We start from the raw sequence: 144,179 nt of genomic DNA, 5'->3' as shown, positions 1-144,179 counted from the left end.
GGGGAGGTACTACATCCAACTCGGTTTTACAGTGAAAACTGCAGGAACTTCAAACCGGCACTAGGAAACAGACTGAGAAACCAGAGTAAATTTTCCCCTGCAACCCATTCCCTTTGTGCTAGATGAACGAAAGACTCTCCACATGCTCAGTTCTGAGAGATAAGTTTGTGTGAAATCCGTACTTCACCCAGCTTGTTGGGAACACAAAGTTTCTTTTCAGTTGCAAACTACACTCCATAAATATATATGTGTGGGTACAAGCTCCAACTCGGTTTTACAGTGAAAACTGCAGGAACTTCAATCCGGCACTCGGAAATAGACTGAGAAAACAGAGTAAAAGTTTCTCTTGCAACCCGTTCCCTTTGTGCTAGATGAACGAAAGTCTCTCCACATGCTCAGTTCTGAGAGATAATAGTGTGTGAAAGCCGTCCTTCACCTATCTTGTTGGGAACCCAAAGTTTCTTATCAGTTGCAAACTCCACTCCATACTTATATATGGGGAGGGACTAGATCCAACTCGGTTTTACAGTGAAAACTGCAGGAAATTCAAACCGGCACTAGGAAACAGACTTAGAAACCAGAGTAAATGTTTCTCCTGCAACCTGTTCCTTTGTGCTAGATGAACGAACGTCTCTCCACATGCTCAGTTCTCAGAGATAAGTGTGTGTGAAAGCCGTCCTTCACCTAACTTGTTGGGAACACAAAGTTTCTTTTCAGTTGCAAACTCCACTCCATACATATATATGGGGAGGTACTAGCTCCAACTCGGTTTTACAGTGAAAACTGCAGGAACTTCAAACCGGCACTACTAAACAGTCTGAGAAAACAGAGAAAAAGTTTCTCCTGCAACCCATTTCCTTTGTGCTAGATGAACGAAAGTCTCTCCACATGCTCAATTCTGAGAGATAAATGTGTGTGAAAGCCGTCCTTCACCTAGCTTGTTGGGAACACAAAGTTTCTTTTCAGTTGCAAACTCCACTCCATATATATATACGGGTAGGTACTAGCTCCAACGCGATTTTACAGTGAAAATTGCAGGAACTTCAAACAGGCTCTAGGAAACAGACTGAGAAACCAGGGTAAAAGTTTCTCCTGCAACCCGTTCCCTTTTTGCTAGATGAAAGAACGTATCTCCACATGATCAGTTCTGAGAAATAAGTGTGTGGGAAAGACTTCCTTCACCTAGCATGTTCGGAACACAAAGTTTCTTTTCAGTTGCAAACTCCACTGCATACATATATATGGGGAGTTACTAGCTCCAAATCGGTTTTACAGTGAAAACTGCAGGAACGTCAAACCGGCACTAGGAATCAGACTGAGAATACAGAGTAAAAGTTTCACCTGCAACCCGTTCCATTTGTGCTAGATGAACGAAAGTCTCCCCACATGATCAGTTCTGAGAGATATGTGTGTGTGCAAGCCGTCCTTCAGCTATCTTGTTGGGAAAACATAGTTTCTTTTCAGATGCAAACTCCAGTCCATACATATATATTGGGAGGTACTAGCTGCAACTCGGTTTTACAGTGAAAACTGCAGGAAATTCAAACCGGCACTAGGAAACATACTGAGAAAACAGAGTAAAAGTTTCTCCTGCATCCCGTTCCTTTTGTGCTATATGAATGAACGATTCTCCGTATGTTCAGGTCTGAGTGATAAGTGTGTGTGAAAGCCGTCCTTCACATAGCTTGTTGGGAACTCAAAGTTTCTTTTCAGTTTCAAACCCCACTCCATACATATATATGGGGAGGTACTAGCTCCAACTCGGTTTTACAGTGAAAACTGCAGGAACTTCAAACCGGCACTAGGAAACAGACTTAGAAACCAGAGTAAAAGTTTCCCCTGCAACCCGCTCCCTTTGTGCAAGATGAACGAACGTCTCTCCACAGGCTCAGTTCTGAGAGATAATTGTGTGTGAAAGCCGTCCTTCACCTATCTTGTTGGGAACACAAAGTTTCTTTTCAGTTGCTAACTCCAATCCATACATATATATGGGGAGGTACAAGCACCAACTCGGTTTTACAGTGAAATCTGCAGGAACTTCAAAGCGACACTAGGAAAAAGACTGAGAAACCAGTGTAAAAGTTTCACCTGCAATCCGTTCCCTTTTTGCTAGATGAAAGAACGTCTCTCCACATGCTCAGTTCTGAGAGATAAGTGTGTGTGAAAGCCGTTGTTCACCTAGCTTGTTGGGAACACAAAGTTTCTTTTCAGTTGCGAACTCCACTCCATACATATATATGGGGAGGTACTAGCTTCAACTCGGTTTTACAGTGAAAACTGCAGGAACTTCAAACCGGCACTCGGAAATAGACTGAGAAAACAGAGTAAAAGTTTCTCCTGCAACCCGTTCCCTTTGTGCTAGATGAACGAAAGTCTCTCCACATGCTCAGGTCTGAGAGACAATTGTGTGTGAAAGCCGTCCTTCACCTAGCTTGTTGGGAACCCAAAGTTTCTTATAAGTTGCAAACTACACTCCATACATGTATATGGGGAGGTATTAGATCCAACTCGGTTTTACAGTGAAAACTGCAGGAACATCAAACCGGCACTAGGAAACAGACTTAGAAACCAGAGTAAATGTTTCTCCTGCAACCCGTTCCTTTCTGCTAGATGAACGAACTTCTCTCCACATGCTCAGTTCTGAGAGATAATTGTGTGTGAAAGCCGTCCTTCACCTAACTTGTTGGGAACAAAAAGGTTCTTTTCAGTTGCAAACTCCATTTCATACATATATATGGGGAGGTAATAGCTCCAAATCGGTTTTACAGTGAAAACTGCAGGAACTTCAAACCGGCACTAGGAAACAGTCTGAGAAATCAGAGTAAAAGTTTCTCCTGCAACCCGTTCCCTTTGTGCTAGATTAACGAACGTCTCTCCACATGCTCAGTTCTGAGAGATAAGTGTGTTTGAAAGCCGCCCTTCACAAAGCTTGCTGGGAACACAAAGTTTCTTTTCACTTGCAAACACCACTCCATACATATATATGGGGAGGTACCAGCTCCAACTCGGTTTTACAGTGCAAACTGCAGGAAACTTCAAACCGGCACTAGGAAACAGACAGAGAAACCAGAGTAAAAGTTTCTCCTGCAACCCGTTCCTTTTGTGCTAGATGAACGAACGTCTCTCCACAGGCTCAGTTCTGATAGATAATTGTGTGTGAAAGCCGCACTTCTCCTAGCTTGTAGGGAACACAAATATTCTTTTGACTTGCAACTCCACTCCATACATATATATGGGGAGTTACAAGTTCCAAGTCGGTTTTACAGTGAAAACTGCAGGAACGTCAAACCGGCACTAGGAATCAGACTGAGAATACAGAGTAAAAGTTTCACCTGCAACCCGTTCCATTTGTGCTAGATGTACGAAAGTATCCCCACATGCTCAGTTCTGAGAGATATGTGTGTGTGCAAGCCGTCCTTCAGCTATCTTGTTGGGAAAACATAGTTTCTTTTCAGATGCAAACTCCAGTCCATACATATATATTGGGAGGTACTAGCTCCAACTCGGTTTTACAGTGAAAACTGCAGGAAATTCAAACCGGCACTAGGAAACATACTGAGAAAACAGAGTAAAAGTTTCTCCTGCATCCCGTTCTTTTTGTGCTATATGAATGAACGATTCTCCGTATGTTCAGGACTGAGTGATAAGTGTGTGTGAAAGCCGTCCTTCACCTAGCTTGTTGGGAACACAAAGTTTCTTTTCAGTTGCAAACTCCACTCCATACATATATATGGGGAGGTACTAGCTCCAACTCGGTTTTACAGTGAAAACTGCAGGAACTTCAAACCGGCACTAGGAAACAGACTTAGAAACCAGTGTAAAGTTTCCCCTGCAACCCGCTCCCTTTGTGCTAGATGAACGAAAGTCTCTCCACAGGCTCAGTTCTCAGAGATAATTGTGTGTGAAAGCCGTCCTTCACCTATCTTGTTGGGAACACAAAGTTTCTTTTCAGGTGCTTACTCCACTCCATACATATATATGGGGAGGTACTAGCACCAACTCGGTTTTACAGTGAAAACTGCAGGAACTTCAAAGCGACACTAGGAAAAAGACTGAGAAACCAGTGTAAAAGTTTCACCTGCAATCAGTTCCCTTTGTGCTAGATGAAAGTACGACTCTCCACATGCTCAGTTCTGAGAGATAAGTGTGTGTGAAAGCCTCACTTCACCAAGCTTGCTGGGAACACAAAGTTTCTTTTCAGTTGCAAACTCCACTTCATACATATATATGGGGAGGTACTAGCTCCAACTCTGTTTTACAGTGAAAACTGCAGGAACTTCAAACCGGCACTAGGAAACAAACTGAGAAACCAGAGTAAAAGTTTCTCCTGCAAACCGTTCCCTTTGTGCTAGATGAACGAAAGTCTCTCCACATGCTCAGTTCTGAGAGATAAGTGTGTGTGAAAGCCGTCCTTCACCTAGCTTGTTGGGAACACAAAGTTTCTTTTCACTTGCAAATTCCACTCCATACATATATATGGAGAGGTACTAGCTCCAACTCGGTTTTACAATGAGAAATGCAGGAACTTCAAACCGGCACTAGGCAACAGACTGAGAATCCAGTGTAAAAGTTTCTCCTGCAAACGGTTCCCTTTGTGCTAGATGAACGAACATCTCTCCACTAGCCCAGTTCTGAGAGATAAGTGTGTGTGAAAGCCGTCCTTCACCTAACTTGTTGGGAACAAAAAGTTTCTTTTCAGTTGCCAACTCCACTCCATACATATATATGGGGAGGTACTAGCTCCAACTCGGTTTTACAGTGAAAACTGCAGGAACTTCAAACCGGCACTAGGAAACAGTCTGAGAAACCAGAGTAAAAGTTTCTCCTGCAACCCGTTCCCTTTGTGCTAGATTAACGAACATCTCTCCACATGCTCAGTTCTGAGAGATAAGTGTGTTTGAAAGCCGCCCTTCACAAAGCTTGCTGGGAACACAAAGTTTCTTATCACTTGCAAACACCACTCCATACATATATGGGGAGGTACCAGCTCCAACTCGGTTTTACAGTGCAAACTGCAGGAAACTTCAAACCGGCACTAGGAAACAGACAGAGAAACCAGAGTAAAAGTTTCTCCTGCAACCCGTTCCCTTTGGCTAGATGAACGAACGTCTCTCCACAGGCTCAGTTCTGATAGATAAGTGTGTGTGAAAGCCGTCCTTCAACTAACTTGTTGGGAACACAAAGTTTCTTTTCAGTTTCAAACTCCACTCCATACATATATATGGTGAGGTACTAGCTCCACCTCGGTTTTACAGTGAAAACTGCAGGAACTTCAACCCGGCACTACTAAACAGTCTGAGAAAACAGAAAAAAAGTTTCTCCTGCAACCCATTTCCTTTGTGCTAGATGAACGAAAGTCTCTCCACATGCTCAATTCTGAGAGATATATGTGTGTGAAAGCCGTCCTTCACCTAGCTTGTTGGGAACACAAAGTTTCTTTTCAGTTGCAAACTCCACTCCATATATATATACGGGTAGGTACTAGCTCCAACGCGATTTTACAGTGAAAATTGCAGGAACTTCAAACAGGCTCTAGGAAACAGACTGAGAAACCAGGGTAAAAGTTTCTCCTGCAACCCGTTCCCTTTTTGCTAGATGAACGAACGTATCTCCACATGCTCAGTTCTGAGAGATAAGTGTGTGGGAAAGCCTTCTTTCACTTAGCATGTTCGGAACACAAAGTTTCTTTTCAGTTGCAAACTCCACTGCATACATATATATGGGGAGTTACTAGCTCCAAATCGGTTTTACAGTGAAAACTGCAGGAACGTCAAACCGGCACTAGGAATCAGACTGAGAATACAGAGTAAAAGTTTCACCTGCAACCCGTTCCATTTGTGCTAGATGAACGAAAGTCTCCCCACATGCTCAGTTCTGAGAGATATGTGTGTGTGCAAGCCGTCCTTCATCTATCTTGTTGGGAAAACATAGTTTCTTTTCAGATGCAAACTCCAGTCCATACATATATATTGGGAGGTACTAGCTCCAACTCGGTTTTACAGTGAAAACTGCAGGAAATTCAAACCGGCACTAGGAAACATACTGAGAAAACAGAGTAAAAGTTTCTCCTGCATCCCGTTCCTTTTGTGCTATATGAATGAACGATTCTCCGTATGTTCAGGTCTGAATGATAAGTGTGTGTGAAAGCCGTCCTTCACATAGCTTGTTGGGAACACAAAGTTTCTTTTCAGTTGCAAACTCCACTCCATACATATATATGGGGAGGTACTAGCTCCAACTCGGTTTTAAAGTGAAAACTGCAGGAACTTCAAACCGGCAATAGGAAACAGACTTAGAAACCAGTGTAAAAGTTTCCCCTGCAACCCGCTCCCTTTGTGCAAGATGAACGAACGTCTCTCCACAGGCTCAGTTCTGAGAGATAATTGTGTGTGAAAGCCGTCCTTCACCTATCTTGTTGGGAACACAAAGTTTCTTTTCAGTTGCTAACTCCAATCCATACATATATATGGGGAGGTACAAGCACCAACTCGGTTTTACAGTGAAAACTGCAGGAACTTCAAAGCGACACTAGGAAAAAGACTGAGAAACCAGTGTAAAAGTTTCACCTGCAATCCGTTCCCTTTTTGCTAGATGAAAGAACGTCTCTCCACATGCTCAGTTCTGAGAGATAAGTGTGTGTGAAAGCCGTTGTTCACCTAGCTTGTTGGGAACACAAAGTTTCTTTTCAGTTGCGAACTCCACTCCATACATATATATGGGGAGGTACTAGCTTCAACTCGGTTTTACAGTGAAAACTGCAGGAACTTCAAACCGGCACTCGGAAATAGACTGAGAAACCAGAGTAAATGTTTCTCCTGCAACCCGTTCCTTTCTGCTAGATGAACGAACTTCTCTCCACATGCTCAGTTCTGAGAGATAATTGTGTGTGAAAGCCGTCCTTCACATAACTTGTTGGGAACAAAAAGGTTCTTTTCAGTTACAAACTCCACTCCATACATATATATGGGGAGGTAATAGCTCCAAATCGGTTTTACAGTGAAAACTGCAGGAAATTCAAACCGGCACTAGGAAACAGTCTGAGAAACCAGAGTAAAAATTTCTCCTGCAACCCGTTCCCTTTGTGCTAGATGAACGAACGTCTCTCCACAGGCTCAGTTCTGATAGATAATTGTGTGTGAAAGCCGCACTTCTCCTAGCTTGTTGGGAACACAAATATTCTTTTGACTTGCAACTCCACTCCATACATATATATGGGGAGGTACAAGTTCCAAGTCGGTTTTACAGTGAAAACTGCAGGAACGTCAAAACGGCACTAGGAATCAGACTGAGAATACAGAGTAAAGTTTCACCTGACACCCGTTCCCTTTGTGCTAGATGTACGAAAGTCTCCCCACATGCTCAGTTCTGAGAGATATGTGTGTGTGCAAGCCGTCCTTCAGCTATCTTGTTGGGAAAACATAGTTTCTTTTCAGATGCAAACTCCAGTCCATACATATATATTGGGAGGTACTAGCTCCAACTCGGTTTTACAGTGAAAATTGCAGGAAATTCAAACCGGCACTAGGAAACATACTGAGAAAACAGAGTAAAAGTTTCTCCTGCATCCCGTTCTTTTTGTGCTATATGAATGAACGATTCTCCGTATGTTCAGAACTGAGTGATAAGTGTGTGTGAAAGCCGTCCTTCACCTAGCTTGTTGGGAACACAAAGTTTCTTTTCAGTTGCAAACTCCACTCCATACATATATATGGGGAGGTACTATCTCCAACTCGGTTTTACAGTGAAAACTGCAGGAACTTCAAACCGGCACTAGGAAACAGACTGAGAAACCAGAGTAAAAGTTTCTCCTGCAACCCGTTCCCTTTGTGCTAGATGAACGAAAGTCTCTCCACATGCTCAGTTCTGAGAGATAAGTGTGTGTGAAAGCCGTCCTTCACCTAGCTTGTTGGGAACACAAAGTTTCTTTTCACTTGCAAATTCCACTCCATACATATATATGGAGAGGTACTAGCTCCAACTCGGTTTTACAGTGAGAAATGCAGGAACTTCAAACCGGCACTAGGCAACAGACTGAGAATCCAGTGTAAAAGTTTCTCCTGCAAACGGTTCCCTTTGTGCTAGATGAACGAACATCTCTCCACATGCCCAGTTCTGAGAGATAATTGTGTGTGAAAGCCGTCCTTCACCTATCTTGTTGGGAACACAAAGTTTCTTTTCAGTTGCAAAATACACTCCATACATATATATGTGGAGGTACAAGCTCCAACTTGGTTTTACAGTGAAAACTGCAGGAACTTCAAACCGGCACTCGGAAATAGACTTAGAAAACAGAGTAAAAGTTTCTCCTGCAACCCGTTCCCTTTGTGCTAGATGAACGATAGTCTCTCCACATGCTCAGTTCTGAGAGATAATTGTGTTTGAAAGCCGCCCTTCACCTAGCTTGTTGGGAACCCAAAGTTTCTTATCAGTTGCAAACCCTACTCCATACATATATATGGGGTGGTACTAGATCCAACTCGGTTTTACAGTGAAAACTGCAGGAACTTAAAACCGGCACTAGGAAACAGACTTAGAAACCAGAGTAAATGTTTCTCCTGCAACCCGTTCTTTGTGCTAGATGAACGAACTTCTCTCCACATGCTCAGTTCTGAGAGATAAGTGTGTGTGAAAGCCGTCCTTCACCTAACTTGTTGGGAACAAAAAGTTTCTTTTCAGTTGCAAACTCCACTCCATACATATATATGGGGATGAACTAGCTCCAACTCGGTTTTACAGTGAAAACTGCAGGAACTTCAAACCGGCACTAGGAAACAGTCTGAGAAACCAGAGTAAAAGTTTCTCCTGCAACCCGTTCCCTTTGTGCTAGATTAACGAACGTCTCTCCACATGCTCAGTTCTGAGAGATAAGTGTGTTTGAAAGCCGCCCTTCACAAAGCTTGCTGGGAACACAAAGTTTCTTTTCACTTGCAAACACCACTCCATACATATATATGGGGAGGTACCAGCTCCAACTCGGTTTTTTAGTGCAAACTGCAGGAAACTTCAAACAGGCACTAGGAAACAGACAGAGAAACCAGAGTAAAAGTTTCTCCTGCAACCCGTTCCCTTTGTGCTAGATGAACGAACGTCTCTCCACAGGCTCAGTTCTGATAGATAATTGTGTGTGAAAGCCGCACTTCTCCTAGCTTGTTGGGAACACAAATATTCTTTTGACTTGCAACTCCACTCCATACATATATATGGGGAGGTACAAGATCCAAGTCGGTTTTACAGTGAAAACTGCAGGAACGTCAAACCGGCACTAGGAATCAGACTGAGAATACAGAGTAAAAGTTTCACTTGCAACCCATTCCATTTGTGCTAGATGAACGAAAGTCTCCCCACATGCTCAGTTCTGAGAGATATGTGTGTGTGCAAGCCGTCCTTCAGCTATCTTGTTGGGAAAACATAGTTTCTTTTCAGATGCAAACTCCAGTCCATACATATATATTGGGAGGTACTAGCTCCAACTCGGTTTTACAGTGAAAACTGCAGGAAATTCAAACCGGCACTAGGAAACATACTGAGAAAACAGAGTAAAAGTTTCTCCTGCATCCCGTTCCTTTTGTGCCATATGAATGAACGATTTTCCGTATGTTCAGGTCTGAGTGATAAGTGTGTGTGAAAGCCGTCCTTCACCTAGCTTGTTGGGAACACAAAGTTTCTTTTCAGTTGCAAACTCCACTCCATATATATATATGGGGAGGTACTAGCTCCAACTCGGTTTTACAGTGAAAACTGCAGGAACTTCAAACCGGCACTAGGAAACAGACTGAGAAACCAGAGTAAAAGTTTCTCCTGCAAAGCTTTCCCTTTGTGCTAGATGAACGAACGTCTCTCCACAATCTCATTTCTGAGAGATAAGTGTGTGTGAAAGCCGTCCTACACCTAGCTTGTTGGGAACACAAAGTTCTTTTCAGTTCCAAACTCCACTCCATACATATATAAGGGTAGGTACTAGCTCCAACTCTGTTTTACAGTGAAAACTGCAGGAACTTCAAACCGGCACTAGGAAACAGACTGAGAAACCAGAGTAAAAGTTTCCCCTGCATCCCGTTCCTTTGGGCTAGATGAACGAAAGTCTCTCCACATGTTCATTTCTGAGAGAAAATTGTGTGTGAATGCCGTCCTTAACCTAGCTTGTTGGGAACCCAAAGTTTCTTATCAGTTGCAAACCCTACTCCATACATATATATGGGGTGGTACTAGATCCAACTCGGTTTTACAGTGAAAACTGCAGGAACTTAAAACCGGCACTAGGAAACAGACTTAGAAACCAGAGTAAATGTTTCTCCTGCAACCCGTTCTTTGTGCTAGATGAACGAACTTCTCTCCACATGCTCAGTTCTGAGAGATAAGTGTGTGTGAAAGCCGTCCTTCACCTAACTTGTTCGGAACAAAAAGTTTCTTTTCAGTTGCAAACTCCACTCCATACATATATATGGGGAGGTACTAGCTCCAACTCGGTTTTACAGTGAAAACTGCAGGAACTTCAAACCGGCACTAGGAAACAGTCTGAGAAACCAGAGTAAAAGTTTCTCCTGCAACCCGTTCCCTTTGTGCTAGATTAACGAACGTCTCTCCACATGCTCAGTTCTGAGAGATAAGTGTGTTTGAAAGCAGCCCTTCACAAAGCTTGCTGGGAACACAAAGTTTCTTTTCACTTGCAAACACCACTCCATACATATATATGGGGAGGTACCAGCTCCAACTCGGTTTTACAGTGCAAACTGCACGAAACTTCAAACCGGCACTAGGAAACAGACAGAGAAACCAGAGTAAAAGTTTCTCCTGCAACCCGTTCCCTTTGTGCTAGATGAACGAACGTCTCTCCACAGGCTCAGTTCTGATAGATAATTGTGTGTGAAAGCCGCACTTCTCCTAGCTTGTTGGGAACACAAATATTCTTTTGACTTGCGACTCCAATCCATACATATATATGGGGAGGTACAAGTTCCAAGTCGGTTTTACAGTGAAAACTGCAGGAACGTCAAACCGGCACTAGGAATCAGACTGAGAATACAGAGTAAAAGTTTCACTTGCAACCCGTTCCCTTTGTGCTAGATGAACGAAAGTCTCCCCACATGCTCAGTTCTGAGAGATATGTGTGTGTGCAAGCCGTCCTTCAGCTATCTTGTTGGGAAAACATAGTTTCTTTTCAGATGCAAACTCCAGTCCATACATATATATAGGGAGGTACTAGCTCCAACTCGGTTTTACAGTGAAAACTGCAGGAAATTCAAACCGGCACTAGGAAACATACTGAGAAAACAGAGTAAAAGTTTCTCCTGCATCCCGTTCCTTTTGTGCCATATGAATGAACGATTCTCCGTATGTTCAGGTCTGAGTGATAAGTGTGTGTGAAAGCCGTCCTTCACCTAGCTTGTTGGGAACACAAAGTTTCTTTTCATTTCCAAACTCCACTCCATACATATATAAGGGGAGGTACTAGCTCCAACTCTGTTTTACAGTGAAAACTGCAGGAACTTCAAACCGGCACTACGAAACAGACTGAGAAACCAGAGTAAAAGTTTCCCCTGCATCCCGTTCCCTTTGGGCTAGATGAACGAAAGTCTCTCCACAGGTTCATTTCTGAGAGAAAATTGTGTGTGAATGCCGTCCTTAACCTAGCTTGTTGGGAAAACAAAGTTTCTTTTCAGTTGCAAACTCCACACCATACATATATATGGGGAGGTACTAGTTCCAACTCGGTTTTACAGTGAAAACTGCAGGAACTTCAAACCGGCACTAGGAAACAGACTGAGAAACCAGAGTAAAAGTTGCTCCTGCAAACCGTTCCCTTTGTGCTAGATGAACGAACGTCTCTCCACATGCTCAGTTCTGAGAGACAATTGTGTGTGAAAGCCGTCCTTCACCTAGCTTGTTGGGAACCCAAAGTTTCTTATCAGTTGCAAACTCCACTCCATACATGTATATGGGGAGGTAAGAGATCCAACTCGGTTTTACAGTGAAAACTGCAGGAACTTCAAACCGGCACTAGGAAACAGACTTAGAAACCAGAGTAAATGTTTCTCCTGCAACCAGTTCCTTTGTGCTAGATGAACGAACTTCTCTCCACATGCTCAGTTCTGAGAGATAATTGTGTGTGAAAGCCGTCCTTCACCTAACTTGTTGGGAACAATAAGGTTCTTTTCAGTTGCAAACTCCACTCCATACATATATATGGGGAGGTACTAGCTCTAACTCGGTTTTACAGTGAAAACTGCAGGAACTTCAAACCGGCACTAGGAAACAGTCTGAGAAACCAGAGTAAAAGTTTCTCCTGCAACCCGTTCCCTTTGTGCTAGATTAACGAACGTCTCTCCACATGCTCAGTTCTGAGAGATAAGTGTGTTTGAAAGCCGCCCTTCACAAAGCATGCTGGGAACACAAAGTTTCTTTTAACTTGCAAACACCACTCCATACATATATATGGGGAGGTACCAGCTCCAACTCGGTTTTACAGTGCAAACTGCAGGAAACTTCAAACCGGCACTAGGAAACAGACAGAGAAACCAGAGTAAAAGTTTCTCCTGCAACCCGTTCCCTTTGTGCTAGATGAACGAACGTCTCTCCACAGGCTCAGTTCTGATAGATAATTGTGTGTGAAAGCCGCACTTCTCCTAGCTTGTTGGGAACACAAATATTCTTTTGACTTGCAACTCCACTCCATACATATATATGGTGAGGTACAAGTTCCAAGTCGGTTTTACAGTGAAAACTGCAGGAACGTCAAACCGGCACTAGGAATCAGACTGAGAATACAGAGTAAAAGTTTCACCTGCAACCGGTTCCATTTGTGCTAGATGAACGAAAGCCTCCCCACATGCTCAGTTCTGAGAAATATGTGTGTGTGCAAGCCGTCCTTCAGCTATCTTGTTGGGAAAACATAGTTTCTTTTCAGATGCAAACTCCAGTCCATATATATATATTGGGAGGTACTAGCTCCAACTCGGTTTTACAGTGGAAACTGCAGGAAATTCAAACCGGCACTAGGAAACATACTGAGAAAACAGAGTAAAAGATTCTCCTGCATCCCGTTCCTTTTGTGCTATATGAATGAACGATTCTCCGTATGTTCAGGTCTGAGTGATAAGTGTGTGTGAAAGCCGTCCTTCACCTAGCTTGTTGGGAACACAAAGTTTCTTTTCAGTTGCAAACTCCACTCCATACATATATATGGGGAGGTACTAGCTCCAACTCGGTTTTACAGTGAAAACTGCAGGAACTTGAAAACGGCACTAGGAAACAGACTTAGAAACCAGTGTAAAAGTTTCCCCTGCAACCCGCTCCCTTTGTGCTAGATGAACGAACGTCTCTCCACAGGCTCAGTTCTGAGAGATAATTGTGTGTGAAAGCCGTCCTTCACCTATCTTGTTGGGAACACAAAGTTTCTTTTCAGTTGCTAACTCCACTCCATACATATATATGGGGAGGTACTAGCACCAACTCGGTTTTACAGTGAAAACTGCAGGAACTTCAAAGCGACACTTGGAAAAAGACTGAGAAACCAGTGTAAAAGTTTCACCTGAAATCCGTTCCCTTTGTGCTAGATTAAAGAACGTCTCTCCACATGCTCAGTTCTGAGAGATAAGTGTGTGTGAAAGCCGTTGTTCACCTAGCTTGTTGGGAACACAAAGTTTCTTTTCAGTTGCAAACTCCACTCCATACATATATATGGGGAGGTACTAGCTTCAACTCGGTTTTACAGTGAAAACTGCAGGAACTTCAAACCAGCACTCGGAAATAGACTGAGAAAACAGAGTAAAAGTTTCTCCTGCAACCCGTTCCCATTGTGCTAGATGAACGAAAGTCTCTCCACATGCTCAGGTCTGAGAGACAATTGTGTGTGAAAGCCGTCCTTCACCTAGCTTGTTGGGAACCCAAAGTTTCTTATCAGTTGCAAACTCCACTCCATACATGTATATGGGGAGGTACTAGATCCAACTCTGTTTTACAGTGAAAACGGCAGGAACTTCAAACCGTCACTAGGAAACAGACTTAGAAACCAGAGTAAATGTTTCTCCTGCAACCCGTTCTTTTCTGCTAGATGAACGAACGTCTCTCCACATGCTCAGTTCTGAGAGATAAGTGTGTGGGAAAGCCGTCCTTCACCTAACTTGTTGGGAACACAAAGTTTCTTTTCAGTTGCTAACTCCACTCCATACATATATATGGGGAGGTACTAGCTCCAACTCGGTTTTACAGTGAAAACTGCAGGAAATTCAAACCGGCACTCGGAAATAGACTGAGAAAACAGAGTAAAAGTTTCTCCTGCAACCCGTTCCCTTTGTGCTAGATGAACGATAGTCTCTCCACATGCTCAGTTCTGAGAGATAATTGTGTGTGAAACCCGCCCTTCAACTAGCTTGTTGGGAACCCAAAGTTTCTTATCAGTTGCAAACTCTACTCCATACATATATATGGGGAGGTACCAGCTCCAACTCGGTTTTACAGTGCAAACTGCAGGAAACTTCAAACCGGCACTAGGAAACAGACAGAGAAACCAGAGTAAAAGTTTCTCCTGCAACCCGTTCCCTTTGTGCTAGATGAACGAACGTCTCTCCACAGGCTCAGTTCTGATAGATAATTGTGTGTGAAAGCCGCACTTCTCCTACCTTGTTGGGAACACAAATATTCTTTTGACTTGCAACTCCACTCCATACATATATATGGGGAGGTACAAGTTCCAAGTCGGTTTTACAGTGAAAACTGCAGGAACATCAAACCGGCACTAGGAATCAGACTGAGAATACAGAGTAAAAGTTTCACCTGCAACCCGTTCCATTTGTGCTAGATGAACGAAAGCCTCCCCACATGCTCAGTTCTGAGAGATATGTGTGTGTGCAAGCCGTCCTTCAGCTATCTTGTTGGGAAAACATAGTTTCTTTTCAGATGCAAACTCCAGTCCATACATATATATTGGGAGGTACTAGCTCCAACTCGGTTTTACAGTGAAAACTGCAGGAAATTCAAACCGGCACTAGGAAACATACTGAGAAAACAGAGTAAATATTTCTCCTGCATCCCGTTCCTTTTGTGCTATATGAATGAACGATTCTCCGTATGTTCAGGTCTGAGTGATAAGTGTGTGTGAAAGCCGTACTTCACCTAGCTTGTTGGTAACACAAAGTTTCTTTTCAGTTGCAAACTCCACACCATACATATATATGGGGAGGTACTAGTTCCAACACGGTTTTACAGTGAATACTGCAGGAACTTCAAACCGGCACTAGGAAACAGACTGAGAAACCAGAGTAAAAGTTGCTCCTGCAAACCGTTCCCTTTGTGCTAGATGAACGAACGTCTATCCACATCCTCAGTTCTGAGAAATAAGTGTGTGTGAAAGCCGTCCTTCACCTAGCTGGTTGGGATCACAAAGTTTCTTTTCAGTTGCCAACTCCACTCCATATATATATATGGGGTGGTTCTAGCTCCAAAGCGATTTTACAGTGAAAACTGCAGGAACTTCAAACCGGCTCTAGGAAACAGACTGAGAATCCAGAGTAAAAATTTCTCCTGCAACCCGTTCCCTTTGTGCTAGATGAACGAACGTCTCTCCACATGCTCATTTCTGAATGATAAGTGTGTGTGAAATCCGTCCTTCACCTAGCTTGTTGGGAACACAAAGTTTCTTTTCACTTACAAACACCACTCCATATATATATATGGGGAGGTTCTAGATCCAACGCGATTTTACAGTGAAAACTGCTGGAACTTCAAATCGGCTCTAGGAAACAGACTGAGAATCCAGAGTAAAAATTTCTCCTGCAACCCGTTCCCTTTGTGCTAGATGAACGAACGTCTCTCCACATGCTCAGTTCTGAGAGATAAGTGTGTATGAAATCGGTCCTTCACCTAGCATGTTGGAACACAATGTTTCTTTTCAGTTGCAAACACCACTCCATACATATATATTGGGAAGTACTAGCTCCAACTCTGTTTTACAGTGAAAACTGCAGGAATTTCAAAACGCACTAGGAAACAGACTGAGAAACCAGAGTAAAAGTTTCTCCTGTAACCCGTTCCATTTTTGCTTTATTAACGAACGTCTCTCCACATGCTCAGTTCTGAGAGATAACTGTGTGTGAAAGCCGTTCTTCAGCTAGCTTGTTGGGAACACAAAGTTTGTTTTCAGTTGCAAACTCCACTCAATACATATATATGGGGAGGTACTAGCTCCAACTCGGTTTTACAGTGAAAACTGCAGGAACTTTAAACCGGCACAAGGAAACAGACTGAGAAACCAGAGTAAAATTTCTCCTGCAACCCGTTTCCTTTGTGCTAGATGAACTAAAGTCTCTCCACATTCTCAGTTCTGAGAGTTAAGTGTGTGTGAAAGCCGTCCTTCACCTAGCTTGTTGGGAACACAAAGTTTCTTTTCAGTTGCAAACTCCACTCCATACATATATATGGGGAGGTACGAGCTCCAACTTGGTTTTACAGTGAAAACTGCAGGAACTTCAAACCGGCACTAGGAAACAGACTGAGAAACCAGAGTAAAAGTTTCTCCTGCAACCCGTTCACTTTGTGCTAGATGAACGATAGTCTCTCCACATGCTCAGTTCTGAGAGATAATTGTGTGTGAAACCAGCCCTTCACCTAGCTTGTTGGGAACCCAAAGTTTCTTATCAGTTGCAAACTCTACTCCATACATATATATGGGGAGGTACCAGCTCCAACTCGGTTTTACAGTGCAAACTGCAGGAAACTTCAAACCGGCACTAGGAAACAGACAAAGAAACCAGAGTAAAAGTTTCTCCTGCAACCCGTTCCCTTTGTGCTAGATGAACGAACGTCTCTCCACTTGCTCATTTCTGAATGATAAGTGTGTGTGAAATCCGTCCTTCACCTAGCTTGTTGGGAACACAAAGTTTCTTTTCACTTACAAACACCACTCCATATATATATATGGGGAGGTTCTAGATCCAACGCGATTTTACAGTGAAAACTGCTGGAACGTCATATCGGCTCTAGGAAACAGACTGAGAATCCAGAGTAAAAATTTCTCCTGCAACCCGTTCCCTTTGTGCTAGATGAACGAACGTCTCTCCACATGCTCAGTTCTGAGAGATAAGTGTGTATGAAATCGGTCCTTCACCTAGCATGTTGGGAACACAATGTTTCTTTTCAGTTGCAAACACCACTTCATACATATATATTGGGAAGTACTAGCTCCAACTCTGTTTTACAGTGAAAACTGCAGGAACTTCAAAACGCACTAGGAAACAGACTGAGAAACCAGAGTAAAAGTTTCTCCTGTAATCCGTTCCATTTTTGCTTTATTAACGAACGTCTCTCCACATGCTCAGTTCTGAGAGATAACTGTGTGTGAAAGCCGTACTTCAGCTAGCTTGTTGGGAACACAAAGTTTGTTTTCAGTTGCAAACTCCACTCCATACATATATATGGGGAGGTACTAGCTCCAACTCGGTTTTACAGTGAAAACTGCAGGAACTTTAAACCGGCACAAGGAAACAGACTGAGATACCAGAGTAAAAGTTTCTCATGCAACCCGTTCCCTTTTTGCTAGATGAACGAACGTTTCTTCACAGGCTCTTTTCTGAGAGATAAGTGTGTGTGAAAGCAGCCTTTCACCTAGCTTGTAGGGAACACAAAGTTTCTTTTCAGTTGCAAACTCCACTCCATACATACATATGGTGAGGTACTAGCTCCAAATCGGTTTTACAATGAAAACTGCAGGGACTTTAAACCGGCACAAGGAAACAGACTGAGAAACCAGAGTAAAATTTCTCCTGCAACCCGTTTCCTTTGTGCTAGATGCACTAAAGTCTCTCCACAATCTCAGTTCTGAGAGTTAAGTGTGTGTGAAAGCCGTCCTTCACCTAGCTTGTTGGGAACACAAAGTTTCTTTTCAGTTGCAAACTCCACTCCATACATATATATGGGGAGGTACGAGCTCCAACTCGGTTTTACAGTGAAAACTGCAGGAACTTCAAACCGGCACTATGAAACAGACTGAGAAACCAAAGTAAAAGTTTCTCCTGCAACCCGTTCCCATTGTGCTAGATGAACGAACGTCTCTCCACTGCTTCAGTTCTGAGAGATAAGTGTGTGTGAAAGCCGTTCTTCAACTAAATTGTTGGGAACACAAAGTTTCTTTTCACTTGCAATCACCACTTCATACATATATATGGGGAGGTACCAGCTCCAACTCGGTTTTACAGTGCAAACTGCAGGAAATTCAAACCGGCACTAGGAAACAGACAGAGAAACCAGAGTAAAAGTTTCTCCTGCAACCCGTTCCCTTTGTGCTAGATGAACGAACGTCTCTCCACAGGCTCAGTTCTGATAGATAATTGTGTGTGAAAGCCGCACTTCTCCTAGCTTGTTGGGAGCACAAATATTCTTTTGACTTGCAACTCCACTCCATACATATATATGGGGAGGTACAAGTTCCAAGTCGGTTTTACAGTGAAAACTGCAGGAACGTCAAACCGGCACTAGGAATCAGACTGAGAATACAGAGTAAAAGTTTCACCTGCAACCCGTTCCATTTGTGCTAGATGAACGAAAGTCTCCCCACATGCTCAGTTCTGAGAGATATGTGTGTGTGCAAGCCGTCCTTCAGCTATCTTGTTGGGAAAACATAGTTTCTTTTCAGATGCAAACTCCAGTCCATACATATATATTGGGAGGTACTAGCTCCAACTCGGTTTTACAGTGAAAACTGCAGGAAATTCAAACCGGCACTAGGAAACATACTGAGAAAACAGAGTAAATATTTCTCCTGCATCCCGTTCTTTTTGTGCTATATGAATGAACGATTCTCCGTATGTTCAGGTCTGAGTGATAAGTGTGTGTGAAAGCCGTACTTCACCTAGCTTGTTGGTAACACAAAGTTTCTTTTCAGTTGCAAACTCCACACCATACATATATATGGGGAGGTACTTGTTCCAACACGGTTTTACAGTGAATACTGCAGGAACTTCAAACCGGCACTAGGAAACAGAATGAGAAACCAGAGTAAAAGTTGCTCCTGCAAACCGTTCCCTTTGTGCTAGATGAACGAACGTCTCTCCACATCCTCAGTTCTGAGAAATAAGTGTGTGTGAAAGCCGTCCTTCACCTAGCTGGTTGGGATCACAAAGTTTCTTTTCAGTTGCCAACTCCACTCCATATATATATATGGGGTGGTTCTAGCTCCAAAGCGATTTTACAGTGAAAACTGCAGGAACTTCAAACCGGCTCTAGGAAACAGACTGAGAATCCAGAGTAAAAATTTCTCCTGCAACCCGTTCCCTTTGTGCTAGATGAACGAACGTCTCTCCACATGCTCATTTCTGAATGATAAGTGTGTGTGAAATCCGTCCTTCACCTAGCTTGTTGGGAACACAAAGTTTCTTTTCACTTACAAACACCACTCCATATATATATATGGGGAGGTTCTAGCTCCAACTCGGTTTTACAGTGAAAACTGCAGGAACTTCAAACCGGCACTAGGAAACAGTCTGAGAAACCAGAGTAAAAGTTTCTCCTGCAACCCGTTCCCTTTGTGCTAGATTAACGAACGTCTCTCCACATGCTCAGTTCTGAGAGATAAGTGTGTTTGAAAGCAGCCCTTCACAAAGCTTGCTGGGAACACAAAGTTTCTTTTCACTTGCAAACACCACTCCATACATATATATGGGGAGGTACCAGCTCCAACTCGGTTTTACAGTGCAAACTGCAGGAAACTTCAAACCGGCACTAGGAAACAGACAGAGAAACCAGAGTAAAAGTTTCTCCTGCAACCCGTTCCCTTTGTGCTAGATGAACGAACGTCTCTCCACAGGCTCAGTTCTGATAGATAATTGTGTGTAAAAGCCGCACTTCTCCTAGCTTGTTGGGAACACAAATATTCTTTTGACTTGCGACTCCAATCCATACATATATATGGGGAGGTACAAGTTCCAAGTCGGTTTTACAGTGAAAACTGCAGGAACGTCAAACCGGCACTAGGAATCAGACTGAGAATACAGAGTAAAATTTCACTTGCAACCCGTTCCCTTTGTGCTAGATGAACGAAAGTCTCCCCACATGCTCAGTTCTGAGAGATATGTGTGTGTGCAAGCCGTCCTTCAGCTATCTTGTTGGGAAAACATAGTTTCTTTTCAGATGCAAACTCCAGTCCATACATATATATAGGGAGGTACTAGCTCCAACTCGGTTTTACAGTGAAAACTGCAGGAAATTCAAACCGGCACTAGGAAACATACTGAGAAAACAGAGTAAAAGTTTCTCCTGCATCCCGTTCCTTTTGTGCCATATGAATGAACGATTCTCCGTATGTTCAGGTCTGAGTGATAAGTGTGTGTGAAAGCCGTCCTTCACCTAGCTTGTTGGGAACACAAAGTTTCTTTTCATTTCCAAACTCCACTCCATACATATATAAGGGGAGGTACTAGCTCCAACTCTGTTTTACAGTGAAAACTGCAGGAACTTCAAACCGGCACTACGAAACAGACTGAGAAACCAGAGTAAAAGTTTCCCCTGCATCCCGTTCCCTTTGGGCTAGATGAACGAAAGTCTCTCCACAGGTTCATTTCTGAGAGAAAATTGTGTGTGAATGCCGTCCTTAACCTAGCTTGTTGGGAAAACAAAGTTTCTTTTCAGTTGCAAACTCCACACCATACATATATATGGGGAGGTACTAGTTCCAACTCGGTTTTACAGTGAAAACTGCAGGAACTTCAAACCGGCACTAGGAAACAGACTGAGAAACCAGAGTAAAAGTTGCTCCTGCAAACCGTTCCCTTTGTGCTAGATGAACGAACGTCTCTCCACATGCTCAGTTCTGAGAGACAATTGTGTGTGAAAGCCGTCCTTCACCTAGCTTGTTGGGAACCCAAAGTTTCTTATCAGTTGCAAACTCCACTCCATACATGTATATGGGGAGGTAAGAGATCCAACTCGGTTTTACAGTGAAAACTGCAGGAACTTCAAACCGGCACTAGGAAACAGACTTAGAAACCAGAGTAAATGTTTCTCCTGCAACCAGTTCCTTTGTGCTAGATGAACGAACTTCTCTCCACATGCTCAGTTCTGAGAGATAATTGTGTGTGAAAGCCGTCCTTCACCTAACTTGTTGGGAACAAAAAGGTTCTTTTCAGTTGCAAACTCCACTCCATACATATATATGGGGAGGTACTAGCTCTAACTCGGTTTTACAGTGAAAACTGCAGGAACTTCAAACCGGCACTAGGAAACAGTCTGAGAAACCAGAGTAAAAGTTTCTCCTGCAACCCGTTCCCTTTGTGCTAGATTAACGAACGTCTCTCCACATGCTCAGTTCTGAGAGATAAGTGTGTTTGAAAGCCGCCCTTCACAAAGCATGCTGGGAACACAAAGTTTCTTTTAACTTGCAAACACCACTCCATACATATATATGGGGAGGTACCAGCTCCAACTCGGTTTTACAGTGCAAACTGCAGGAAACTTCAAACCGGCACTAGGAAACAGACAGAGAAACCAGAGTAAAAGTTTCTCCTGCAACCCGTTCCCTTTGTGCTAGATGAACGAACGTCTCTCCACAGGCTCAGTTCTGATAGATAATTGTGTGTGAAAGCCGCACTTCTCCTAGCTTGTTGGGAACACAAATATTCTTTTGACTTGCAACTCCACTCCATACATATATATGGTGAGGTACAAGTTCCAAGTCGGTTTTACAGTGAAAACTGCAGGAACGTCAAACCGGCACTAGGAATCAGACTGAGAATACAGAGTAAAAGTTTCACCTGCAACCCGTTCCATTTGTGCTAGATGAACGAAAGCCTCCCCACATGCTCAGTTCTGAGAAATATGTGTGTGTGCAAGCCGTCCTTCAGCTATCTTGTTGGGAAAACATAGTTTCTTTTCAGATGCAAACTCCAGTCCATATATATATATTGGGAGGTACTAGCTCCAACTCGGTTTTACAGTGGAAACTGCAGGAAATTCAAACCGGCACTAGGAAACATACTGAGAAAACAGAGTAAAAGATTCTCCTGCATCCCGTTCCTTTTGTGCTATATGAATGAACGATTCTCCGTATGTTCAGGTCTGAGTGATAAGTGTGTGTGAAAGCCGTCCTTCACCTAGCTTGTTGGGAACACAAAGTTTCTTTTCAGTTGCAAACTCCACTCCATACATATATATGGGGAGGTACTAGCTCCAACTCGGTTTTACAGTGAAAACTGCAGGAACTTGAAAACGGCACTAGGAAACAGACTTAGAAACCAGTGTAAAAGTTTCCCCTGCAACCCGCTCCCTTTGTGCTAGATGAACGAACGTCTCTCCACAGGCTCAGTTCTGAGAGATAATTGTGTGTGAAAGCCGTCCTTCACCTATCTTGTTGGGAACACAAAGTTTCTTTTCAGTTGCTAACTCCACTCCATACATATATATGGGGAGGTACTAGCACCAACTCGGTTTTACAGTGAAAACTGCAGGAACTTCAAAGCGACACTAGGAAAAAGACTGAGAAACCAGTGTAAAAGTTTCACCTGAAATCCGTTCCCTTTGTGCTAGATTAAAGAACGTCTCTCCACATGCTCAGTTCTGAGAGATAAGTGTGTGTGAAAGCCGTTGTTCACCTAGCTTGTTGGGAACACAAAGTTTCTTTTCAGTTGCAAACTCCACTCCATACATATATATGGGGAGGTACTAGCTTCAACTCGGTTTTACAGTGAAAACTGCAGGAACTTCAAACCAGCACTCGGAAATAGACTGAGAAAACAGAGTAAAAGTTTCTCCTGCAACCCGTTCCCATTGTGCTAGATGAACGAAAGTCTCTCCACATGCTCAGGTCTGAGAGACAATTGTGTGTGAAAGCCGTCCTTCACCTAGCTTGTTGGGAACCCAAAGTTTCTTATCAGTTGCAAACTCCACTCCATACATGTATATGGGGAGGTACTAGATCCAACTCTGTTTTACAGTGAAAACGGCAGGAACTTCAAACCGTCACTAGGAAACAGACTTAGAAACCAGAGTAAATGTTTCTCCTGCAACCCGTTCTTTTCTGCTAGATGAACGAACGTCTCTCCACATGCTCAGTTCTGAGAGATAAGTGTGTGGGAAAGCCGTCCTTCACCTAACTTGTTGGGAACACAAAGTTTCTTTTCAGTTGCTAACTCCACTCCATACATATATATGGGGATGAACTAGCTCCAACTCGGTTTTACAGTGAAAACTGCAGGAAATTCAAACCGGCACTCGGAAATAGACTGAGAAAACAGAGTAAAAGTTTCTCCTGCAACCCGTTCCCTTTGTGCTAGATGAACGATAGTCTCTCCACATGCTCAGTTCTGAGAGATAATTGTGTGTGAAACCCGCCCTTCACCTAGCTTGTTGGGAACCCAAAGTTTCTTATCAGTTGCAAACTCTACTCCATACATATATATGGGGAGGTACCAGCTCCAACTCGGTTTTACAGTGCAAACTGCAGGAAACTTCAAACCGGCACTAGGAAACAGACAGAGAAACCAGAGTAAAAGTTTCTCCTGCAACCCGTTCCCTTTGTGCTAGATGAACGAACGTCTCTCCACAGGCTCAGTTCTGATAGATAATTGTGTGTGAAAGCCGCACTTCTCCTAGCTTGTTGGGAACACAAATATTCTTTTGACTTGCAACTCCACTCCATACATATATATGGGGAGGTACAAGTTCCAAGTCGGTTTTACAGTGAAAACTGCAGGAACATCAAACCGGCACTAGGAATCAGACTGAGAATACAGAGTAAAAGTTTCACCTGCAACCCGTTCCATTTGTGCTAGATGAACGAAAGCCTCCCCACATGCTCAGTTCTGAGAGATATGTGTGTGTGCAAGCCGTCCTTCAGCTATCTTGTTGGGAAAACATAGTTTCTTTTCAGATGCAAACTCCAGTCCATACATATATATTGGGAGGTACTAGCTCCAACTCGGTTTTACAGTGAAAACTGCAGGAAATTCAAACCGGCACTAGGAAACATACTGAGAAAACAGAGTAAATATTTCTCCTGCATCCCGTTCCTTTTGTGCTATATGAATGAACGATTCTCCGTATGTTCAGGTCTGAGTGATAAGTGTGTGTGAAAGCCGTACTTCACCTAGCTTGTTGGTAACACAAAGTTTCTTTTCAGTTGCAAACTCCACACCATACATATATATGGGGAGGTACTAGTTCCAACACGGTTTTACAGTGAATACTGCAGGAACTTCAAACCGGCACTAGGAAACAGACTGAGAAACCAGAGTAAAAGTTGCTCCTGCAAACCGTTCCCTTTGTGCTAGATGAACGAACGTCTATCCACATCCTCAGTTCTGAGAAATAAGTGTGTGTGAAAGCCGTCCTTCACCTAGCTGGTTGGGATCACAAAGTTTCTTTTCAGTTGCCAACTCCACTCCATATATATATATGGGGTGGTTCTAGCTCCAAAGCGATTTTACAGTGAAAACTGCAGGAACTTCAAACCGGCTCTAGGAAACAGACTGAGAATCCAGAGTAAAAATTTCTCCTGCAACCCGTTCCCTTTGTGCTAGATGAACGAACGTCTCTCCACATGCTCATTTCTGAATGATAAGTGTGTGTGAAATCCGTCCTTCACCTAGCTTGTTGGGAACACAAAGTTTCTTTTCACTTACAAACACCACTCCATATATATATATGGGGAGGTTCTAGATCCAACGCGATTTTACAGTGAAAACTGCTGGAACTTCAAATCGGCTCTAGGAAACAGACTGAGAATCCAGAGTAAAAATTTCTCCTGCAACCCGTTCCCTTTGTGCTAGATGAACGAACGTCTCTCCACATGCTCAGTTTTGAGAGATAAGTGTGTATGAAATCGGTCCTTCACCTAGCATGTTGGAACACAATGTTTCTTTTCAGTTGCAAACACCACTCCATACATATATATTGGGAAGTACTAGCTCCAACTCTGTTTTACAGTGAAAACTGCAGGAATTTCAAAACGCACTAGGAAACAGACTGAGAAACCAGAGTAAAAGTTTCTCCTGTAACCCGTTCCATTTTTGCTTTATTAACGAACGTCTCTCCACATGCTCAGTTCTGAGAGATAACTGTGTGTGAAAGCCGTTCTTCAGCTAGCTTGTTGGGAACACAAAGTTTGTTTTCAGTTGCAAACTCCACTCAATACATATATATGGGGAGGTACTAGCTCCAACTCGGTTTTACAGTGAAAACTGCAGGAACTTTAAACCGGCACAAGGAAACAGACTGAGAAACCAGAGTAAAATTTCTCCTGCAACCCGTTTCCTTTGTGCTAGATGAACTAAAGTCTCTCCACATTCTCAGTTCTGAGAGTTAAGTGTGTGTGAAAGCCGTCCTTCACCTAGCTTGTTGGGAACACAAAGTTTCTTTTCAGTTGCAAACTCCACTCCATACATATATATGGGGAGGTACGAGCTCCAACTTGGTTTTACAGTGAAAACTGCAGGAACTTCAAACCGGCACTAGGAAACAGACTGAGAAACCAGAGTAAAAGTTTCTCCTGCAACCCGTTCACTTTGTGCTAGATGAACGATAGTCTCTCCACATGCTCAGTTCTGAGAGATAATTGTGTGTGAAACCAGCCCTTCACCTAGCTTGTTGGGAACCCAAAGTTTCTTATCAGTTGCAAACTCTACTCCATACATATATATGGGGAGGTACCAGCTCCAACTCGGTTTTACAGTGCAAACTGCAGGAAACTTCAAACCGGCACTAGGAAACAGACAAAGAAACCAGAGTAAAAGTTTCTCCTGCAACCCGTTCCCTTTGTGCTAGATGAACGAACGTCTCTCCACATGCTCATTTCTGAATGATAAGTGTGTATGAAATCGGTCCTTCACCTAGCATGTTGGGAACACAATGTTTCTTTTCAGTTGCAAACACCACTTCATACATATATATTGGGAAGTACTAGCTCCAACTCTGTTTTACAGTGAAAACTGCAGGAACTTCAAAACGCACTAGGAAACAGACTGAGAAACCAGAGTAAAAGTTTCTCCTGTAATCCGTTCCATTTTTGCTTTATTAACGAACGTCTCTCCACATGCTCAGTTCTGAGAGATAACTGTGTGTGAAAGCCGTACTTCAGCTAGCTTGTTGGGAACACAAAGTTTGTTTTCAGTTGCAAACTCCACTCCATACATATATATGGGGAGGTACTAGCTCCAACTCGGTTTTACAGTGAAAACTGCAGGAACTTTAAACCGGCACAAGGAAACAGACTGAGATACCAGAGTAAAAGTTTCTCATGCAACCCGTTCCCTTTTTGCTAGATGAACGAACGTTTCTTCACAGGCTCTTTTCTGAGAGATAAGTGTGTGTGAAAGCAGCCTTTCACCTAGCTTGTAGGGAACACAAAGTTTCTTTTCAGTTGCAAACTCCACTCCATACATACATATGGTGAGGTACTAGCTCCAAATCGGTTTTACAATGAAAACTGCAGGGACTTTAAACCGGCACAAGGAAACAGACTGAGAAACCAGAGTAAAATTTCTCCTGCAACCCGTTTCCTTTGTGCTAGATGCACTAAAGTCTCTCCACAATCTCAGTTCTGAGAGTTAAGTGTGTGTGAAAGCCGTCCTTCACCTAGCTTGTTGGGAACACAAAGTTTCTTTTCAGTTGCAAACTCCACTCCATACATATATATGGGGAGGTACGAGCTCCAACTCGGTTTTACAGTGAAAACTGCAGGAACTTCAAACCGGCACTATGAAACAGACTGAGAAACCAAAGTAAAAGTTTCTCCTGCAACCCGTTCCCATTGTGCTAGATGAACGAACGTCTCTCCACTGGTTCAGTTCTGAGAGATAAGTGTGTGTGAAAGCCGTTCTTCAACTAAATTGTTGGGAACACAAAGTTTCTTTTCACTTGCAATCACCACTTCATACATATATATGGGGAGGTACCAGCTCCAACTCGGTTTTACAGTGCAAACTGCAGGAAATTCAAACCGGCACTAGGAAACAGACAGAGAAACCAGAGTAAAAGTTTCTCCTGCAACCCGTTCCCTTTGTGCTAGATGAACGAACGTCTCTCCACAGGCTCAGTTCTGATAGATAATTGTGTGTGAAAGCCGCACTTCTCCTAGCTTGTTGGGAGCACAAATATTCTTTTGACTTGCAACTCCACTCCATACATATATATGGGGAGGTACAAGTTCCAAGTCGGTTTTACAGTGAAAACTGCAGGAACGTCAAACCGGCACTAGGAATCAGACTGAGAATACAGAGTAAAAGTTTCACCTGCAACCCGTTCCATTTGTGCTAGATGAACGAAAGTCTCCCCACATGCTCAGTTCTGAGAGATATGTGTGTGTGCAAGCCGTCCTTCAGCTATCTTGTTGGGAAAACATAGTTTCTTTTCAGATGCAAACTCCAGTCCATACATATATATTGGGAGGTACTAGCTCCAACTCGGTTTTACAGTGAAAACTGCAGGAAATTCAAACCGGCACTAGGAAACATACTGAGAAAACAGAGTAAATATTTCTCCTGCATCCCGTTCTTTTTGTGCTATATGAATGAACGATTCTCCGTATGTTCAGGTCTGAGTGATAAGTGTGTGTGAAAGCCGTACTTCACCTAGCTTGTTGGTAACACAAAGTTTCTTTTCAGTTGCAAACTCCACACCATACATATATATGGGGAGGTACTTGTTCCAACACGGTTTTACAGTGAATACTGCAGGAACTTCAAACCGGCACTAGGAAACAGAATGAGAAACCAGAGTAAAAGTTGCTCCTGCAAACCGTTCCCTTTGTGCTAGATGAACGAACGTCTCTCCACATCCTCAGTTCTGAGAAATAAGTGTGTGTGAAAGCCGTCCTTCACCTAGCTGGTTGGGATCACAAAGTTTCTTTTCAGTTGCCAACTCCACTCTATATATATATATGTGGTGGTTCTAGCTCCAAAGCGATTTTACAGTGAAAACTGCAGGAACTTCAAACCGGCTCTAGGAAACAGACTGAGAATCCAGAGTAAAAATTTCTCCTGCAACCCGTTCCCTTTGTGCTAGATGAACGAACGTCTCTCCACATGCTCATTTCTGAATGATAAGTGTGTGTGAAATCCGTCCTTCACCTAGCTTGTTGGGAACACAAAGTTTCTTTTCACTTACAAACACCACTCCATATATATATATGGGGAGGTTCTAGATCCAACGCGATTTTACAGTGAAAACTGCTGGAACTTCAAATCGGCTCTAGGAAACAGACTGAGAATCCAGAGTAAAAATTTCTCCTGCAACCCGTTCCCTTTGTGCTAGATGAACGAACGTCTCTCCACATGCTCAGTTCTGAGAGATAAGTGTGTATGAAATCGGTCCTTCACCTAGCATGTTGGGAACACAATGTTTCTTTTCAGTTGCAAACACCACTCCATACATATATATTGGGAAGTACTAGCTCCAACTCTGTTTTACAGTGAAAACTGCAGGAACTTCAAAACGCACTAGGAAACAGACTGAGAAACCAGAGTAAAAGTTTCTCCTGTAACCCGTTCCATTTTTGCTTTATTAACGAACGTCTCTCCACATGCTCAGTTCTGAGAGATAACTGTGTGTGAAAGCCGTTCTTCACCTAGCTTGTTGGGAACACAAAGTTTGTTTTCAGTTGCAAACTCCACTCCATATATATATATGGGGTGGTTCTAGCTCCAAAGCGATTTTACAGTGAAAACTGCAGGAACTTCAAACCGGCTCTAGGAAACAGACTGAGAATCCAGAGTAAAAATTTCTCCTGCAACCCGTTCCCTTTGTGCTAGATGAACGAACGTCTCTCCACATGCTCATTTCTGAATGATAAGTGTGTGTGAAATCCGTCCTTCACCTAGCTTGTTGGGAACACAAAGTTTCTTTTCACTTACAAACACCACTCCATATATATATATGGGGAGGTTCTAGATCCAACGCGATTTTACAGTGAAAACTGCTGGAACTTCAAATCGGCTCTAGGAAACAGACTGAGAATCCAGAGTAAAAATTTCTCCTGCAACCCGTTCCCTTTGTGCTAGATGAACGAACGTCTCTCCACATGCTCAGTTCTGAGAGATAAGTGTGTATGAAATCGGTCCTTCACCTAGCATGTTGGGAACACAATGTTTCTTTTCAGTTGCAAACACCACTCCATACATATATATTGGGAAGTACTAGCTCCAACTCTGTTTTACAGTGAAAACTGCAGGAACTTCAAAACGCACTAGGAAACAGACTGAGAAACCAGAGTAAAAGTTTCTCCTGTAATCCGTTCCATTTTTGCTTTATTAACGAACGTCTCTCCACATGCTCAGTTCTGAGAGATAACTGTGTGTGAAAGCCGTACTTCAGCTAGCTTGTTGGGAACACAAAGTTTGTTTTCAGTTGCAAACTCCACTCCATACATATATATGGGGAGGTACTAGCTCCAACTCGGTTTTACAGTGAAAACTGCAGGAACTTTAAACCGGCACAAGGAAACAGACTGAGATACCAGAGTAAAAGTTTCTCATGCAACCCGTTCCCTTTTTGCTAGATGAACGAACGTTTCTTCACAGGCTCTTTTCTGAGAGATAAGTGTGTGTGAAAGCAGCCTTTCACCTAGCTTGTAGGGAACACAAAGTTTCTTTTCAGTTGCAAACTCCACTCCATACATACATATGGTGAGGTACTAGCTCCAAATCGGTTTTACAATGAAAACTGCAGGGACTTTAAACCGGCACAAGGAAACAGACTGAGAAACCAGAGTAAAATTTCTCCTGCAACCCGTTTCCTTTGTGCTAGATGCACTAAAGTCTCTCCACAATCTCAGTTCTGAGAGTTAAGTGTGTGTGAAAGCCGTCCTTCACCTAGCTTGTTGGGAACACAAAGTTTCTTTTCAGTTGCAAACTCCACTCCATACATATATATGGGGAGGTACGAGCTCCAACTCGGTTTTACAGTGAAAACTGCAGGAACTTCAAACCGGCACTATGAAACAGACTGAGAAACCAAAGTAAAAGTTTCTCCTGCAACCCGTTCCCATTGTGCTAGATGAACGAACGTCTCTCCACTGGTTCAGTTCTGAGAGATAAGTGTGTGTGAAAGCCGTTCTTCAACTAAATTGTTGGGAACACAAAGTTTCTTTTCACTTGCAATCACCACTTCATACATATATATGGGGAGGTACCAGCTCCAACTCGGTTTTACAGTGCAAACTGCAGGAAATTCAAACCGGCACTAGGAAACAGACAGAGAAACCAGAGTAAAAGTTTCTCCTGCAACCCGTTCCCTTTGTGCTAGATGAACGAACGTCTCTCCACAGGCTCAGTTCTGATAGATAATTGTGTGTGAAAGCCGCACTTCTCCTAGCTTGTTGGGAGCACAAATATTCTTTTGACTTGCAACTCCACTCCATACATATATATGGGGAGGTACAAGTTCCAAGTCGGTTTTACAGTGAAAACTGCAGGAACGTCAAACCGGCACTAGGAATCAGACTGAGAATACAGAGTAAAAGTTTCACCTGCAACCCGTTCCATTTGTGCTAGATGAACGAAAGTCTCCCCACATGCTCAGTTCTGAGAGATATGTGTGTGTGCAAGCCGTCCTTCAGCTATCTTGTTGGGAAAACATAGTTTCTTTTCAGATGCAAACTCCAGTCCATACATATATATTGGGAGGTACTAGCTCCAACTCGGTTTTACAGTGAAAACTGCAGGAAATTCAAACCGGCACTAGGAAACATACTGAGAAAACAGAGTAAATATTTCTCCTGCATCCCGTTCTTTTTGTGCTATATGAATGAACGATTCTCCGTATGTTCAGGTCTGAGTGATAAGTGTGTGTGAAAGCCGTACTTCACCTAGCTTGTTGGTAACACAAAGTTTCTTTTCAGTTGCAAACTCCACACCATACATATATATGGGGAGGTACTTGTTCCAACACGGTTTTACAGTGAATACTGCAGGAACTTCAAACCGGCACTAGGAAACAGAATGAGAAACCAGAGTAAAAGTTGCTCCTGCAAACCATTCCCTTTGTGCTAGATGAACGAACGTCTCTCCACATCCTCAGTTCTGAGAAATAAGTGTGTGTGAAAGCCGTCCTTCACCTAGCTGGTTGGGATCACAAAGTTTCTTTTCAGTTGCCAACTCCACTCCATATATATATATGGGGTGGTTCTAGCTCCAAAGCGATTTTACAGTGAAAACTGCAGGAACTTCAAACCGGCTCTAGGAAACAGACTGAGAATCCAGAGTAAAAATTTCTCCTGCAACCCGTTCCCTTTGTGCTAGATGAACGAACGTCTCTCCACATGCTCATTTCTGAATGATAAGTGTGTGTGAAATCCGTCCTTCACCTAGCTTGTTGGGAACACAAAGTTTCTTTTCACTTACAAACACCACTCCATATATATATATGGGGAGGTTCTAGATCCAACGCGATTTTACAGTGAAAACTGCTGGAACTTCAAATCGGCTCTAGGAAACAGACTGAGAATCCAGAGTAAAAATTTCTCCTGCAACCCGTTCCCTTTGTGCTAGATGAACGAACGTCTCTCCACATGCTCAGTTCTGAGAGATAAGTGTGTATGAAATCGGTCCTTCACCTAGCATGTTGGGAACACAATGTTTCTTTTCAGTTGCAAACACCACTCCATACATATATATTGGGAAGTACTAGCTCCAACTCTGTTTTACAGTGAAAACTGCAGGAACTTCAAAACGCACTAGGAAACAGACTGAGAAACCAGAGTAAAAGTTTCTCCTGTAACCCGTTCCATTTTTGCTTTATTAACGAACGTCTCTCCACATGCTCAGTTCTGAGAGATAACTGTGTGTGAAAGCCGTTCTTCAGCTATCTTGTTGGGAAAACATAGTTTCTTTTCAGATGCAAACTCCAGTCCATACATATATATTGGGAGGTACTAGCTCCAACTCGGTTTTACAGTGAAAACTGCAGGAACTTTAAACCGGCACAAGGAAACAGACTGAGAAACCAGAGTAAAATTTCTCCTGCAACCCGTTTCCTTTGTGCTAGATGAACTAAAGTCTCTCCACATTCTCAGTTCTGAGAGTTAAGTGTGTGTGAAAGCCGTCCTTCACCTAGCTTGTTGGGAACACAAAGTTTCTTTTCAGTTGCAAACTCCACTCCATACATATATATGGGGAGGTACGAGCTCCAACTTGGTTTTACAGTGAAAACTGCAGGAACTTCAAACCGGCACTAGGAAACAGACTGAGAAACCAGAGTAAAAGTTTCTCCTGCAACCCGTTCACTTTGTGCTAGATGAACGATAGTCTCTCCACATGCTCAGTTCTGAGAGATAATTGTGTGTGAAACCAGCCCTTCACCTAGCTTGTTGGGAACCCAAAGTTTCTTATCAGTTGCAAACTCTACTCCATACATATATATGGGGAGGTACCAGCTCCAACTCGGTTTTACAGTGCAAACTGCAGGAAACTTCAAACCGGCACTAGGAAACAGACAAAGAAACCAGAGTAAAAGTTTCTCCTGCAACCCGTTCCCTTTGTGCTAGATGAACGAACGTCTCTCCACTTGCTCATTTCTGAATGATAAGTGTGTGTGAAATCCGTCCTTCACCTAGCTTGTTGGGAACACAAAGTTTCTTTTCACTTACAAACACCACTCCATATATATATATGGGGAGGTTCTAGATCCAACGCGATTTTACAGTGAAAACTGCTGGAACGTCATATCGGCTCTAGGAAACAGACTGAGAATCCAGAGTAAAAATTTCTCCTGCAACCCGTTCCCTTTGTGCTAGATGAACGAACGTCTCTCCACATGCTCAGTTCTGAGAGATAAGTGTGTATGAAATCGGTCCTTCACCTAGCATGTTGGGAACACAATGTTTCTTTTCAGTTGCAAACACCACTTCATACATATATATTGGGAAGTACTAGCTCCAACTCTGTTTTACAGTGAAAACTGCAGGAACTTCAAAACGCACTAGGAAACAGACTGAGAAACCAGAGTAAAAGTTTCTCCTGTAATCCGTTCCATTTTTGCTTTATTAACGAACGTCTCTCCACATGCTCAGTTCTGAGAGATAACTGTGTGTGAAAGCCGTACTTCAGCTAGCTTGTTGGGAACACAAAGTTTGTTTTCAGTTGCAAACCCCACTCCATACATATATATGGGGAGGTACTAGCTCCAACTCGGTTTTACAGTGAAAACTGCAGGAACTTTAAACCGGCACAAGGAAACAGACTGAGATACCAGAGTAAAAGTTTCTCATGCAACCCGTTCCCTTTTTGCTAGATGAACGAACGTTTCTTCACAGGCTCTTTTCTGAGAGATAAGTGTGTGTGAAAGCAGCCTTTCACCTAGCTTGTAGGGAACACAAAGTTTCTTTTCAGTTGCAAACTCCACTCCATACATACATATGGTGAGGTACTAGCTCCAAATCGGTTTTACAATGAAAACTGCAGGGACTTTAAACCGGCACAAGGAAACAGACTGAGAAACCAGAGTAAAATTTCTCCTGCAACCCGTTTCCTTTGTGCTAGATGCACTAAAGTCTCTCCACAATCTCAGTTCTGAGAGTTAAGTGTGTGTGAAAGCCGTCCTTCACCTAGCTTGTTGGGAACACAAAGTTTCTTTTCAGTTGCAAACTCCACTCCATACATATATATGGGGAGGTACGAGCTCCAACTCGGTTTTACAGTGAAAACTGCAGGAACTTCAAACCGGCACTATGAAACAGACTGAGAAACCAAAGTAAAAGTTTCTCCTGCAACCCGTTCCCATTGTGCTAGATGAACGAACGTCTCTCCACTGGTTCAGTTCTGAGAGATAAGTGTGTGTGAAAGCCGTTCTTCAACTAAATTGTTGGGAACACAAAGTTTCTTTTCACTTGCAATCACCACTTCATACATATATATGGGGAGGTACCAGCTCCAACTCGGTTTTACAGTGCAAACTGCAGGAAATTCAAACCGGCACTAGGAAACAGACAGAGAAACCAGAGTAAAAGTTTCTCCTGCAACCCGTTCCCTTTGTGCTAGATGAACGAACGTCTCTCCACAGGCTCAGTTCTGATAGATAATTGTGTGTGAAAGCCGCACTTCTCCTAGCTTGTTGGGAGCACAAATATTCTTTTGACTTGCAACTCCACTCCATACATATATATGGGGAGGTACAAGTTCCAAGTCGGTTTTACAGTGAAAACTGCAGGAACGTCAAACCGGCACTAGGAATCAGACTGAGAATACAGAGTAAAAGTTTCACCTGCAACCCGTTCCATTTGTGCTAGATGAACGAAAGTCTCCCCACATGCTCAGTTCTGAGAGATATGTGTGTGTGCAAGCCGTCCTTCAGCTATCTTGTTGGGAAAACATAGTTTCTTTTCAGATGCAAACTCCAGTCCATACATATATATTGGGAGGTACTAGCTCCAACTCGGTTTTACAGTGAAAACTGCAGGAAATTCAAACCGGCACTAGGAAACATACTGAGAAAACAGAGTAAATATTTCTCCTGCATCCCGTTCTTTTTGTGCTATATGAATGAACGATTCTCCGTATGTTCAGGTCTGAGTGATAAGTGTGTGTGAAAGCCGTACTTCACCTAGCTTGTTGGTAACACAAAGTTTCTTTTCAGTTGCAAACTCCACACCATTCATATATATGGGGAGGTACTTGTTCCAACACGGTTTTACAGTGAATACTGCAGGAACTTCAAACCGGCACTAGGAAACAGAATGAGAAACCAGAGTAAAAGTTGCTCCTGCAAACCATTCCCTTTGTGCTAGATGAACGAACGTCTCTCCACATCCTCAGTTCTGAGAAATAAGTGTGTGTGAAAGCCGTCCTTCACCTAGCTGGTTGGGATCACAAAGTTTCTTTTCAGTTGCCAACTCCACTCCATATATATATATGGGGTGGTTCTAGCTCCAAAGCGATTTTACAGTGAAAACTGCAGGAACTTCAAACCGGCTCTAGGAAACAGACTGAGAATCCAGAGTAAAAATTTCTCCTGCAACCCGTTCCCTTTGTGCTAGATGAACGAACGTCTCTCCACATGCTCATTTCTGAATGATAAGTGTGTGTGAAATCCGTCCTTCACCTAGCTTGTTGGGAACACAAAGTTTCTTTTCACTTACAAACACCACTCCATATATATATATGGGGAGGTTCTAGATCCAACGCGATTTTACAGTGAAAACTGCTGGAACTTCAAATCGGCTCTAGGAAACAGACTGAGAATCCAGAGTAAAAATTTCTCCTGCAACCCGTTCCCTTTGTGCTAGATGAACGAACGTCTCTCCACATGCTCAGTTCTGAGAGATAAGTGTGTATGAAATCGGTCCTTCACCTAGCATGTTGGGAACACAATGTTTCTTTTCAGTTGCAAACACCACTCCATACATATATATTGGGAAGTACTAGCTCCAACTCTGTTTTACAGTGAAAACTGCAGGAACTTCAAAACGCACTAGGAAACAGACTGAGAAACCAGAGTAAAAGTTTCTCCTGTAACCCGTTCCATTTTTGCTTTATTAACGAACGTCTCTCCACATGCTCAGTTCTGAGAGATAACTGTGTGTGAAAGCCGTTCTTCAGCTAGCTTGTTGGGAACACAAAGTTTGTTTTCAGTTGCAAACTCCACTCCATACATATATATGGGGAGGTACTAGCTCCAACTCGGTTTTACAGTGAAAACTGCAGGAACTTTAAACCGGCACAAGGAAACAGACTGAGATACCAGAGTAAAAGTTTCTCATGCAACCCGTTCCCTTTTTGCTAGATGAACGAACGTTTCTTCACAGGCTCATTTCTGAGAGATAAGTGTGTGTGAAAGCAGCCTTTCACCTAGCTTGTAGGGAACACAAAGTTTCTTTTCACTTGCAAACTCCACTCCATACATACATATGGTGAGGTACTAGCTCCAAATCGGTTTTACAATGAAAACTGCAGGGACTTTAAACCGGCACAAGGAAACAGACTGAGAAACCAGAGTAAAATTTCTCCTGCAACCCGTTTCCTTTGTGCTAGATGCACTAAAGTCTCTCCACAATCTCAGTTCTGAGAGATAAGTGTGTGTGAAAGCCGTCCTTTACCTAGCTTGTTGGGAACACAAAGTTTCTTTTCAGTTCCAAACTCCTCTCCATACATATATAAGGGGAGGTACTAGCTCCAACTCTGTTTTACAGTGAAAACTGCAGGAACTTCAAACCGGCACCAGGAAACAGACTGAGAAACCAGCATAAAAGTTTCCCCTGCATCCCGTTCCCTTTGGGCTTGATGAACGAAAGTCTCTCCACATGTTCATTTCTGAGAGAAAATTGTGTGTGAATGCCGTCCTTAACCTTGCTTGTTGGGAAAACAAAGTTTCTTTTCATTTGCAAACTCCACACCATACATATATATGGGGAGGTACTAGTTCCAACTCGGTTTTACAGTGAAAACTGCAGGAACTTCAAACCGGCACTAGGAAACAGACTGAGAAACCAGAGTAAAAGTTTCACCTGCAATCCGTTCCCTTTGTGCTAGATGAACGAACGTCTCTCCACATCCTCAGTTCTGAGAAATAAGTGTGTGTGAAAGCCGTCCTTCACCTAGCTGGTTGGGATCACAAAGTTTCTTTTCAGTTGCCAACTCCACTCCATATATATATATGGGGTGGTTCTAGCTCCAAAGCGATTTTACAGTGAAAACTGCAGGAACTTCAAACCGGCTCTAGGAAACAGACTGAGAATCCAGAGTAAAAATTTCTCCTGCAACCCGTTCCCTTTGTGCTAGATGAACGAACGTCTCTCCACATGCTCATTTCTGAATGATAAGTGTGTATGAAATCGGTCCTTCACCTAGCATGTTGGGAACACAATGTTTCTTTTCAGTTGCAAACACCACTCCATACATATATATTGGGAAGTACTAGCTCCAACTCTGTTTTACAGTGAAAACTGCAGGAACTTCAAAACGCACTAGGAAACAGACTGAGAAAACAGAGTAAAAGTTTCTCCTGTAACCCGTTCCATTTTTGCTTTATTAACGAACGTCTCTCCACATGCTCAGTTCTGAGAGATAACTGTGTGTGAAAGCCGTTCTTCAGCTAGCTTGTTGGGAACACAAAGTTTGTTTTCAGTTGCAAACTCCACTCCATACATATATATGGGGAGGTACTAGCTCCAACTCGGTTTTACAGTGAAAACTGCAGGAACATTAAACCGGCACAAGGAAACAGACTGAGAAACCAGAGTAAAATTTCTCCTGCAACCCGTTTCCTTTGTGCTAGATGAACTAAAGTCTCTCCACATTCTCAGTTCTGAGAGTTAAGTGTATGTGAAAGCCGTCCTTAACCTAGCTTGTTGGGAACACAAAGTTTCTTTTCAGTTGCAAACTCCACTCCATACATATATATGGGGAGGTACGAGCTCCAACTCGGTTTTACAGTGAAAACTGCAGGAACTTCAAACCGGCACTATGAAACAGACTGAGAAACCAAAGTAAAAGTTTCTCCTGCAACCCGTTCCCATTGTGCTAGATGAACGAACGTCTCTCCACTGGTTCAGTTCTGAGAGATAAGTGTGTGTGAAAGCCGTCCTTCAACTAACTTGTTGGGAACACAAAGTTTCTTTTCACTTGCAATCACCACTTCATACATATATATGGGGAGGTACCAGCTCCAACTCGGTTTTACAGTGCAAACTGCAGGAAATTCAAACCGGCACTTTGAAACAGACTGAGAAAACAGAGTAAAAGTTTCTCCTGCAACCCGTTCCCTTTGTGCTAGATGAATAAACGTCTCTCCACGGGCTCATTTCTGATAGATAATTGTGTGTGAAAGCCGCACTTCTCCTAGCTTGTTGGGAACACAAATATTCTTTTGACTTGCAACTCCACTCCATACATATATATGGGGAGGTACAAGTTCCAACTCGGTTTTACAGTGAAAACTGCAGGAACTTCAAACCGGCACTAGGAATCAGACTGAGAAAACAGAGAAAATTTTCACCTGCAACCCGTTCCATTTGTGCTAGATGAACGAACGTCTCTCCACATGCACAGTTCTTAGAGATATGTGTGTGTGAAAGCCGTACTTCATCTAGCTTGTTGGGAAAACAAAGTTTCTTTTCAGTTGCAAACACCTGTCCATACATATATATTGGGAGGTACTAGCTCCAAAAAGGTTTTACAGTGAAAACTGAAGGAAATTCAAACCGGCACTAGGAAACATACTGAGAAAACAGACTAAAAGTTTCTCCTGCATCCCGTTCCTTTTGTCATATCTGAATGAACGATTCTCCGTATGTTCAGTTCTGAGAGATAAGTGTGAGTGTAAGCCGTCCTTCACCTAGCATGTTGGGAACACAAAGTTTCTTTTCATTTGCAAACTCCACTCTATACATATATATCGGGAGGTACTAGCTCCAACTCGGTTTTTCGGTGAAAACTGCAGGAACTTCAAACCGGCACCTTGAATCAGACTGAGAAACCAGAGTAAAAGTTTCTCCTGCAACCCGTTCCCTTTGTTCTACATGAACGAACGTCTCTCCACATGCTCAGTTCTGAGAGATAAGTGTGTGTGAAAGCCTTCCTTCATCGAGCTTGTTCGGAACACAAAGTTTCTTTTCAGTTGCAAACTCCACTCCATACATATATATGGGGAGGTACTAGCTCCAACGCAGTTTTACAGTGGAAACTGCAGGAACTTCAAACCGGAACTAGGAAACAGACTGAGAAACCAGAGTAAAATTTCCATGCCACCCGTTCAATTTGTGCTAGATAAACGAACGTCTCTCCACATGCTCAGTTCTGAGAGATAAGTGTGTTTGAAAGCCGCCCTTCACAAAGCTTGCTGGGAACACAAAGTTTCTTTTCAGTTGCAAACTCCACTCCATACATATATATGGGGAGGTACTAGCTCCAACTCGGTTTTACAGTGAAAACTGCAGGAACTTCAAAGCAACACTAGGAAACAGACTGAGAAACCAGAGTAAAATTTTCACCTGCAATCCGTTCCCTTTGTGCTAGATGAAAGAACGTCTCTCCACATGCTCAGTTCTGAGAGACAAGTGTGTGTGAAAGCCGTCCTTCACCTAGCTTGTTGGGAACACAAAGTTTCTTTTCACTTACAAACACCATTCCATACATATATATGGGGAGGTACCAGCTCCAACACGGTTTTACACTGCAAACTGCAGGAAACTTTAAACCGGCACTAGGAAACAGACAGAGAAACCAGAGTAAAAGTTTCTCCTGCAACCCGTTCCCTTTGTGCTAGATGAACAAACGTCTCTCCACAGGCTCAGTTCTGATAGATAATTGTGTGTGAATTCCGCACTTCTACTAGCTTGTTTGGAACACAAATATTCTTTTGACTTGCAACCCCACTCCATACATATATATGGGGAGGTACAAGTTCCAACTCGGTTTTACAGTGAAAACTGCAGGAACGTCAAACCGGCACTAGGAATCAGACTGAGAAAACAGAGTAATAGTTTCTCCTGCAACCCGTACCCTTTGTGCTAGATGAACGAACGTCTCTCCACATGCTCATTTCTGAGAGATAAGTGTGTGTGAAAGCGGTCTTTCAACTAGCTTGTTGGGAACACAAAGATTCTTTTCAGTTGCAAACTCCACTCCATATATATATATGGGGAGGTACTAGCTCCAACTCGGTTTTACAGTGAAAACTGCAGAAATTTCCAACCGGCACTAGGAAACAGTCTGAGAAACTAGAGTAAAAGTTTTTCCTGCAAGCCGATCCCTTTGTGCTAGATGAACGAACGTCTCTCCACATGCTAGGTTCTGAGAGATAAGTGTGTTTGAAAGGCGCACTTCACAAAGCTTGCTGGGAACACAAAGTTTCTTTTCAGTTGCAAACTCCACTCCATACATATATATGGGGAGGTACTAGCTCCAACTCGGTTTTACAGTGAAAACTGCAGGAACTTAAAAGCGACACTAGGAAACACACTGAGAAACCAGAGTAAAAGTTGCTCCTGAAAACCGTTCCCTTTGTGCTAGATGAACGAACGTTTCTCCACATGCTCAGTTCTGAGAGACAATTGTGTGTGAAAGCCGTCCTTCACCTAGCTTGTTGGGAACCCAAAGTATCTTATCAGTTGCAAACTCCACTCCGTACATGTATATGGGGAGGTAAGAGATCCAACTCGGTTTTACAGTGAAAACTGCAGGAACTTCAAACCGGCACTAGGAAACAGACTTAGAAACCAGAGTAAATGTTTCTCCTGCAACCCGTTCCTTTGTGCTAGATGAACGAACTTCTCTCCACATGCTCAGTTCTGAGAGATAATTGTGTGTGAAAGCCGTCCTTCACCTAACTTGTTGGGAACAAAAAGGTTCTTTTCAGTTGCAAACTCCACTCCATACATATATATGGGGAGGTTCTAGCTCTAACTCGGTTTTACAGTGAAAACTGCAGGAACTTCAAACCGGCACTAGGAAACAGTCTGAGAAACCAGAGTAAAAGTTTCTCCTGCAACCCGTTCCCTTTGTGCTAGATTAACGAACGTCTCTCCACATGCTCAGTTCTGAGAGATAAGTGTGTTTGAAAGCCGCCCTTCACAAAGCTTGCTGGGAACACAAAGTTTCTTTTAACTTGCAAACACCACTCCATACATATATATGGGGAGGTACCAGCTCCAACTCGGTTTTACAGTGCAAACTGCAGGAAACTTCAAACCGGCACTAGGAAACAGACAGAGAAACCAGAGTAAAAGTTTCTCCTGCAACCCGTTCCCTTTGTGCTATATGAACGAACGTCTCTCCACAGGCTCAGTTCTGATAGATAATTGTGTGTGAAAGCCGCACTACTCCTAGCTTGTTGGGAACACAAATATTCTTTTGACTTGCAACTCCACTCCATACATATATATGGGGAGGTACAAGTTCCAAGTCGGTTTTACAGTGAAAACTGCAGGAACGTCAAACCGGCACTAGGAATCAGACTGAGAATACAGAGTAAAAGTTTCACCTGCAATCCGTTCCCTTTGTGCTAGATGAAAGAACGTCTCTCCACATGCTCAGTTATGAGAGATAAGTGTGTGTGAAAGCCGTTGTTCACCTAGCTTGTTGGGAACACAAAGTTTCTTTTCAGTTGCAAACTCCACTCCATACATATATATGTGGAGGTACTAGCTTCAACTCGGTTTTACAGTGAAAACTGCAGGAACTTCAAACCAGCACTCGGAAATAGACTGAGAAAACAGAGTAAAAGTTTCTCCTGCAACCCGTTCCCATTGTGCTAGATGAACGAAAGTCTCTCCACATGCTCAGTTCTGAGTGACAATTGTGTGTGAAAGCCGTCCTTCACCTAGCTTGTTGGGAACTCAAAGTTTCTTATCAGTTGCAAACTCCACTCCATACATGTATATGGGGAGGTACTAGATCCAACTCGGTTTTACAGTGAAAACTGCAGGAACTTCAAACCGTCACTAGGAAACAGACTTAGAAACCAGAGTAAATGTTTCTCCTGCAACCCGTTCTTTTCTGCTAGATGAACGAACGTCTCTCCACATGCTCAGTTCTGAGAGATAAGTGTGTGGGAAAGCCGTCCTTCACCTAACTTGTTGGGAACACAAAGTTTCTTTTCAGTTGCTAACTCCACTCCATATATATATACGGGGAGGTACAAGCTCCAACGCGGTTTTACAGTGAAAATTGCAGGAACTTCAAACCGGTTCTAGGAAACAGACTGAGAAACCAGAGTAAAAGTTTTTCCTGCAAACCTTTCCATTTGTGCTAGATGAACGAACGTTTCTCCACATGCTCAGTTCTGAGAGATAAGTGTGTTTGAAAGCCGCACTTCACCAAGCTTGCTGGGAACACAAAGTTACTTTTCACTTGCAAATTCCACTCCATACATATATATGGAGAGGTACTAGCTCGAACTCGGTTTTACAGTGAGAAATGCAGGAACTTCAAACCGGCACTAGGCAACAGACTGAGAATCCAGTGTAAAAGTTTCTCCTGCAAACCGTTCCTTTTGTGCTAGATGAACAAACATCTCTCCACATGCCCAGTTCTGAGAGATAATTGTGTGTGAAAGCCGTCCTTCACCTATCTTGTTGGGAACACAAAGTTTCTTTTCAGTTGCAAAATACACTCCATACATATATATGGGGAGGTACTAGCTTCAACTCGGTTTTACAGTGAAAACTGCAGGAACTTCAAACCGGCACTAGGAAACAGTCTGAGAAAGCAGAGTAAAAGTTTCTCCTGCAACCCGTTCCCTTTGTGCTAGATTAACGAACGTCTCTCCACATGCTCAGTTCTGAGAGATAAGTGTGTTTGAAAGCCGCCCTTCACAAAGCTTGCTGGGAACACAAAGTTTCTTTTCACTTGCAAACACCACTCCATACATATATATGGGGAGGTACCAGCTCCAACACGGTTTTACAGTGCAAACTGCAGGAAACTTCAAACCGGCACTAGGAAACAGACAGAGAATCCAGAGTAAAAGTTTCTCCTGCAACCCGTTCCTTTGTGCTAGATTAACGAACGTCTCTCCACATGCTCAGTTCTGAGAGATAAGTGTGTTTGAAAGCCACCCTTCACAAAGCTTGCTGGGAACACAAAGTTTCTTTTCACTTGCAAACACCACTCCATACATATATATGGGGAGGTACCAGCTCCAACTCGGTTTTACAGTGCAAACTGCAGGAAACTTCAAACCGGCACTAGGAAACAGAGAGAGAAACCAGAGTAAAAGTTTCTCCTGCAACCCGTTCCCTTTGTGCTATATGAACGAACGTCTCTCCACAGGCTCAGTTCTGATAGATAATTGTGTGTGAAAGCCGCCCTTCTCCTAGCTCATTGGGAACACAAATATTCTTTTGACTTGCAACTCCACTCCATACATATATATGGGGAGGTACAAGTTCCAAGTCGGTTTTACAGTGAAAACTGCAGGAACGTCAAACCGGCACTAGGAATCAGACTGAGAATACAGAGTAAAAGTTTCACCTGCAACCCGTTCCATTTGTGCTAGATGAACGAAAGTCTCCCCACATGCTCAGTTCTGAGAGATATGTGTGTGTGCAAGCCGTCCTTCAGCTATCTTGTTGGGAAAACATAGTTTCATTTCAGATGCAAACTCCAGTCCATACATATTTATTGGGAGGTACTAGCTCCAACTCGGTTTTACAGTGAAAACTGCAGGAAATTCAAACCGGCACTAGGAAACATACTGAGAAAACAGAGTAAATATTTCTCCTGCATCCCGTTCCTTTTGTGCTATATGAATGAACGATTCTCCGTATGTTCAGGTCTGAGTGATAAGTGTGTGTGAAAGCCGTCCTTCACCTAGCTTGTTAGTAACACAAAGTTTCTTTTCAGTTGCAAACTCCACACCATACATATATATGGGGAGGTACAAGTTCCAACACGGTTTTATAGTGAAAACTGCAGGAACTTCAAACCGGCACTAGGAAACAGACTGGGAAACCAGAGTAAAAGTTGCTCCTGCAAACCGTTCCCTTTGTGCTAGATGAACGAACGTCTCTCCACATCCTCAGTTCTGAGAAATAAGTGTGTGTGAAAGCCGTCCTTCACCTAGCTGGTTGGGATCACAAAGTTTCTTTTCAGTTGCCAACTCCACTCCATATATATATATGGGGTGGTTCTAGCTCCAAAGCGATTTTACAGTGAAAACTGCAGGAACTTCAAACCGGCTCTAGGAAACAGACTGAGAATCCAGAGTAAAAATTTCTCCTGCAACCCGATCCCTTTGTGCTAGATGAACGAACGTCTCTCCACATGCTCATTTCTGAATGATAAGTGTGTGTGAAATCCGTCCTTCACCTAGCTTGTTGGGAACACAAAGTTTCTTTTCACTTACAAACACCACTCCATATATATATATGGGGAGGTTCTAGATCCAACGCGATTTTACAGTGAAAACTGCTGGAACTTCAAATCGGCTCTAGGAAACAGACTGAGAATCCAGAGTAAAAATTTCTCCTGCAACCCGTTCCCTTTGTGCTAGATGAACGAACGTCTCTCCACATGCTCAGTTCTGAGAGATAAGTGTGTATGAATTCGGTCCTTCACCTAGCATGTTGGGAACACAAAGTTTCTTTTCAGTTGCAAACACCACTCCATACATATATATTGGGAAGTACTAGCTCCAACTCTGTTTTACAGTGAAAACTGCAGGAACTTCAAAACGCACTAGGAAACAGACTGAGAAACCAGAGTAAAAGTTTCTCCTGTAACCCGTTCCATTTTTGCTTTATTAACGAACGTCTCTCCACATGCTCAGTTCTGAGAGATAACTGTGTGTGAAAGCCGTTCTTCAGCTAGCTTGTTGGGAACACAAAGTTTGTTTTCAGATGCAAACTCCACTCCATACATATATATGGGGAGGTACCAGCTCCAACACGGTTTTACAGTGAAAACTGCAGGAAACTTTAAACCGGCACTAGGAAACAGACAGAGAAACCAGAGTAAAAGTTTCTCCTGCAACCCGTTCCCTTTGTGCTAGATGAACGAACGTCTCTCCACAGGCTCAGTTCTGATAGATAATTGTGTGTGAAAGCCGCACTTCTCCTAGCTTGTTTGGAACACAAATATTCTTTTGACTTGCAACCCCACTCCATACATATATATGGGGAGATACAAGTTCCAACTCGGTTTTACAGTGAAAACTGCAGGAACATCAAACCGGCACTAGGAATCAGACTGAGAAAACAGAGTAATAGTTTCTCCTGCAACCCGTTCCCTTTGTGCTAGATGAACGAACGTCTCTCCACATGCTCATTTCTGAGAGATAAGTGTGTGTGAAAGCGGTCTTTCAACTAGCTTGTTGGGAACACAAAGTTTCTTTTCAGTTGCAAACTCCACTCCATATATATATATGGGGAGGTACTAGCTCCAACTCGGTTTTACAGTGAAAACTGCAGAAATTTCAAACCGGCACTAGGAAACAGTCTGAGAAACTAGAGTAAAAGTTTTTCCTGCAAGCCGTTCCCTTTGTGCTAGATGAACGAACGTCTCTCCACATGCTCATTTCTGAGAGATAAGTGTGTTTGAAAGCCGCACTTCACAAAGCATGCTGGGAACACAAAGTTTCTTTTCAGTTGCAAACTCCACTCCATACATATATATGGGGAGGTACTAGCTCCAACTCGGTTTCACAGTGAAAACTGCAGGAACTTCAAAGCGAAACTAGGAAACAGACTGAGAAACCAGAGTAAAATTTTCACCTGCAATCCGTTCCCTTTGTGCTAGATGAAAGAACGTCTCTCCACATGCTCAGTTCTGAGAGACAATTGTGTGTGAATGCCGTCCTTCACATAGCTTGTGGGGAACACAAAGTTTCTTTCACTTACAAACACCACTCCATACATATATATGGGGAGGTACCAGCTCCAACTCGGTTTTACACTGCAAACTGCAGGAAACTTTAAACCGGCACTAGGAAACAGACAGAGAAACCAGAGTAAAAGTTTCTCCTGCAACCCGATCCCTTTGTGCTAGATGAACGAACGTCTCCCCACATGCTCAGTTCTGAGAGATATGTGTGTGTGCAAGCCGTCCTTCACCTATCTTGTTGGGAAATCATAGATTCTTTTCAGATGCAAAATCCAGTCCATGCATTTATATTGGGAGGTATTAGCTCCAACTCGGTTTTACAGTGAAAACTGCAGGAAATTCAAACCGGCACTAGGAAACATACTGAGAAAACAGAGTAAAAGTTTCTCCTGCATCCCGTTCTTTTGTGCTATATGAATGAACGATTCTCCGTATGTTCAGTTCTCAGTGATAAGTGTGTGTGAAAGCCGTCCTTCACCTAGCTTGTTGGGAAAACAAAGTTTCTTTTCAGATGCAAACTCCACTCCATACATATATATGGGGAGGTACTAGCTCCAACTCGGTTTTACAGTGAAAACTGCAGGAAATTCAAACCGGCACTAGGAAACATACTGAGAAAACAGAGTAAAAATTTCTCCTGCAACCCGTTCCCTTTGTGCTAGATGAACGAACGTCTGTACACATGCTCAGTTCTGAGAGACAAGTGTGTGTGAAAGCCGTCCTTCACCTAGCTTGTTGGGAACACAAAGTTTCTTTTCACTTACAAACACCACTCCATACATATATATGGGGAGGTACCAGCTCCAACTCGGTTTTACAGTGAAAACTGCAGGAACTTAAAACCGACACTAGGAAACATACTCAGAAACCAAGGTAAAAGTACTCCTGCAACCCGTTCCATTTGTGCTAGTTGAACGAACGTCTCTCCACATGCTCAGTTCTAAGAGATAAGTGTGTGTGAAAGCCATCATTCACCTAGCTAGTTGGGAATTCAAAGGTTCTTTTCAGTTGTAAACTCCACTCCATACATATATATGGGGAGGTACTAGCTCCAACTCGGTTTTACAGTGAAAACTGCAGGAACTTCAAACCGGAACTAGGAAACAGACTGAGAAACCAGAGTAAAATTTCTCATGCAACCCGTTCAAATTGTGCTAAATGAACGAACGTCTCTCCACAGGCTCAGTTCTGAGAGATAACTGTGTGTGAAAGCCGTCCTTCATCTAGCTTGTTGGGAACACAAAGTTTTTTTCATTTGCAAACTCCACTCCTTACATATATAAGGGGAGGTACTAGCTCCAACTCGGTTTTACAGTGAAACCAGCAGGAACTTCAACCCGGCACTAGGAAACAGACTGAGAAACCGGAGCAAAAGTTATTCCTGCAACCCGTTCCCTTTGTGCTAGATGAACGAACGTCTCTCCACAGCCTTAGTCTGAGAGATAAGTTTGTGTGAAAGCCGTCCTTCACCTAGCTTGTTGGGAACACAAAGTTTCTTTTCAGTTGCAAACTCCACTCCATATATATATATGGGGAGGTACTAGCTCCAACACGGTTTTACAGTGTAAACTGCAGGAACTTCAAACCGGCACTAGGAAACAGACTGAGAATCCAGAGTAATAGATTTTCCTGCAACCCGTTCATTTTGTGCTAGATGAACGAACGTCTCTACACATGCTCATTTCTGAGAGATATTTTTGTGTGATAGCCGTCCTTCACCTAGCTTGTTGGGAACACAAAGTTTCTTTTCAGTTGCAAACTCCACTCCATACATATATATGGGGAGGTACTAGCTCCAACTCGGTTTTACAGTGAAAACTGCAGGAACTTCAAACCGGCACTAGGAAACAGACTGAGAATCCAGAGTAAAAATTTCTCCTGCAACCCGTTCCCTTTGTGCTAGATGAACGAACGTCTCTCCACATGCTCAGTTCTGAGAGATAAGTGTGTATGAATTCGGTCCTTCACCTAGCATGTTGGGAACACAAAGTTTCTTTTCAGTTGCAAACACCACTCCATACATATATATTGGGAAGTACTAGCTCCAACTCTGTTTTACAGTGAAAACTGCAGGAACTTCAAAACGCACTAGGAAACAGACTGAGAAACCAGAGTAAAAGTTTCTCCTGTAACCCGTTCCATTTTTGCTTTATTAACGAACGTCTCTCCACATGCTCAGTTCTGAGAGATAACTGTGTGTGAAAGCCGTTCTTCAGCTAGCTTGTTGGGAACACAAAGTTTGTTTTCAGTTGCAAACCCCACTCCATACATATATATGGGGAGGTACCAGCTCCAACACGGTTTTACAGTGAAAACTGCAGGAAACTTTAAACCGGCACTAGGAAACAGACAGAGAAACCAGAGTAAAAGTTTCTCCTGCAACCCGTTCCCTTTGTGCTAGATGAACGAACGTCTCTCCACAGGCTCAGTACTGATAGATAATTGTGTGTGAAAGCCGCACTTCTCCTAGCTTGTTTGGAACACAAATATTCTTTTGACTTGCAACCCCACTCCATACATATATATGGGGAGATACAAGTTCCAACTCGGTTTTACAGTGAAAACTGCAGGAACATCAAACCGGCACTAGGAATCAGACTGAGAAAACAGAGTAATAGTTTCTCCTGCAACCCGTTCCCTTTGTGCTAGATGAACGAACGTCTATCCACATGCTCATTTCTGAGAGATAAGTGTGTGTGAAAGCGGTCTTTCAACTAGCTTGTTGGGAACACAAAGTTTCTTTTCAGTTGCAAACTCCACTCCATATATATATATGGGGAGGTACTAGCTCCAACTCGGTTTTACAGTGAAAACTGCAGAAATTTCAAACCGGCACTAGGAAACAGTCTGAGAAACTAGAGTAAAAGTTTTTCCTGCAAGCCGTTCCCTTTGTGCTAGATGAACGAACGTCTCTCCACATGCTCATTTCTGAGAGATAAGTGTGTTTGAAAGCCGCACTTCACAAAGCATGCTGGGAACACAAAGTTTCTTTTCAGTTGCAAACTCCACTCCATACATATATATGGGGAGGTACTAGCTCCAACTCGGTTTCACAGTGAAAACTGCAGGAACTTCAAAGCGAAACTAGGAAACAGACTGAGAAACCAGAGTAAAATTTTCACCTGCAATCCGTTCCCTTTGTGCTAGATGAAAGAACGTCTCTCCACATGCTCAGTTCTGAGAGACAAGTGTGTGTGAAAGCCGTCCTTCACCTAGCTTGTTGGGAACACAAAGTTTCTTTTCACTTACAAACACCACTCCATATATATATATGGGGAGGTACCAGCTCCAACTCGGTTTTACAGTGAAAACTGCAGGAACTTAAAACCGACACTAGGAAACATACTCAGAAACCAAGGTAAAAGTACTCCTGCAACCCGTTCCATTTGTGCTAGTTGAACGAACGTCTCTCCACATGCTCAGTTCTAAGAGATAAGTGTGTGTGAAAGCCATCATTCACCTAGCTAGTTGGGAATTCAAAGGTTCTTTTCAGTTGTAAACTCCACTCCATACATATATATGGGGAGGTACTAGCTCCAACTCGGTTTTACAGTGAAAACTGCAGGAACTTCAAACCGGAACTAGGAAACAGACTGAGAAACCAGAGTAAAATTTCTCATGCAACCCGTTCAAATTGTGCTAAATGAACGAACGTCTCTCCACAGGCTCAGTTCTGAGAGATAACTGTGTGTGAAAGCCGTCCTTCATCTAGCTTGTTGGGAACACAAAGTTTTTTTCATTTGCAAACTCCACTCCTTACATATATAAGGGGAGGTACTAGCTCCAACTCGGTTTTACAGTGAAACCAGCAGGAACTTCAACCCGGCACTAGGAAACAGACTGAGAAACCGGAGCAAAAGTTATTCCTGCAACCCGTTCCCTTTGTGCTAGATGAACGAACGTCTCTCCACAGCCTTAGTCTGAGAGATAAGTTTGTGTGAAAGCCGTCCTTCACCTAGCTTGTTGGGAACACAAAGTTTCTTTTCAGTTGCAAACTCCACTCCATATATATATATGGGGAGGTACTAGCTCCAACACGGTTTTACAGTGTAAACTGCAGGAACTTCAAACCGGCACTAGGAAACAGACTGAGAATCCAGAGTAATAGATTTTCCTGCAACCCGTTCATTTTGTGCTAGATGAACGAACGTCTCTACACATGCTCAGTTCTGAGAGATATTTTTGTGTGATAGCCGTCCTTCACCTAGCTTGTTGGGAACACAAAGTTTCTTTTCAGTTGCAAACTCCACTCCATACATATATATGGGGAGGTACTAGCTCCAACTCGGTTTTACAGTGAAAACTGCAGGAACATCAAACCGGCACTAGGAAACAGACTGAGAATCCAGAGTAAAAGTTTCTCCTGCAACCCGTTCCCTTTGTGCTAGATGAACGAAAGTCTCTCCACATGCTCAGTTCTGAGAGATAAGTGTGTGTGAAAGCCGTACTTCACCTAGCTTGTTGGGAACACAAAGGTTCTTTTCAGTAGCAAACCCCACTCCATACATATATATGGGGAGGTACAAGCTCCAACTCTGTTTTACACTGAAAACTGCAAGAACTTCAAACCGGCACTAGGAAACAGACTGAGAAACCAGAGTAAAAGTTTCTGCTGCAACCCGTTCCCTTTGTGCTTGATGAACGAAAGTCTCTCCACATGCTGAGTTCTGAGAGATAAGTGTGTGTGAAAGCCGTCCTTAACATAGCTTGTTGGGAACACAAAGGTTCTTTTCAGTTGCAAACTCCACTCCATACATATATATGGGGAGGTACTAGCTCCAAATCGGTTTTACAGTGAAAACTGCAGGAACTTCAAACCGGCACTAGGAAACAGACTGAATAACCAGAGTAAAAGTTTCTCCAGCAAACCGTTCCTTTTGTGCTAGATGAACGAACGTCTCTCCACATGCTCAGTTCTGAGAGATAAGTGGGTGTGAAAGCCGTCCTTCACCTAGCTTGTTGGGAACACAAAGTTTCTTTTCAGTGGCACTCTCCACTCCATATATATATATGGGGTGGTACTAGCTCCAACGCGGTTTTACAGTGAAAACTGCAGGAAATTCAAACCGGCTCTAGGAAACAGACTGACAATCCAGAGTAAATGTTTCTCCTGCAACCCGTTCCCTTTGTGCTAGATGAACGAACGTCTCTCCTCAGGCTCAGTTCTGAGAGATAAGTGGGTGTGAAAGCCGTCCTTCACCAAGCTTGTTGGGAACACAAAAATTCTTTTCAGTTGCAAACCCCACTCCATACATATATATGGGGAGGTACTAGCCCCAACTCGGTTTTACAGTGAAAACTGCAGGAACTTCAACCCGGCACTAGGGTACAGACTGAGAAACCAGAATAAAACTTTCTCCTGCAACCTGTTCCCTTTTTGCTAGATGAACGAACGTCTCTACACATGCTAATTTCTGAGAGATAAATGTGTGTGAAAGCCGTCCTTCACCAAGCTTGTTGGGAACACAAATTTTCTTTTCAGTTGCAAACTACACTCCATACATATATATGGGGAGGTACTAGCTCCAACTCTGTTTTACAGTGAAAACTGCAGGAACTTCAAACTGGCACTAGGAAATAGACTGAGAAGCCAGAGAAAAGTTTCTCCTGCAAACTGTTCCCTTTGTGCTAAATGAACGAAAGTCTCTCCACAGGCTTAGTCTGAGAGATAAGTGTGTGTGAAAGCCGTCCTTCACCTAACTTGTTGGGAACACCAAGTTTCTTTTCAGTTGCAAACTCCACTCCATACATATATATGGGGAGGTACTAGCTCCAACTCGGTTTTACAGTGAAAACTGCAGGAACTTCAAACCGGAACTAGGAAACAGACTTAGAAAACAGAGTAAAATTTCTCATGCAACCCGTTCAATTTGTGCTAGATAAACGAACGTCTCTCCATAGGCTCAGTTCTGAGAGATAACTGTGTGTGAAAGCCGTCCTTCAACTTCCTTGTTGGGAACACAAATATTCTTTTCAGTTGCAAACTCCACTCCATACATATATATGGGGAGTAACGAGCTCCAACTCGGTTTTACAGTGAAAACTGCAGGAACATCAAACCGGCACCGGTAAACACACTGAGAATCCAGAGTAAAAGTTTCCCCTGCAAACCGTTCCCTTTGAGCTAGATGAACGAACGTCTCTCCACATGCTCAGTTCTGAGAGATAAGTGTGTGTGAAAGCCGTCCTTCACCTAGCTTTTTCGGAACACAAAGATTCTTTTTAGTTGCAAACTCCAATCCATATATATATATGGGGAAGTACTAGCTCCAACGCAGTTTTAAAGTGATAACTGCAGGAACTTCAAACCGGCTCTAGGAAACAGACTGAGAATCCAGAGTAAAAGTTTCTCCTGCAACCCGTTCACTTTGTGCTAGATGAACGAACGTCTCTCCACAGGCTCATTTCTGAGATATAAGTGGGTGTGCAAACCGTCCTTCACCTAGCTTGTTGGGAACACAAAGATTCTTTTCAGTTGCAAACCCCACTCCATACATATTTATGGGGAAGTACTAGCTCCAACTCGGTTTTACAGTGAAAACTGCAGAAACATCAAACCAGCACTAGGATACAGACTGAGATACCAGAGTAAAAGTTTCTCCTGCAACCAGTTCCCTTTGTGCTAGATGAACGAACGTCTCCCCACATGCTCAGTTCTTAGAGATATGTGTGTGTGCAAGCCGTCCTTCACCTATCTTGTTGGGAAAACATAGTTTCTTTTCAGATGCAAAACCAGTCCATACATATATATTGGGAGGTACTAGCTCCAACTCGGTTTTACAGTGAAAACTGCAGGAAATTCAAACCGGCACTAGGAAACATACTGAGAAAACAGAGTAAAAATTTCTCCTGCAACCCGTTCCCTTTGTGCTAGATGAACGAACGTCTCTACACATGCTCAGTTCTGAGAGACAAGTGTGTGTGAAAGCCGTCCTTCACCTAGCTTGTTGGGAACACAAAGTTTCTTTTCACTTACAAACACCACTCCATACATATATATGGGGAGGTACCAGCTCCAACTCGGTTCTACAGTGAAAACTGCAGGAACTTAAAACCGACACTAGGAAACATACTCAGAAACCAAGGTAAAAGTACTCCTGCAACCCGTTCCATTTGTGCTAGTTGAACGAACGTCTCTCCACATGCTCAGTTCTAAGAGATAAGTGTGTGTGAAAGCCATCATTCACCTAGCTAGTTGGGAACACAAAGGTTCTTTTCAGTTGTAAACTCCACTCCATACATATATATGGGGAGGTACTAGCTCCAACTCGGTTTTACAGTGAAAACTGCAGGAACTTCAAACCGGAACTAGGAAACAGACTGAGAAACCAGAGTAAAATTTCTCATGCAACCCGTTCAATTTGTGCTAAATGAACGAACGTCTCTCCACAGGCTCAGTTCTGAGAGATAACTGTGTGTGAAAGCCGTCCTTCATCTAGCTTGTTGGGAACACAAAGTTCTTTTCATTTGCAAACTCCACTCCTTACATATATAAGGGGAGGTACTAGCTCCAACTCGGTTTTACAGTGAAACCAGCAGGAACTTCAACCCGGCACTAGGAAACAGACTGAGAAACCGGAGCAAAAGTTATTCCTGCAACCCGTTCCCTTTGTGCTAGATGAACGAACGTCTCTCCACAGCCTTAGTCTGAGAGATAAGGGTGTGTGGAAGCCGTCCTTCACCTAGCTTGTTGGGAACACAAAGTTTCTTTTCAGTTGCAAACTCCACTCCATATATATATATGGGGAGGTACTAGCTCCAACACGGTTTTACAGTGTAAACTGCAGGAACTTCAAACCGGCACTAGGAAACAGACTGAGAATCCAGAGTAATAGTTTTTCCTGCAACCCGTTCATTTTGTGCTAGATGAACGAACGTCTCTACACATGCTCAGTTCTGAGAGATATTTTTGTGTGATAGCCGTCCTTCAACTAGCTTGTTGGGAACACAAAGTTTCTTTTCAGTTGCAAACTCCACTCCATACATATATATGGGGAGGTACTAGCTCCAACTCGGTTTTACAGTGAAAACTGCAGGAACATCAAACCGGCACTAGGAAACAGACTGAGAATCCAGAGTAAAAGTTTCTCCTGCAACCCGTTCCCTTTGTGCTAGATGAACGAACGTCTCTCCACATGCTCAGTTCTGAGAGATAAGTGTGTGTGAAAGCCGTACTTCACCTAGCTTTTTGGGAACACAAAGGTTCTTTTCAGTAGCAAACCCCACTCCATACATATATATGGGGAGGTACAAGCTCGAACTCTGTTTTACACTGAAAACTGCAAGAACTTCAAACCGGCACTAGGAAACAGACTGAGAAACCAGAGTAAAAGTTTCTGCTGCAACCCGTTCCCTTTGTGCTTGATGAACGAAAGTCTCTCCACATGCTGAGTTCTGAGAGATAAGTGTGTGTGAAAGCCGTCCTTAACATAGCTTGTTGGGAACACAAAGTTTCTTTTCAGTTGCAAACTCCACTCCATACATATATATGGGGAGGTACTAGCTCCAAATCGGTTTTACAGTGAAAACTGCAGGAAATTCAAACCGGCACTAGGAAACAGACTGAATAACCAGAGTAAAAGTTTCTCCAGCAAACCGTTCCTTTTGTGCTAGATGAACGAACGTCTCTCCACATGCTCAGTTCTGAGAGATAAGTGGGTGTGAAAGCCGTCCTTCACCTAGCTTGTTGGGAACACAAAGTTTCTTTTCAGTGGCAATCTCCACTCCATATATATATATGGGGTGGTACTAGCTCCAACGCGGTTTTACAGTGAAAACTGCAGGAAATTCAAACCGGCTCTAGGAAACAGACTGACAATCCAGAGTAAATGTTTCTCCTGCAACCCGTTCCCTTTGTGCTAGATGAACGAACGTCTCTCCTCAGGCTCAGTTCTGAGAGATAAGTGGGTGTGAAAGCCGTCCTTCACCAAGCTTGTTGGGAACACAAAAATTCTTTTCAGTTGCAAACCCCACTCCATACATATATATGGGGAGGTACTAGCCCCAACTCGGTTTTACAGTGAAAACTGCAGGAACTTCAACCCGGCACTAGGATACAGACTGAGAAACCAGAATAAAACTTTCTCCTGCAACCTGTTCCCTTTTTGCTAGATGAACGAACGTCTCTACACATGCTAATTTCTGAGAGATAAATGTGTGTGAAACCGTCCTTCACCTAGCTTGTTGGGAACACAAATTTTCTTTTCAGTTGCAAACTACACTCCATACATATATATGGGGAGGTACTAGCTCCAACTCTGTTTTACAGTGAAAACTGCAGGAACTTCAAACTGGCACTAGGAAATAGACTGAGAAACCAGAGAAAAGTTTCTCCTGCAAACTGTTCCCTTTGTGCTAAATGAACGAAAGTCTCTCCACAGGCTTAGTCTGAGAAATAAGTGTGTGTGAAAGCCGTCCTTCACCTAACTTGTTGGGAACACCAAGTTTCTTTTCAGTTGCAAACTCCACTCCATACATATATATGGGGAGGTACTAGCTCCAACTCGGTTTTACAGTGAAAACTGCAGGAACTTCAAACCGGAACTAGGAAACAGACTTAGAAAACAGAGTAAAATTTCTCATGCAACCCGTTCAATTTGTGCTAGATAACCGAACGTCTCTCCATAGGCTGAGTTCTGAGAGATAACTGTGTGTGAAAGCCGTCCTTCAACTAGCTTGTTGGGAACACAAATATTCTTTTCAGTTGCAAACTCCACTCCATACATATATATGGGGAGTAACGAGCTCCAACTCGGTTTTACAGTGAAAACTGCAGGAACATCAAACCGGCACCGGTAAACACACTGAGAATCCAGAGTAAAAGTTTCCCCTGCAAACCGTTCCCTTTGTGCTAGATGAACGAACGTCTCTCCACATGCTCAGTTCTGAGAGATAAGTGTGTGTGAAAGCCGTCCTTCACCTAGCTTGTTGGGAACACAAAGATTCTTTTCAGTTGCAAAATCCACTCCATACATATATGAGGGGAGGTAGGATCTCCAACTCAGTTTTACAGTGAAAACTGCAGGAATTTCAACCCGGCACTAGGAAACAGTCTGAGAAACCAGAGTAAAAGTTTCTCCTGCAACCCGTTCCCATTGTGCTAGATGAACGAATGTTTCTCCACATGCTCAGTTCTGAGCGGTAATTGTGTATGAAAGCCGTCCTTCACCTAGCTTGTTGGGAACAAAAAATTTCTTTTCAGTTTCAAACTCCACTCCATACATATATATGGGGAGGTACTATCTCCAAATCGGATTTACAGTGAAAACAGCAACGAACTTCAAACCGGCACTAGGAAACAGACTGAGAAACCAGAGTAAAAGTTTCTCCTGCAACCCGTTCCTTTTGTGCTAGATGAACGAACCTCTCTCCACATGCTCAGTTCTGAGAGATAACTGTGTGTGAAAGCCGTCCTTCACCTAACTTGTTGGGAACACAAAGTTTCTTTTCAGTTGCAAACTCCAATCCATACATATATATGGGGAGGTACTAGCTCCAACTCGGTTGTACAGTGAAAACTGCAGGAACTTCAAACAGGCACTAGTAAACACACTGAGAAACCATAGTAAAACTTTCCCCTGCAACCCGTTCCCTTTGTGCTAGATGAACGAATGTCTCTCCACATGCACAGTTCTGAGAGATAAGTGTGTGTGAAAGCCGTCCTTCACATAGCTTGTTGGGAACACAAAGATTCTTTTCAGTTGCAAACTCCTCTCCATATATATATATGGGGAGGTACTAGCTCCAACGCGGTTTTACAGTGAAAACTGCAGGAACTTCAAACCGGCACTTGGAAAGAGACTGAGAAACCAGAGAAAAAGTTTCTCCTGCAAACCGTTCCCTTTGTGCTAGATGAACGAAAGTCTTTCCACAGGCTTAGTCTGAGAGATAAGTGTGTGTGAAACCGTCCTTCACCTAACTTGTTGGGAACACAAAGTTTCTTTTCAGTTGCAAACTCCACTCCATACATATATATGGGGAGGTACTAGCTCCAACTCTGTTTTACAGTGAAAACTGCAGGAACTTCAAACCAGAACTAGGAAACAGACTGAGAAACCAGAGTAAAATTTCTCATGCAACCCGTTCAATTTGTGCTAGATATACGAACGTCTCTCCATAGGCTCAGTTCTGAGAGATAACTGTGTGTGAAAGCCGTCCTTCAACTAGCTTGTTGGGAACACAAAGTTTCTTTTCAGTTGCAAACTCCACTCCATACATATATATGGGGAGGCACGAGCTCCATCTCGGTTTTACAGTGAAAACTGCAGGAAATTCAAACCGGCACTAGTAAACACACTGAGAAACCAGAGTAAAAGTTTCCCCTGCAACACGTTCCCTTTGTGCTAGATGAACGAACGTATCTCCACATGCTCAGTTCTGAGAGAAAAGTGTGTGTGAAAGCCGTCCTTCACCTAGCTGGTTGGGAACACAAAGATTCTTTTCAGTTGCAAACTCCACTCCATATATATATATGGGGAGGTACTAGCTCCAACGCGGTTTTAAAGTGAAAACTGCAGGAACTTCAAACCGGCTCTAGGAAACAGACTGAGAATCCAGAGTAAAAGTTTCTCCTGCAACCCGTTCACTTTGTGCTAGATGAACGAACGTCTCTCCACAGGCTCAGTTCTGAGATATATTTGGTTGTGAAAGCCGTCCTTCACTTAGCTTGTTGGGAACACAAAGTTTCTTTTCAGTTGCAAACCCCACTCCATACATATATATGGGGAGGTACTAGCTCCAACTCGGTTTTACAGTGAAAACTGCAGGAACTTCAAACCGGCACTAGGATACAGACTGAGAAACCAGAGTAAAATTTCTCCTGCAACTCTTTCCCTTTGTGCTAGATGATCGAACGTATCTCCACATGCTCAGTTCTGAGAGGTAAGTGTGTGTGAAAGCCGTCCTTCAACTTGCTTGTTGGGAACACAAAGATTCTTTTCAGTTGCAAACCCCACTCCATAAATATATATGGGGAGGTACTAGCTCCAACTCGATTTTACAGTGAAAACTGCAGTAATTTCAAACCGGAACTAGGAAACAGTCTGAGAAACCAGAGAAAAAGTTTCTCCTGCAACCCGTTCCCTTTGTGCTAGATGAACGAACGTCTCTCCACATGCTCAGTTCTGAGCGGTAATTGTGTATGAAAGCCGTCCTTCACCTAGCTTGTTGGGAACACAAAATTTCTTTTCTTTTTCAATCTCCACTCCATACATATATATGGGGAGGTACTAGCTCCAAATCGGTTTTACAGTGAAAACAGCAAGGAACTTAAAACCGGCACTAGGAAACAGACTGAGAAACCAGAGTAAAAGTTTCTCCGGCAACCCGTTCCCTTTGTGCTAGATGAACGAACGTCTCTCCACATGCTCAGTTCTGAGAGATAAAATTGTGTGAAAGCCTTTCTACACCTAGCTTGTTGGGAACACAAAGTTTCTTTTCAGTTGCAAACTCCACTCCATATATACATATGGGGAGGTACTACCTCCAAAGCGGTTTTACAGTGAAAACTGCAGGAACATCAAACCGGCACTAGGAAACAGACTGAGAAACCAGAGTAAAAGTTTCTCATGCAACCCGTTCCTTTGTGCTAGATGAACGAACTTCTCTCCACATGCTCAGTTCTGAGAGATAAGTGTGTGTGAAAGCCGTCCTTCATCTAGCTTGTTGGGAACACTAAGTTTCTTTTCAGTTGCAAACTCCACTCCATACATATATGAGGGGAGGTAGTAGCTCCAACTCAGTTTTACAGTGAAAACTGCAGGAATTTCAAACCGGCACTAGGAAACAGACTGAGAAACCAGAGTAAAAGTTTCTCCTTCAACCCGTCCCCTTTGTGCTAGATGAACGAACGTCTCTCCACATGCTAATTTCTGAGAGATAAGTGTGTGTGAAAGCCGTCCTTCACCTAGCTTGTTGGGAACACAAAGTTTCTTTTCAGTTGCAATCTCCACTCCATTCATATATATGGGGAGGTACTGGCTCCAACGCGGTTTTACAGTGAAAACTGCAGGAACTTCAAACCGGCACTAGGAAAGAGACTGAGAAACCAGAGTATAAGTTTCTCCTGCAAACATTTCCCTTTGTGCTAGATGAACGAAAGACTCTCCACAGGCTTAGTCTGAGAGATAAATGTGTGTGAAACCTTCCTTCACCTAACTTGTTGGGAACACAAATTTCTTTTCAGTTGCAATCTCCACTCCATTCATATATATGGGGAGGTACTAGCTCCAACTGGGTTTTACAGTGAAAACTGCAGGAACTTCAAACCAGAACTAGGAAACAGACTGAGAAACCAGAGTAAAATTTCTCATGCAACCCGTTCAATTTGTGCTAGATAAACGAACGTCTCTCCATAGGCTCAGTTCTGAGACATAACTGTGTGTGAAAGCCGTCCTTCAACTAGCTTGTTGGGAACACAAAGATTCTTTTCAGTTGCAAACCCCACTCCATACATATATATGGAGAGGTACTAGCTCCAACTCGATTTTACAGTGAAATCTGCAGTAATTTCAAACCGGAACTAGAAAACAGTCTGAGAAACCAGAGTTAAAGTTTCTCCTGCAACCCGTTCCCTTTGTGCTAGATGAACGAACGTCTCTCCACATGCTCAGTTGTGAGCGGTAAGTGTGTATGAAAGCCGTCCTTCACCTAGCTTGTTGGGAACACAAAATTTCTTTCCTTTTTCAAACTCCACTCCATACATATATATGGGGAGGTACTAGCTCCATCTCGGTTTTACAGTGAAAACAGCAAGGAACTTCAAACCGGCATTAGGAAACAGACTGAGAAACCAGAGTAAAAGTTTCTCCTGCAACCCGTTCCATTTGTGCTAGATGAACGAACGTCTCTCCACATGCTCAGTTCTGAGAGATAAGTTTGTGTGAAAGCCTTACTTTACCTAGCTTGTTGGGAACACAAAGTTTCTTTTCAGTTGCAAACTCCACTCCATATATACATATGGGGAGGTACTAGCTCCAAAGCGGTTTTACAGTGAAAACTGCAGGAACATCAAACCGGCACTAGGAAACAGACTGAGAAACCAGAGTAAAAGTTTCTCATGCAACACGTTCCTTTGTGCTAGTTGAACGAACTTCTCTCCACATGCTCAGTTCTGAGAGATAAGTGTGTGTGAAAGCCGTCCTTCATCTAGCTTGTTGGGAACACTAAGTTTCTTTTCAGTTGCAAGCTCCACACCATACATATATGAGGGGAGGTACTAGCTCCAACTCAGTTTTACAGTGAAAACTGCAGGAACTTAAAACCGACACTAGGAAACATACTCAGAAACCAGAGTAAAAGTACTCCTGCAACCCGTTCCATTTGTGCTAGTTGAACGAACGTCTCTCCACATGCTCAGTTCTAAGAGATAAGTGTGTGTGAAAGCCATCATTCACCTAGCTAGTTGGGAACACAAAGGTTCTTTTCAGTTGTAAACTCCACTCCATACATATATATGGGGAGGTACTAGCTCCAACTCGATTTTACAGTGAAAACTGCAGGAACTTCAAACCGGAACTAGGAAACAGACTGAGAAACCAGAGTAAAATTTCTCATGCAACCCGTTCAATTTGTGCTACATGAACGAACGTCTCTCTACAGGCTCAGTTCTGAGAGATAACTGTGTGTGAAAGCCGACCTTCATCTAGCTTGCTGGGAACACAAAGTTCTTTTCATTTGCAAACTCCACTCCTTACATATATAAGGGGAGGTACTAGCTCCAACTCGGTTTTACAGTGAAACCAGCAGGAATTTCAACCCGGCACTAGGAAACAGACTGAGAAACCGGAGCAAAAGTTACTCCTGCAACCCGTTCCATTTGTGCTAGATGAACGAACGTCTCTCCACAGCCTTAGTCTGAGAGATAAGTGTGTGTGAAAGCCGTCCTTCACCTAGCTTGTTGGGAACACAAAGTTTCTTTTCAGTGGCAATCTCCACTCCATATATATATATGGGGTGGTACTAGCTCCAACGCGGTTTTACTGTGAAAACTGCAGGAAATTCAAACCGGCTCTAGGAAACAGACTGAGAATCCAGAGTAAATGTTTCTCCTGCAACCTGTTCCCTTTGTGCTAGATGAACGAACGTCTCTCCTCAGGCTCAGTTGTGAGAGATAAGTGGGTGTGAAAGCCGTCCTTCACCAAGCTTGTTGGGAACACAAAAATTCTTTTCAGTTGCAAACCACACTCCATACATATATATGGGGAGGTACTAGCCCCAACTCGGTTTTACAGTGAAAACTGCAGGAACTTCAACCCGGCACTAGGATACAGACTGAGAAACCAGAATAAAACTTTCTCCTGCAACCTGTTCCCTTTTTGCTAGATGAACGAACGTCTCTACACATGCTAATTTCTGAGAGATAAGTGTGTGTGAAAGCCGTCCTTCACCTAGCTTGTTGGGAACACAAAGATTCTTTTCAGTTGCAAAATCCACTCCATACATATATGAGGGGAGGTAGGATCTCCAACTCAGTTTTACAGTGAAAACTGCAGGAATTTCAACCCGGAACTAGGAAACAGACTGAGAAACCAGAGTAAAAGTTTCTCCTGCAACCCGTTCCATTTGTGCTAGATGAACGAACGTCTCTCCACATGCTCAGTTCTGAGAGATAAGTTTGTGTGAAAGCCTTACTTTACCTAGCTTGTTGGGAACACAAAGTTTCTTTTCAGTTGCAAACTCCACTCCATATATACATATGGGGTGGTACTAGCTCCAAAGCGGTTTTACAGTGAAAACTGCAGGAACATCAAACCGGCACTAGGAAACAGACTGAGAAACCAGAGTAAAAGTTTCTCATGCAACACGTTCCTTTGTGCTAGTTGAACGAACTTCTCTCCACATGCTCAGTTCTGAGAGATAAGTGTGTGTGAAAGCCGTCCTTCATCTAGCTTGTTGGGAACACTAAGTTTCTTTTCAGTTGCAAGCTCCACACCATACATATATGAGGGGAGGTACTAGCTCCAACTCAGTTTTACAGTGAAAACTGCAGGAACTTAAAACCGACACTAGGAATCATACTCATAAACCAGAGTAAAAGTACTCCTGCAACCCGTTCCATTTGTGCTAGTTGAACGAACGTCTCTCCACATGCTCAGTTCTAAGAGATAAGTGTGTGTGAAAGCCATCATTCACCTAGCTAGTTGGGAACACAAAGGTTCTTTTCAGTTGTAAACTCCACTCCATACATATATATGGGAGGTACTAGCTCCAACTCGATTTTACAGTGAAAACTGCAGGAACTTCAAACCGGAACTAGGAAACAGACTGAGAAACCAGAGTAAAATTTCTCATGCAACCCGTTCAATTTGTGCTACATGAACGAACCTCTCTCCACATGCTCAGTTCTGAGAGATAACTGTGTGTGAAAGCCGTCCTTCACCTAACTTGTTGGGAACACAAAGTTTCTTTTCAGTTGCAAACTCCACTCCATACATATATATGGGGAGGTACTAGCTCCAACTCGGTTGTACAGTGAAAACTGCAGGAACTTCAAACAGGCACTAGTAAACACACTGAGAAACCTTAGTAAAACTTTCCCCTGCAACCCGTTCCCTTTGTGCTAGATGAACGAATGTCTCTCCACATGCTCAGTTCTGAGAGATAAGTGTGTGTGAAAGCCGTCCTTCACATAGCTTGTTGGGAACACAAAAATTCTTTTCAGTTGCAAACCCAACTCCATACATATATATGGGGAGGTACTAGCTCCAACTCGGTTTTAAAGTGAAAACTGCAGGAACTTCAACCCAGCACTAGGATACAGACTGAGAAACCAGAGTAAAACTTTCCCTGCAAACCGTTCCCTTTGTGCTAGATGAACGAACATCTCTCCACATGCTAATTTCTGAGAGATAAGTGTGTGTGAAAGCCGTCCTTCACTTATCTTGTTGGGAACACAAAGTTTCTTTTCAGTTGCAAACTCCAATCCATACATATATATGGGGAGGTACTAGCTCCAACGCGGTTTTACAGTGAAAACTGCAGGAACTTCAAACCGGCACTAGGAAAGAGACTGAGAAACCAGAGTAAAAGTTTCTCCTGCAAAACGTTCCCTTTGTGCTAGATGAACGAAAGTCTCTCCACAGGCTTAGTCTGAGAGATAAGTGTGTGTGAAACCGTCCTTCACCTAACTTGTTGGGAACACAAAGTTTCTTTTCAGTTGCAAACTCCACTCCATACATATATATGGGGAGGTACTAGCTCCAACTCGGTTTTACAGTGAAAACTGCAGGAACTTCAAACCAGAACTAGGAAACAGACTGAGAAACCAGAGTAAAATTTCTCATGTAACCCGTTCAATTTGTGCTAGATAAACGAACGTCTCTCCATAGGCTCAGTTCTGAGAGATAACTGTGTGTGAAAGCCGTCCTTCAACTATCTTGTTGGGAACACAAAGTTTCTTTTCAGTTGCAAACTCCACTCCATACATATATATGGGGAGGAACGAGCTCCATCTCGGTTTTACAGTGAAACCTGCAGGAAATTCAAACCGGCACTAGTAAACACACTGAGAAACCAGAGTAAAAGTTTCCCCTGCAACCCGTTCCCTTTGTGCTAGATGAACGAATGTCTCTCCACATGCTCAGTTCTCAGAGAAAAGTGTGTGTGAAAGCCGTCCTTCACCTAGCTTGTTGGGAACACAAAGATTCTTTTCAGTTGCAAACTCCACTCCATATATATATATGGGGAGGTACTAGCTCCAACGCGGTTTTAAAGTGAAAACTGCAGGAACTTCAAACCGGCTCTAGGAAACAGACTGAGAATCCTGAGTAAAAGTTTCTCCTGCAACCCGTTCACTTTGTGCTAGATGAACGAACGTCTCTCCACATGCTCATTTCTGAGCGGTAAGTGTGTATGAAAGCCGTCCTTCACCTAGCTTGTTGGGAACACAAAATTTCTTTTCTTTTTCAAACTCCACTCCATAAATATATATGGGGAGGTACTAGCTCCAAATCGGTTTTATAGTGAAAACAGCAAGGAACTTCAAACCGGCACTAGGAAACAGACTGAGAAACCAGAGTAAAAGTTTCTCCTGCAACCCGTTCCCTTTGTGCTAGATGAACGAACGTCTCTCCACATGCTCAGTTCTGAGAGATAAAATTGTGTGAAAGCCTTTCTTCACCTAGCTTGTTGGGAAGACAAAGTTTCTTTTCAGTTGCAAACTCCACTCCATATATACATATGGGGAGGTACTAGCTCCAAAGCGGTTTTACAGTGAAAACTGCAGGAACATCAAACCGGCACTAGGAAACAGACTGAGAATCCAGAGTAAAGTTTATCATGCAACCCGTTCCTTTGTGCTAGATGAACGAACTTCTCTCCACATGCTCAGTTCTGAGAGATAAGTGTGTGTGAAAGCCGTCCTTCATCTAGCTTGTTGGGAACACTAAGTTTCTTTTCAGTTGCAAACTCCACTCCATACATATATGAGGGGACGTAGTAGCTCCAACTCAGTTTTACAGTGAAAACTGCAGGAATTTCAAACCGGCACTAGGAAACAGACTGAGAAACCAGAGTAAAAGTTTCTCCTTCAACCCGTCCCCTTTGTGCTAGATGAACGAACGTCTCTCCACATGCTAATTTCTGAGAGATAAGTGTGTGTGAAAGCCGTCCTTCACCTAGCTTGTTGGGAACACAAAGTTTCTTTTCAGTAGCAAACTCCACTCCATACATATATATGGGGAGGTACTGGCTCCAACGCGGTTTTACACTGAAAACTGCAGGAACTTCAAACCGGCACTAGGAAAGAGACTGAGAAACCAGAGTAAAAGTTTCTCCTGCAAACAGTTCCCTTTGTGCTAGATGAACGAAAGACTCTCCACAGGCTTAGTCTGAGAGATAAATGTGTGTGAAACATTCCTTCACCTAACTTGTTGGGAACACAAAGTTTCTTTTCAGTTGCAATCTCCACTCCATTCATATATATGGGGAGGTACTAGCTCCAACTCGGTTTTACAGTGAAAACTGCAGGAACTTCAAACCAGAACTAGGAAACAGACTGAGAAACCAGAGTAAAATTTCTCATGCAACCCGTTCAATTTGTGCTAGATAAACGAACGTCTCTCCATAGGCTCAGTTCTGAGACATAACGGTGTGTGAAAGCCGTCCTTCAACTAGCTTGTTGGGAACACAAAGTTTCTTTTCAGTTGCAAACTCCACTCCATACATATATATGGGGAGGAACGAGCTCCATCTCGGTTTTACAGTGAAAACTGCAGGAAATTCAAACCGGCACTACTAAACACACTGAGAAACCAGAGTAAAAGTTTCCCCTGCAACCCGTTCCCTTTGTGCTAGATGAACGAACGTCTCTCCACATGCTCAGTTCTGAGAGAAAAGTGTGTGTGAAAGCCGTCCTTCACCTAGCTTGTTGGGAACACAAAGATTCTTTTCAGTTGCAAACTCCACTACATATATATATATGGGGAGGTACTAGCTCCAACGTGGTTTTAAAGGGAAAACTGCAGGAACTTCAATCCGGCTCTAGGAAACAGACTGAGAATCTAGAGTAAAAGTTTCTCCTGCAACCCGTTCACTTTGTGATAGATGAACGAACGTCTTTCCACAGGCTCAGTTCTGAGATATAATTGGGTGTGAAAGCCGCCCTTCACCTAGCTTGTTGGGAACACAAAGATTCTTTTCAGTTGCAAACCCCACTCCATATATATATATGGGGAGGTACTAGCTCCAACTCGGTTTTACAGTGAAAACAGCAACGAACTTCAAACCGGCACTAGGAAACAGACTGAGAAACCAGAGTAAAAGTTTCTCCTGCAACCCGTTCCTTTTGTGCTAGATGAACGAACCTCTCTCCACATGCTCAGTTCTGAGAGATAACTGTGAGTGAAAGCCGTCCTTCACCTAACTTGTTGGGAACACAAAGTTTCTTTTCAGTTGCAAACTCCACTCCATACATATATATGGGGAGGTACTAGCTCCAACTCGGTTGTACAGTGAAAACTGCAGGAACTTCAAACAGGCACTAGTAAACACACTGAGAAACCATAGTAAAACTTTCCCCTGCAACCCGTTCCCTTTGTGCTAGATGAACGAATGTCTCTCCACATGCTCAGTTCTGAGAGATAAGTGTGTGTGAAAGCCGTCCTTCACATAGCTTGTTGGTAACACAAAGATTCTTTTCAGTTGCAAACTCCTCTCCATATATATATATGGGGAGGTACTAGCTCCAACGTGGTTTTACAGTGAAAACTGCAGGAACTTCAAACCGGCTTTAGGAAACAGACTGAGAATCCAGAGTAAAAGTTTTTCCTGCAAACCGTTCCCAATGTGCTAGATGAACGAAAGTCTCTCCACAGGCTCAGTTCTAAGAGATAAGTGGGTGTGAAAGCCGTCCTTCACCAAGTTTGTTGGGAACACAAAAATTCTTTTCAGTTGCAAACCCAACTCCATACATATATATGGGGAGGTACTAGCTCCAACTCGGTTTTAAAGTGAAAACTGCAGGAACTTCAACCCAGCACTAGGATACAGACTGAGAAACCAGAGTAAAACTTTCCCTGCAAACCGTTCCCTTTGTGCTAGATGAACGAACATCTCTCCACATGCTAATTTCTGAGAGATAAGTGTGTGTGAAAGCCGTCCTTCACTTATCTTGTTGGGAACACAAAGTTTCTTTTCAGTTGCAAACTCCACTCCATACATATATATGGGGAGGTACTAGCTCCAACGCGGTTTTACAGTGAAAACTGCAGGAACTTCAAACCGGCACTAGGAAAGAGACTGAGAAACCAGAGTAAAAGTTTCTCCTGCAAAACGTTCCCTTTGTGCTAGATGAACGAAAGTCTCTCCACAGGCTTAGTCTGAGAGATAAGTGTGTGTGAAACCGTCCTTCACCTAACTTGTTGGGAACACAAAGTTTCTTTTCAGTTGCAAACTCCACTCCATACATATATATGGGGAGGTACTAGCTCCAACTCGGTTTTACAGTGAAAACTGCAGGAACTTCAAACCAGAACTAGGAAACAGACTGAGAAACCAGAGTAAAATTTCTCATGCAACCCGTTCAATTTGTGCTAGATAAACGAACGTCTCTCCATAGGCTCAGTTCTGAGAGATAACTGTGTGTGAAAGCCGTCCTTCAACTATCTTGTTGGGAACACAAAGTTTCTTTTCAGTTGCAAACTCCACTCCATACATATATATGGGGAGGAACGAGCTCCATCTCGGTTTTACAGTGAAACCTGCAGGAAATTCAAACCGGCACTAGTAAACACACTGAGAAACCAGAGTAAAAGTTTCCCCTGCAACCCGTTCCCTTTGTGCTAGATGAACGAATGTCTCTCCACATGCTCAGTTCTGAGAGAAAAGTGTGTGTGAAAGCCGTCCTTCACCTAGCTTGTTGGGAACACAAAGATTCTTTTCAGTTGCAAACTCCACTCCATATATATATATGGGGAGGTACTAGCTCCAACGCGGTTTTAAAGTGAAAACTGCAGGAACTTCAAACCGGCTCTAGGAAACAGACTGAGAATCCTGAGTAAAAGTTTCTCCTGCAACCCGTTCACTTTGTGCTAGATGAACGAACGTCTCTCCACAGGCTCAGTTCTGAGAGATAAGTGTGTGTGAAAGCCGTCCTTCACCTAGCTTCTTGGGAACACAAAGATTCTTTTCAGTTGCAAACCCCACTCCTTACATATATATGGGGAGGTACTAGCTCCCACTCGATTTTACAGTGAAAACTGCAGTAATTTCAAACCGGAACTAGGAAACAGTCTGAGAAACCAGAGTAAAAGTTTCTCCTGCAACCCGTTCCCTTTGTGCTAGATGAACGAACGTCTCTCCACATGCTCATTTCTGAGCGGTAAGTGTGTATGAAAGCCGTCCTTCACCTAGCTTGTTGGGAACACAAAATTTCTTTTCTTTTTCAAACTCCACTCCATAAATATATATGGGGAGGTACTAGCTCCAAATCGGTTTTATAGTGAAAACAGCAAGGAACTTCAAACCGGCACTAGGAAACAGACTGAGAAACCAGAGTAAAAGTTTCTCCTGCAACCCGTTCCCTTTGTGCTAGATGAACGAACGTCTCTCCACATGCTCAGTTCTGAGAGATAAAATTGTGTGAAAGCCTTTCTTCACCTAGCTTGTTGGGAACACAAAGTTTCTTTTCAGTTGCAAACTCCACTCCATATATACATATGGGGAGGTACTAGCTCCAAAGCGGTTTTACAGTGAAAACTGCAGGAACATCAAACCGGCACTAGGAAACAGACTGAGAATCCAGAGTAAAGTTTATCATGCAACCCGTTCCTTTGTGCTAGATGAACGAACTTCTCTCCACATGCTCAGTTCTGAGAGATAAGTGTGTGTGAAAGCCGTCCTTCATCTAGCTTGTTGGGAACACTAAGTTTCTTTTCAGTTGCAAACTCCACTCCATACATATATGAGGGGACGTAGTAGCTCCAACTCAGTTTTACAGTGAAAACTGCAGGAATTTCAAACCGGCACTAGGAAACAGACTGAGAAACCAGAGTAAAAGTTTCTCCTTCAACCCGTCCCCTTTGTGCTAGATGAACGAACGTCTCTCCACATGCTAATTTCTGAGAGATAAGTGTGTGTGAAAGCCGTCCTTCACCTAGCTTGTTGGGAACACAAAGTTTCTTTTCAGTAGCAAACTCCACTCCATACATATATATGGGGAGGTACTGGCTCCAACGCGGTTTTACACTGAAAACTGCAGGAACTTCAAACCGGCACTAGGAAAGAGACTGAGAAACCAGAGTAAAAGTTTCTCCTGCAAACAGTTCCCTTTGTGCTAGATGAACGAAAGACTCTCCACAGGCTTAGTCTGAGAGATAAATGTGTGTGAAACATTCCTTCACCTAACTTGTTGGGAACACAAAGTTTCTTTTCAGTTGCAATCTCCACTCCATTCATATATATGGGGAGGTACTAGCTCCAACTCGGTTTTACAGTGAAAACTGCAGGAACTTCAAACCAGAACTAGGAAACAGACTGAGAAACCAGAGTAAAATTTCTCATGCAACCCGTTCAATTTGTGCTAGATAAACGAACGTCTCTCCATAGGCTCAGTTCTGAGACATAACTGTGTGTGAAAGCCGTCCTTCAACTAGCTTGTTGGGAACACAAAGTTTCTTTTCAGTTGCAAACTCCACTCCATACATATATATGGGGAGGAACGAGCTCCATCTCGGTTTTACAGTGAAAACTGCAGGAAATTCAAACCGGCACTACTAAACACACTGAGAAACCAGAGTAAAAGTTTCCCCTGCAACCCGTTCCCTTTGTGCTAGATGAACGAACGTCTCTCCACATGCTCAGTTCTGAGAGAAAAGTGTGTGTGAAAGCCGTCCTTCACCTAGCTTGTTGGGAACACAAAGATTCTTTTCATTTGCAAACTCCACTACATATATATATATGGGGAGGTACTAGCTCCAACGTGGTTTTAAAGGGAAAACTGCAGGAACTTCAATCCGGCTCTAGGAAACAGACTGAGAATCTAGAGTAAAAGTTTCTCCTGCAACCCGTTCACTTTGTGATAGATGAACGAACGTCTTTCCACAGGCTCAGTTCTGAGATATAATTGGGTGTGAAAGCCGCCCTTCACCTAGCTTGTTGGGAACACAAAGATTCTTTTCAGTTGCAAACCCCACTCCATATATATATATGGGGAGGTACTAGCTCCAACTCGGTTTTACAGTGAAAACAGCAACGAACTTCAAACCGGCACTAGGAAACAGACTGAGAAACCAGAGTAAAAGTTTCTCCTGCAACCCGTTCCTTTTGTGCTAGATGAACGAACCTCTCTCCACATGCTCAGTTCTGAGAGATAACTGTGAGTGAAAGCCGTCCTTCACCTAACTTGTTGGGAACACAAAGTTTCTTTTCAGTTGCAAACTCCACTCCATACATATATATGGGGAGGTACTAGCTCCAACTCGGTTGTACAGTGAAAACTGCAGGAACTTCAAACAGGCACTAGTAAACACACTGAGAAACCATAGTAAAACTTTCCCCTGCAACCCGTTCCCTTTGTGCTAGATGAACGAATGTCTCTCCACATGCTCAGTTCTGAGAGATAAGTGTGTGTGAAAGCCGTCCTTCACATAGCTTGTTGGTAACACAAAGATTCTTTTCAGTTGCAAACTCCTCTCCATATATATATATGGGGAGGTACTAGCTCCAACGTGGTTTTACAGTGAAAACTGCAGGAACTTCAAACCGGCTTTAGGAAACAGACTGAGAATCCAGAGTAAAAGTTTTTCCTGCAAACCGTTCCCAATGTGCTAGATGAACGAAAGTCTCTCCACAGGCTCAGTTCTAAGAGATAAGTGGGTGTGAAAGCCGTCCTTCACCAAGTTTGTTGGGAACACAAAAATTCTTTTCAGTTGCAAACCCAACTCCATACATATATATGGGGAGGTACTAGCTCCAACTCGGTTTTAAAGTGAAAACTGCAGGAACTTCAACCCAGCACTAGGATACAGACTGAGAAACCAGAGTAAAACTTTCCCTGCAAACCGTTCCCTTTGTGCTAGATGAACGAACATCTCTCCACATGCTAATTTCTGAGAGATAAGTGTGTGTGAAAGCCGTCCTTCACTTATCTTGTTGGGAACACAAAGTTTCTTTTCAGTTGCAAACTCCACTCCATACATATATATGGGGAGGTACTAGCTCCAACGCGGTTTTACAGTGAAAACTGCAGGAACTTCAAACCGGCACTAGGAAAGAGACTGAGAAACCAGAGTAAAAGTTTCTCCTGCAAAACGTTCCCTTTGTGCTAGATGAACGAAAGTCTCTCCACAGGCTTAGTCTGAGAGATAAGTGTGTGTGAAACCGTCCTTCACCTAACTTGTTGGGAACACAAAGTTTCTTTTCAGTTGCAAACTCCACTCCATACATATATATGGGGAGGTACTAGCTCCAACTCGGTTTTACAGTGAAAACTGCAGGAACTTCAAACCAGAACTAGGAAACAGACTGAGAAACCAGAGTAAAATTTCTCATGCAACCCGTTCAATTTGTGCTAGATAAACGAACGTCTCTCCATAGGCTCAGTTCTGAGAGATAACTGTGTGTGAAAGCCGTCCTTCAACTATCTTGTTGGGAACACAAAGTTTCTTTTCAGTTGCAAACTCCACTCCATACATATATATGGGGAGGAACGAGCTCCATCTCGGTTTTACAGTGAAACCTGCAGGAAATTCAAACCGGCACTAGTAAACACACTGAGAAACCAGAGTAAAAGTTTCCCCTGCAACCCGTTCCCTTTGTGCTAGATGAACGAATGTCTCTCCACATGCTCAGTTCTGAGAGAAAAGTGTGTGTGAAAGCCGTCCTTCACCTAGCTTGTTGGGAACACAAAGATTCTTTTCAGTTGCAAACTCCACTCCATATATATATATGGGGAGGTACTAGCTCCAACGCGGTTTTAAAGTGAAAACTGCAGGAACTTCAAACCGGCTCTAGGAAACAGACTGAGAATCCTGAGTAAAAGTTTCTCCTGCAACCCGTTCACTTTGTGCTAGATGAACGAACGTCTCTCCACAGGCTCAGTTCTGAGAGATAAGTGTGTGTGAAAGCCGTCCTTCACCTAGCTTCTTGGGAACACAAAGATTCTTTTCAGTTGCAAACCCCACTCCTTACATATATATGGGGAGGTACTAGCTCCCACTCGATTTTACAGTGAAAACTGCAGTAATTTCAAACCGGAACTAGGAAACAGTCTGAGAAACCAGAGTAAAAGTTTCTCCTGCAACCCGTTCCCTTTGTGCTAGATGAACGAACGTCTCTCCACATGCTCATTTCTGAGCGGTAAGTGTGTATGAAAGCCGTCCTTCACCTAGCTTGTTGGGAACACAAAATTTCTTTTCTTTTTCAAACTCCACTCCATAAATATATATGGGGAGGTACTAGCTCCAAATCGGTTTTATAGTGAAAACAGCAAGGAACTTCAAACCGGCACTAGGAAACAGACTGAGAAACCAGAGTAAAAGTTTCTCCTGCAACCCGTTCCCTTTGTGCTAGATGAACGAACGTCTCTCCACATGCTCAGTTCTGAGAGATAAAATTGTGTGAAAGCCTTTCTTCACCTAGCTTGTTGGGAACACAAAGTTTCTTTTCAGTTGCAAACTCCACTCCATATATACATATGGGGAGGTACTAGCTCCAAAGCGGTTTTACAGTGAAAACTGCAGGAACATCAAACCGGCACTAGGAAACAGACTGAGAATCCAGAGTAAAGTTTATCATGCAACCCGTTCCTTTGTGCTAGATGAACGAACTTCTCTCCACATGCTCAGTTCTGAGAGATAAGTGTGTGTGAAAGCCGTCCTTCATCTAGCTTGTTGGGAACACTAAGTTTCTTTTCAGTTGCAAACTCCACTCCATACATATATGAGGGGACGTAGTAGCTCCAACTCAGTTTTACAGTGAAAACTGCAGGAATTTCAAACCGGCACTAGGAAACAGACTGAGAAACCAGAGTAAAAGTTTCTCCTTCAACCCGTCCCCTTTGTGCTAGATGAACGAACGTCTCTCCACATGCTAATTTCTGAGAGATAAGTGTGTGTGAAAGCCGTCCTTCACCTAGCTTGTTGGGAACACAAAGTTTCTTTTCAGTAGCAAACTCCACTCCATACATATATATGGGGAGGTACTGGCTCCAACGCGGTTTTACACTGAAAACTGCAGGAACTTCAAACCGGCACTAGGAAAGAGACTGAGAAACCAGAGTAAAAGTTTCTCCTGCAAACAGTTCCCTTTGTGCTAGATGAACGAAAGACTCTCCACAGGCTTAGTCTGAGAGATAAATGTGTGTGAAACATTCCTTCACCTAACTTGTTGGGAACACAAAGTTTCTTTTCAGTTGCAATCTCCACTCCATTCATATATATGGGGAGGTACTAGCTCCAACTCGGTTTTACAGTGAAAACTGCAGGAACTTCAAACCAGAACTAGGAAACAGACTGAGAAACCAGAGTAAAATTTCTCATGCAACCCGTTCAATTTGTGCTAGATAAACGAACGTCTCTCCATAGGCTCAGTTCTGAGACATAACTGTGTGTGAAAGCCGTCCTTCAACTAGCTTGTTGGGAACACAAAGTTTCTTTTCAGTTGCAAACTCCACTCCATACATATATATGGGGAGGAACGAGCTCCATCTCGGTTTTACAGTGAAAACTGCAGGAAATTCAAACCGGCACTACTAAACACACTGAGAAACCAGAGTAAAAGTTTCCCCTGCAACCCGTTCCCTTTGTGCTAGATGAACGAACGTCTCTCCACATGCTCAGTTCTGAGAGAAAAGTGTGTGTGAAAGCCGTCCTTCACCTAGCTTGTTGGGAACACAAAGATTCTTTTCATTTGCAAACTCCACTACATATATATATATGGGGAGGTACTAGCTCCAACGTGGTTTTAAAGGGAAAACTGCAGGAACTTCAATCCGGCTCTAGGAAACAGACTGAGAATATAGAGTAAAAGTTTCTCCTGCAACCCGTTCACTTTGTGATAGATGAACGAACGTCTTTCCACAGGCTCAGTTCTGAGATATAATTGGGTGTGAAAGCCGCCCTTCACCTAGCTTGTTGGGAACACAAAGATTCTTTTCAGTTGCAAACCCCACTCCATATATATATATGGGGAGGTACTAGCTCCAACTCGGTTTTACAGTGAAAACAGCAACGAACTTCAAACCGGCACTAGGAAACAGACTGAGAAACCAGAGTAAAAGTTTCTCCTGCAACCCGTTCCTTTTGTGCTAGATGAACGAACCTCTCTCCACATGCTCAGTTCTGAGAGATAACTGTGAGTGAAAGCCGTCCTTCACCTAACTTGTTGGGAACACAAAGTTTCTTTTCAGTTGCAAACTCCACTCCATACATATATATGGGGAGGTACTAGCTCCAACTCGGTTGTACAGTGAAAACTGCAGGAACTTCAAACAGGCACTAGTAAACACACTGAGAAACCATAGTAAAACTTTCCCCTGCAACCCGTTCCCTTTGTGCTAGATGAACGAATGTCTCTCCACATGCTCAGTTCTGAGAGATAAGTGTGTGTGAAAGCCGTCCTTCACATAGCTTGTTGGTAACACAAAGATTCTTTTCAGTTGCAAACTCCTCTCCATATATATATATGGGGAGGTACTAGCTCCAACGTGGTTTTACAGTGAAAACTGCAGGAACTTCAAACCGGCTTTAGGAAACAGACTGAGAATCCAGAGTAAAAGTTTTTCCTGCAAACCGTTCCCAATGTGCTAGATGAACGAAAGTCTCTCCACAGGCTCAGTTCTAAGAGATAAGTGGGTGTGAAAGCCGTCCTTCACCAAGTTTGTTGGGAACACAAAAATTCTTTTCAGTTGCAAACCCAACTCCATACATATATATGGGGAGGTACTAGATCCAACTCGGTTTTAAAGTGAAAACTGCAGGAACTTCAACCCAGCACTAGGATACAGACTGAGAAACCAGAGTAAAACTTTCTCCTGCAACCCGTTCCTTTGTGCTAGATGAACGAACATCTCTCCACATGCTAATTTCTGAGAGATAATTGTGTGTGAAAGCCGTCCTTCACCTATCTTGTTGGGAACACAAAGTTTCTTTTCAGTTGCAAACTCCACTCCATACATATATATGGGGAGGTACTAGCTCCAACGCGGTTTTACAGTGAAAACTGCAGGAACTTCAAACCGGCACTAGGAAAGAGACTGAGAAACCAGAGTAAAAGTTTCTCCTGCAAACCGTTCCCTTTGTGCTAGATGAACGAAAGTCTCTCCACAGGCTTAGTCTGAGAGATAAGTGTGTGTGAAAGCCGTCCTTCACCTAGCTTGTTGGGAACACAAAGATTCTTTTCAGTTGCAAACTCCACTCCATATATATATATGGGGAGGTACTAGCTCCAACGTGGTTTTAAAGTGAAAACTGCAGGAACTTCAATCCGGCTCTAGGAAACAGACTGAGAATCCAGAGTAAAAGTTTCTCCTGCAAACCGTTCACTTTGTGATAGATGAACGAACGTCTCTCCACAGGCTCAGTTCTGAGATATAATTGGGTGTGAAAGCCGCACTTCACCTAGCTTGTTGGGAACACAAAGATTCTTTTCAGTTGCAAACCCCACTCCATACATATATATGGGGAGGTACTAGCTCCAACTCGGTTTTACAGTGAAAACTGCAGGAACTTCAAACCGGCACTAGGATACAGACTGAGAAACCAGAGTAAAACTTTCTCCTGCAACCCTTTCCCTTTGTGATAGATGATCGAACGTCTCTCCACATGCTCAGTTCTGAGAGATAAGTGTGTGTGAATGCCGTCCTTCACATAGCTTGTTGGGAACACAAAGATTCTTTTCAGTTGCACACCCTAATCCATACATATATATGGGGAGGTACTAGCTCCAACTCGATTTTACAGTGAAAACTGCAGTAATTTCAAACCAGAACTAGGAAACAGTCTGAGAAACCAGAGTTAAAGTTTCTCCTGCAACCCGTTCCCTTTGTGCTAGATGAACGAACGTCTCTCCACATGCTCAGTTCTGAGCGGTAAGTGTGTATGAAAGCCGTCCTTCACCTAGCTTGTTGGGAACACAAAATTTCTTTTCTTTTTCAAACTCCACTCCATACATATATATGGGGAGGTACTAGCTCCAAATCGGTTTTACAGTGAAAACAGCAAGGAACTTCAAACCGGCACTAGGAAACAGACTGAGAAACCAGAGTAAAAGTTTCTCCTGCAACCCGTTCCATTTGTGCTAGATGAACGAACGTCTCTCCACATGCTCAGTTCTGAGAGATAAGTTTGTGTGAAAGCCTTACTTCACCTAGCTTGTTGGGAACACAAAGTTTCTTTTCAGTTGCAAACTCCACTCCATATATACATATGGGGAGGTACTAGCTCCAAAGCGGTTTTACAGTGAAAACTGCAGGAACATCAAACCGGCACTAAGAAACAGACTGAGAAACCAGAGTAAAAGTTTCTCATGCAACACGTTCCTTTGTGCTAGATGAACGAACTTCTCTCCACATGCTCAGTTCTGAGAGATAAGTGTGTGTGAAAGCCGTCCTTCATCTAGCTTGTTGGGAACACTAAGTTTCTTTTCAGTTGCAAGCTCCACTCCATACATATATGAGGGGATGTACTAGCTCCAACTCAGTTTTACAGTGAAAACTGCAGGAACTTCAAAACGGCACTAGGAAACAGACTGAGAAACCAGAGTAAAATTTCTCATGCAACCCGTTTAATTTGTGCTAGATAAACGAACGTCTCTCCATAGGCTCAGTTCTGAGAGATAACTGTGTGTGAAAGCCGTACTTCAACTAACTTGTTGGGAACACAATGTTTCTTTTCAGTTGCAAACTCCACTCCATACATATATATGGGGTGGAAAGAGCTCCATCTCGGTTTTACAGTGAAAACTGCAGGAAATTCAAACCGGCACTAGTAAACACCCTGAGAAACCAGAGTAAATGTTTCCCCTGCAACCCGTTCCTTTTGTGCTAGATGAACGAACGTCTCTCCACATGCTCAGTTCTGAGAGATAAGTGTGTGTGAAAGCCGTCCTTCACCTAGCTTGTTGGGAACCCAAAGATTCTTTTCAGTTGCAAACCCCACTCCATACATATATATGGGGAAGTACTAGCTCCAACTCGGTTTTACAGTGAAAATTGCAGGAACTTCAAACCGGCACTATGATACAGACTGAGAAACCAGAGTAAAACTTACTCCTGCAACCCGTTCCCTTTGTGCTAGATGATCGAACGTCTCTCCACATGCTCAGTTCTGAGAGATAAGTGTGTGTGAAAGCCGTATTTCACCTAGCTTTTTGGTAACACAAAGATTATTTTCAGTTGCAAACCCCACTCCATACATATATATGGGGAAGTACTAGCTCAAACTCGATTTTACAGTGAAAACTGCAGTAATTTCAAACTGGAACTAGGAAACAGTCTGAGAAACCAGAGTAAAAGTTTCTCCTACAACACGTTCCCTTTGTGCTAGATGAACGAACGTCTCTCCACATGCTCAGTTCTGAGCGGTAATTGTGTATGAAAGCCGTACTTCACCTAGCTTGTTGGGAACACAAAATTTCTTTTCTTTTTCAAACTCCACTCCATACATATATATGGGGAGTTACTAGCTCCAACTCGGTTTTAGAGTGAAAACAGCAAGGAACTTCAAACCGGCACTAGGAAACACACTGAGAAACCAGAGTAAAAGTTTCTACTGCAACCCTTTCCCTTTGTGCTAGATGAACGAACTTCTCTCCACATGCTCAGTTGTGAGAGATAAGTGTGTGTGAAAGCCTTCATTCACCAAGCTTGTTGGGAACACAAAGTTTCTTTTCAGTTGCAATCTCCACTCCATACATATATATGGGGAGGTACTAGCTCCAACTCGGTTTTACATTGCAAACTGCAGGAACATCAAACCGGCACTAGGAAACAGACTGAGAAACCACAGTAAAGTTTCTCCTCCAACCCATTCCCTTTGTGCTAGATGAACGAACGTCTCTCCACATGGTCAGTTCTGAGAGATAAGTGTGTGTGAAAGCCTTACTTCACCTAGCTTGTTGGGAACACAAAGTTTCTTTTCAGTTGCAAACTCCACTCCATATATACATATGGGGAGGTACTAGCTCCAAAGCGGTTTTACCGTGAAAACTGCAGGAACATCAAACCGGCACTAGGAAACAGACTGACAAACCAGAGTAAAAGTTTCTCATGCAACCCGTTCCTTTGTGCTAGATGAACGAACTTCTATCCACATGCTCAGTTCTGAGAGATAAGTGTGTGTGAAAGCCGTCCTTCATCTAGCTTGTTGGGAACACTAAGATTCTTTTAATTTGCAAACTCCACTCCATACATATATGAGGGGAGGTACTAGCTCCAACTCAGTTTTACAGTGAAAACTGCAGGAAGTTCAAACCGGCACTAGGAAACAGACTGACAAACAAGAGTAAATGTTTCTCCTGCAAACCTTTCCCTTTGTGCTAGATGAACGAACGTCTCTCCAGATGCTCAGTTCTGAGAGATAAGTGTGTATGACAGCCGTACTTCACCTAGCTTGTTGGGAACACAAAATTCCTTTTCAGTTGCAAACTGCACTCCATAAATATATATGGGTAGGTACTAGCACCAAATCGGTTTTATATTGAAAATTTCAGGAACTTCAAACTGGCACTAGGAAACAATCTGAGAAACAAGAGTAAAAGTTACACCTGCAACCCGTTCCCTTTGTGCTAGATGAAAGAACGTCTATCCACATGCTCAGTTCTGAGAGATAAGTGTGTGTGAAAGCCGTCCTTCACCTAGCTTGTTGGGAACACAAAGTTTCCTTTCAGTTGCAAACTCCACTCCATATATATATAAGGGTAGGGACTAGCTAAAATTCGGTTTTACAGTGAAAACTGCAGGAATTTCAAACCGGCACTAGGAAACAGACTGTGAATCAAGAGTAAAAGTTTCTCCTGCAACCCGTTCCCTTTGTGCTAGATGAACGTAAGTCTATCCACAGACTCAGTTCTGAGGGATATGTGTGTGTGAAAGCCGTCCTTCATCTAGCTTGTTGGGAACACTAAGTTTCTTTTCAGTTGCAAACTCCACTCCATACATATATGAGGGGAGGTACTAGCTCCAACTCAGTTTTACAGTGAAAACTGCAGGAACTTCAAACCGGCACTAGGAAACAGACTGACAAACAAGAGTAAAAGTTTCTCCTGCAAACCTTTCCTTTTGTGCTAGATGAACGAACGTCTCTCCACATGCTCAGTTCTGAGAGATAAGTGTGTATGACAGCCGTCCTTCACCTAGCTTGTTGGGAACACAAAATTCCTTTTCAGTTGCAAACTGCACTCCATAAATATATATGGGGAGGTACTAGCACCAAATCGGTTTTATAGTGAAAATTGCAGGAACTTCAAACTGGCACTAGGAAACAGTCTGAGAAACAAGAGTAAAAGTTACACCTGCAACCCGTTCCCTTTGTGCTAGATGAAAGAACGTCTCTCCACATGCTCAGTTCTGAGAGATAAGTGTGTGTGAAAGCCGTCCTTCACTTAGCTTGTTGGGAACACAAAGTTTCTTTTCAGTTGCAAACTCCACTCCATACATATATAAGGGGAGGTACAAGCTCCAACTCGGTTTTACATTGCAAACTGCACTAGCTTCAAACCAGGGCTAGGGAACAGACTGAGATACCAGAGTAAAAGTTTCTCCTGCAACCCGTTCCCTTTGTGCTAGATGAACGAACGTCTCTCCACATGCTCAGTTCTGAGCGGTAAGTGTGTATGAAAGCCGTCCTTCACCTAGCTTGTTGGGAACACAAAATTTCTTTTCTTTTTCAAACTCCACTCCATACATATATATGGGGAGGTACTAGCTCCAACTCGGTTTTAAAGTAAAAACTGCAGGAACTTCAACCCAGCACTAGGATACAGACTGAGAAACCAGAGTAAAACTTTCTCCTGCAACCCGTTCCCTTTGTGCTAGATGAACGAACATCTCTCCACATGCTAATTTCTGAGAGATAAGTGTGTGTGAAAGCCGTCCTTCACCTATCTTGTTGGGAACACAAAGTTTCTTTTCAGTTGCAATCTCCACTCCATACATATATATGGGGAGGTACTAGCTCCAACGCGGTTTTACAGTGAAAACTGCAGGAACTTCAAACCGGCACTAGGAAAGAGACTGAGAAACCAGAGTAAAAGTTTCTCCTGCAACCCGTTCTCTTTGTGCTAGATGAACGAACGTCTCTCCACAGGCTCAGTTCTGAGATATAATTGGCTGTGAAAGCCGTCCTTCACCTAGCTTGTTGGGAACACAAAGATTCTTTTCAGTTGCAAACCCCACTCAATACATATATATGGGGAGGTACTAGCTCCAACTCGGTTTTACAGTGAAAACTGCAGGAACTTCAAACCGGCACTAGGATACAGACTGAGAAACCAGAGTAAAACTTTCTCCTGCAACCCTTTCCCTTTGTGATAGATGATCGAACGTCTCTCCACATGCTCAGTTCTGAGAGATAAGTGTGTGTGAATGCCGTCCTTCACATAGCTTGTTGGGAACACAAAGATTCTTTTCAGTTGCAAACCCCACTCCATACATATATATGGGGAGGTACTAGCTCCAACTCGATTTTACAGTGAAAACTGCAGTAATTTCTAACCGGAACTAGGAAACAGTCTGAGAAACCAGAGTTAAAGTTTCTTCTGCAACCCGTTCCCTTTGTGCTAGATGAACGAACGTCTCTCCACATGCTCAGTTCTGAGCGGTAATTGTGTATGAAAGCCGTCCTTCACCTAGCTTGTTGGGAACACAAAATTTCTTTTCTTTTTCAAACTCCACTCCATATATACATATGGGGAGGTACTAGCTCCAAAGCGGTTTTACAGTGAAAACTGCAGGAACATCAAACCGGCACTAGGAAACAGACTGAGAAACCAGAGTAAAAGTTTCTCATGCAACACGTTCCTTTGTGCTAGATGAAAGAACTTCTCTCCACATGCTCAGTTCTGAGAGATAAGTGTGTGTGAAAGCCGTCCTTCATCTAGCTTGTTGGGAACACTAAGTTTCTTTTCAGTTGCAAGCTCCACTCCATACATATATGAGGGGAGGTACTAGCTCCAACTCAGTTTTACAGTGAAAACTGCAGGAACTTAAAAGCGACACTAGGAAACATACTCAGAAACCAGAGTAAAAGTACTCCTGCAACCCGTTCCATTTGTGCTATTTGAACGAACGTCTCTCCACATGCTCAGTTCTAAGAGATAAGTGTGTGTGAAAGCCAACATTCACCTAGCTAGTTGGGAACACAAAGGTTCTTTTCAGTTGTAAACTCCACTCCATACATATATATGGGGAGGTACTAGCTCCAACTCGATTTTACAGTGAAAACTGCAGGAACTTCAAACCGGAACTAGGAAACAGACTGAGAAACCAGAGTAAAATTTCTCATGCAACCCGTTCCCTTTGTGCTAGATGAACGAACGTCTCTCCACAGCCTTAGTCTGAGAGATAAGTGTGTGTGAAAGCCGTCCTTCACCTAGCTTGTTGGGAACACAAAGTTTCTTTTTAGTTGCAAACTCCACTCCATACATATATATGGGGAGGTACTAGCTCCAACACGGTTTTACAGTGTAAACTGCAGGAACTTCAAACCGGCACTAGGAAACAGACTGAGAATCCAGAGTAATAGTTTTTCCTGCAACCCGTTCATTTTGTGCTAGATGAACGAAAGTCTCTACACATGCTCAGTTCTGAGAGATATTTTTGTGTGATAGCCGTCCTTCACCTAGCTTGTTGGGAACACAAAGTTTCTTTTCAGTTGCAAACCCCACTCCATACATATATATGGGGTGGTACTAGCTCAAACTCGGTTTTACAGTGAAAACTGCAGGAACATCAAACCGGCACTAGGAAACAGACTGAGAATCCAGAGTAAAAGTTTCTCCTGCAACCCGTTCCCTTTGTGCTAGATGAACGAACGTCTCTCCACATGCTCAGTTCTGAGAGATAAGTGTGTGTGAAAGCCGTCCTTCACCTAGCTTGTTGGGAACACAAAGGTTCTTTTCAGTAGCAAACCCCACTTCATACATATATATGGGGAGGTACAAGCTCCAACTCTGTTTTACACTGAAAACTGCAAGAACTTCAAACCGGCACTAGGAAACAGACTGAGAAACCAGAGTAAAAGTTTCTGCTGCAACCCGTTCCCTTTGTGCTTGATGAACGAAAGTCTCTCCACATGCTGAGTTCTGAGAGATAAGTGTGTGTGAAAGCCGTCCTTAACATAGCTTGTTGGGAACACAAAGTTTCTTTTCAGTTGCAAACTCCACTCCATACATATATATGGGGAGGTACTAGCTCCAACTCGGTTTTACAGTGAAAACTGCAGGAACTTCAACCCGGAACTAGGAAACAGACTTAGAAAACAGAGTAAAATTTCTCATGCAACCCGTTCAATTTGTGCTAGATAAACGAACGTCTCTCCATAGGCTCAGTTCTGAGAGATAACTGTGTGTGAAAGCCGTACTTCAACTAGCTTGTTGGGAACACAAATATTCTTTTCAGTTGCAAACTCCACTCCATACATATATATGGGGAGGAACGAGCTCGAACTCGGTTTTACAGTGAAAACTGCAGGAACATCAAACCGGCACCGGTAAACACACTGAGAATCCAGAGTAAAAGTTTCCCCTGCAAACCGTTCCCTTTGTGCTAGATGAACGAACGTCTCTCCACATGCTCAGTTCTGAGAGATAACTGTGTGTGAAAGCCGTCATTCACCTAGCTTTTTCGGAACACAAAGTTTCTTTTCAGTTGCAAACTCCAATCCATATATATATATGGGGAGGTACTAGCTCCAACGCGGTTTTAAAGTGATAACTGCAGGAACTTCAAACCGGCTCTAGGAAACAGACTGAGAATCCAGAGTAAAAGTTTCTCCTGCAACCCGTTCACTTTGTGCTAGATGAACGAACGTCTCTCCACAGGCTCAGTTCTGAGATATAAGTGGGTGTGCAAACCGTCCTTCACCTAGCTTGTTGGGAACACAAAGATTCTTTTCAGTTGCAAACCCCACTCCATACATACTTATGTGGAAGTACTAGCTCCAACTCGGTTTTACAGTGAAAACTGCAGAAACATCAAACCAGCACTAGGATACAGACTGAGATACCAGAGTAAAACTTTCTCCTGCAAACTGTTCCCTTTGTGCTAGATGAACGAACGTCTCTCCACATGCTCAGTTCTGAGAGATAAGTGTGTGTGAAAGCCGTCCTTCACCTAGCTTGTTGGGAACACAAAGATTCTTTTCAGTTGCAAAATCCACTCCATACATATATGAGGGGAGGTAGGATCTCCAACTCAGTTTTACAGTGAAAACTGCAGGAATTTCCACCCTGCACTAAGAAACAGTCTGAGAAAACAGAGTAAAAGTTTCTCCTGCAACCCGTTCCCATTGTGCTAGATGAACGAATGTCTCTCCACATGCTCAGTTCTGAGCGGTAATTGTGTATGAAAGCCATCCTTCACCTAGCTTGTTGGGAACAAAAAATTTCTTTTCAGTTTCAAACTATACTCCATACATATATATGGAGAGGTACTAGCTCCAACTCGGTTTTACAGTGAAAACAGCAACGAACTTCAAACCGGCACTAGGAAACAGACTGAGAAACCAGAGTAAAAGTTTCTCCTGCAACCCGTTCCTTTTGTGCTAGATGAACGAACCTCTCTCCACATGCTCAGTTCTGAGAGATAACTGTGTGTGAAAGCCGTCCTTCACCTAACTTGTTGGGAACACAAAGTTTCTTTTCAGTTGCAAACTCCACTCCATACATATATATGGGGAGGTACTAGCTCCAACTCTGTTGTACAGTGAAAACTGCAGGAACTTCAAACAGGCACTAGTAAACACACTGAGAAACCATAGTAAAACTTTCCCCTGCAACCCGTTCCCTTTGTGCTAGATGAACGAATGTCTCTCCACATGCTCAGTTCTGAGAGATAAGTGTGTGTGAAAGCCGTCCTTCACATAGCTTGTTGGGAACACAAAGATTCTTTTCAGTTGCAAACTCCTCTCCATATATATATATGGGGAGGTACTAGCTCCAACGTTGTTTTACAGTGAAAACTGCAGGAAATTCAAACCGGCTTTAGGAAACAGACTGAGAATCCAGAGTAAAAGTTTCTCCTGCAACCCGTTCCCTTTGTGCTAGATGAACGAACGTCTCTCCACAGGCTCAGTTCTAAGAGATAAGTGGGTGTGAAAGCCGTCCTTCACCAAGTTTGTTGGGAACACAAAAATTCTTTTCAGTTGCAAACCCAACTCCATACATATATATGGGGAGGTACTAGCTCCAACTCGGTTTTAAAGTGAAAACTGCAGGAACTTCAACCCAGCACTAGGATACAGACTGAGAAACCAGAGTAAAACTTTCTCCTGCAACCCGTTCCCTTTGTGCTAGATGAACGAACATCTCTCCACATGCTAATTTCTGAGAGATAAGTGTGTGTGAAAGCCGTCCTTCACCTATCTTGTTGGGAACACAAAGTTTCTTTTCAGTTGCAAACTCCACTCCATACATATATATGGGGAGGTACTAGCTCCAACGCGGTTTTACAGTGAAAACTGCAGGAACTTCAAACCGGCACTAGGAAAGAGACTGAGAAACCAGAGTAAAAGTTTCTCCTGCAAACCGTTCCCTTTGTGCTAGATGAACGAAAGTCTCCCCACAGGCTTAGTCTGAGAGATAAGTGTGTGTGAAACCGTCCTTCACCTAACTTGTTGGGAACACAAAGTTTCTTTTCAGTTGCAAACTCCACTCCATACATATATATGGGGAGGTACTAGCTCCAACTCGGTTTTACAGTGAAAACTGCAGGAACTTCAAACCAGAATTAGGAAACAGACTGAGAAACCAGAGTAAAATTTCTCATGCAACCCGTTCAATTTGTGCTAGATAAACGAACGTCTCTCCATAGGCTCAGTTCTGAGAGATAACTGTGTGTGAAAGCCGTCCTTCAAATAGCTTGTTGGGAACACAAAGTTTCTTTTCAGTTGCAAACTCCACTCCATACATATATATGGGTAGGAACGAGCTCCATCTCGGTTTTACAGTGAAAACTGCAGGAAATTCAAACCGGCACTAGTAAACACACTGAGAAACCAGAGTAAAAGTTTCCCCTGCAACCCGTTCCCTTTGTGCTAGATGAACGAACGTATCTCCACATGCTCAATTCTGAGAGAAAAGTGTGTGTGAAAGCCGTACTTCACCTAGCTTGTTGGGAACACAAAGATTCTTTTCAGTTGCAAACTCCACTCCATATATATATATGGGGAGGTACTAGCTCCAACGCGGTTTTAAAGTGAAAACTGCAGGAACTTCAAACCGGCTCTAGGAAACAGACTGAGAATCCTGAGTAAAAGTTTCTCCTGCAACCCGTTCACTTTGTGCTAGATGAACGAACGTCTCTCCACAGGCTCAGTTCTGAGATATATTTGGGTGTGAAAGCCGTCCTTCACCAAGCTTGTTGGGAACACAAAGTTTCTTTTCAGTTGCAAACCCCACTCCATACATATATATGGGGAGGTACTAGCTCCAACTCGGTTTTACAGTGAAAACTGCAGGAACTTCAAACCGGCACTAGGATACAGACTGAGAAACCAGAGTAAAACTTTCTCCTGCAACCCTTTCCCTTTGTGCTAGATGATCGAAAGTCTCTCCACATGCTCAGTTCTGAGAGATAAGTGTGTGTGAAAGCCGTCCTTCACCTAGCTTCTTGGGAACACAAAGATTCTTTTCAGTTGCAAATCCCACTCCATACATATATATGGGGAGGTACTAGCTCCAACTCGATTTTACAGTGAAAACTGCAGTAATTTCAAACCGGAACTAGGAAACAGTCTGAGAAACCAGAGTAAAAGTTTCTCCTGCAACCCGTTCCCTTTGTGCTAGATGAACGAACGTCTCTCCACATGCTCAGTTCTGAGCGGTAAGTGTGTATGAAAGCCGTCCTTCACCTAGCTTGTTGGGAACACAAAATTTCTTTTCTTTTTCAAACTCCACTCCATACATATATATGGGGAGGTACTAGCTCCAAATCGGTTTTACAGTGAAAACAGCAAGGAACTTCAAACCGGCACTAGGAAACAGACTGAGAAACCAGAGTAAAAGTTTCCCCTGCAACCCGTTCCCTTTGTGCTAGATGAACGAAAGTCTCTCCACATGCTCAGTTCTGAGAGATAAAATTGTGTGAAAGCCTTTCTTCACCTAGCTTGTTGGGAACACATAGTTTCTTTTCAGTTGCAAACTCCACTCCATATATACATATGGGGAGGTACAAGCTCCAAAGCGGTTTTACAGTGAAAACTGCAGGAACTTCAAACCGGCTCTAGGAAACAGACTGAGAATCCTGAGTAAAAGTTTCTCCTGCAACCCGTTCACTTTGTGCTAGATGAACGAACGTCTCTCCACAGGCTCAGTTCTGAGATATATTTGGGTGTGAAAGCCGTCCTTCACCAAGCTTGTTGGGAACACAAAGTTTCTTTTCAGTTGCAAACCCCACTCCATACATATATATGGGGAGGTACTAGCTCCAACTCGGTTTTACAGTGAAAACTGCAGGAACTTCAAACCGGCACTAGGATACAGACTGAGAAACCAGAGTAAAACTTTCTCCTGCAACCCTTTCCCTTTGTGCTAGATGATCGAAAGTCTCTCCACATGCTCAGTTCTGAGAGATAAGTGTGTGTGAAAGCCGTCCTTCACCTAGCTTCTTGGGAACACAAAGATTCTTTTCAGTTGCAAATCCCACTCCATACATATATATGGGGAGGTACTAGCTCCAACTCGATTTTACAGTGAAAACTGCAGTAATTTCAAACCGGAACTAGGAAACAGTCTGAGAAACCAGAGTAAAAGTTTCTCCTGCAACCCGTTCCCTTTGTGCTAGATGAACGAACGTCTCTCCACATGCTCAGTTCTGAGCGGTAAGTGTGTATGAAAGCCGTCCTTCACCTAGCTTGTTGGGAACACAAAATTTCTTTTCTTTTTCAAACTCCACTCCATACATATATATGGGGAGGTACTAGCTCCAAATCGGTTTTACAGTGAAAACAGCAAGGAACTTCAAACCGGCACTAGGAAACAGACTGAGAAACCAGAGTAAAAGTTTCCCCTGCAACCCGTTCCCTTTGTGCTAGATGAACGAACGTCTCTCCACATGCTCAGTTCTGAGAGATAAAATTGTGTGAAAGCCTTTCTTCACCTAGCTTGTTGGGAACACATAGTTTCTTTTCAGTTGCAAACTCCACTCCATATATACATATGGGGAGGTACTAGCTCCAAAGCGGTTTTACAGTGAAAACTGCAAGAACATCAAACCGACACTAGGAAACAGACTGAGAAACCAGAGTAAAAGTTTATCATGCAACCCGTTCCTTTGTGCTAGATGAACGAAATTCTCTCCACATGCTCAGTTCTGAGAGATAAGTGTGTGTGAAAGCCGTCCTTCATCTAGCTTGTTGGGAACACTAAGTTTCTTTTCAGTTGCAAACTCCACTCCATACATATATGAGGGGAGGTAGTAGCTCCAACTCAGTTTTACAGTGAAAACTGCAGGAATTTCAAACCGGCACTAGGAAACAGACTGAGAAACCAGAGTAAAAGTTTATCCTTCAACCCGTCCCCTTTGTGCTAGATGAACGAACGTCTCTCCACATGCTAATTTCTGAGAGATAAGTGTGTGTGAAAGCCGTCCTTCACCTAGCTTGTTGGGAACAGAAAGTTTCTTTTCAGTAGCAAACTCCACTCCATACATATATATGGGGAGGTACTGGCTCCAACGCGGTTTTACAGTGAAAACTGCAGGAACTTCAAAGCGGCACTAGGAAAGAGACTGAGAAACCAGAGTAATAGTTTCTCCTGCAAACAGTTCCCTTTGTGCTAGGTGAACGAAAGACTCTCCACAGGCTTAGTCTGAGAGATAAATGTGTGTGAAACCTTCCTTCACTTAACTTGTTGGGAACACAAAGTTTCTTTTCAGTTGCAATCTCCACTCCATTCATATATATGGGGAGGTACTAGCTCCAACTCGGTTTTACAGTGAAAACTGCAGGAACTTCAAACCAGAACTAGGAAACAGACTGAGAAACCAGAGTAAAATTTCTCATGGAACCCGTTCAATTTGTGCTAGATAAACGAACGTCTCTCCATAGGCTCAGTTCTGAGACATAACTGTGTGTGAAAGCCGTCCTTCAACTAGCTTGTTGGGAACACAAAGTTTCTTTTCAGTTGCAAACTCCACTCCATACATATATATGGGGAGGAATGAGCTCCATCTCGGTTTTACAGTGAAAACTGCAGGAAATTCAAACCGGCACTACTAAACACACTGAGAAACCAGAGTAAAAGTTTCCCCTGCAACCCGTTCCATTTGTGCTAGATGAACGAACGTCTCTCCACATGCTCAGTTCTGAGAGAAAAGTGTGTGTGAAAGCCGTCCTTCACCTAGCTTGTTGGGAACACAAAGATTCTTTTCAGTTGCAAACTCCACTCCATATATATATATGGGGAGGTACTAGCTCCAACGTGGTTTTAAAGTGAAAACTGCAGGAACTTCAATCCGGCTCTAGGAAACAGACTGAGAATCCAGAGTAAAAGTTTCTCCTGCAACCCGTTCACTTTGTGCTAGATGAAAGAACGTCTCTCCACAGGCTCAGTTCTGAGATATAATTGGGTGTGAAAGCCGTCCTTCACCTAGCTTGTTGGGAACACAAAGATTCTATTCAGTTGCAAACCCCACTCCATACATATTTATGGGGAGGTACTAGCTCCAACTCGGTTTTACAGTGAAAACTGCAGGAACTTCAAACCGGCACTAGGATACAGACTGAGAAACCAGAGTAAAACTTCCTCCTGCAACCCTTTCCCTTTGTGATAGATGATCGAACGTCTCTCCACATGCTCAGTTCTGAGAGATAAGTGTGTGTGAATGCCGTCCTTCACATAGCTTGTTGGGAACACAAAGATTCTTTTCAGTTGCAAACCCCACTCCATACATATATATGGGAAGGTACTAGCTCCAACTCGATTTTACAGTGAAAACTGCAGTAATTTCAAACCGGAACTAGGAAACAGTCTGAGAAACCATAGTTAATTTTCTTCTGCAACCCGTTCCCTTTGTGCTAGATGAACGAACGTCTCTCCACATGCTCAGTTCTGAGCGGTAAGTGTGTATGAATGCCGTACTTCACCTAGCTTGTTGGGAACACAAAATTTCTTTTCTTTTTCAAACTCCGCTCCATACATATATATGGGGAGGTACTAGCTCCAACTCGGTTTTACAGTGAAAACAGCAAGGAACTTCAAACAGGCACTAGGAAACAGACTGAGAAACCAGAGTAAAAGTTTCTCCTGCAACCCGTTCCATTTGTGCTAGATGAACGAACGTCTCTCCACATGCTCAGTTCTGAGAGATAAGTTTGTGTGAAAGCCTTACTTCACCTAGCTTGTTGGGAACACAAAGTTTCTTTTCAGTTGCAAACTCCACTCCATATATACATATGGGGAGGTACTAGCTCCAAAGCGGTTTTACAGTGAAAACTGCAGGAACATCAAACCGGCACTAGGAAACAGACTGAGAAACCAGAGTAAATGTTTCTCATGCAACACGTTCCTTTGTGCTAGATGAACGAACTTCTCTCCACATGCTCAGTTCTGAGAGATAAGTGTGTGTGAAAGCCGTCCTTCATCTAGCTTGTTGGGAACACTAAGTTTCTTTTCAGTTGCAAGCTCCACTCCATACATATATGAGGGGAGGTACTAGCTCCAACTCAGTTTTACAGTGAAAACTGCAGAAACTTCAAACCGGCACTAGGAAACAGACTGAGAAACCAGAGTAAAATTTCTCATGCAACCCGTTTAATTTGTGCTAGATAAACGAACGTCTCTCCATAGGCTCAGTTCTGAGAGATAACTGTGAGTGAAAGCCGTACTTCAACTAACTTGTTGGGAACACAAAGTTTCTTTTCAGTTGCAAACTCCACTCCATACATATATATGGGGAGGAAAGAGCTCCATCTCGGTTTTACAGTGAAAACTGCAGGAAATTCAAACCGGCACTAGTAAACACACTGAGAAACCAGAGTAAAAGTTTCCCCTGCAACCCGTTCCCTTTGTGCTAGATGAACGAACGTCTCTCCACATGCTCAGTTCTGAGAGATAAGTGTGTGTGAAAGCCGTCCTACACCTAGCTTGTTGGGAACACAAAGATTCTTTTCAGTTGCAAACTCCACTCCATATATATATATGGGGAGGTAATAGCTCCAACGCGGTTTTAAAGTGAAAACTGCAGGAACTTCAAATCGGCTCTAGGAAACAGACTGAGAATCCAGAGTAAAAGTTTCTCCTGCAACCCGTTCACTTTGTGCTAGATGAACGAACGTCTTTCCACAGGCTCAGTTCTGAGATATAATTGGGTGTGAAAGCCGCCCTTCACCTAGCTTGTTGGGAACCCAAATATTCTTTTCAGTTGCAAACCCCACTCCATACATATATATGGGGAGGTACTAGCTCCAACTCGGTTTTACAGTGAAAATTGCAGGAACTTCATACCGGCACTAGGATACAGACTGAGAAACCAGAGTAAAACTTTGTCCTGCAACCCGTTCCCTTTGTGCTAGATGATCGAACGTCTCTCCACATGCTCAGTTCTGAGAAATAAGTGTGTGTGAAAGCCGTATTTCACCTAGCTTGTTGGTAACACAAAGATTATTTTCAGTTGCAAACCCCACTCCATACATATATATGGGGAAGTACTAGCTCAAACTCGATTTTACAGTGAAAACTGCAGTAATTTCAAACTGGAACTAGGAAACAGTCTGAGAAACCAGAGTAAAAGTTTCTCCTGCAACACGTTCCCTTTGTGCTAGATGAACGAACGTCTCTCCACATGCTCAGTTCTGAGCGGTAATTGTGTATGAAAGCCGTCCTTCACCTAGCTTGTTGGGAACACAAAATTTCTTTTCTTTTTCAAACTCCACTCCATACATATATATGGGGAGGTACTAGCTCCAACTCGGTTTTACAGTGAAAACAGCAAGGAACTACAAACCGGCACTAGGAAACACACTGAGAAACCAGAGTAAAAGTTTCTCCTGCAACCCTTTCCCTTTGTGCTAGATGAACGAACTTCTCTCCACATGCTCAGTTGTGAGAGATAAGTTTGTGTGAAAGCCGTCATTCACCAAGCTTGTTGGGAACACAAAGTTTCTTTTCAGTTGCAAACTCCACTCCATACATATATATGGGGAGGTACTAGCTCCAACTCGGTTTTACATTGCAAACTGCAGGAACATCAAACCGGCACTAGGAAACAGACTGAGAAACCACAGTAAAGTTTCTCCTCCAACCCATTCCCTTTGTGCTAGATGAACGAACGTCTCTCCACATGCTCAGTTCTGAGAGATAAGTGTGTGTGAAAGCCTTACTTCACCTAGCTTGTTGGGAACACAAAGTTTCTTTTCAGTTGCAAACTCCACTCCATATATACATATGGGGAGGTACTAGCTCCAAAGCGGTTTTACAGTGAAAACTGCAGGAACATCAAACCGGCACTAGGAAACAGAATGAGAAACCAGAGTAAAAGTTTCTCATGCAACCCGTTCCTTTGTGCTAGATGAACGAACTTCTCTCCACATTCTCAGTTCTAAGAGATAAGTGTGTGTGAAAGCCGTCCTTCATCTAGCTTGTTGGGAACACTAAGTTTCTTTTCAGTTGCAAACTCCACTCCATACATATATGAGGGGAGGTACTAGCTCCAACTCAGTTTTACAGTGAAAACTGCAGGAACTTCAAACCGGCACTAGGAAACAGACTGACAAACAAGAGTAAAAGTTTCTCCTGCAAACCTTTTCCTTTGTGCTAGATGAACGAACGTCTCTCCAGATGCTCAGTTCTGAGAGATAAGTGTGTATGACAGCCGTACTTCACCTAGCTTGTTGGGAACACAAAATTCCTTTTCAGTTGCAAACTGCACTCCATAAATATATATGGGGAGGTACTAGCACCAAATCGGTTTTATATTGAAAATTGCAGGAACTTCAAACTGGCACTAGGAAACAGTCTGAGAAACAAGAGTAAAAGTTACACCTGCAAACCGTTCCCTTTGTGCTAGATGAAAGAACGTCTCTCCACATGCTCAGTTCTGAGAGATAAGTGTGTGTGAAAGCCGTCCTTCACATAGCTTGTTGGGAACACAAAGTTTCCTTTCAGTTGAAAACTCTACTCCATACATATATAAGGGTAGGAACTAGCTCCAACTCGGTTTTACAGTGAAAACTGCAGGAACTTCAAACCGGCACTAGGAAACAGACTGTGAATCAAGAGTAAAAGTTTCTCCTGCAACCCGTTCCCTTTGTGCTAGATGAACGTAAGTCTATCCACAGACTCAGTTCTGAGGGATAAATGTGTGTGAAAGCCGTCCTTCATCTAGCTTATTGGGAACACTAAGATTCTTTTCAGTTGCAAACTCCACTCCATACATATATGAGGGGAGGTACTAGCTCCAACTCAGTTTTACAGTGAAAAATGCAGGAACTTCAAACCGGCACTAGGAAACAGACTGACATACAAGAGTAAAAGTTTCTCCTGCAAACCTTTCCCTTTGTGCTAGATGAACGAACGTCTCTCCACATGCTCAGTTCTGAGAGATAAGTGTGTATGACAGCCGTCCTTCACCTAGCTTGTTGGGAACACAAAATTCCTTTTCAGTTGCAAACTGCACTCCATAAATATATATGGGGAGGTACTAGCACCAAATCGGTTTTATAGTGAAAATTGCAGGAACTTCAAACTGGCACTAGGAAACAGTCTGAGAAACAAGAGTAAAAGTTACACCTGCAACCCGTTCCCTTTGTGCTAGATGAAAGAACGTCTCTCCACATGCTCAGTTCTGAGAGATAAGTGTGTGTGAAAGCCGTCCTTCACCTAGCTTGTTGGGAACACAAAGTTTCTTTTCAGTTGCAAACTCCACTCCATACATATATAAGGGGAGGTACAAGCTCCAACTCGGTTTTACATTGCAAACTGCACTAGCTTCAAACCAGGTCTAGGAAACAGACTGAGATACCAGAGTAAAAATTTCTCCTGCAACCCGTTCCCTTTGTGCTAGATGAACGAACGTCTCTCCACATGCTCAGTTCTGAGCGGTAAGTGTGTATGAAAGCCGTCCTTCACCTAGCTTGTTGGGAACACAAAATTTCTTTTCTTTTTCAAACTCCACTCCATACATATATATGGGGAGGTACTAGCTCCAACTCGGTTTTACAGTGAAAACAGCAAGGAACTTCAAACCGGCACTAGGTAACAGACTGAGAAACCAGAGTAAAAGTTTCTCCTGCAACCCGTTCCATTTGTGCTAGATGAACGAACGTCTCTCCACATGCTCAGTTCTGAGAGATAAGTTTGTGTGAAAGCCTTACTTCACCTAGCTTGTTGGGAACACAAAGTTTCTTTTCAGTTGCAAACTCCACTCCATATATACATATGGGGAGGTACTAGCTCCAAAGCGGTTTTACAGTGAAAACTGCAGGAACATCAAACCGGCACTAGGAAACAGACTGAGAAATCAGAGTAAAAGTTTCTCATGCAACACGTTCCTTTGTGCTAGATGAACGAACTTCTCTCCACATGCTCAGTTCTGAGAGATAAGTGTGTGTGAAAGCCGTCCTTCATCGAGCTTGTTGGGAACACTAAGTTTCTTTTCAGTTGCAAACTCCACTCCATACATATATGAGGGGAGGTACTAGTTCCAACTCAGTTTTACAGTGAAAACTGCAGGAACTTCAAACCGGCACTAGGAAACAGACTGAGAAACCAGAGTAAAATTTCTCATGGAACCCGTTTAATTTGTGCTAGATAAACGAACGTCTCTCCATAGGCTCAGTTCTGAGAGATAACTGTGTGTGAAAGCCGTACTTCAACTAACTTGTTGGGAACACAAAGTTTCTTTTCAGTTGCAAACACCACTCCATACATATATATGGGGAGGAAAGACCTCCATCTCGGTTTTACAGTGAAAACTGCAGGAAATATAAACCGGCACTAGTAAACACACTGAGAAACCAGAGTAAAAGTTTCCCCTGCAACCCGTTCCATTTGTGCTAGATGAACGAACGTCTCTCTACATGCTCAGTTCTGAGAGATAAGTGTGTGTGAAAGCCGTCCTTCACCTAGCTTGTTGGGAACACAAAGATTCTTTTCTGTTGCAAACCCCACTCCATACATATATATGGGGAGGTACTAGCTCCAACTCGGTTTTACAGTGAAAACTGCAGGAACTTCAAACCGGCACTAGGATACAGACTGAGAAACCAGAGTAAAACTTTCTCCTGCAACCCGTTCCCTTTGTGCTAGATGATCGAACGTCTCTCCTCATGCTCAGTTCTGAGAGATAAGTGTGTGTGAAAGCCGTCCTTCACCTAGCTTGTTGGGAACACAAAGTTTCTTTTCAGTTGCAAACTCCACTCCATACATATATATGGGGAGGTACTAGCTCCAACTCGGTTGTACAGTGAAAACTGCAGGAACTTCAAACAGGCACTAGTAAACACACTGAGAAACCATAGTAAAACTTTCCCCTGCAACCCGTTCCCTTTGTGCTAGATGAACGAATGTCTCTCCACATGCTCAGTTCTGAGAGATAAGTGTGTGTGAAAGCCGTCCTTCACATAGCTTGTTGGGAACACAAAGATTCTTTTCAGTTGCAAACTCCTCTCCATATATATATATGGGGAGGTACTAGCTCCAACGTGGTTTTACAGTGAAAACTGCAGGAACATCAAACCGGCTTTAGGAAACAGACTGAGAATCCAGAGTAAAAGTTTCTCCTGCAACCCGTTCCCTTTGTGCTAGATGAACGAACGTCTCTCCACAGGCTCAGTTCTAAGAGATAAGTGGGTGTGAAAGCCGTCCTTCACCAAGTTTGTTGGGAACACAAAAATTCTTTTCAGTTGCAAACCCAACTCCATACATATATATGGGGAGGTACTAGCTCCAACTCGGTTTTAAAGTGAAAACTGCAGGAACTTCAAACCGGCACTAAGAAACAGACTGAGAAACCAGAGTAAAAGTTTCCCCTGCAAACCGTTCCCTTTGTGCTAGATGAACGAACGTCTCTCCACATGCTCAGTTCTGAGAGATAAGTGTGTGTGAAAGCCGTCCTTCACCTAGCTTGTTGGGAACAAAAAGTTTCTTTTCAGTTGCAAACTCCACTCCATACATATATATGGGGAGGTACTAGCTCCAACTCGGTTTTACAGTGAAAACTGCAGGAACATCAAACCGGCACTAGGAAACAAACTGAGAAACCAGAGTAAAAGTTTCTCCAGCAACCCGTTCCATTTGTCCTAGATGAGCGAACGTCTCTCCACATGCTCATTTCTGAGAGATAAGTGTGTTTGAAAGCCGTCCTTCAACTAGCTTTTTGGAAACACAAAGTTTTTTTCAGTTGCAAACTCGATTCCATACATATATATTGGGAGGTACTAGCTCCAACTCGGTTTTACAGTGAAAACTGTAGGAACTTCAAACCGGCACTAGGAAACAGACTGAGAACTTAGAGTAAATGTTTCTCCTGCAACCCGTTCCATTTGTGCTAGATGAACGAAAGTCTCTCCACAGGCTCAGTTCTGAGAGATAAGTGTGTGTGAAAGCCGTCCTTCACCTAGCTTGTTGGGAACACAAAGTTTCTTTTCAGTTGCAAACTCCACTCCATACATATATATGGGGGGGTACTAGCTCCAACTCGATTTTACAGTGCAAACTGCAGGAACATAAAACCGGCAGTAGGAAACAGACTGAGAAACCAGAGTAAAATTTTCTTCTGCAACCCGTTCCCTTTGTGCTAGATGAACGAACTTCTCTCCACATGCTCAGTTCTGAGAGATAAGTGTGTGTGAAAGCCGTCCTTCATCTAGCTTGTTGGGAACACAAAGTTTCTTTTCAGTTGCAAACTCCATTCCATACATATATGAGGGGAGGTACTAGCTCCAACTCAGTTTTACAGTGAAAACTGCAGGAACTTCAAACCAGCACTAGGAAACAGACTGAGAAACCAGAGTAAAATTTCTCATGCAACCCGTTTAATTTGTGCTAGATAAACGAACGTCTCTCCATAGGCTCAGTTCTGAGAGATAACTGTGTGTGAAAGCCGTACTTCAAATAACTTGTTGGGAACACAAAGTTTCTTTTCAGTTGCAAACTCCACTCCATACATATATATGGGGAGGAAAGAGCTCCATCTCGGTTTTACAGTGAAAACTGCAGGAAATTCAAACCGGCACTAGTAAACACACTGAGAAACCAGAGTAAAAGTTTCCCCTGCAACCCGTTCCCTTTGTGCTAGATGAACGAACGTCTCTCCACATGCTCAGTTCTGAGAGATAAGTGTGTGTGAAAGCCGTCCTTCACCTAGCTTGTTGGGAACACAAAGATTCTTTTCAGTTGCAAATTCCACTCCATATATATATATGGGGAGGTAATAGCTCCAACGCCGTTTTAAAGTGAAAACTGCAGGAACTTCAAATCGGCTCTAGGAAACAGACTGAGAATCCAGAGTAAAAGTTTCTCCTGCAACCCGTTCACTTTGTGCTAGATGAACGAACGTCTTTCCACAGGCTCAGTTCTGAGATATAATTGGGCGTGAAAGCCGCCCTTCACCTAGCTTGTTGGGAACCCAAAGATTCTTTTCAGTTGCAAACCCCACTCCATACATATATATGGGGAGGTACTAGCTCCAACTCGGTTTTACAGTGAAAACTGCAGGAACTTCAAATCGGCTCTAGGATACAGACTGAGAAACCAGAGTAAAACTTTCTCCTGCAACCCGTTCCCTTTGTGCTAGATGATCGAACGTCTCTCCACATGCTCAGTTCTGAGAGATAAGTGTGTGTGAAAGCCGTCCTTCACATAGCTTGTTGGGAACACAAAGATTATTTTCAGTTGCAAACCCCACTCCATACATATATATGGGGAAGTACTAGCTCAAACTCGATTTTACAGTGAAAACTGCAGTAATTTCAAACTGGAACTAGGAAACAGTCTGAGAAACCAGAGTAAAGTTTCTCCTGCAACACGTTCCCTTTGTGCTAGATGAACGAACGTCTCTCCACATGCTCAGTTCTGAGCGGTAAGTGTGTATGAAAGCCGTCCTTCACCTAGCTTGTTGGGAACACAAAATTTCTTTTCTTTTTCAAACTCCACTCCATACATATATATGGGGAGTTACTAGCTCCAACTCGGTTTTACAGTGAAAACAGCAAGGAACTTCAAACCGGCACTAGGAAACACACTGAGAAACCAGAGTAAAAGTTTCTCCTGCAACCCTTTCCCTTTGTGCTAGATGAACGAACTTCTCTCCACATGCTCAGCTGTGAGAGAAAAGTGTGTGTGAAAGCCGTCATTCACCTAGCTTGTTGGGAACACAAAGTTTCTTTTCAGTTGCAATCTCCACTCCATACATATATATGGGGAGGTACTAGCTCCAACTCGGTTTTACATTGCAAACTGCAGGAACATCAAACCGGCACTAGGAAACAGACTGAGAAACCACAGTAAAGTTTCTCCTCCAACCCATTCCCTTTGTGCTAGATGAACGAACGTCTCTCCACATGCTCAGTTCTGAGAGATAAGTGTGTGTGAAAGCCTTACTTCACCTAGCTTGTTGGGAACACAAAGTTTCTTTTCAGTTGCAAACTCCACTCCATATATACATATGGGGAGGTACTAGCTCCAAAGCGGTTTTACAGTGAAAACTGCAGGAACATCAAACCGGCACTAGGAAACAGACTGAGAAACCAGAGTAAAAGTTTCTCATGCAACCCGTTCCTTTGTGCTAGATGAACGAACTTCTCTCCACATGCTCAGTTCTGAGAGATAAGTGTGTGTGAAAGCCGTCCTTCATCTAGCTTGTTGGGAACACTAAGTTTCTTTTCAGTTGCAAACTCCACTCCATACATATATGAGCTGAGGTACTAGCTCCAACTCAGTTTTACAGTGAAAACTGCAGGAACCTCAAACCGGCACTAGGAAACAGACTGAGAAACCAGAGTAAAAGTTTCTCATGCATCCCGTTCCTTTGTGCTAGATGAACGAACTTCTCTCCACATGCTCAGTTCTGAGAGATAAGTGTGTGTGAAAGCCGTCCTTCATCTAGCTTGTTGGGAACACAAAGTTTCCTTTCAGTTGCAAACTCCACTCCATACATATATAAGGGTAGGAACTAGCTCCAACTCGGTTTTACAGTGAAAACTGCAGGAACTTCAAACCGGCACTAGGAAACAGACTGTGAATCAAGAGTAAAAGTTTCTCCTGCAACCCGTTCCCTTTGTGCTAGATGAACGTAAGTCTATCCACAGACTCAGTTCTGAGGGATAAGTGTGTGTGAAAGCCGTCCTTCATCTAGCTTGTTGGGAACACTATGTTTCTTTTCAGTTGCAAACTCCACTCCATATATTATATGAGGGGAGGTACTAGCTCCAACTCAGTTTTACAGTGAAAACTGCAGGAACTTCAAACCGGCACTAGGAAACAGACTGACAAACAAGAGTAAAAGTTTCTCCTGCAAACCTTTCCCTTTGTGCTAGATGAACGAACGTCTCTCCACATGCTCAGTTCTGAGAGAGAAGTGTGTATGACAGCCGTCCTTCACCTAGCTTGATGGGAACACAAAATTCTTTTTCAGTTGCAAACTGCACTCCATAAATATATATGGGGAGGTACTAGCACCAAATCGGTTTTATAGTGAAAATTGCAGGAACTTCAAACTGGCACTAGGAAACAGTCTGAGAAACAAGAGTAAAAGTTACACCTGCAACCCGTTCCCTTTGTGCTAGATGAAAGAACGTCTCTCCACATGCTCAGTTCTGAGAGATAATTGTGTGTGAAAGCCGTCCTTCACCTAGCTTGTTGGGAACACAAAGTTTCCTTTCAGTTGCAAACTCCACTCCATACATATATAAGGGTAGGAACTAGCACCAACTCGGTTTTACAGTGAAAACTGCAGGAACTTCAAACCGGCACTAGGAAACAGACTGTGAATCAAGAGTAAAAGTTTCTCCTGCAACCCGTTCCCTTTGTGCTAGATGAACGTAAGTCTATCCACAGACTCAGTTCTGAGGGATAAGTGTGTGTGAAAGCCGTCCTTCATCTAGCTTGTTGGGAACACTAAGTTTCTTTTCAGTTGCAAACTCCACTCCATACATATATGAGGGGAGGTACTAGCTCCAACTCAGTTTTACAGTGAAAACTGCAGGAACTTCAAACCGGCACTAGGAAACAGACTGACAAACAAGAGTAAAAGTTTCTCCTGCAAACCTTTCCCTTTGTGCTAGATGAACGAACGTCTCTCCACATGCTCAGATCTGAGAGATAAGTTTGTGTGAAAGCCTTACTTCACCTAGCTTGTTGGGAACACAAAGTTTCTTTTCAGTTGCAAACTCCACTCCATATATACATATGGGGAGGTACTAGCTCCAAAGCGGTTTTACAGTGAAAACTGCAGGAACATCAAACCGGCACTAGGAAACAGACTGAGAAACCAGAGTAAAAGTTTCTCATGCAACACGTTCCTTTGTGCTAGATGAACGAACTTCTCTCCACATGCTCAGTTCTGAGAGATAAGTGTGTGTGAAAGCCGTCCTTCATCTAGCTTGTTGGGAACACTAAGTTTCTTTTCAGTTGCAAAGTCCACTCCATACATATATGAGGGGAGGTACTAGCTCCAACTCAATTTTACAGTGAAAACTGCAGGAAATTCAAACCGGCACTAGGAAACAGACTGAGAAACCAGAGTAAAATTTCTCATGCAACCCGTTTAATTTGTGCTAGATAAACGAACGTCTCTCCATAGGCTCAGTTCTGAGAGATAACTGTGTGTGAAAGCCGTACTTCAACTAACTTGTTGGGAACACAAAGTTTCTTTTCAGTTGCAAACTCCACTCCATACATATATATGGGGAGGAAAGAGCTCCATCTCGGTTTTACAGTGAAAACTGCAGGAAATTCAAACCGGCACTAGTAAACACACTGAGAAACCAGAGAAAAAGTTTCCCCTGCAACCCGTTCACTTTGTGCTAGATGAAGGAACGTCTCTCCACATGCTCAGTTCTGAGATATAAGTGTGTGTGAAAGCCGTCCTTCAACTAGCTTGTTGGGAACACAAAGATTCTTTTCAGTTGCAAACCCCACTCCATATATATATATGGGGAGGTAATAGCTCCAACGCCGTTTTAAAGTGAAAACTGCAGGAACTTCAAATCGGCTCTAGGAAACAGACTGAGAATCCAGAGTAAAAGTTTCTCCTGCAACCCGTTCACTTTGTGCTAGATGAACGAACGTCTTTCCACAGGCTCAGTTCTGAGATATAATTGGGTGTGAAAGCCGCCCTTCACCTAGCTTGTTGGGAACCCAAAGATTCTTTTCAGTTGCAAACCCCACTCCATACATATATATGGGGAGGTACTAGCTCCAACTCGGTTTTACAGTGAAAACTGCAGGAACTTCAAACCGGCACTAGGATACAGACTGAGAAACCAGAGTAAAACTTTCTCCTGCAACCCGTTCCCTTTGTGCTAGATGATCGAACGTCTCTCCACATGCTCAGTTCTGAGAGATAAGTGTGTGTGAAAGCCGTCCTTCACCTAGCTTGTTGGGAACACAAAGATTATTTTCAGTTGCAAACCCCACTCCATACATATATATGGGGAAGTACTAGCTCAAACTCGATTTTACAGTGAAAACTGCAGTAATTTCAAACTGGAACTAGGAAGCAGTCTGAGAAACCAGAGTAAAAGTTTCTCCTGCAACACTTTCCCTTTGTGCTAGATGAACGAACGTCTCTCCACATGCCCAGTTCTGAGCGGTAAGTGTGTATGAAAGCCGTCCTTCACCTAGCTTGTTGGGAACACAAAATTTCTTTTCTTTTTCAAACTCCACTCCATACATATATATGGGGAGTTACTAGCTCCAACTCGGTTTTACAGTGAAAACAGCAAGGAACTTCAAACCGGCACTAGGAAACACACTGAGAAACCAGAGTAAAATTTTCTCCTGCAACCCTTTCCCTTTGTGCTAGATGAACGAACTTCTCTCCACATGCTCAGTTGTGAGAGATAAGTGTGTGTGAAAGCCGTCATTCACCTAGCTTGTTGGGAACACAAAGTTTCTTTTCAGTTGCAAACTCCACTCCATACATATATATGGGGAGGTACTAGCTCCTACTCGGTTTTACATTGCAAACTGCAGGAACTTCAAACCGGCACTAGGAAACAGACTGAGAAACCACAGTAAAGTTTCTCCTCCAACCCATTCCCTTTGTGCTAGATGAATGAACGTCTCTCCACATGCTCAGTTCTGAGAGATAAGTGTGTGTGAAAGCCTTACTTCACCTAGCTTGTTGGGAACACAAAGTTTCTTTTCAGTTGCAAACTCCACTCCATATATACATATGGGGAGGTACTAGCTCCAAAGCGGTTTTACAGTGAAAACTGCAGGAACATCAAACCGGCACTAGGAAACAGACTGAGAAACCAGAGTAAAAGTTTCTCATGCAACCCGTTCCTTTGTGCTAGATGAACGAACTTCTCTCCACATGCTCAGTTCTGAGAGATAAGTGTGTGTGAAAGCCGTCCTTCATCTAGCTTGTTGGGAACACTAAGTTTCTTCTCAGTTGCAAACTCCACTCCATACATATATGAGGGGAGGTACTAGCTCCAACTCAGTTTTACAGTGAAAACTGCAGGAACTTCAAACCGGCACTAGGAAACAGACTGACAAACAAGAGTAAAAGTTTCTCCTGCAAACCTTTCCCTTTGTGCTAGATGAACGAACGTCTCTCCACATGCTCAGTTCTGAGAGATAAGTGTGTATGACAGCCGTACTTCACCTAGCTTGTTGGGAACACAAAATTCCTTTTCAGTTGCAAACTGCTCTCCATAAATATATATGGGGAGGTACTAGCACCAAATCGGTTTTATAGTGAAAATTGCAGGAACTTCAAACTGGCACTAGGAAACAGTCTGAGAAACAAGAGTAAAAGTTACACCTGCAACCCGTTCCCTTTGTGCTAGATGAAAGAACGTCTCTCCACATGCTCAGTTTTGAGAGATAAGTGTGTGTGAAAGCCGTCCTTCACCTAGCTTGTTGGGAACACAAAGTTCCCTTTCAGTTGCAAACTCCACTTAATACATATATAAGGGTAGGAACTAGCTCCAACTCGGTTTTACAGTGAAAACTGCAGGAACTTCAAACCGGCACTAGGAAACATACTGTGAATCAAGAGTAAAAGTTTCTCCTGCAACCCGTTCCCTTTGTGCTAGATGAACGTAAGTCTATCCACAGACTCAGTTCTGAGGGATAAGTGTGTGTGAAAGCCGTCCTTCATCTTGCTTGTTGGGAACACTAAGTTTCTTTTCAGTTGCAAACTCCACTCCATACATATATGAGGGGAGGTACTAGCTCCAACTCAGTTTTACAGTGAAAACTGCAGGAACTTCAAACCGGCACTAGGAAACAGACTGACAAACAAGAGTAAAAGTTTCTCCTGCAAACCTTTCCCTTTGTGCTAGATGAACGAACGTCTCTCCACATGCTCAGTTCTGAGAGATAAGTGTGTATGACAGCCGTCCTTCACCTAGCTTGTTGGGAACACAAAATTCCTTTTCAGTTGCAAACTGCACTCCATAAATATATATGGGGAGGTACTAGCACCAAATCGGTTTTATAGTGAAAATTGCAGGAACTTCAAACTGGCACTAGGAAACAGTCTGAGAAACAAGAGTAAAAGTTACACCTGCAACCCGTTCCCTTTGTGCTAGATGAAAGAACGTCTCTCCACATGCTCAGTTCTGAGAGATAAGTGTGTGTGAAAGCCGTCCTTCACCTAGCTTGTTGGGAACACAAAGTTTCTTTTCAGTTGCAAACTCCACTCCATAAATATATAAGGGGAGGTACAAGCTCCAACTCGGTTTTATATTGCAAACTGCACTAGCTTCAAACCAGGACTAGGAAACAGACTGAGATACCAGAGTAAAAGTTTCTCATGCAACCCGATCCCTTTGTGCTATATGAACGAACGTCTCTCCACATGCTCAGTTCTGAGAGATAATTGTGTGTGAAAGCCGTCCTTCACCAAGATGTTGGGAACAAAAAGTTTCTTTTCTGTTGCAATCTCCACTCCATACATATATAAGGGGAGGTACTAGCTCAAACTCGGTTTTACAGTGAAAACTGCAGGAACATCAAACCGGCACTAGGAAACAGACTGAGAAACCAGAGTAAAAGTTTTCCCTGCAAAACTTTCCCTTTGTGCTAGATGAACGAACGTCTCTCCACAGGCTCAGTTCTGAGAGATAAATGTGTGTGAATGCCGTCCTTCACCTAACTTGTTGGGAACACAAAGTTTCTTTTCAGTTGCAAACCCCACTCCATACTTATATAAGGGTAGGTACTAGCTCCAACTCGGTTTTACAGTGAAAAATGCAGGAACTTCAAATCGGCACTAGGAAACACACAAAGAAACCAGAGTAAAAGTTTCTCCTGCAACCCGTTCCATTTGTGCTAAATGAACGAACGTCTCTCCACATGCTCAGTTCTGTGAGATAAGTGTGTGTGAAAGCCGTCCTTCACCTAGCATGTTGGGAACACAAAGTTTCTTTTCAGTTGCAAATTCCACTCCATAAATATATAAGGGGAGGTACTAGCTCCAACTCGGTTTTACAGTGAAAACTGCAGGAACTTCAAACCGGCACTAGGAAACAGACTGAGAAACCACAGTGAAAGTTTCTCCTGCAAACCGTTCCCTTTTTGCTAGATGAGCGAACGTCTCTCCACATGCTCAGTTCTGAGAGATAAGTGTGTGTGGAAGCCGTCCTTAACCTAGCTAGTTGGGAACACAAAGTTTCTTTTCAGTTGCAAACTCCTCTCCATACATATATAAGAGGAGGTACTAGCTCCAACTCGGTTTTTCAGTGAAAACTGCAGGTACTTCATACCGGCACTAAGAAACAGACTGAGAAACCAGAGTAAAAGTTTCTCCTGCAACCCGTTCCCTTTTTGCTAGATGAACGAACGTCTCTCCACATGCTCAGTTCTGAGTGATAAGTGTGTGTGAAAGCCGTCCTTCACCTAGCTTGTTGGGAACACAAAGTTTCTTTTCATTTGCAAACTCCACTCCATACAAATGTAACGGGTGGTACTAGCTCCAACTCGGTTTTACAGTGAAATCTGCAGGAACTTCAAAACCGGCACAAGGAAACAGACTGAGAAACCAGAGTAAAATTTCTCCTGCAACCCGTTTCCTTTGAGCTAGATGAACGAACGTCTCTCCACAATCTCAGTTCTGAGAGATAAGTGTGTGTGAACGCCGTCATTCAACTAGCTTGTTGGGAACACCAAGTTTCTTTTCGGTTGCAAACTCCACTCCATACATATATAAGGGGAGTTATTAGCTCCAACTCGGTTTTACAGTGAAAACTGAAGGAACTTCAAACCGGCACTAGGAAACAGACTGAGAAACCAGAGTAAAAGTTTCTCCTGCAACCCGTTCACTTTTTGCTAGATGAACGAACGTCTCTCCACATGCTCAGTTCTGAGAGATAAGTGTGTGTGAAAGCCGTACTTCACCTAGCTTGTTGGGAACACAAAGTTTCTTTTCATTTGCAAACTCCACTCCATACATTTATAAGGGTAGGTACTAACTCCAAATCGGTTTTACAGTGAAAACTGAAGGAACTTCAAACCGGCATTAGGAAACAGACTGAGAAACCACAGTAAAAGTTGCCCCTGCAACCCGCTCCATTTTTGCTAGATGAACGAACGTCTCTCAACATGCTCAGTTCTGAGAGATAAGTGTGTTTTAAAGCCGTCCTTCACCTAGCTTGTTGGGAACACAAAGTTTCTTTTCATTTGCAAACTCCAGTCCATACATATATATTTGGAATTACAAGCTCCAACTCGGTTTTACACTGAAAACTGCAGGAAATTCAAACCGGCACAAGGAAACAGACTGAGAAACCAGAGTAAAAGTTTCTCCTGCAACCCGTTCCCTTTGTGCTAGATGAACGAACGTCTCTCCACAGGCTCAGTTCTGAGTGATAAGTGTGTGTGAAAGCCGTCCTTCACCTAGCTAGTATGGAAAACCAAGTTTCTTTTCAGTTGCAACCCCACTCCATACATATATATGGGGAGGTACTAGCTCCAACTCGGTTTTACAGTGAAAACTGCAGGAACTTCAAACCGGCACAAGGAAACAGGCTGAAAAACCAGAGTAAAATTTCTCCTGAAACCCGTTTCTTTGTGCTAGATGAAGGAACGTCTCTCCACATGCTCAGTTCTGAGAGATAAGTGTGTGTGAAAGCCGTCCTTCACCCAGCTTGTTGGGAGCACAAAGTTTCTTTTCAGTTGCAAACTCCACTCCATACATATATATGGGGAAGTAGTAGCTCCAACTCGGTTTTACAGTGAAAACTGCAGGAACTTCAAACCAGCACTAGGAAACAGACTGAGAAACCAGAGAAAAATTTTCCGCTGCAACCCGTTCCCTATGTGCTAGATGAACGAACGTCTCTCCACAGGCTCAGTTCTGAGAGATAACTGTGTGTTAAAGCCGTCCTTCACCTAGCTTGTTGGGAACACAAAGATTCTTTTCAGTTGCAAACTCCACTCCATACATATATATGGCGAAGTACTAGCTCCAACTCGGGTTTACAGTGCAAACTGCAGGAACTTCAAACCGGCACTAGGAAACAGACTGAGAAATCAGAGTAAAAGTTTCTTCTTCAACCCGTTCCCTTTGTGCTAGATGAACGAACGTCTCTCCTCATGCTCAGTTCTGAGAGATAAGTGTGTGTGATAGCCGTCCTTCAACTAACTTGTTGGGAACACAAAGCTTCTTTTCAGTTGCAAACCCCAATCCATATATATATATGGGGCGGTACGAGCTCCAAGGCGGTTTTACAGTGAAAACTGCAGGAACTTCAAACCGGCACTAAGAAACAGACTGAGAAACCAGAGTAAAAGTTTCCCCTGCAAACCGTTTTCTTTGTGCTAGATGAACGAACGTCTCTCCACATGCTCAGTTCTGAGAGATAAGTGTGTGTGAAAGCCGTCCTTCACCTAGCTTGTTGGGAACACAAAGTTTCTTTTCAGTTGCAAACTCCACTCCATACATATATATGGGGAGGTACTAGCTCCAACTCGGTTTTACAGTGAAAACTGTAGGAACTTCAAACCGGCACTAGGAAACAGACTGAGAACTTAGAGTAAATGTTTCTCCTGCAACCCGTTCCATTTGTGCTAGATGAACGAAAGTCTCTCCACAGGCTCAGTTCTGAGAGATAAGTGTGTGTGAAAGCCGTCCTTCACCTAGCTTGTTGGGAACACAAAGTTTCTTTTCAGTTGCAAACTCCACTCCATACATATATATGGGGGGGTACTAGCTCCAACTCGATTTTACAGTGCAAACTGCAGGAACATAAAACCGGCACTAGGAAACAGACTGAGAAACCAGAGTAAAATTTTCTTCTGCAACCCGTTCCCTTTGTGCTAGATGAACGAACGTCTCTCCTCATGCTCAGTTCTGAGAGATAAGTGTGTGTGAAAGCCGTCCTTCACCTAGCTTGTTGGGAACACAAAGTTCCTTTACAGTTGCAAACTCCAATCCATACATATATATGGGGAAGTAGTAACCGCAACACGGTTTTACAGTGCAAACTGCAGGAACTTCAAACCGGCACTAGGAAACAGACTGAGAAACAAGGGTAAAATTTTCTCCTGCAAACCGTTCCCTTTGTGCTAGATGAACGAAAGTCTCTCCACATGCTCAGTTCTGAAAGATAAGTGTGTGTGAAAGCCGTCATTCACCTAGCTTGTTGGGAACACAAAGATACTTTTCAGTTGCAAACTTCACTCCATACATATATATGGGGAGGTACTAGCTCCAACTCGATTTTACAGTGAAAACTTCAGGAAATTCAAACCGGCACTAGGAATCAGACTGAGAAACCAGAGTAAAAGTTTCTCCTGCAAACCGATCCCTTTGTGCTAGATGAACGAACGTCTCTCCACATGCTCAGATCTGAGAGATAAGTGTGTGTGAAAGCCGTCCTTCACCTAGCTTGTAGGGAACACAAAGTTTCTTTTCAGTTGCAAACTCCACTCCATACATATATATGGGGAAGTACTAGCTCCAACTCGGTTTTACAGTGAAAAATGCAGGAACATCAAACCGGCAATAGGAAACAGACTGAGAAACCAGAGTAAAAGTTTCTCCAGCAACCCGTTCCATTTGTGCTAGATGAGCGAACGTCTCTCCACATGCCCATTTCTCAGCGATAAGTGTGTTTGAAAGCCGTCCTTCAACTAGCTTTTTGGAAACACAAAGTTTTTTTCATTTGCAAACAACATTCCATACATATATATTGGGAGGTACTAGCTCCAACTCGGTTTTACAGTGAAAACTGCAGGAACTTCAAACCGGCACTAGGAAACAGACTGAGAACTTAGAGTAAATGTTTCTCCTGCAACCCGTTCCATTTGTGCTAGATGAACGAAAGACTCTCCACAGGCTCAGTTCTGAGAGATAAGTGTGTGTGAAAGCCGTCCTTCACCTAGCTTGTTGGGAACACAAAGTTTCTTTTCAGTTGCAAACTCCACTCCATACATATATATGGGGGGGTACTAACTCCAACTCGATTTTACAGTGCAAACTGCAGGAACATAAAACCGGCACTAGGAAAAAGACTGAGAATCCAGAGTAAAATTTCCCCTGCAAACCGTTTACTTTTTGCTAGATGAACGAACGTCTCTCCACAGGCTCAGTTCTGAGAGATAAGTGTGTGTGAATGCCGTCCTTCATCTGGCTTGTTGGGAACACAAAGTTTCTTTCAGTTGCAAACTCCAATCCATATATATATATGGGGAGGTACAAGCTCCATTTAGGATTTACAGTGAAAACTGCAGGAATTTCAAACCGGCACTAGGATACAGACTGAGAAACAAGAGTAAAAATTCCCCTGCAACACGTTCCCTTTGTGCTAGATGAACGAACGTCTCTACACAGGCTCAGTTCTGAGAGATAAGTGTGTGTGAAAGCCGTACTTCACCTAGCTTGTTGGGAACACAAAGTTTCTTTTCAGTTGCAAACTCCACTCCATACATATATATGGGGGGGTACTAACTCCAACTCGATTTTACAGTGCAAACTGCAGGAACATAAAACCGGCACTAGGAAAAAGACTGAGAATCCAGAGTAAAATTTCCCCTGCAAACCGTTTACTTTTTGCTAGATGAACGAACGTCTCTCCACAGGCTCAGCTCTGAGAGATAAGTGTGTGTGAATGCCGTCCTTCATCTGGCTTGTTGGGAACACAAAGTTTCTTTCACTTGCAAACTCCAATCCATATATATATATGGGGAGGTACTAGCTCCATCTAGGATTTACAGTGAAAACTGCAGGAATTTCAAACCGGCACTAGGATACAGACTGAGAAACAAGAGTAAAAGATTCCCCTGCAACACGTTCCCTTTGTGCTAGATGAACGAACGTCTCTCCACAGGCTCAGTTCTGAGAGATAAGTGTGTGTGAAAGCCGTCCTTCACCTAGCTGGTTTGGAACACAAAGTTTCTTTTCAGTAGCAACACCACTACATACATATACATGGGGAGGTACAAGCTCCAACTCGGTTTTAGAGTGATAACTGCAGGAACCTCACACAGGCACTAGGAAACAGACTGAGAAACCAGAGTAAAAGTTTCTCCTGCAACCCGTTCCCTTTGTGCTAGATGAACGAACGTCTCTCCACAGGCTCAGTTCTGAGATATATGTGTGTGTGAAAGGCGTCCTTCACCTAGCTTTTTGGGAACACAAAGTTTCTTTTCAGTAGCAAGCACCACTACATACATATACATGGGGAGGTACAAGCTCCAACTCTGTTTTACAGTGATAACTGCAGGAACCTCACACAGGCACTAGGAAACAGACTGAGAAACCAGAGTAAAAGTTTCTCCTGCAACCCGTTCCCTTTGTGCTAGATGAACGAACGTCTCTCCAAATGCTCAGTTCTGAGAGATAAAATTGTGTGAAAGCCTTACTTCACCTAGCTTGTTGGGAACACAAAGTTTCTTTTCAGTTGCAAACTCCACTCCATATATACATATGGGGAGGTACTAGCTCCAAAGCGGTTTTACAGTGAAAACTGCAGGAACATCAAACCGGCACTAGGAAACAGACTGAGAAACCAGAGTAAAAGTTTCTCATGCAACCCGTTCCTTTGTGCTAGATGAACGAACTTCTCTCCACATGCTCAGTTCTGAGAGATAAGTGTGTGTGAAAGCCGTCCTTCATCTAGCTTATTGGGAACACTAAGTTTCTTTTCAGTTGCAAACTCCACTCCAAACATATATGAGGGGAGGTAGTAGCTCCAACTCAGTTTTACAGTGAAAACTGCAGGAATTTCAAAACGGCACTAGGAAACAGACTGAGAAACCAGAGTAAAAGTTTCTCCTTCAACCCGACCCCTTTGTGCTAGATGAACGAACGTCTCTCCACATGCTCAGTTCTGAGAGAAAAGTGTGTGTGAAAGCCGTCCTTCAACTAGCTTGTTGGGAACACAAAGATTCTTTTCAGTTGCAAACTCCACTCCATATATATATATGGGGAGGTACTAGCTCCAACGTGGTTTTAAAGTGAAAACTGCAGGAACTTCAATCCGGCTCTAGGAAACAGACTGAGAATCCAGAGTAAAAGTTTCTCCTGCAACCCGTTCACTTTGTGCTAGATGAACGAACGTCTCTCCACAGGCTCAGTTCTGAGATATAATTGGGTGTGAAAGCCGTCCTTCACCTAGCTTGTTGGGAACACAAAGATTCTTTTCAGTTGCAAACCCCACTCCATACATATATATGGGGAGGTACTAGCTCCAACTCGGTTTTACAGTGAAAACTGCAGGAACTTCCAACCGGCACTAGGATACAGACTGAGAAACCAGAGTAAAACTTTCTCCTACAACCCTTTCCCTTTGTGATAGATGATCGAACGTCTCTCCACATGCTCAGTTCTGAGAGATAAGTGTGTGTGAAAGCCGTCCTTCACATAGCTTGTTGGGAACACAAAGATTCTTTTCAGTTGCAAACACCACTCCATACATATATATGGGGAGGTACTAGCTCCAACTCGATTTTACAGTGAAAACTGCAGTAATTTCAAACCGGAACTAGGAAACAGTCTGAGAAACCAGCGTTAAAGTTTCTCCTGCAACCCGTTCCCTTTGTGCTATATGAACGAACGTCTCTCCACATGCTCAGTTCTGAGCGGTAAGTGTGTATGAAAGCCGTCCTTCACCTTGCTTGTTGGGAACACAAAATTTCTTTTCTTTTTCAAACTCCACTCCATACATATATATGGGGAGGTACTAGCTCCAACTCGGTTTTACAGTGAAAACAGCAAATAACTTCAAACCGGCACTAGGAAACAGACTGAGAAACCAGAGTAAAAGTTTCTCCTGCAAACCGTTCCATTTGTGCTAGATGAACGAACGTCTCTCCACATGCTCAGTTCTGAGAGATATGTTTGTGTGAAAGCCTTACTTCACCTAGCTTGTTGGGAACACAAAGTTTCTTTTCAGTTGCAAACTCCACTCCATATATACATATGGGGAGGTACTAGCTCCAAAGCGGTTTTACAGTGAAAACTGCAGGAACATCAAACCGGCACTAGGAAACAGACTGAGAAACCAGAGTAAAAGTTTCTCATGCAACACGTTCCTTTGTGCTAGATGAACGAACTTCTCTCCACATGCTCAGTTCTGAGAGATAAGTGTGTGTGAAAGCCGTCCTTCATCTAGCTTGTTGGGAACACTAAGTTTCTTTTAAGTTGCAAACTCCACTCCATACATATATGAGGGGAGGTACTAGCTCCAACTCAGTTTTACAGTGAAAACTGCAGGATCTTCAAACCGGCACTAGGAAACAGACTGAGAAACCAGAGTAAAATTTCTCATGCAACCCGTTTAATTTGTGCTAGATAAACGAACGTCTCTCCATAGGCTCAGTTCTGAGAGATAACTGTGTGTGAAAGCCGTACTTCAACTAACTTGTTGGGAACACGAAGTTTCTTTTCAGTGGCAAACTCCACTCCATACATATATATGGGGAGGAAAGAGCTCCATCTCGGTTTTACAGTGAAAACTGCAGGAAATTCAAACCGGCACTAGTAAACACACTGAGAAACCAGAGTAAAAGTTTCCCCTGCAACCCGTTCCCTTTGTGCTAGATGAACGAACGTCTCTCCACATGCTCAGTTCTGAGATATAAGTGTGTGTGAAAGCCGTCCTTCACCTAGCTTGTTGGGAACACAAAGATTCTTTTCAGTTGCAAACTCCACTCCATATATATATATGGGGAGGTAATAGCTCCAACGCGGTTTTAAAGTGAAAACTGCAGGAACTTCAAATCGGCTCTAGGAAACAGACTGAGAATCCTGAGTAAAAGTTTCTCCTGCAAACTGTTCACTTTGTGCTAGATGAACGAACGTCTTTCCACAGGCTCAGTTCTGAGATATAATTGGGTGTGAAAGCCGCCCTTCACCTAGCTTGTTGGGAACCCAAAGATTCTTTTCAGTTGCAAACCCCACTCCATACATATATATGGGGAGGTACTAGCTCCAACTCGGTTTTACAGTGAAAACTGCAGGAACTTCAAACCGGCACTAGGATACAGAATGAGAAACCAGAGTAAAACTTTCTCCTGCAACCCGTTCCCTTTGTGCTAGATGATCGAACGTCTCTCCACATGCTCAGTTCTGAGAGATAAGTGTGTGTGAAAGCCGTCCTTCACCTAGCTTGTTGGGAACACAAAGATTATTTTCAGTTGCAAACCCCACTCCATACATATATATGGGGAAGTACTAGCTCAAACTCGATTTTACAGTGAAAACTGCAGTAATTTCAAACTGGAACTAGGAAACAGTCTGAGAAACCAGAGTAAAAGTTTCTCCTGCAACACGTTCCCTTTGTGCTAGATGAACGAACGTCTCTCCACATGCTCAGTTCTGAGCGGTAAGTGTGTATGAAAGCCGTCCTTCACCTAGCTTGTTGGGAACACAAAATTTCTTTTCTTTTTCAAACCCCACTCCATACATATATATGGGGAGTTACTAGCTCCAACTCGGTTTTACAGTGAAAACAGCAAGGAACTTCAAACCGGCACTAGGAAACACACTGAGAAACCAGAGTAAAAGTTTCTCCTGCAACCCTTTCCCTTTGTGCTAGATGAACGAAATTCTCTCCACATGATCAGTTGTGAGAGATAAGTGTGTGTGAAAGCCGTCATTCACCTAGCTTGTTGGGAACACAAAGTTTCTTTTCAGTTGCAAACTCCACTCCATACATATATATGGGGAGTTACTAGCTCCAACTCGGTTTTACATTGCAAACTGCAGGAACTTCAAACCGGCACTAGGAAACAGACTGAGAAACCACAGTAAAGTTTCTCCTCCAACCCATTCCCTTTGTGCTAGATGAACGAACGTCTCTCCACATGCTCAGTTCTGAGAGAAAAGTGTGTGTGAAAGCATTACTTCACCTAGCTTGTTGGGAACACAAAGTTTCTTTTCAGTTGCAAACTCCACTCCATATATACATATGGGGAGGTACTAGCTCCAAAGCGGTTTTAAAAGTGAAAACTGCAGGAACATCAAACCGGCACTAGGAAACAGACTGAGAAACCAGAGTAAAAGTTTCTCATGCAACCCGTTCCTTTGTGCTAGATGAACGAACGTCTCTCCACATGCTCAGTTCTGAGAGATAAGTGTGTATGACAGCCGTACTTCACCTAGCTTGTTGGGAACACAAAATTCCTTTTCAGTTGCAATCTGCTCTCCATAAATATATATGGGGAGGTACTAGCACCAAATCGGTTTTATAGTGAAAATTGCAGGAACTTCAAACTGGCACTAGGAAACAGTCTGAGAAACAAGAGTAAAAGTTACACCTGCAACCCGTTCCCTTTGTGCTAGATGAAAGAACGTCTCTCCACATGCTCAGTTTTGAGAGATAAGTGTGTGTGAAAGCCGTCCTTCACCTAGCTTGTTGGGAACACAAAGTTTCCTTTCAGTTGCAAACTCCACTTAATACATATATAAGGGTAGGAACTAGCTCCAACTCGGTTTTACAGTGAAAACTGCAGGAACTTCAAACCGGCACTAGGAAACAGACTGTGAATCAAGAGTAAAAGTTTCTCCTGCAACCCGTTCCCTTTGTGCTAGATGAACGTAAGTCTATCCACAGACTCAGTTCTGAGGGATAAGTGTGTGTGAAAGCCGTCCTTCATCTAGCTTGTTGGGAACACTAAGTTTCTTTTCAGTTGCAAACTCCACTCCATACATATATGAGGGGAGGTACTAGCTCCAACTCAGTTTTACAGTGAAAACTGCAGGAACTTCAAACCGGCACTAGGAAACAGACTGACAAACAAGAGTAAAAGTTTCTCCTGCAAACCTTTCCCTTTGTGCTAGATGAACGAACGTCTCTCCACATGCTCAGTTCTGAGAGATAACTGTGTATGACAGCCGTCCTTCACCTAGCTTGTTGGGAACACAAAATTCCTTTTCAGTTGCAAACTGCACTCCATAAATATATATGGGGAGGTACTAGCACCAAATCGGTTTTATAGTGAAAATTGCAGGAACTTCAAACTGGCACTAGGAAACAGTCTGAGAAACAAGAGTAAAAGTTACACCTGCAACCCGTTCCCTTTGTGCTAGATGAAAGAACGTCTCTCCACATGCTCAGTTCTGAGAGATAAGTGTGTGTGAAAGCCGTCCTTCACCTAGCTTGTTGGGAACACAAAGTTTCTTTTCAGTTGCAAACTCCACTCCATACATATATAAGGGGAGGTACAAGCTCCAACTCGATTTTATATTGCAAACTGCACTAGCTTCAAACCAGGACTAGGAAACAGACTGAGATACCAGAGTAAAAGTTTCTCATGCAACCCGATCCCTTTGTGCTATATGAACGAACGTCTCTCCACATGCTCAGTTCTGAGAGAAAATTGTGTGTGAAAGCCGTCCTTCACCAAGATGTTGGGAACAAAAAGGTTCTTTTCTGTTGCAATCTCCACTCCATACATACATAAGGGGAGGTACTAGCTCCAAATCTGTTTTACAGTGAAAACTGCAGGAACTTAAAACCGGCACAAGGAAACAGACTGTGTATCCAGAGAAAAAGTTTCTCCTGAACACGTTCCATTTATGCTAGATGAACGAACGTCTTTCCACAGACTCAGTTCTGAGAGATAAGTGTGTGTGAAAGCCGTCCTTCAACTAGCTTGTTGGGAACACAAAGTTCCTTTTCAGTTGCAAACTCCACTCCATACATATATATGCGGAGGTACTAGCTCAAACTCGGTTTTACAGTGAAAACTGCAGGAACATCAAACCGGCACTAGGAAACAGACTGAGAAACCAGAGTAAAAGTTTTCCCTGCAAAACTTTCCCTTTGTGCTAGATGAACGAACGTCTCTCCACATGCTGAGTTCTGAGAGATAAGTGTGTGTGAATGCCGTTCTTCACCTATCTTGTTGGGAACACAAAGTTTCTTTTCAGTTGCAAACCCCACTCCATACTTATATAAGGGTAGGTACTAGCTCCAACTCGGTTTTACAGTGAAAAATGCAGGAACTTCAAACCGGCACTAGGAAACATACAAAGAAACCAGAGTAAAAGTTTCTCCTGCAACCCGTTCCATTTGTGCTAGGTGAACGAAAGTCTCTCCACATGCTCAGTTCTGAGAGATAAGTGTGTGTGAAAGCCGTCCTTAACCAAGCTTGTTGGAAACACAAAGTTTCTTTTCAGTTGCAAACTCCACTTCATACATATATAAGGGTAGGTACTAGCTCCAACTCGGTTTTACAGTGAAAACTGCAGGAACTTCAAACCGGAACTAGGAAACAGACTGAGAAACCACAGTAAAAGTTTCTCCTGCAAACCGTTCCCTTATTGCTAGATGAACGAACGTCTCTCCACATGCTCAGTTCTGAGAGATATGTGTGTGTGAAAGCCGTTCTTCACCTACCGTGTTAGGAACACAAAGTTTCTTTTCAGTTGCAAATTCCTCTCCATACATATATATGGGAACTACTAGCTCCAACTCGGTTTTACAGTGCAAACTGCAGGAACTTCAAACCGGCACTAGGAAACAGACTGACAAACAAGAGTAAAAGTTTCTCCTGCAAACCGTTCCCTTTGTGCTAGATGAACGAACGTCTCTCCACATGCTCAGTTCTGAGAGATAAGTGTGTATGACAGCCGTCCTTCACATAGCTTGTTGGGAACACAAAATTCCTTTTCAGTGGCAAACTGCACTCCATACATATATATGGGGAGGTACTAGCACCAAATCGGTTTTATAGTGAAAATTGCAGGAACTTCAAACTGGCACTACGAAACAGTCTGAGAAACAAGAGTAAAAGTTACACCTGCAACCCGTTCCCTTTGTGCTAGATGAAAGAACGTCTCTCCACATGCTCAGTTTTGAGAGATAAGTGTGTGTGAAAGCCGTCCTTCACCTAGCTTGTTGGGAACACAAAGTTTCCTTTCAGTTGCAAACTCCACTTAATACATATATAAGGGTAGGAACTAGCTCCAACTCGGTTTTACAGTGAAAACTGCAGGAACTTCAAACCGGCACTAGGAAACAGACTGTGAATCAAGAGTAAAAGTTTCTCCTGCAACCCGTTCCCTTTGTGCTAGATGAACGTAAGTCTATCCACAGACTCAGTTCTGAGGGATAAGTGTGTGTGAAAGCCGTCCTTCATCTAGCTTGTTGGGAACACTAAGTTTCTTTTCAGTTGCAAACTCCACTCCATACATATATGAGGGGAGGTACTAGCTCCAACTCAGTTTTACAGTGAAAACTGCAGGAACTTCAAACCGGCACTAGGAAACAGACTGACAAACAAGAGTAAAAGTTTCTCCTGCAAACCTTTCCCTTTGTGCTAGATGAACGAACGTCTCTCCACATGCTCAGTTCTGAGAGATAACTGTGTATGACAGCCGTCCTTCACCTAGCTTGTTGGGAACACAAAATTCCTTTTCAGTTGCAAACTGCACTCCATAAATATATATGGGGAGGTACTAGCACCAAATCGGTTTTATAGTGAAAATTGCAGGAACTTCAAACTGGCACTAGGAAACAGTCTGAGAAACAAGAGTAAAAGTTACACCTGCAACCCGTTCCCTTTGTGCTAGATGAAAGAACGTCTCTCCACATGCTCAGTTCTGAGAGATAAGTGTGTGTGAAAGCCGTCCTTCACCTAGCTTGTTGGGAACACAAAGTTTCTTTTCAGTTGCAAACTCCACTCCATACATATATAAGGGGAGGTACAAGCTCCAACTCGATTTTATATTGCAAACTGCACTAGCTTCAAACCAGGACTAGGAAACAGACTGAGATACCAGAGTAAAAGTTTCTCATGCAACCCGATCCCTTTGTGCTATATGAACGAACGTCTCTCCACATGCTCAGTTCTGAGAGAAAATTGTGTGTGAAAGCCGTCCTTCACCAAGATGTTGGGAACAAAAAGGTTCTTTTCTGTTGCAATCTCCACTCCATACATACATAAGGGGAGGTACTAGCTCCAAATCTGTTTTACAGTGAAAACTGCAGGAACTTAAATCCGGCACAAGGAAACAGACTGTGTATCCAGAGAAAAAGTTTCTCCTGAACACGTTCCATTTATGCTAGATGAACGAACGTCTTTCCACAGACTCAGTTCTGAGAGATAAGTGTGTGTGAAAGCCGTCCTTCAACTAGCTTGTTGGGAACACAAAGTTCCTTTTCAGTTGCAAACTCCACTCCATACATATATATGCGGAGGTACTAGCTCAAACTCGGTTTTACAGTGAAAACTGCAGGAACATCAAACCGGCACTAGGAAACAGACTGAGAAACCAGAGTAAAAGTTTTCCCTGCAAAACTTTCCCTTTGTGCTAGATGAACGAACGTCTCTCCACATGCTGAGTTCTGAGAGATAAGTGTGTGTGAATGCCGTTCTTCACCTATCTTGTTGGGAACACAAAGTTTCTTTTCAGTTGCAAACCCCACTCCATACTTATATAAGGGTAGGTACTAGCTCCAACTCGGTTTTACAGTGAAAAATGCAGGAACTTCAAACCGGCACTAGGAAACATACAAAGAAACCAGAGTAAAAGTTTCTCCTGCAACCCGTTCCATTTGTGCTAGGTGAACGAAAGTCTCTCCACATGCTCAGTTCTGAGAGATAAGTGTGTGTGAAAGCCGTCCTTAACCAAGCTTGTTGGAAACACAAAGTTTCTTTTCAGTTGCAAACTCCACTTCATACATATATAAGGGTAGGTACTAGCTCCAACTCGGTTTTACAGTGAAAACTGCAGGAACTTCAAACCGGAACTAGGAAACAGACTGAGAAACCACAGTAAAAGTTTCTCCTGCAAACCGTTCCCTTATTGCTAGATGAACGAACGTCTCTCCACATGCTCAGTTCTGAGAGATATGTGTGTGTGAAAGCCGTTCTTCACCTACCGTGTTAGGAACACAAAGTTTCTTTTCAGTTGCAAATTCCTCTCCATACATATATATGGGAACTACTAGCTCCAACTCGGTTTTACAGTGCAAACTGCAGGAACTTCAAACCGGCACTAGGAAACAGACTGACAAACAAGAGTAAAAGTTTCTCCTGCAAACCGTTCCCTTTGTGCTAGATGAACGAACGTCTCTCCACATGCTCAGTTCTGAGAGATAAGTGTGTATGACAGCCGTCCTTCACATAGCTTGTTGGGAACACAAAATTCCTTTTCAGTGGCAAACTGCACTCCATACATATATATGGGGAGGTACTAGCACCAAATCGGTTTTATAGTGAAAATTGCAGGAACTTCAAACTGGCACTACGAAACAGTCTGAGAAACAAGAGTAAAAGTTACACCTGCAACCCGTTCCCTTTGTGCTAGATGAAAGAACGTCTCTCCACATGCTCAGTTTTGAGAGATAAGTGTGTGTGAAAGCCGTCCTTCACCTAGCTTGTTGGGAACACAAAGTTTCCTTTCAGTTGCAAACTCCACTTAATACATATATAAGGGTAGGAACTAGCTCCAACTCGGTTTTACAGTGAAAACTGCAGGAACTTCAAACCGGCACTAGGAAACAGACTGTGAATCAAGAGTAAAAGTTTCTCCTGCAACCCGTTCCCTTTGTGCTAGATGAACGTAAGTCTATCCACAGACTCAGTTCTGAGGGATAAGTGTGTGTGAAAGCCGTCCTTCATCTAGCTTGTTGGGAACACTAAGTTTCTTTTCAGTTGCAAACTCCACTCCATACATATATGAGGGGAGGTACTAGCTCCAACTCAGTTTTACAGTGAAAACTGCAGGAACTTCAAACCGGCACTAGGAAACAGACTGACAAACAAGAGTAAAAGTTTCTCCTGCAAACCTTTCCCTTTGTGCTAGATGAACGAACGTCTCTCCACATGCTCAGTTCTGAGAGATAACTGTGTATGACAGCCGTCCTTCACCTAGCTTGTTGGGAACACAAAATTCCTTTTCAGTTGCAAACTGCACTCCATAAATATATATGGGGAGGTACTAGCACCAAATCGGTTTTATAGTGAAAATTGCAGGAACTTCAAACTGGCACTAGGAAACAGTCTGAGAAACAAGAGTAAAAGTTACACCTGCAACCCGTTCCCTTTGTGCTAGATGAAAGAACGTCTCTCCACATGCTCAGTTCTGAGAGATAAGTGTGTGTGAAAGCCGTCCTTCACCTAGCTTGTTGGGAACACAAAGTTTCTTTTCAGTTGCAAACTCCACTCCATACATATATAAGGGGAGGTACAAGCTCCAACTCGATTTTATATTGCAAACTGCACTAGCTTCAAACCAGGACTAGGAAACAGACTGAGATACCAGAGTAAAAGTTTCTCATGCAACCCGATCCCTTTGTGCTATATGAACGAACGTCTCTCCACATGCTCAGTTCTGAGAGAAAATTGTGTGTGAAAGCCGTCCTTCACCAAGATGTTGGGAACAAAAAGGTTCTTTTCTGTTGCAATCTCCACTCCATACATACATAAGGGGAGGTACTAGCTCCAAATCTGTTTTACAGTGAAAACTGCAGGAACTTAAATCCGGCACAAGGAAACAGACTGTGTATCCAGAGAAAAAGTTTCTCCTGAACACGTTCCATTTATGCTAGATGAACGAACGTCTTTCCACAGACTCAGTTCTGAGAGATAAGTGTGTGTGAAAGCCGTCCTTCAACTAGCTTGTTGGGAACACAAAGTTCCTTTTCAGTTGCAAACTCCACTCCATACATATATATGCGGAGGTACTAGCTCAAACTCGGTTTTACAGTGAAAACTGCAGGAACATCAAACCGGCACTAGGAAACAGACTGAGAAACCAGAGTAAAAGTTTTCCCTGCAAAACTTTCCCTTTGTGCTAGATGAACGAACGTCTCTCCACATGCTGAGTTCTGAGAGATAAGTGTGTGTGAATGCCGTTCTTCACCTATCTTGTTGGGAACACAAAGTTTCTTTTCAGTTGCAAACCCCACTCCATACTTATATAAGGGTAGGTACTAGCTCCAACTCGGTTTTACAGTGAAAAATGCAGGAACTTCAAACCGGCACTAGGAAACATACAAAGAAACCAGAGTAAAAGTTTCTCCTGCAACCCGTTCCATTTGTGCTAGGTGAACGAAAGTCTCTCCACATGCTCAGTTCTGAGAGATAAGTGTGTGTGAAAGCCGTCCTTCACCAAGCTTGTTGGAAACACAAAGTTTCTTTTCAGTTGCAAACTCCACTCCATACATATATAAGGGTAGGTACTAGCTCCAACTCGGTTTTACAGTGAAAACTGCAGGAACTTCAAACCGGAACTAGGAAACAGACTGAGAAACCACAGTAAAAGTTTCTCCTGCAAACCGTTCCCTTATTGCTAGATGAACGAACGTCTCTCCACATGCTCAGTTCTGAGAGATATGTGTGTGTGAAAGCCGTTCTTCACCTACCGTGTTAGGAACACAAAGTTTCTTTTCAGTTGCAAATTCCTCTCCATACATATATATGGGAACTACTAGCTCCAACTCGGTTTTACAGTGCAAACTGCAGGAACTTCAAACCGGCACTAGGAAACAGACTGACAAACAAGAGTAAAAGTTTCTCCTGCAAACCGTTCCCTTTGTGCTAGATGAACGAACGTCTCTCCACATGCTCAGTTCTGAGAGATAAGTGTGTATGACAGCCGTCCTTCACATAGCTTGTTGGGAACACAAAATTCCTTTTCAGTGGCAAACTGCACTCCATACATATATATGGGGAGGTACTAGCTCCAAATCGGTTTTATAGTGGAAATTGCAGGAACTTCAAACTGGCACTAGGAAACAGACTGAGAAACAAGAGTAAAAGTTACACCTGCAACCCGTTCCCTTTGTGCTAGATGAAAGAACGTCACTCCACATGCTCAGTTCTGAGAGATAGGTGTGTGTGAAAGCCGTCCTTCACCTAGCTTGTTGGGAACACAAAGTTTCTTTTCAGCTGCAATCTCCACACCATACATATATATGGGGAGGTACTAGCTCCAATTCTGTTTTACAGTGAAAACTGCAGGAACTTCAAACCGGCACTAGGAAACAGACTGTGAATCCAGAGTAAAAGATTCTCCTGCAAACAGTTCCCTTTGTGCTAAATGAACGAAAGTCTCTCCACATGCTCAGTTCTGTGAGATAAGTGTGTGTGAAAGCCGTCCTTCACATAGCATGTTGGGAACACAAAGTTTCTTTTCAGTTGCAAACTCCAATCCATAAATATATAAGGGGAGGTACTAGCTCCAACTCGGTTTTACAGTGAAAACTGCAGGAACTTCAAACCGGCACTAGGAAACAGACTGAGAAACCACAGTGAAATTTTCCCCTGCAAACGGTTCCCTTTTTGCTAGATGAGCGAACGTCTCTCCACATGCTCAGTTCTGAGAGATAAGTGTGTGTGGAAGCCGTCCTTAACCTAGCTAGTTGGGAACACAAAGTTTCTTTTCAGTTGCAAACTCCTCTCCATACATATATAAGAGGAGGTACTAGCTCCAACTCGGTTTTACAGTGAAAACTGCAGGTACTTCATACCGGCACTAGGAAACAGACTGAGAAACCAGAGTAAAAGTTTCTCCTGCAACCCGTTCCCTTTTTGCTAGATGAACGAACGTCTCTCCACATGCTCAGTTCTGAGAGATAAGTGTGTGTTAAAGCCGTCCTTCACCTAGCTTGTTGGGAACACAGTTTCTTTTCAGTTGCAAACTCCACTCCATACATTTATAAGGGTAGGTACTAACTCCAAATCGGTTTTACAGTGAAAACTGTAGGAACTTCTAACCGGCATTAGGAAACAGACTGAGAAACCACAGTAAAAGTTGCTCCTGCAACCCGCTCCCTTTTTGCTAGATGAACGAACGTCTCTCCACATGCTCAGTTCTGAGAGAAAAGTGTGTGTGAAAGCCGTCCTTCAACTAGCTTGTTCGGAACACAAAGATTCTTTTCAGTTGCAAACTCCACTCCATATATATATATGGGGAGGTACTAGCTCCAACGTGGTTTTAAAGTGAAAACTGCAGGAACTTCAATCCGGCTCTAGGAAACAGACTGAGAATCCAGAGTAAAAGTTTCTCCTGCAACCCGTTCACTTTGTGCTAGATGAACGAACGTCTCTCCACAGGCTCAGTTCTGAGATATAATTGGGTGTGAAAGCCGTCCTTCACCTAGCTTGTTGGGAACACAAAGATTCTTTTCAGTTGCAAACCCCACTCCATACATATATATTGGGAGGTACTAGCTCCAACTCGGGTTTACAGTGAAAACTGCAGGAACTTCCAACCGGCACTAGGATACAGACTGAGAAACCAGAGTAAAACTTTCTCCTACAACCCTTTCCCTTTGTGATAGATGATCGAACGTCTCTCCACATGCTCAGTTCTGAGAGATAAGTGTGTGTGAAAGCCGTCCTTCACATAGCTTGTTGGGAACACAAAGATTCTTTTCAGTTGCAAACCCCACTCCATACATATATATGGGGAGGTACTAGGTCCAACTCGATTTTACAGTGAAATCTGCAGTAATTTCAAACCGGAACTAGGAAACAGTCTGAGAAACCAGAGTTAAAGTTTGTCCTGCAACCCGTTCCCATTGTGCTAGATGAACGAACGTCTCTCCACATGCTCAGTTCTGAGCGGTAAGTGTGTATGAAAGCCGTCCTTCACCTAGCTTGTTGGGAACACAAAATTTCTTTTCTTTTTCAAACTCCACTCCATACATACATATGGGGATGTACTAGCTCCAACTCGGTTTTACAGTGAAAACAGCAAGGAACTTCAAACCGGCACTAGGAAACAGACTGAGAAACCAGAGTAAAAGTTTCTCCTGCAAACCGTTCCATTTGTGCTAGATGAACGAACGTCTCTCCACATGCTCAGTTCTGAGAGATAAGTTTGTGTGAAAGCCTTACTTCACCTAGCTTGTTGGGAACACAAAGTTTCTTTCAGTTGCAAACTCCACTCCATATATACATATGGGGAGGTACTAGCTCCAAAGCTGTTTTACAGTGAAAACTGCAGGAACATCAAACCGGCACTAGGAAACAGACTGAGAAACCAGAGTAAAAGTTTCCCATGCAACACGTTCCTTTGTGCTAGATGAACGAACTTCTCTCCACATGCTCAGTTCTGAGAGATAAGTGTGTGTGAAAGCCGTCCTTCATCTAGCTTGTTGGGAACACTAAGTTTCTTTTCAGTTGCAAACTCCACTCCATACATATATGAGGGGAGGTACTAGCTCCAACTCGGTTTTACAGTGAAAACTGCAGGAACTTCAAACCGGCACTAGGAAACAGACTGAGAAACCAGAGTAAAATTTCTCAGGCAACCCGTTTAATTTGTGCTAGATAAACGAACGTCTCTCCATAGGCTCAGTTCTGAGAGATAACTGTGTGTGAAAGCCGTACTTCAAATAACTTGTTGGGAACACAAAGTTTCTTTTCAGTTGCAAACCCCACTCCATACATATATATGGGGAGGAAAGAGCTCCATCTCGGTTTTACAGTGAAAACTGCAGGAAATTCAAACCGGCACTAGTAAACACACTGAGAAAACAGAGTAAAAGTTTCCCCTGCAACCCGTTCCCTTTGTGCTAGATGAACGAACGTCTCTCCACATGCTCAGTTCTGAGATATAAGTGTGTGTGAAAGCCGTCCTTCACCTAGCTTGTTGGGAACACAAAGATTCTTTTCAGTTGCAAACTCCACTCCATATATATATATGGGGAGGTAATAGCTCCAACGCGGTTTTAAAGTGAAAACTGCAGGAACTTCAAATCGGCTCTAGGAAACAGACTGAGAATCCAGAGTAAAAGTTTCTCCTGCAACCCGTTCACTTTGTGCTACATGAACGAACGTCTTTCCACAGGCTCAGTTCTGAGATATAATTGGGTGTGAAAACCGCACTTCACCTACCTTTTTGGGAACCCAAAGATTCTTTTCAGTTGCAAACACCACTCCATACATATATATGGGGAGGTACTAGCTCCAACTCGGTTTTACAGTGAAAACTGCAGGAACTTCAAACCGGCACTAGGATACAGACTGAGAAACCAGAGTAAAACTTTCTCCTGCAACCCGTTCCCTTTGTGCTAGATGAACGAACGTCTCTCCACATGCTCAGTTCTGAGAGATAAGTGTGTGTGAAAGCCGTCCTTCACCTCGCTTGTTGGGAACACAAAGATTATTTTCAGTTGCAAACCCCACTCCATACATATATATGGGGAAGTACTAGCTCAAACTCGATTTTACAGTGAAAACTGCAGTAATTTCAAACTGGAACTAGGAAACAGTCTGAGAAACCAGAGTAAAAGTTTCTCCTGCAACACGTTCCCTTTGTGCTAGATGAACGAACGTCTCTCCACATGCTCAGTTCTGAGCGGTAAATGTGTATGAAAGCCGTCCTTCACCTAGCTTGTTGGGAACACAAAATTCCTTTTCAGTTGCAAACTGCTCTCCATAAATATATATGGGGAGGTACTAGCACCAAATCGGTTTTATAGTGAAAATTGCAGGAACTTCAAAATGGCACTAGGAAACTGTCTGAGAAACAAGAGTAAAAGTTTCTCCTGCAACCCTTTCCCTTTGTGCTAGATGAACGAACTTCTCTCCACATGCTCAGTTGTGAGAGATAAATGTGTGTGAAAGCCGTTATTCACCTAGCTTGTTGGGAACACAAAGTTTCTTTTCAGTTGCAAACTCCACTCCATACATATATATGGGGAGGTACTAGCTCCAACTCGGTTTTACATTGCAAACTGCAGGAACATCAAACCGGCACTAGGAAACAGACTGAGAAACCACAGTAAAGTTTCTCCTCCAACCCATTCCCTTTGTGCTAGATGAACGAACGTCTCTCCACATGCTCAGTTCTGAGAGATAAGTGTGTGTGAAAGCCTTACTTCACCTAGCTTCTTGTGAACACAAAGTTTCTTTTCAGTTGCAAACTCCACTCCATATATACATATGGGGAGGTACTAGCTCCAAAGCGGTTTTACAGTGAAAACTGCAGGAACATCAAACCGGCACTAGGAAACAGACTGAGAAACCAGAGTAAAAGTTTCTCATGCAACCCGTTCCTTTGTGCTAGATGAACGAACTTCTCTCCACGTGCTCAGTTCTGAGAGATAAGTGTGTGTGAAAGCCGTCCTTCATCTAGCTTGTTGGGAACACTAAGTTTCTTTTCAGTTGCAAACTCCACTCCATACATATATGAGGGGAGGTACTAGCTCCAACTCAGTTTTACAGTGAAAACTGCAGGAACTTCAAACCGGCACTAGGAAACAGACTGACAAACAAGAGTAAAAGTTTCTCCTGCAAACCTTTCCCTTTGTGCTAGATGAACGAAAGTCTCTCCACATGCTCAGTTCTGAGAGATAAGTGTGTATGACTGCCGTACTTCACCTAGCTTGTTGGGAACACAAAATTCCTTTTCAGTTGCAAACTGCTCTCCATAAATATATATGGGGAGGTACTAGCACCAAATCGGTTTTATAGTGAAAATTGCAGGAACTTCAAACTTGCACTAGGAAACAGTCTGAGAAACAAGAGTAAAAGTTACACCTGCAACCCGTTCCCTTTGTGCTAGATGAAAGAACGTCTCTCCACATGCTCAGTTTTGAGAGATAAGTGTGTGTGAAAGCCGTCCTTCACCTAGCTTGTTGGGAACACAAAGTTTATTTTCAGTTGCAAACTCCACTCCATACATATATAAGGGGAGGTACAAGCTCCAACTCGGTTTTATATTGCAAACTGCACTAGCTTCAAACCAGGACTAGGAAACAGACTGAGATACCAGAGTAAAAGTTTCTCATGCAACCCGATCCCTTTGTGCTATATGAACGAACGTCTCTCCACATGCTCAGTTCTGAGAGATAATTGTGTGTGAAAGCCGTCCTTCACCAAGATGTTGGGAACAAAAAGTTTCTTTTCTGTTGCAATGTCCACTCCATACATATATAAGGGGAGGTACTAGCTCCAAATCTGTTTTACAGTGAAAACTGCAGGAACTTAAAATCGGCACAAGGAAACAGACTGTGTATCCAGAGAAAAAGTTTCTCCTGAACACGTTCCCTTTATGCTAGATGAACGAACGTCTTTCCACAGACTCAGTTCTGAGAGATAAGTGTGTGTGAAAGCCGTCCTTCAACTAGCTTGTTGGGAACACAAAGTTCCTTTTCAGTTGCAAACTCCACTCCATACATATATATGCGGAGGTACTAGCTCAAACTCGGTTTTACAGTGAAAACTGCAGGAACATCAAACCGGCACTAGGAAACAGACTGAGAAAGCAGAGTAATAGTTTTCCCTGCAAAACTTTCCCTTTGTGCTAGATGAACGAACGTCTCCCCACAGGCTCAGTTCTGAGAGAAAAGTGTGTGTGAATGCCGTCCTTCACCTATCTTGTTGGGAACACAAAGTTTCTTTTCAGTTGCAAACCCCACTCCATACTTATATAAGGGTAGGTTCTAGCTCCAACTCGGTTTTACAGTGAAAAATGCAGGAACTTCAAACCGGCACTAGGAAACACACAAAGAAACCAGAGTAAAAGTTTCTCCTGGAACCCGTTCCATTTGTGCTAGGTGAACGAAAGTCTCTCCACATGCTCAGTTCTGAGAGATAAGTGTGTGTGAAAGCCGTCCTTCACCAAGCTTGTTGGAAACACAAAGTTTCTTTTCAGTTGCAAACTCCAGTCCATACATATATAAGGGTAGGTACAAGCTCCAACTCGGTTTTACAGTGAAAACTGCAGGAACTTCAAACCGGAACTAGGAAACAGACTGAGAAACCACAGTAAAAGTTTCTCCTGCAAACCGTTCCCTTTTTGCTAGATGAACGAACGTCTCTCCACATGCTCAGTTCTGAGAGATATGTGTGTGTGAAAGCCGTTCTTCACCTACCGTGTTAGGAACACAAAGATTCTTTTCAGTTGCAAATTCCTCTCCATACATATATATGGGAACTACTAGCTCCAACTCGGTTTTACAGTGCAAACTGCAGGAACTTCAAACCGGCACTAGGAAACAGACTGACAAACAAGAGTAAAAGTTTCTCCTGCAAACCGTTCCCTTTGTGCTAGATGAACGAACGTCTCTCCACATGCTCAGTTCAGAGATAAGGGTGTATGACAGCCGTCCTTCACCTAGCTTGTTGGGAACACAAAATTCCTTTTCACTGGCAAACTGCACTCCATACATATATATGGGGAGGTACTAGCTCCAAATTGGTTTTATAGTGGAAATTGCAGGAACTTCAAACTGGCACTAGGAAACAGACTGAGAAACAAGAGTAAAAGTTACACCTGCAACCCGTTCCCTTTGTGCTAGATGAAAGAACGTCTCTCCACATGCTCAGTTCTGAGAGATAGGTGTGTGTGAAAGCCGTCCTTCACCTAGCTTGTTGGGAACACAAAGTTTCTTTTCAGCTGCAATCTCCACACCATACATATATATGGCGAGGTACTAGCTCCAATTCTGTTTTACAGTGAAAACTGCAGGATCTTCAAACCGGCACTAGGAAAAAGAATGTGAATCCAGAGTAAAAGATTCTCCTGCAACCAGTTCCCTTTGTGCTAAATGAACGAACGTCTCTCCACATGCTCAGTTCTGTGAGGTAAGTGTGTGTGAAAGCCGTCCTTCACTTAGCATGTTGGGAACACAAAGTTTCTTTTCAGTTGCAAACTCCACTCCATAAATATATAAGGGGAGGTACAAGCTCCAACTCGGTTTTACAGTGAATACTGCATTAACTTCAAACCGGCACTAGGAAACAGACTGAGAAACCACAGTGAAAGTTTCTCCTGCAAACCGTTCCCTTTTTGCTAGATGAGCGAACGTCTCTCCACATGCTCAGTTCTGAGAGATAAGTGTGTGTGGAAGCCGTCCTTAACCTAGCTAGTTGGGAACACAAAGTTTCTTTTAAGTTGCAAACTCCACTCCATACATTTATAAGGGTAGGTACTAGCTCCAAATCGGTTTTACAGTGAAAACTGTAGGAACTTCAAACCGGCATTAGGAAACAGACTGAGAAACCACAGTAAAAGTTGCTCCTGCAACCCGCTCCCTTTTTGCTAGATGAACGAACGTCTCTCAACATGCTCAGTTCTGAGAGATAAGTGTGTTTTAAAGCCGTCCTTCACCTAGCTTGTTGGGTACACAAAGTTTCTTTTCATTTGCAAACTCCAGTCCATACATATATATTTGGAATTACAAGCTCCAACTCGGTTTTACACTGAAAACTGCAGGAAATTCAAACCGGCACAAGGAAACAGACTGAGAAACCAGAGTAAAAGTTTCTCCTGCAACCCGTTCCCTTTGTGCTAGATGAACGAACGTCTCTCCACAGGCTCAGTTCTGATTGATAAGTGTGTGTGAAAGCCGTCCTTCACCTAGCTTGTATGGAAAACAAAGTTTCTTTTCAGTTGCAACTCAACTCCATATATATATATGGGGAGGTACTAGCTCCAACTCGGTTTTACAGTGAAAACTGCAGGAACTTCAAACCGGCAAAAGGAAACAGGCTGAAAAACCAGAGTAAAGTTTCTCCTGAAACCCGTTTCCTTTGTGCTAGATGAAGGAACGTCTCTCCACAATCTCAGTTCCTATATATAAGTGTGTTTGAAAGCCGTCCTTCACCTAGCTAGTTGGGAACACAAAGTTTCTTTTCAGTTGCAAACTCCACTCCATATGTTATAAGGGGATGTACAAGCTCCAACTCGTTTTTACAGTTAAAACTGCAGGAACTTCAAACCGGCACTAGGAAACAGACTGAGAAACCAGAGTAAAAGTTTCCCCTGCAACCCGTTCCATTTGTGCTAGATGAACGAAAGTCTCTCCACAGGCTCAGTTCTGAGAGATAAGTGTGTGTGAAAGCCGTCCTTCACCTAGCTTGTTGGGAACACAAAGTTTCTTTTCAGTTGCAAACTCCACTCCATACACATATATTGGGGGGGTACTAGCCCCAACTCGATTTTACAGTGCAAACTGCAGGAACATAAAACCGGCACTAGGAAACAGACTGAGAAACCAGAGTAAAATTTTCTTCTGCAACCCGTTCCCTTTGTGCTAGATGAACGAACGTCTCTCCTCATGCTCAGTTCTGAGAGATAAGTGTGTGTGAAAGCCGTCCTTCACCTAGCTTGTTGGGAACACAAAGTTCCTTTACAGTTGCAAACTCCAATCCATACATATATATGGGGAAGTAGTAACCGCAACACGGTTTTACAGTGCAAACTGCAGGAACTTCAAACCGGCACTAGGAAACAGACTGAGAAACAAGGGTAAAATTTTCTCCTGCAAACCGTTCCCTTTGTGCTAGATGAACGAAAGTCTCTCCACATGCTCAGTTCTGAAAGATAAGTGTGTGTGAAAGCCGTCATTCACCTAGCTTGTTGGGAACACAAAGATACTTTTCAGTTGCAAACTCCACTCCATACATATATATGGGGAGGTACTAGCTCCAACTCGATTTTACAGTGAAAACTTCAGGAAATTCAAACCGGCACTAGGAATCAGACTGAGAAACCAGAGTAAAAGTTTCTCCTGCAAACCGATCCCTTTATGCTAGATGAACGAACGTCTCTCCACATGCTCAGTTCTGAGAGATAAGTGTGTGTGAAAGCCGTCCTTCACCTAGCTTGTTGGGAACACAAAGTTTCTTTTCAGTTGCAAACTCCACTCCATACATATATAAGGGGAGGTACAAGCTCCAACTCGGTTTTATATTGCAAACTGCACTAGCTTCAAACCAGGACTAGGAAACAGACTGAGATACCAGAGTAAAAGTTTCTCATGCAACCCGATCCCTTTGTGCTATATGAACGAACGTCTCTCCACATGCTCAGTTCTGAGAGATAATTGTGTGTGAAAGCCGTCCTTCACCAAGATGTTGGGAACAAAAAGTTTCTTTTCTGTTGCAATGTCCACTCCATACATATATAAGGGTAGGTACTAGCTCCAAATCTGTTTTACAGTGAAAACTGCAGGAAGTTAAAACCGGCACAAGGAAACAGACTTTGTATCCAGAGAAAAAGTTTCTCCTGCAACACGTTCCCTTTATGCTAGATGAACGAACGTCTTTCCACAGACTCAGTTCTGAGAGATAAGTGTGTGTGAAAGCCGTCCTTCAACTAGCTTGTTGGGAACACAAAGTTCCTTTTCAGTTGCAAACTCCACTCCAAACATATATATGCGGAGGTACTAGCTCAAACTCGGTTTTACAGTGAAAACTGCAGGAACATCATACCGGCACTAGGAAACAGACTGAGAAACCAGAGTAAAAGTTTTCCCTGCAAAACTTTCCCTTTGTGCTAGATGAACGAACGTCTCTCCACAGGCTCAGTTCTGAGCGGTAAATGTGTATGAAAGCCGTCCTTCACCTAGCTTGTTGGGAACACAAAATTCCTTTTCAGTTGCAAACTGCTCTCCATAAATATATATGGGGAGGTACTAGCACCAAATCGGTTTTATAGTGAAAATTGCAGGAACTTCAAAATGGCACTAGGAAACTGTCTGAGAAACAAGAGTAAAAGTTTCTCCTGCAACCCTTTCCCTTTGTGCTAGATGAACGAACTTCTCTCCACATGCTCAGTTGTGAGAGATAAATGTGTGTGAAAGCCGTTATTCACCTAGCTTGTTGGGAACACAAAGTTTCTTTTCAGTTGCAAACTCCACTCCATACATATATATGGGGAGGTACTAGCTCCAACTCGGTTTTACATTGCAAACTGCAGGAACATCAAACCGGCACTAGGAAACAGACTGAGAAACCACAGTAAAGTTTCTCCTCCAACCCATTCCCTTTGTGCTAGATGAACGAACGTCTCTCCACATGCTCAGTTCTGAGAGATAAGTGTGTGTGAAAGCCTTACTTCACCTAGCTTCTTGTGAACACAAAGTTTCTTTTCAGTTGCAAACTCCACTCCATATATACATATGGGGAGGTACTAGCTCCAAAGCGGTTTTACAGTGAAAACTGCAGGAACATCAAACCGGCACTAGGAAACAGACTGAGAAACCAGAGTAAAAGTTTCTCATGCAACCCGTTCCTTTGTGCTAGATGAACGAACTTCTCTCCACGTGCTCAGTTCTGAGAGATAAGTGTGTGTGAAAGCCGTCCTTCATCTAGCTTGTTGGGAACACTAAGTTTCTTTTCAGTTGCAAACTCCACTCCATACATATATGAGGGGAGGTACTAGCTCCAACTCAGTTTTACAGTGAAAACTGCAGGAACTTCAAACCGGCACTAGGAAACAGACTGACAAACAAGAGTAAAAGTTTCTCCTGCAAACCTTTCCCTTTGTGCTAGATGAACGAAAGTCTCTCCACATGCTCAGTTCTGAGAGATAAGTGTGTATGACTGCCGTACTTCACCTAGCTTGTTGGGAACACAAAATTCCTTTTCAGTTGCAAACTGCTCTCCATAAATATATATGGGGAGGTACTAGCACCAAATCGGTTTTATAGTGAAAATTGCAGGAACTTCAAACTTGCACTAGGAAACAGTCTGAGAAACAAGAGTAAAAGTTACACCTGCAACCCGTTCCCTTTGTGCTAGATGAAAGAACGTCTCTCCACATGCTCAGTTTTGAGAGATAAGTGTGTGTGAAAGCCGTCCTTCACCTAGCTTGTTGGGAACACAAAGTTTCTTTTCAGTTGCAAACTCCACTCCATACATATATAAGGGGAGGTACAAGCTCCAACTCGGTTTTATATTGCAAACTGCACTAGCTTCAAACCAGGACTAGGAAACAGACTGAGATACCAGAGTAAAAGTTTCTCATGCAACCCGATCCCTTTGTGCTATATGAACGAACGTCTCTCCACATGCTCAGTTCTGAGAGATAATTGTGTGTGAAAGCCGTCCTTCACCAAGATGTTGGGAACAAAAAGTTTCTTTTCTGTTGCAATGTCCACTCCATACATATATAAGGGGAGGTACTAGCTCCAAATCTGTTTTACAGTGAAAACTGCAGGAACTTAAAATCGGCACAAGGAAACAGACTGTGTATCCAGAGAAAAAGTTTCTCCTGAACACGTTCCCTTTATGCTAGATGAACGAACGTCTTTCCACAGACTCAGTTCTGAGAGATAAGTGTGTGTGAAAGCCGTCCTTCAACTAGCTTGTTGGGAACACAAAGTTCCTTTTCAGTTGCAAACTCCACTCCATACATATATATGCGGAGGTACTAGCTCAAACTCGGTTTTACAGTGAAAACTGCAGGAACATCAAACCGGCACTAGGAAACAGACTGAGAAAGCAGAGTAATAGTTTTCCCTGCAAAACTTTCCCTTTGTGCTAGATGAACGAACGTCTCCCCACAGGCTCAGTTCTGAGAGAAAAGTGTGTGTGAATGCCGTCCTTCACCTATCTTGTTGGGAACACAAAGTTTCTTTTCAGTTGCAAACCCCACTCCATACTTATATAAGGGTAGGTTCTAGCTCCAACTCGGTTTTACAGTGAAAAATGCAGGAACTTCAAACCGGCACTAGGAAACACACAAAGAAACCAGAGTAAAAGTTTCTCCTGGAACCCGTTCCATTTGTGCTAGGTGAACGAAAGTCTCTCCACATGCTCAGTTCTGAGAGATAAGTGTGTGTGAAAGCCGTCCTTCACCAAGCTTGTTGGAAACACAAAGTTTCTTTTCAGTTGCAAACTCCAGTCCATACATATATAAGGGTAGGTACAAGCTCCAACTCGGTTTTACAGTGAAAACTGCAGGAACTTCAAACCGGAACTAGGAAACAGACTGAGAAACCACAGTAAAAGTTTCTCCTGCAAACCGTTCCCTTTTTGCTAGATGAACGAACGTCTCTCCACATGCTCAGTTCTGAGAGATATGTGTGTGTGAAAGCCGTTCTTCACCTACCGTGTTAGGAACACAAAGATTCTTTTCAGTTGCAAATTCCTCTCCATACATATATATGGGAACTACTAGCTCCAACTCGGTTTTACAGTGCAAACTGCAGGAACTTCAAACCGGCACTAGGAAACAGACTGACAAACAAGAGTAAAAGTTTCTCCTGCAAACCGTTCCCTTTGTGCTAGATGAACGAACGTCTCTCCACATGCTCAGTTCAGAGATAAGGGTGTATGACAGCCGTCCTTCACCTAGCTTGTTGGGAACACAAAATTCCTTTTCACTGGCAAACTGCACTCCATACATATATATGGGGAGGTACTAGCTCCAAATTGGTTTTATAGTGGAAATTGCAGGAACTTCAAACTGGCACTAGGAAACAGACTGAGAAACAAGAGTAAAAGTTACACCTGCAACCCGTTCCCTTTGTGCTAGATGAAAGAACGTCTCTCCACATGCTCAGTTCTGAGAGATAGGTGTGTGTGAAAGCCGTCCTTCACCTAGCTTGTTGGGAACACAAAGTTTCTTTTCAGCTGCAATCTCCACACCATACATATATATGGCGAGGTACTAGCTCCAATTCTGTTTTACAGTGAAAACTGCAGGATCTTCAAACCGGCACTAGGAAAAAGAATGTGAATCCAGAGTAAAAGATTCTCCTGCAACCAGTTCCCTTTGTGCTAAATGAACGAACGTCTCTCCACATGCTCAGTTCTGTGAGGTAAGTGTGTGTGAAAGCCGTCCTTCACTTAGCATGTTGGGAACACAAAGTTTCTTTTCAGTTGCAAACTCCACTCCATAAATATATAAGGGGAGGTACAAGCTCCAACTCGGTTTTACAGTGAAAACTGCATTAACTTCAAACCGGCACTAGGAAACAGACTGAGAAACCACAGTGAAAGTTTCTCCTGCAAACCGTTCCCTTTTTGCTAGATGAGCGAACGTCTCTCCACATGCTCAGTTCTGAGAGATAAGTGTGTGTGGAAGCCGTCCTTAACCTAGCTAGTTGGGAACACAAAGTTTCTTTTAAGTTGCAAACTCCACTCCATACATTTATAAGGGTAGGTACTAGCTCCAAATCGGTTTTACAGTGAAAACTGTAGGAACTTCAAACCGGCATTAGGAAACAGACTGAGAAACCACAGTAAAAGTTGCTCCTGCAACCCGCTCCCTTTTTGCTAGATGAACGAACGTCTCTCAACATGCTCAGTTCTGAGAGATAAGTGTGTTTTAAAGCCGTCCTTCACCTAGCTTGTTGGGTACACAAAGTTTCTTTTCATTTGCAAACTCCAGTCCATACATATATATTTGGAATTACAAGCTCCAACTCGGTTTTACACTGAAAACTGCAGGAAATTCAAACCGGCACAAGGAAACAGACTGAGAAACCAGAGTAAAAGTTTCTCCTGCAACCCGTTCCCTTTGTGCTAGATGAACGAACGTCTCTCCACAGGCTCAGTTCTGATTGATAAGTGTGTGTGAAAGCCGTCCTTCACCTAGCTTGTATGGAAAACAAAGTTTCTTTTCAGTTGCAACTCAACTCCATATATATATATGGGGAGGTACTAGCTCCAACTCGGTTTTACAGTGAAAACTGCAGGAACTTCAAACCGGCAAAAGGAAACAGGCTGAAAAACCAGAGTAAAGTTTCTCCTGAAACCCGTTTCCTTTGTGCTAGATGAAGGAACGTCTCTCCACAATCTCAGTTCCTATATATAAGTGTGTTTGAAAGCCGTCCTTCACCTAGCTAGTTGGGAACACAAAGTTTCTTTTCAGTTGCAAACTCCACTCCATATGTTATAAGGGGATGTACAAGCTCCAACTCGTTTTTACAGTTAAAACTGCAGGAACTTCAAACCGGCACTAGGAAACAGACTGAGAAACCAGAGTAAAAGTTTCCCCTGCAACCCGTTCCATTTGTGCTAGATGAACGAAAGTCTCTCCACAGGCTCAGTTCTGAGAGATAAGTGTGTGTGAAAGCCGTCCTTCACCTAGCTTGTTGGGAACACAAAGTTTCTTTTCAGTTGCAAACTCCACTCCATACACATATATTGGGGGGGTACTAGCCCCAACTCGATTTTACAGTGCAAACTGCAGGAACATAAAACCGGCACTAGGAAACAGACTGAGAAACCAGAGTAAAATTTTCTTCTGCAACCCGTTCCCTTTGTGCTAGATGAACGAACGTCTCTCCTCATGCTCAGTTCTGAGAGATAAGTGTGTGTGAAAGCCGTCCTTCACCTAGCTTGTTGGGAACACAAAGTTCCTTTACAGTTGCAAACTCCAATCCATACATATATATGGGGAAGTAGTAACCGCAACACGGTTTTACAGTGCAAACTGCAGGAACTTCAAACCGGCACTAGGAAACAGACTGAGAAACAAGGGTAAAATTTTCTCCTGCAAACCGTTCCCTTTGTGCTAGATGAACGAAAGTCTCTCCACATGCTCAGTTCTGAAAGATAAGTGTGTGTGAAAGCCGTCATTCACCTAGCTTGTTGGGAACACAAAGATACTTTTCAGTTGCAAACTCCACTCCATACATATATATGGGGAGGTACTAGCTCCAACTCGATTTTACAGTGAAAACTTCAGGAAATTCAAACCGGCACTAGGAATCAGACTGAGAAACCAGAGTAAAAGTTTCTCCTGCAAACCGATCCCTTTATGCTAGATGAACGAACGTCTCTCCACATGCTCAGTTCTGAGAGATAAGTGTGTGTGAAAGCCGTCCTTCACCTAGCTTGTTGGGAACACAAAGTTTCTTTTCAGTTGCAAACTCCACTCCATACATATATAAGGGGAGGTACAAGCTCCAACTCGGTTTTATATTGCAAACTGCACTAGCTTCAAACCAGGACTAGGAAACAGACTGAGATACCAGAGTAAAAGTTTCTCATGCAACCCGATCCCTTTGTGCTATATGAACGAACGTCTCTCCACATGCTCAGTTCTGAGAGATAATTGTGTGTGAAAGCCGTCCTTCACCAAGATGTTGGGAACAAAAAGTTTCTTTTCTGTTGCAATGTCCACTCCATACATATATAAGGGTAGGTACTAGCTCCAAATCTGTTTTACAGTGAAAACTGCAGGAAGTTAAAACCGGCACAAGGAAACAGACTTTGTATCCAGAGAAAAAGTTTCTCCTGCAACACGTTCCCTTTATGCTAGATGAACGAACGTCTTTCCACAGACTCAGTTCTGAGAGATAAGTGTGTGTGAAAGCCGTCCTTCAACTAGCTTGTTGGGAACACAAAGTTCCTTTTCAGTTGCAAACTCCACTCCAAACATATATATGCGGAGGTACTAGCTCAAACTCGGTTTTACAGTGAAAACTGCAGGAACATCATACCGGCACTAGGAAACAGACTGAGAAACCAGAGTAAAAGTTTTCCCTGCAAAACTTTCCCTTTGTGCTAGATGAACGAACGTCTCTCCACAGGCTCAGTTCTGAGAGATAAGTGTGTGTGAATGCCGTCCTTCACCTATCTAGTTGGGAACACAAAGTTTCTTTTCAGTTGCAAACCCCACTCCATACTAATATAAGGGTAGGTACTAGCTCCAACTCGGTTTTAGAGTGAAAAATGCAGGAACTTCAAACCGGCACTAGGAAACACACAAAGAAACCAGAGTAAAAGTTTCTCCTGGGACACGTTCCATTTGTGCTAGGTGAACGAAAGTCTCTCCACAAGCTCAGTTCTGAGAGATAAGTGTGTGTGAAAGCCGTCCTTCACCAAGCTTGTTGGAAACACAAAGTTTCTTTTCAGTTGCAAACTCCACTCCATACATATATAAGGGTAGGTACTAGCTCCAACTCGGTTTTACAGTGCAAACTGCAGGAACTTCAAACCGGCACTAGGAAACAGACTGACAAACAAGAGTAAAAGTTTCTCCTGCAAACCGTTCCCTTTGTGCTAGATGAACGAACGTCTCTCCACATGCTCAGTTCTGAGAGATAAGTGTGTATGACAGCCGTCCTTCATCTAGCTTGTTGGGAACACAAAATTCCTTTTCACTGGCAAACTGCACTCCATACATATATATGGGGAGGTACTAGCTCCAAATCGGTTTTATAGTGGAAATTGCAGGAACTTCAAACTGGCACTAGGAAACAGACTGAGAAACAAGAGTAAAAGTTACACCTGCAACCCGTTCCCTTTGTGCTAGATGAAAGAACGTCTCTCCACATGCTCAGTTCTGAGAGATAGGTGTGTGTGAAAGCCGTCCTTCACCTAGCTTGTTGGGAACACAAAGTTTCTTTTCGGCTGCAATCTCCACACCATACATATATATGGGGAGGTACTAGCTCCAATTCTGTTTTACAGTGAAAACTGCAGGAAATTCAAACCGGCACTAGGAAACAGACTGTGAATGCAGAGTAAAAAATTCTCCTGCAACCAGTTCCCTTTGTGCTAAATGAACGAACGTCTCTCCACATGCTCAGTTCTGTGAGATAAGTGTGTGTGAAAGCCGTCCTTCACCTAGCATGTTGGGAACACAAACTTTCTTTTCAGTTGCAAAATCCACTCCACAAATATATAAGGGGAGGTACTAGCTCCAACTCGGTTTTACAGTGAAAACTGCAGGAACTTCAAACCGGCACTAGGAAACAGACTGAGAAACCACAGTGAAAGTTTCTCCTGCAAACCGTTCCCTTTTTGCTAGATGAGCGAACGTCTCTCCACATGCTCCGTTCTGAGAGATAAGTGTGTGTGGAAGCCGTCCTTAACCTAGCTAGTTGGGAACACAAAGATTCTTTTCAGTTGCAAACTCCTCTCCATACATATATAAGAGGAGGTACTAGCTCCAACTCGGTTTTACAGTGAAACCTGCAGGTACTTCATACCGGCACTAGGAAACAGACTGAGAAACCAGAGTAAAAGTTTACCTGCAACCCGTTCCCTTTTTGCTAGATGAACGAACGTCTCTCCACATGCTCAGTTCTGAGAGATAAGTGTGTGTGAAAGCCGTCCTTCACCTAGCTTGTTGGGAACACAAAGTTTCTTTTCAGTTGCAAACTCCACTCCATACATATGTAACGGGTGGTACTAGCTCCAACTCGGTTTTACAGTGAAATCTGCAGGAACTTCAAAACCGGCACAAGGAAACAGACTGAGAAACCAGAGTAAAATTTCTCCTGCAAACCGTTTCCTTTGAGCTAGATGAACGAACGTCTCTCCACAATCTCAGTTCTGAGAGATAAGTGTGTGTGAACGCCGTCATTCAACTAGCTTGTTGGGAACACAAAGTTTCTTTTCAGTTGCAAACTCCACTCCATACATATATAAGGGGAGTTACTAGCTCCAACTCGGTTTTACAGTGAAAACTGCAGGAACTTCAAACCGGCACTAGGAAACAGACTGAGAAACCAGAGTAAAAGTTTCTCCTGCAACCCGTTCACTTTTTGCTAGATGAACGAACGTCTCTCCACATGCTCAGTTCTGAGAGATAAGTGTGTGTGAAAACCGTACTTCACCTAGCTTGTTGGGAACACAAAGTTTCTTTTCAGTTGCAAACTCCACTCCATACATTTATAAGGGTAGGTACTAGCTCCAAATCGGTTTTACAGTGAAAACTGTAGGAACTTCAAACCGGCATTAGGAAACAGACTGAGAAACCACAGTAAAAGTTGCTCCTGCAACCCGCTCCCTTTTTGCTAGATGAACGAACGTCCCTCAACATGCTCAGTTCTGAGAGATAAGTGTGTTTTAAAGCCGTCCTTCACCTAGCTTGTTGGGAACACAAAGTTTCTTTTCATTTGCAAACTCCAGTCCATACATATATATTTGGAATTACAAGCTCCAACTCGGTTTTACACTGAAAACTGCAGGAAATTCAAACCGGCAAAAGGAAACAGACTGAGAAACCAGAGTAAAAGTTTCTCCTGCAAACCGTTCCCTTTGTGCTAGATGAACGAACGTCTCTCCACAGGCTCAGTTCTGAGTGATAATTGTGTGTGAAAGCCGTCCTTCAAATAGCTTGTATGGAAAACAAAGTTTCTTTTCAGTTGCAACTCCACTCCATACATATATATGGGGAGGTACTAGCTCCAACTCGGTTTTACAGTGAAAACTGCAGGAACTTCAAACCGGCACAAGGAAACAGGCTGAAAAACCAGAGTAAAATTTCTCCTGAAACCCGTTTCCTTTGTGCTAGATGAAGGAACGTCTCTCCACAATCTCAGTTCCTATATATAAGTGTGTTTGAAAGCCGTCCTTCACCTAGCTAGTTGGGAACACAAAGTTTCTTTTCAGTTGCAAACTCCACTCCATATGTTATAAGGGGATGTACAAGCTCCAACTCGTTTTTACAGTGAAAACTGCAGGAACATCAAACCGGCACTAGGAAACAGACTGAGAAACCAGAGTAAAAGTTTCCCCTGCAACCCGTTCCCTTTGTGCTAGATGAATGAACGTCTCTCCACATGCTCAGTTCTGAGAGATAAGTGTGTGTGAAAGCCGTCCTTCACCCAGCTTTTTGGGAGCACAAAGTTTCTTTTCAGTTGCAAACTCCACTCCATACATATATATGGGGAAGTAGTAGCTCCAACTTTGTTTTACAGTGAAAACTGCAGGAACTTCAAACCAGCACTAGGAAACAGACTGAGAAACCAGAGAAAAATTTTCCGCTGCAACCCGTTCCCTATGTGCTAGATGAACGAACGTCTCTCCACATGCTCAGTTCTGAGAGATAACTGTGTGTTAAAGCCGTCCTTCACCTAGCTTGTTGGGAACACAAACTTTCTTTTCAGTTGCAAACTCCACTCCATACATATATATGGGGAGGTACGATCTCCAACTCGGTTTTACAGTGAAAACTGCAGGAACTACAAACCGGCACTACGAAAAAGACTGAGACACAAGAGTAAAAGTTTCTCCTGCAACCCGTTCGATTTGTGCTAGATGAACGATCGTCTCTCCACATGCTCAGTTCTGAGTGATATGTGTGTGTGAAAGCCGTCCTTCACCTAGCTTGTTGGGAACACAAAGTTTCTTTTCAGTTGCAAACTCCAATCCATACATATATATGGGGAAGTACTAGCTCCAACTCGGTTTTACAATTCAAATTGAAGGAACTTCAAACAGGCACTAGAATCAGACAGAGAAACCAGAGTAAATGTTTCTCCTGCAACCCGTTCCCTTTGTGCTAGATGAACAAACGTCTCTCCACATGCTCAGTTCTGAGAGGTAAGTGTTTGTGAAAGCCGTCCTTCACATAGATTGCTGGGAACACAAAATTTCTTTTCAGTTGCAAATTCCACTCCATACATATATATGGGGAGGTACGATCTCCAACTCGGTTTTACAGTGAAAACTGCAGAAACTACAAACCGGCACTACGAAAAAGACTGAGACACAAGAGTAAAAGTTTCTCCTGCAACCCGTTCGCTTTGTGCTAGATGAACGAACGTCTCTCCACATGCTCAGTTCTGAGTGATATGTGTGTGTGAAAGCCGTCTTTCACCTAGCTTGTTGGGAACACAAAGTTTCTTTTCAGTTGCAAACTCCACTCCATACATATATATGGGGAAGTACTAGCTCCAACTCGGTTTTACAGTGCAAATTGCAGGAACTTCAAACCGGCACTAGGATCAGACAGAGAAACCAGAGTAAATGTTTCTCCTGCAACCCGTTCCCTTTGTGCTAGATGAACGAACGTCTCTCCACATGCTCAGTTCTGAGAGGTAAGTGTTTGTGAAAGCCGTCCTTCACATAGTTTGCTGGGAACACAAAATATCTTTTCAGTTGCAAATTCCACTCCATACATATATATGGGGAGGTACTAGCTCCAACTCGGTTTTACAGTGCAAACTGCAGGAACTTCAAACCAGCACTAGGAAACAGACTGAAAAACCAGAGTAAATGTTTCTCCTGCAACCCGATCCATTTGTGCTACATGAACGAACGTCTCTCCACATGCTCAGTTCTGAGAGATAATTGTGTGTGAAAGCCGTACTTTACCTAGCTTGTTGGGAACACAAAGTTTCTTTTCAGTTGCAAACTCCACTCCATACATATTTATGGCGAAGTACTAGCTCCAACTCGTGTTTACAGTGCAAACTGCAGGAACTTCAAACCGGCACTAGGAAACAGACTGAGAAATCAGAGTAAAAGTTTCTTCTGCAACCCGTTCCCTTTGTGCTAGATGAACGAACGTCTCTCCTCATGCTCAGTTCTGAGAGATAAGTGTGTGTGATAGCCGTCCTTCAAATAACTTGTTGGGAACACAAAGCTTCTTTTCAGTTGCAAACCCCAATCCATATATATATATGGGGCGGTACGAGCTCCAAGGCGGTTTTACAGTGAAAACTGCAGGAACTTCAAACCGGCACTTGGAAACAGACTGAGAAACCAGAGTAAAAGTTTCCCCTGCAAACCGTTCCCTTTGTGCTAGATGAACGAACGTCTCTCCACATGCTCAGTTCTGAGAGATAAGTGTGTGTGAAAGCCGTCCTTCACATAGCTTGTTGGGAACACAAAGTTTCTTTTCAGTTGCAAACTCCACTCCATACATATATATGGGGAGGTACTAGCTCCAACTCGGTTTTACAGTGAAAACTGCAGGAACATCAAACCGGCACTAGGAAAAAGACTGAGAAACCAGAGTAAAAGTTTCTCCAGCAACCCGTTCCATTTGTGCTAGATGAGCGAACGTCTCTCCACATGCTCATTTCTGAGAGATAAGTGTGTTTGAAAGCCGTCCTTCAACTAGCTTTTTGGAAACACAAAGTTTTTTTCAGTTGCAAACTCCATTCCATACATATATATTGGGAGGTACTAGCTCCAACTCGGTTTTACAGTGAAAACTGTAGGAACTTCAAACCGGCACTAGGAAACAGACTGAGAAATTAGAGAAAATGTTTCTCCTGCAACCCGTTCAATTTGTGCTAGATGAACGAAAGTCTCTCCACAGGCTCAGTTCTGAGAGATAAGTGTGTGTGAAAGCCGTCCTTCACCTAGCTTGTTGGGAACACAAAGTTTCTTTTCAGTTGCAAACTCCACTCCATACATATATATGGGGGGGTACTAGCTCCAACTCGATTTTACAGTGCAAACTGCAGGAACATAAAACCGGCACTAGGAAACAGACTGAGAAAACAGAGTAAAATTTTCTTCTGCAACCCGTTCCCTTTGTGCTAGATGAACGAACGTCTCTCCTCATGCTCAGTTCTGAGAGATAAGTGTGTGTGAAAGCCGTCCTTCACCTAGCTTGTTGGGAACACAAAGTTCCTTTACAGTTGCAAACTCCAATCCATACATATATATGGGGAAGTAGTAACCGCAACACGGTTTTACAGTGCAAACTGCAGGAACTTCAAACCGGCACTAGGAAACAGACTGAGAAAAAAGGGTAAAATTTTCTCCTGCAAACCGTTCCCTTTGTGCTAGATGAACGAAAGTCTCTCCACATGCTCAGTTCTGAAATATAAGTGTGTGTTAAAGCCGTCATTCACCTAGCTTGTTGGGAACACAAAGATACTTTTCAGTTGCAAACTCCACTCCATACATATATATGGGGAGGTACTAGCTCCAACTCGATTTTACAGTGAAAACTTCAGGAAATTCAAACCGGCACTAGGAATCAGACTGAGAAACCAGAGTAAAAGTTTCTCCTGCAAAACGATCACTTTGTGCTAGATGAACGAACGTCTCTCCACATGCTCAGTTCTGAGAGATAAGTGTGTGTGAAAGCCGTCCTTCACCTTGCTTGTAGGGAACACAAAGTTTCTTTTCAGTTGCAAACTCCACTCCATACATATATATGGGGAGGTACTAGCTCCAACTCGGTTTTACAGTGAAAAATGCAGGAACATCAAACCGGCAATAGGAAACAGACTGAGAAACCAGAGTAAAAGTTTCTCCAGCAACCCGTTCCATTTGTGCTAGATGAGCGAACGTCTCTCCACATGCTCATTTCAGAGCGATAAGTGTGTTTGAAAGCCGTCCTTCAACTAGCTTTTTGGAAACACAAAGTTTTTTTCAGTTGCAAACTCCATTCCATACATATATATTGGGAGGTACTAGCTCCAACTCGGTTTTACAGTGAAAACTGCAGGAACTTCAAACCGGCACTAGGAAACAGACTGAGAACTTAGAGTAAATGTTTCTCCTGCAACCCGTTCCATTTGTGCTAGATGAACGAAAGTCTCTCCACAGGCTCAGTTCTGAGTGATAAGTGTGTGTGAAAGCCGTCCTTCACCTAGCTTGTTGGGAACACAAAGTTTCTTTTCAGTTGCAAACTCCACTCCATACATATATATGAGGGGGTACTAGCTCCAACTCGATTTTACAGTGCAAACTGCAGGAACATAAAACCGGGACTAGGAAACAGACTGAGAATCCAGAGTAAAATTTCCCCTGCAAACCGTTTACTTTTTGCTAGATGAACGAACGTCTCTCCACAGGCTCAGTTCTGAGAGATAAGTGTGTGTGAATGCCGTCCTTCATCTGGCTTGTTGGGAACACAAATTTTCTTTCAGTTGCAAACTCCAATCCATATATATATATGGGGATGTACTAGCTCCATCTAGGATTTACAGTGAAAACTGCAGGAATTTCAAACCGGCACTAGGATACAGACTGAGAAACAAGAGTAAATGTTTCCCCTGCAACACGTTCCCTTTGTGCTAGATGAACGAACGTCTCTCCACAGGCTCAGTTCTGAGAGATAAGTGTGTGTGAAAGGCGTCCTTCACCTAGCTGGTTGGGAACACAAAGTTTCTTTTCAGTAGCAAGCACCACTACATACATATACATGGGGAGGTACAAGCTCAAACTCGGTTTTACAGTGATAACTGCAGGAACCTCACACAGGCACTAGGAAACAGACTGAGAAACCAGAGTAAAAGTTTCTCCTGCAACCCTTTCCCTTTGTGCTAGATGAACGAACGTCTCTCCACAGGCTCAGTTCTGAGATATATGTGTGTGTGAAAGGCGTCCTTCACCTAGCTTTTTGGGAACACAAACTTCCTTTTCACTTGCAAAATCCACTCCATACATATATATGGGGAGGTACTAACTCCAACTCGGTTTTACAGTGCAAACTGCAGGAACTTCAAACCGGCACTAGGAAAAAGACTGAGAAACAAGAGTAAAAGTTTCTCCTGCAAACCGTTCTAGATGAACGAAAGTCTCTCCACATGCTCAGTTCTGAGACATAAGTGTGTGTGAAAGCCGTACTTCACCTAGCTTGTTGGGAACACAAAGATTCTTTTCAGTTACAAACTCCACTCCATACATATATATGGGGAGGTACTAGCTCCAAATCGGTTTTACAGTGAAATCTGCAGGAACTTCAAACCGGCACTAGGAAAAAGACTGAGAAACTAGTGTAAAAGTTTTTCCTGCAAACCGTTCCCTTTTTGCTAGATGAACGAACGTCTCTCCACATGCTCAGTTCTGAGAGATAAGTGTGTGTGAAAGCCGTCCTTCACCTAGCTTGTAGAAAACACAAAATTTCTTTTCAGTTGCAAACTCAAATCCATACATATATATGGGGAGGTACTAGCTCCAAATCGGTTTTACAGTGAAAACTGCAGGAACTTCAAACCGGCACTAGGAAACAGACTGAGAAACCAGAGTTAAAGTTTCTCCTGCAACCCGTTCCATTTGTGCTAGATGAACGAACGTCTCTCCACATGCTCAGTTCTGAGAGATAAGTGTGTTTGAAAGCCGTCCTTCACCTAGCTTGTTGGAAACACAAAGTTTCGTTTCAGTTGCAAACTCCATTCCATACATATATATTGGGAGGTACTAGCTCCAACACCGTTTTACAGTGAAAACTGCAGGAACTTCAAACGGCACTAGGAAACAGACTGAGAACCTAGAGTAAATGTTTCTCCTGCAACCCGTTCCCTTTGTGCTAGATGAACAAAAGTCTCTCCACAGGCTCAGTTCTGAGAGATATTTGTGTGTGAAAGCCGTCCTTCACCTAGTTTGTTGGGAACACAAAGTTTCTTTTCAGTTGCAAAATCCACTCCATACGTATATATCGGGTGGTACTAGCTCCAACTTGGTTTTACAGTGAAAGCTGTAGGAAATTTAAACCTGCACTAGGCAACAGACTGAGAAACCAAAGTAAAAGTTTCTCCTTCAACACGTTCCCTTTGTGCTAGATGAACGAACGCTTCTCCACATTCTCAGTTCTGAGAGAAATTTGTGAGTGAAAGCCGTCCTTCACCTAGCTTGTTGGGAACACAAAGTTTCTTTTCAGTTGCAAACTCCACTCCATACATATATATGGGGAAGTACTAGCTCCAACTCGGTTTTACAGTGAAAACTGCAGGAACTTCAACCGGCACTAGGCAACAGACTGAGAAACCAGAGTAAAAGTTTCTCCTACAACACGTTTCCTTTGTGCTAGATGAACGAAAGTATCTCCATATGCCCAGATCTGAGAGATAAGTGTGTGTGAAAACCGTCCTTCACCTAGCTTGTTGGGAACACAAAGTTTCTTTTCAGTTGCAAACTCCACTCCATACATATATATGGGGAGGTACTAGCTCCAACTAGGTTTTACAGTGAAAACTGCAGAAACTTCAAACCGGCACTAGGAAACACACTGAGGAACCAGAGTAAAAGTTCTTCCTGCAACCCGTTCCATTTGTGCTAGATGAACGAACGTCCCTCCTCATGCTCAGTTCTGAGAGATAAGTGAGTTTGAAAGCCGTACTTCACCTAGCTTGTTGGGAACACAAAGTTTCTTTCAGTTGCAAACACCACTCCATATATATATATAGGGAAGTCCTAGCTCCAACTCGGTTTTACAGTGAAAACTGCACGAACTTCAAACCGGCACTAGGCAACAGACTGAGAACCCAGTGTAAAAGTTTCTCCTGCAACCCGTTCCCTTTGTGTTAGATGAACGAACGTCTCTCCACATGCTCAGTTCTGAGACATAAGTGTGTGTGAAAGCCGTATTTCAGATAGCTGGTTGGGAACACA

The sequence above is a fragment of the Camelus dromedarius genome, unplaced genomic scaffold (assembly GCF_036321535.1).
Source record: "Camelus dromedarius isolate mCamDro1 unplaced genomic scaffold, mCamDro1.pat HAP1_SCAFFOLD_180, whole genome shotgun sequence".
NCBI classification, from domain to species: domain Eukaryota; kingdom Metazoa; phylum Chordata; class Mammalia; order Artiodactyla; family Camelidae; genus Camelus; species Camelus dromedarius.
Note: the sequence above shows the minus strand (reverse complement) of the source record.